General features: G+C 43.1%; 7 protein-coding genes, 1 long non-coding RNA gene and 2 other non-coding genes across 14 annotated transcripts; 3 read left to right on the plus strand and 7 right to left on the minus strand.

Annotated features, from left to right (window-relative positions):
* Positions 1-535: 535 nt before the first annotated feature.
* On the minus strand, positions 536-38,373 carry LOC115144717 (switch-associated protein 70-like). The gene is made up of 12 exons (XM_029685751.2): positions 38,232-38,373; positions 36,912-37,052; positions 22,720-22,893; positions 18,943-19,170; positions 18,425-18,571; positions 17,696-17,804; positions 17,202-17,383; positions 10,289-10,396; positions 4,760-4,926; positions 2,030-2,228; positions 1,606-1,702; positions 536-1,414 (listed from the first exon to the last, which is right to left on the minus strand). The coding sequence occupies exons 1-12, from the start codon at positions 38,325-38,327 to the stop codon at positions 1,296-1,298; spliced, it is 1,767 nt and encodes a 588-aa protein (XP_029541611.1). The 5' UTR covers positions 38,328-38,373; the 3' UTR covers positions 536-1,295.
* Positions 38,374-39,161: 788 nt separating this feature from the next.
* Positions 39,162-44,071, minus strand: wee1 (WEE1 G2 checkpoint kinase). The gene is made up of 9 exons (XM_029685745.2): positions 43,438-44,071; positions 42,694-42,905; positions 42,270-42,333; positions 41,917-42,089; positions 41,285-41,553; positions 40,842-41,029; positions 40,553-40,723; positions 40,002-40,147; positions 39,162-39,698 (listed from the first exon to the last, which is right to left on the minus strand). Exons 1-9 carry the CDS (start codon positions 43,930-43,932, stop codon positions 39,542-39,544), a joined length of 1,875 nt encoding a protein of 624 aa, XP_029541605.1. The 5' UTR covers positions 43,933-44,071; the 3' UTR covers positions 39,162-39,541.
* A 1,221-nt stretch (positions 44,072-45,292) lies between these two features.
* On the minus strand, positions 45,293-58,394 carry znf143b (zinc finger protein 143b). The gene is made up of 16 exons (XM_029685744.2): positions 58,309-58,394; positions 53,444-53,557; positions 52,983-53,066; positions 52,653-52,748; positions 52,333-52,413; positions 51,888-52,081; positions 51,365-51,427; positions 50,985-51,101; positions 50,744-50,819; positions 50,496-50,621; positions 50,002-50,181; positions 49,585-49,812; positions 49,131-49,276; positions 48,699-48,848; positions 48,055-48,201; positions 45,293-45,617 (listed from the first exon to the last, which is right to left on the minus strand). Exons 2-16 carry the CDS (start codon positions 53,547-53,549, stop codon positions 45,534-45,536), a joined length of 1,878 nt encoding a protein of 625 aa, XP_029541604.1. The 5' UTR covers positions 53,550-53,557; positions 58,309-58,394; the 3' UTR covers positions 45,293-45,533.
* Positions 58,395-58,430: 36 nt separating this feature from the next.
* Positions 58,431-62,812, plus strand: LOC135561409 (uncharacterized). The gene is made up of 2 exons (XR_010459405.1): positions 58,431-58,518; positions 62,066-62,812. It is a non-coding gene; the product is annotated as an uncharacterized LOC135561409 (long non-coding RNA).
* A 2,982-nt stretch (positions 62,813-65,794) lies between these two features.
* On the minus strand, positions 65,795-68,684 carry LOC115144744 (A-kinase-interacting protein 1-like). Of its 2 annotated transcripts, XM_029685788.2 has the most exons (5): positions 68,580-68,684; positions 68,141-68,295; positions 66,552-66,638; positions 66,361-66,471; positions 65,795-66,237 (listed from the first exon to the last, which is right to left on the minus strand). In XM_029685788.2, the coding sequence occupies exons 2-5, from the start codon at positions 68,276-68,278 to the stop codon at positions 66,094-66,096; spliced, it is 480 nt and encodes a 159-aa protein (XP_029541648.1). In that variant the 5' UTR covers positions 68,279-68,295; positions 68,580-68,684; the 3' UTR covers positions 65,795-66,093. The 2 variants fall into 2 exon arrangements, with proteins under 2 accessions (XP_029541648.1, XP_029541647.1); XM_029685787.2 differs by lacking the exon at positions 68,580-68,684 and having other exon boundaries at positions 68,141-68,547.
* A 917-nt stretch (positions 68,685-69,601) lies between these two features.
* LOC115144743 (large ribosomal subunit protein uL15-like) lies at positions 69,602-76,277 on the minus strand. The gene is made up of 4 exons (XM_029685786.1): positions 76,151-76,277; positions 75,989-76,064; positions 73,180-73,354; positions 69,602-69,769 (listed from the first exon to the last, which is right to left on the minus strand). Exons 1-4 carry the CDS (start codon positions 76,260-76,262, stop codon positions 69,641-69,643), a joined length of 492 nt encoding a protein of 163 aa, XP_029541646.1. The 5' UTR covers positions 76,263-76,277; the 3' UTR covers positions 69,602-69,640.
* LOC115145552 (small nucleolar RNA SNORA3/SNORA45 family) lies at positions 72,840-72,970 on the minus strand. The gene has a single exon (XR_003865999.1). It is a non-coding gene; the product is annotated as a small nucleolar RNA SNORA3/SNORA45 family (small nucleolar RNA).
* Positions 75,719-75,849, minus strand: LOC115145553 (small nucleolar RNA SNORA3/SNORA45 family). The gene has a single exon (XR_003866000.1). It is a non-coding gene; the product is annotated as a small nucleolar RNA SNORA3/SNORA45 family (small nucleolar RNA).
* A 6,105-nt stretch (positions 76,278-82,382) lies between the features above and the next one.
* On the plus strand, positions 82,383-101,513 carry LOC115144714 (tripartite motif-containing protein 66-like). 3 transcript variants are annotated; one of them, XM_029685748.2, is made up of 10 exons: positions 82,383-82,522; positions 83,016-83,228; positions 83,489-83,654; positions 83,741-83,816; positions 84,266-84,491; positions 85,324-85,904; positions 89,372-89,503; positions 93,783-93,857; positions 98,617-98,769; positions 99,029-101,513. In XM_029685748.2, the coding sequence occupies exons 2-8, from the start codon at positions 83,034-83,036 to the stop codon at positions 93,796-93,798; spliced, it is 1,392 nt and encodes a 463-aa protein (XP_029541608.2). In that variant the 5' UTR covers positions 82,383-82,522; positions 83,016-83,033; the 3' UTR covers positions 93,799-93,857; positions 98,617-98,769; positions 99,029-101,513. The 3 variants fall into 3 exon arrangements, with proteins under 3 accessions (XP_029541608.2, XP_029541607.2, XP_029541606.2); XM_029685747.2 differs by having other exon boundaries at positions 82,384-82,605; XM_029685746.2 differs by lacking the exon at positions 82,383-82,522 and having other exon boundaries at positions 82,612-83,228.
* Positions 101,514-114,279: 12,766 nt separating this feature from the next.
* On the plus strand, positions 114,280-127,292 carry LOC115144740 (ras-related and estrogen-regulated growth inhibitor-like protein). Of its 2 annotated transcripts, XM_029685782.2 has the most exons (5): positions 114,280-114,721; positions 118,531-118,587; positions 124,831-124,904; positions 125,929-126,077; positions 126,726-127,292. In XM_029685782.2, exons 1-5 carry the CDS (start codon positions 114,670-114,672, stop codon positions 127,009-127,011), a joined length of 618 nt encoding a protein of 205 aa, XP_029541642.1. In that variant the 5' UTR covers positions 114,280-114,669; the 3' UTR covers positions 127,012-127,292. The 2 variants fall into 2 exon arrangements, with proteins under 2 accessions (XP_029541642.1, XP_029541643.1); XM_029685783.2 differs by lacking the exon at positions 118,531-118,587.
* Positions 127,293-128,292: the final 1,000 nt, after the last annotated feature.

The following is a 128,292-nucleotide window of genomic DNA, read 5'->3' on the forward strand; positions in this document are numbered from 1 at the left end:
CTTAAATTACAATCACTTGGAGCTGATTATTGTTTTTACAGTCTTTTATGTCCAACCATAAAAAAATGTATTATAATCATTTTTGGGCTCAAAACTTGGGAGGCCAAATAAAAGCCTGCGGGCCACCAGCTGGGGTACCCTTTTGTAGGAAATGACGACCAACGAAGTGTAGCCTTGCCTTTTCTGAAACTGTAGTGCCCCCTGGAGGACATCATCTCAAACAACCATACTAGTCCCGTTGTATCGCTTGCAGCATCAACTGCAGAGACTGCGTTCTTATGTCTATCAGTGGAGGCTGCTGAGGGGAGGAAGGCTCATAATAATGGCTGGAACAGAGCGAATGGAAATGGAAACCATGAGTTTGATACCATTCCACTCCAACCATTATCACGAGCCCGTCCTCCCCAATTAATGTGCCACCAACCTCTTGTGATGTCTATTGTGTTCTGTTATGAACATTGTTAAATTATACATCAATAATCAGTTGATAGAGAACAAATGTGTAACTACTTGGAACAATTGCACAAAACTACTGTTTAAGATTGATGTAATGTTTTATTACAGGGTTCTTTCTTAAGCGATTTACACACATTAAAGAATAGAAAAAAAAGTTTAAAAATGACATGAAATACTGGGAGCAGTACAGTATGATGGCTAGTTATTGAGATAAGCTCCGGTCATTTGATTTTCATGAATTGTCATTTCATGATGTTATCATTTGTTCATACTTACATGGGCTATTTAAGTGCTATACATTCTATCACTTTGACAATGGAACCAAAAACAGTCACTAAGCAAGCTGTAGTTTTAACATGTAAAAAAGACAAACTGTTGAAATCTTAGGAAAAATTGAAATACGCCAAAACACGCTCAAAAACATTTTGATAAAAACGACTCCACCTTCCCCACAGACATTTAATTATTAGTGTCAAGTGTGCAGCTCCTTTATTCCTTAATATGAAAGCAATTTGAAGCGTTTCCCTCTAAGGCTATCCAGGTAGTATCAAGATCTGTGCAGCACCTGCTCTGAACTAGGTTGTGTTCATTAGGGGACGCAATAGAAAACCTTTCAAAACGCTTTGCAACAGAAAACAAACATTTGCTTTTCGTATTGGACAGGTCCAGGTAGGGCCTCGCCGTTTTAGAACCCTGGTGTCTGTGTAAAAACAAGCCTGCCTTTCCTGTTTTCTTTTGAGTTGGTCAACGAATGCTGAAGACGCAACTTGGCACACTGAGGGCAACATTGCATTAATGTTCCAGCAACCATGAGTTTGTTGAATGTGGGAATGGGGGCTCTACTGGTTCTCGGCGGCTTGGTTCTTCCTCTCCTGCCAGTCTTTCTCCCGCAAGCTCAGTTCTGCCTCAGTGAAGGACGCTGGGCCCCAGTTAGTGATTTTCTGAGGCCCCTTCGAACCTGAGAAAACAAATCAGAAAGTTCACTCACATCAGTGCAAACAAAGGAAAGTAAATGAGGAAAGGAAGCCACTTTAGATTATTGAGATGCACCCAGAGAGGGTGAACAGAAAAACAACACAACAGAGGGAAGAATGAAGAGAGAGTATTGATAAAAGGAGGAAAGTGTACAGTAATATAGTGTTGTGTTACCAGGTTGAACGAGGCGGACTAATCCCTCATGGTGGGCCACTTTATGTTTCCAGGTCCTGGTGTTATTCGCTGCATCCTCCAGTTTCTGCACTACCTCCTGTGACAAACAAAGAAAATACGATATCAGTTGTTTTTTTGATAGTAAAACAGGACAATCCATGGCTCATCTGTAGAACTCTACTGCCACCTACAATTGTCATCTGGTACTATTTGCTTCACAAGGAACCCACCGTTCTAGCACCCCCTACATGTATAATTAGGTATTGTTCTAGCACCACAACTCAAGGATCCCTGTTCCAGCTGAACAAAATGAGTCCTACTCCTGAACTAAAAATAATTGAGAATCTTTGTTCAAAGTACATTTTAGTCCAAAAATAGGCCGTGGAATCTTTGTCCTGGAAACCGGCCCTAAAACATGCCTCACCTGGTATTGCTCCAGTGCCCCCTGCCTCTCTTTCTCTAGCTGTTCCAGCTGCAGCATGGCAGCCTGCAGGGCATTCTCCTTGGCCGTTCCCTCCTTCCGCAGCTCCTGCTTCTCCACCTCTGTCTCAGAGATGGCCCTCTGCTGGTGGAGGTGGATCTGTTCCAGCTCAGCCCGCTTGATAGCCTCCTCCTCTAGTAACCTGGAGAGAGGTACATTAAGTACAGGGAACAGCCTCCTCCTCTAGTAACCTGGAGAGAGGTACATTAAGTACAGGGAACAGCCTCCTCCTCTAGTAACCTGGAGATACGTACATTAAGTACAGGGAACAGCCTCCTCCTCTAGTAACCTGGAGAGAGGTACATTAAGTACAGGGAACAGCCTCCTCCTCTAGTAACCTGGAGAGAGGTACATTAAGTACAGGGAACAGCCTCCTCCTCTAGTAACCTGGAGAGAGGTACATTAAGTACAGGGAACAGCCTCCTCCTCTAGTAACCTGGAGATACGTACATTAAGTACAGGGAACAGCCTCCTCCTCTAGTAACCTGGAGAGAGGTACATTAAGTACAGGGAACAGCCTCCTCTTCTAGTAACCTGGAGAGAGGTACATTAAGTACAGGGAACAGCCTCCTCCTCTAGTAACCTGGAGAGAGGTACATTAACCTGTTGCTCCTACCCTCTACTTTTTTGAACATTTTGTTAAAAATCACGCAACATTTCAGCGCCCTGCTACTCATGCCAGGAATATAGTACGTTCATATGGTTAGAATGTGTGGATAGAAAACACTCGGACGTTTATAAAACTGGTTAAATCACGACTGTGGCTATAACATAACGTGCGTTACATCGGAAAGCGCAGGAAAACCTGATCACAGAAAATGGAAATAAATATCCTTGCGCCACTTCCAGCAATTGTTCACAGTGAGCCGAATTAGATAAGACCGAGGTTTCAACTCCCACAGCATCCCCATGTTGTCTAGAGTCTTGTGAATTGAATCAGCTTTGATTCTTGGTTGAACCGAATCAGGGGAACCACTTACCTCCAGTCTCCGCCCAGATCATTTGGAAGAGCTCTCTCGTGAAATTTTTTCCAAGACGACAGCTAATGATTTTTACATCGCCTCCTGATGATTTTTATCGCTTATTAACGTTTACTAATACCTAAAGTAGCATTACAAACGTATTTCGAAGTGTTTTGTGAAAGTTTATCGTCTACTTTTTGAATTAAAAAAAATGACGTTACGTTGTGAAAACGCTGTTTTTTTCGTTTATCACACAGTCTACATATAACGATATCTTGGCTTTATATGGCCCGATTTAATCGAAATAAAGACCCAATAGTGTTTATGGGACATCTAGGAGTGCCAACAAAGAAGATGGTGAAAGGTAATGACTGTTTTCTATTTTATTGTGCGGTTTGTGTAACGCCGAAATGCTAATTATTTTGTTTACGTCCCCTGCGTGGCTTTTGTGTTGTAGTGTATTGGTGCATGCTATCAGATAATAGCTTCTCATGCTGTCGCCGAAAAGCATTTTAAAAATCTGACTTGTTGCCTGGATTCACAACGAGTGTAGCTTTAATTCGATACCCTGCATGTGTATTTTAATGAACGTTTGAGTTTTAACTAATACTATTAGCATTTAGCGTAGCGCATTTGCATTTCCAGAGCTCTAGTTGGGACGCAAGCGTCTCAGGTAGAAGCAAGAGGTTTTAAGTACAGGGAACAGCCTCCTCCTCTAGTAACCTGGAGAGAGGTACATTAAGTACAGGGAACAGCCTCCTCCTCTAGTAACCTGGAGAGAGGTACATTAAGTACAGGGAACAGCCTCCTCCTCTAGTAACCTGGAGAGAGGTACATTAAGTACATGGAACAGCCTCCTCCTCTAGTACCCTGGAGAGAGGTACATTAAGTACAGGGAACAGCCTCCTCCTCTAGTAACCTGGAGAGAGGTACATTAAGTACAGGGAACAGCCTCCTCCTCTAGTAACCTGGAGAGAGGTACATTAAGTACAGGGAACAGCCTCCTCCTCTAGTAACCTGGAGAGAGGTACATTAAGTACAGGGAACAGCCTCCTCCTCTAGTACCCTGGACAGACGTACATTAAGTACAGGAAACAGCCTCCTCCTCTAGTAACCTGGAGAGACGTACTTTAAGTACAGGGAACAGCCTCCTCCTATAATAACCTGGAGAGACGTACTTTAGGTACAGGGAACAGCCTCCTCCTATAGTACCCTGGAGAGACGTACTTTAAGTACAGGGAACAGTTAGTTCAGAATGTGTAATATACAAACAAAAGGGATATGTTGATTAAATCGATTATATTGCATACATATCCATCCTGGGGGTATACACACATCGCACACCCACACACACACATACAAATTCCCATTGAGAACACAATGTGAAAAGTGCTGAGCCCAGAGAAGCACAAATGTCAGCACAGAGGAAGAAAGGGTTTCTGGACGGGAGGGACTGTTGCCTATGTCTATGTGGGAACCATGTAGATGCCTTGGTGTGTGTGTGGCCCCCTTGTGTCTCATTGTATCCACAGAAATGGAATTGTGTGTGTGCGTGTGTCACCCTCTTCCACATTGACTCACTCCACTTGTCAGACAATTACAGTGACTCTAGTCAGAGAGACAATCAAATCCATCAATTCATCTCAAGAGTGTGCATGTGTGCATATGTACAGTCTGTGCCTGCCTATGTGTCTGTGTGTTGAGCACCGACCGGGCCTGGAGCCTGCGGACCGTCTCCTCGTCCTGCCTGGCACGTTTCTCGTCCTCCAGGGCGTCCTCCAGGCGGTGGTACATGTCCTCCAGCTCATGGACGCGCTGCAGGTACTGCTCCAGCTCACTGGACTTCTGAGCCACCTGCTCCTCCATCTCCTGTCGCACCTGAAGACCAGCAACAAGACAATGTAGAAAGAGCGCCACAGTTCACCTGAAGACCGGCAACAAGACTATGTAGAAAGAGCACCACAGTTCACCTGAAGACCGGCAACAAGACAATGTAGAAAGAGCACCACAGTCCACCTGAAGACCGGCAACAAGACAATGTAGAAAGAGCACCACAGTCCACCTGAAGACCGGCAACAAGACAATGTAGAAAGAGCACCACAGTTCACTAAAACTAAATCTATTGGTGCTCTTGGACCTGAGGAGTCAGTGCTTAGTAGGTTGTAGCACTGATAGAAGGGGTTGGTTGGTTAGCAACAAAACCAAAGTGTGCACAACTATGGAGAAAAACAGACGGAGTTGGCTTAAGACTGTTGACAACAGGAAAAGTATATTTAGTCTCCAAATGTTTCTTGAAAACATACATTTGCACAATGAGCACTTGTTGTCTCTCAAATATGTTGTTACAGTTGGTTAGCTAGCTAGCGAATCCGTCAAAACAAGACATGGTATCAATAACGAGATACTTTTGGTCACATAATGTATGTGGACACCTGCTGGTCAAACATTTCATTTCAAAATCATTTGCTGCTATAACAGCCTCCACTCTTCTGGAAAGGCTTTCCACTAGATGTTGGAACATGGCTGTGGAGACTTGCTTCCATTCAGCCACAGGTGCATTAGTGAGGTCGGACACTGATGTTGGGCAATTAGGCCTGGCTTGCAGTCGGCTTTCCAATTCATCCCAAAGGTGTTCAATAGAGTTGAGGTCAGGGCTCTGTGCAGGCCAGTCAAGTTCTTCCACACCGTTCTCAACAAACCATTTCTGTATGGACCTCACTTTGTGCACGGGGACATTGTCATGCTGAAACAGGAAAGGGCCTTCCCCAAATTGTTGCCACAAAGTTGGAAGCAAAGAATCATCTAGAATGTCATTGTATGCTGTAGTGTTAAGATTTCCCTTCACTGAATCCAAGGAGCCTAGCCCGAACCATGAAAAACAGCCCCAGAACATTATTCCTCATCCACCAAACTTTACAGTTGGCACTATGCATTGGGGCAGGTAGCGTTCTCCTGGCATCCACCAAATCCAGATTCGTCTGTCAGACTGCCAGATGGTGAAGAGTGATTGATAAGAGAACGCGTTTCCACTGATCCAGAGTCCAATGGCAGCGAGCTTTACACCACTCTAGCCGACGCTTGGCATTGCGAATGGTGATTTTAGGTTTGTGTGCGGCTGCTCGGCGATGGAAACCAATTTCATGAAGCTCCCGACGAACAGTTCTTGTGTTGACGTTGCTTCCAGAGGCAGTTTGGAACTCGGTAGTGAGTGTTGCAACCGAGGACAGATGATTTTTACACACTTTAACACTCAGCGGTGATGTTCTGTGAGCTAGAGTGGCCTACCACTTCGAAGCTGAGCCGTTGTCGATCCTAGACGTTTCCACTTCACAATAAGAGCACTTACAGTTGTCCGGAGCAGTTCTAGCAGGGCAGACATTTGATGAACTAAATTGTTGTAAAGGTGGCATCCTATGACGGTGCCACGTTGAAAGTCACTGAGCTCTTCAGTATGGGCCATTCTACTGCCAATGTTTGTCTATGGAGATTGCGAGGATGTGTGCTCAATTTTATACTCCTGTCAGCAACAGGTGTGGCTGAAATAGCCTGAATCCACTAATTAGAAGGGGTGTCCACATACTTTTGTTTATATAGTGTAAAACGGGCTGAAACGAGCCACCTACGATTCCCCACATGGCAGCTTATTGTCCTTGTTGCCAGCTATTTGACCTTTCGTTGATGCACGTTGTCAGCCAAGCAGTCTATTTAACTCACTTATTGAATCTAATATGGCTGAACTATCCCTTTAATATAACTAACTTAACCCATTGCGTCTTCTCTTTCACATATTTATTGGAGACCCATTGTATCTTATAACCACTCATTTGAATTTAGTATCCTATGCCCACTAACTTCCTACCATTCAGTCCTACCCTTCAGGCTATGAAAATGAATTATGTGATGATTGGAAACACTTGCCATCGCTAATGCTAATCTCTAAATGTTCCCTTCTTTTTTTTTTATACATATAACAAAGAAAAGAGGAAGCAACCCTTCTGGATACTTCCTGAAACAGAGCAGACATTGGCCTGAGATCATGAAATAATGTAACACCTTATTAAGCTGAGAGAAATCAAATGTGAAACCTTATTGATGGCAGTCCTATGAACGGAGGATGACATTTATAAAGTGTGTCAGTAGGATGTGTGGAATAAATGTCAAAAGTTATGAGCTTAAGGGGTATAGATGGGAGGATGAAAGAACTAGAAAGTTGCAATCATTTTCATGGACCCAAGAATTTACTGAATAAATGAAGAAAACCTGCTGAACAAGCTGAATCAGTGGTTAGGGACAACTTCTACCTACTCAATGAAGTCTCACAGGGTGTAGAACAACTTCTACCTACTCAGTGAAGTCTCACAGGGTGTAGAACAACTTCTACCTACTCAATGAAGTCTCACAGGGTGTAGAACAACTTCTACCTACTCAGTGAAGTCTCACAGGGTGCAGGACAACTTCTACCTATTCAGTGAAGTCTCACAGGGTGCAGGACAACTTCTACCTATTCAGTGAAGTCTCACAGGGTGCAGAACAACTTCTACCTACTCAATGAAGTCTCACAGGGTGCAGGACAACTTCTACCTACTCAGTGAAGTCTCACAGGGTGCAGAACAACTTCTACCTACTCAGTAAAGTCTCACAGGGTGCAGGACAACTTCTACCTACTCAGTGAAGTCTCACAGGGTGCAGAACAACTTCTACCTACTCAATGAAGTCTCACAGGGTGCAGGACAACTTCTACCTACTCAATGAAGTCTCACAGGGTGCAGAACAACTTCTACCTACTCAGTGAAGTCTCACAGGGTGTAGAACAACTTCTACCTACTCAATGAAGTCTCACAGGGTGCAGAACAACTTCTACCTACTCAGTGAAGTCTCACAGGGTGTAGAACAACTTCTACCTACTCAGTGAAGTCTCACAGGGTGCAGGACAACTTCTACCTACTCAGTAAAGTCTCACATGGTGCAGAACAACTTCTACCTACTCAGTAAAGTCTCACAGGGTGCAGGACAACTTCTACCTACTCAGTAAAGTCTCACAGGGTGCAGGACAACTTCTACCTACTCAATGAAGTCTCACAGGGTGCAGGACAACTTCTACCTACTCAATGAAGTCTCACAGGGTGCAGAACACCTTCTACCTACTCAATGAAGTCTCACAGGGTGCAGGACAACTTCTACCTACTCAGTGAAGTCTCACATGGTGCAGGACAACTTCTACCTACTTATTGAAGTCTCACAGGGTGCAGGACAACTTCTACCTACTCAGTAAAGTCTCACAGGGTGCAGGACAACTTCTACCTACTCAATGAAGTCTCACATGGTGCAGGACAACTTCTACCTACTCAGTGAAGTCTCACAGGGTGCAGGACAACTTCTACCTACTCAATGAAGACTCACATGGTACAGGACAACTTCTACCTACTCAATGAAGACTCACATGGTGCAGGACAACTTCTACCTATTCAGTGAAGTCTCACATGGTGCAGGACAACTTCTACCTACTCAATGAAGTCTCACAGGGTGCAGAACAACTTCTACCTACTCAGTAAAGTCTCACAGGGTGCAGAACAACTTCTACCTACTCAGTAAAGTCTCACATGGTGCAGGACAACTTCTACCTACTTATTGAAGTCTCACAGGGTGCAGGACAACTTCTACCTACTCAGTAAAGTCTCACAGGGTGCAGGACAACTTCTACCTACTCAAAGAAGTCTCACATGGTGCAGGACAACTTCTACCTACTCAGTGAAGTCTCACAGGGTGCAGGACAACTTCTACCTACTCAATGAAGACTCACATGGTACAGGACAACTTCTACCTACTCAATGAAGACTCACATGGTGCAGGACAACTTCTACCTATTCAGTGAAGTCTCACATGGTGCAGGACAACTTCTACCTACTTATTGAAGTCTCACAGGGTGCCGAACAACTTCTACCTACTCAGTAAAGTCTCACAGGGTGCAGAACAACTTCTACCTACTCAGTAAAGTCTCACATGGTGCAGGACAACTTCTACCTACTCAGTGAAGTCTCACATGGTGCAGGACAACTTCTACCTACTCAATGAAGTCTCACAGGGTGCAGGACAACTTCTACCTACTCAGTGAAGTCTCACAGGGTGCAGGACAACTTCTACCTACTCAATGAAGTCTCACAGGGTGCAGGACAACTTCTACCTACTCATTGAAGTCTCACAGGGTGCAGGACAACTTCTACCTACTCAGTGAAGTCTCACAGGGTGCAGGACAACTTCTACCTACTTATTGAAGTCTCACAGGGTGCAGTGTGTATCTGTAATCTCACAGGGTGCAGAACAACTTCTACCTACTCAGTAAAGTCTCACATGGTGCAGGACAACTTCTACCTACTCAGTGAAGTCTCACAGGGTGCAGGACAACTTCTACCTACTCAGTGAAGTCTCACAGGGTGCAGGACAACTTCTACCTACTCAGTGAAGTCTCACAGGGTGCAGGACAACTTCTACCTACTTATTGAAGTCTCACAGGGTGCAGTGTGTATCTGTAATCTCACAGGGTGCAGAACAACTTCTACCTACTCAGTGAAGTCTCACATGGTGCAGGACAACTTCTACCTACTCAGTGAAGTCTCACATGGTGCAGTACAACTTCTACCTACTCAGTGAAGTCTCACAGGGTGCAGGACAACTTCTACCTACTTATTGAAGTCTCACAGGGTGCAGGACAACTTCTACCTACTCAGTGAAGTCTCACATGGTGCAGGACAACTTCTACCTACTCAGTGAAGTCTCACATGGTGCAGTACAACTTCTACCTACTCAGTGAAGTCTCACAGGGTGCAGGACAACTTCTACCTACTTATTGAAGTCTCACAGGGTGCAGGACAACTTCTACCTACTTATTGAAGTCTCACAGGGTGCAGTGTGTATCTGTAATCTCACAGGGTGCAGAACAACTTCTACCTACTCAGTAAAGTCTCACATGGTGCAGTACAACTTCTACCTACTCAGTGAGGTCTCACAGGGTGCAGGACAATTTCTACCTACTTATTGAAGTCTCACAGGGTGCAGTGTGTATCTGTAATTCTGAAGTAACCAGTGTAAGGAAACATTTGCCAACTAAAAGTGTAAGGGGGCAATTTTGTTAAAGTCAATTAAGTAGCCGGCCACATAAGGGGTAGTAGTCAGCGGTGGGTGTAGTTTACAGTAGAAACATATTCTCCTTTGACCGCTAAATTGTGAGTAGCTAGGTAGGTACCATTTTCTCCCTCTCCAGGTCCATCCTGTAGCGATCCTGTTGTTCAGTCTGGGTCTGCAGGAGTCTCCTCTCCTCCTCCGCCGCATTGGCCGCCGCCTCCTCTAGTTTCTGACCAATAGCAGAGTGGACAGTCGTTACATAATTGAAGACAGATTGTTACGGATACAGTTATCCTGTGTGTGTGTGTATCCTGTGTGTGTGTTTCTTTTCTCTCCTTCTCCCCTCACAGGTGAAAACCATCACTCCCCAATCAGTCAACAATCAATAATCAATCAGAAGACACACCTACTCCTATTTCCTACCCTATCACAGTTCCTTCCCCATGGTTTAAAAACCCCATCATTTGTTTGCTCTGGAGCAATCTCTAGCTCAATCTCTCTGTAAATGCCATGTCTGTAGGTCTCTGTGTTTCACTCTCGCTTTGTGTCTTAACCTCTCTTTTGTTTAAGCACCTCCATAGCACTTTGTCATCACCTGTGAGTATTGTTTTTGGTTATGGTGTTTGTTTGTTGCTGGTGGGAAAAGGGGGAAACCAAGACAAGTCGCCCATGGGCATACACTACCCGTAGGTGAACTTTGTTAAATACACTAGTTAGAACTGGGCGGACCACCCACTGTATTTTTGGTTAGTTAGTTAGCTGTTGTTAAAGTAGGCTAGTCTAGCTTAGGGGTGTTTTTGAATACTTATTGTTTCTTTCCTTGGGTCCAGCTCAGCCCCTTTTCCTGCTCCCCCCATTACCGTGTGTTTATAAATAAACCTAGAGTTTGACGGTAGATTTCTGTTGTCGTGGTTATTTCGTGCACACTTTTACTTTGTCACAATAATAATTTGCATGAGTTATGTTACGGGTCTCATTACCATCCCCCCTAGACTGTCGGGCCAAAAGGGATTCGTAACACAGATACACAATCTTCTCTCCGTCAAAGTTGACTGCATTTCTGAATTTAAAATCACCTCCTGAATTGAAAATTAAATCTACCCAGTGCAATGCATTAACTAAATTCTTAACTTAAGCTAATGGATATGCGGCTTTGTAAACAAAACTATCTGAAAAGCTCCTAAAGAGGAAGCAAGCACAGCACTGACGTCTGACTTGGCGTCGTCACAGCAGAAACAAACGTATTGTAAAGATTTCCCAATGTCATCTTGTGCTGACAATGCATAGAAAGTAATATATCTTAGTGAGTTGTATGATTTTTTTTCTTTCTAAATGAGCGATTTTTACTCAACATTTGTTTAGAAGGGGCATTATTTAGTTGGTACATCCATTTTTGGACTTGTAAATTAATTATATGTACACAGTGACTATTGAAAAAAAAAATACTTAGATGCGTAATGAGCTTAGTTCAACTGTAATACCCCCCCATCAGACCCCAAAATCTAAGTTTGTTTTACTCCATTGTTTGTAAACAATGTAAATGTAAATCGACATTGTGTGCAGACTCAAAACATTGTTAAAACCATCATTTTGATCTCACAGATGGTCAGTCCCTGCATCCATAGCTCTGTCTATGAATTTGAGAGTGGTTACATTTCTACAGCCCCATAGCTCAGGTGTTTGCCAACACAGTGGCAGGGTCATTTTTGTTATTGTTTGAACTGCAGATTTCCCCTTGGTTGTTAATCGGTGATTCCTCTAACATTTGACTCTTTCCATGCAGCTGTGACTTGTCATTTGACCTTTCTCATTCGTTACTCACTCACCATGGCAGGTTAGTGTGAAGTGACCAGCCAATTTACAGTGGCTATTGTGTACACGTGAATCCAAGGTCAAAAGGTTTAAAGAGGGTTGACCCTCAATCTCCAGTCCTGTGTGTATCAGAGAGTACGAGAGACAGGGACTTGTTGCACCTCAATGGGAGAATGTCTAAACATTCATTGTGCCTCTACTCCTCGATGCATAATGAAAGAACAACAAAGAGAGATTGTTTCCTCAGGAAATCCAATGATTATCCACGGCTACACTATATGTGTTACATTGGACAATAAAGTTGTATTGTATAAATTGTGTGTTTTTTTTGTCACTGGCCAACACACAATAGCCCAATATGTCAAAGTGGAATCAGGTTTTTTGAAAATTTTACAAATTCATTCCAAACGAAACGCTGAAATGTATTTGAGTCAATAAGTATTCAACCACTTTGTTGTGGCAAGCCTAAATAAGTTCAGGAGTAGAAATGTACTTAACAAGTGACATAATAAGTTACATGGACTCACTCTGTGTACAATAAGAGTGTTCAACATGGTTTATGAATGACTACCTAATTTCTGTACCACACACATAAAGTTACCTGACATTGAATATCCCTTTGAGCATGGTGAAGTTATTAGTTACACTTTGGATGGTGTGTCAACACACCCAGTCACTAGAAAGACACAGGCATCCTTCCCAACTCAGTTGTAGGTGAGGAAGGAAACCGCTCAGGGATTTCACCATGAGGCCAATGTTGACTTTAAAACAGTTTCAGAACTGAATGGCTGTAATAGGAGAAAATTGTGGCTGGATCAACACCATTGTAGTTACTTTACAATACTAAACTAATTGACAGAGTAAAAAGAAGGAAGCCCGTACATCATAAAATATATTCCAAAACATGCATCCTGTTTGCAACAAGGCACTAAATGAATACTTCAGAAAATGTGGCAAAACAATTCACATTTTGTACTGAATACAAAGTTTTCTTTTGGGGGCAAATCCAATATAACACATTACTGAGTACCACTCTCCATATTTTGAAGCATAGCGGTGGCTGCATCATGTTCTGAGTATGCTTGTTATTGTTGAGAACTGGGGAGATTTTCAGGATGAAAAGAATTAACGGAATGGCGCTAAGCACAGGCAAAATCCTAGAGGTAAACTTCGTTAAGTTTGCTTTGCACCAGACACTGAGCGATGAATTCACTTTTCAGCAGGACAATAACCTAAAAACAAGGCCAAATCTACACTGGAGTTGCTTACCAAGAAGACAGTGAATGTTCCTGAGTGGCCAAGTTATAGTTTTCACTTTCACATCTATGGCAAGACCTGAAAATGGTTGTCCAGCAATGATACACAACCAACTAGACAGAGCTTGAATATTTTTTTTTTTTGAATAATGGGCAAATGTTACACAATCCAGGTGTGGAAAGCTCTTAAGAGATTTATCCAGAAAGAATCACAGCTATAATCACTGCTTGACTCAGGTGTGAATACTTAAATTAGATATTTCTGTATTTCAGTTTTAACAAATGAGCAAAAACAGGTTTTCACAATGTCATTATGTGTAGATGGATGAGAAAAATATATATTTAATACATTTTAAATGCAGGTTGTAACACAACAAAATGTGGCATAAGTCAAGGGGTATGAATATGTTCCGGGATTCATCCAATGGCATTGAGGAATACACCACCTCAGTCATAGTCTTCATCAGTAAGTGCATTGATGACATCGTCCCCACAGTGACTGTACGTACATATCCCAACCAGAAGCCATGGATTACAGGCAACATCCGCATCGAGCTAAAGTCTAGAGTTGCCGCTTTCAAGGAGCGGAGACTAATCCGGACGCTTATAAGAACTCCCGCTATGCCCTCAGACGAACCATCAAACAAGCAAAGCGTCAATACAGGATTAAGATTGAATCCTACTATTCCGGCTCTGACGCTCGTCGGATGTGGCAGGGCTTGAAAGCGATTACGGACCACAAAGGGAAACCCAGATGCGAGCTGCCCAGTTACCAGTTACGCAAGCCTACCAGACAAGCTAAATGCCTTTTATGCTCACTTTGAGGCAAGCAACACTGAAGCAAGCACGAGATCACCAGCTGTTCTGGATGACTGTGTGATAACGCTCTCGGTAGCCGATGTGAGCAAGACCTTTAAACAGGTCAACATTCACAAAGCTGCTGGGCCAGACGGATTACCAGGATGAGGCGGCCTATAGGGAGGCGGCCTATAGGGAGAAGGTCAGAGAACTGGCAGTGTGGTGCCAGGACAACAACCTCTCCCTCAATGTGAGCAAGACAAAGGAGCTGATCATGGACTACAGGAAAAGGCGGGCCGAACAGGCCCCCATTAACATCGACAGGGCTGTAGTGGAGCGGGTCGAGAGTTTCAAGTTCCTTGGTGTCCACATCACCAATGAACTATCATGGTCCAAACACACAAAGACAGTCGTGAAGAGGGCACAATAAAACATTTTCCCCCTCAGGAGACTGAAAAGATTTGGCATGGGCCCCCAGATCCTCAAAAGGTTCTACAGCTGCACCATCGAGAGCATTCTGACCGGTTGCAATACCACCTGGTAGGGCAACTGCTCGGCATCTGACCGTAAGGCACTACAGAGGGTGGTGCGAATGGCCCAGTACATGGCCAAGCTTCCTGCCATCCTGGACCTACAGTTGGAAGTTTACATACACTTAGGTTGGAGTCATTAAAACTCGTTTTTCAACCACACCACAAATTTCTTGCCAACAAACTATAGTTTTGGCAAGTCGGTTAGGACTACTTTGTGCATGACACAAGTCATTTTTACAACAATTGTTTACAGACAGATTATTTCACTTATAATTCACTGTATCACAATTCCAGTGGGTCAGAAGTTTACATACACTAAGTTGACTGTGCCTTTAAACAGCTTGGAAATTCCAGAAAATTATGTCATAGCTTTAGAAGCTTCTGATAGGCTAATTGACATCATTTGAGTCAATTGGAGGTGTACCTGTGGATGTATTTCAAGGCCTACCTTCAAACTCAGTGCCTGTGCTTCACATCATGGGAAAATCAAAAGAAATCAGCCAAGACCAACAGAAAGAAATTGTAGACCTCCACATGTCTTGTTCATCCTTGGGAGCAATTTCCAAATGCCTGAAGGTACCACGTTCATCTGTACAAACAATAGTACGCATGTATAAACACCATGGGACCACACAGCCGTCATACCGCTCTGGAAGGAGACGCGTTCTTTAGTGCAAAAATTGCTAATTAATCCCAGAACAACAGCAAAGGACCGTGTGAAGATGCTGGAGGAAACAGGTACAAAAGTATCTATATCCACAGTAAAACGAGTCCTATATCAACGTAACCTGAAAGGCTGCTCAGTAAGGAAGAAGCCACTGCTCCAAAACTGCCATAAAAAAGCCAGACTACGGTTTGCAACTGCACAAGGGGACAATGGTCATACTGTTTGGAGAAATGTCCTCTGGTCTGAAGAAACAAAAATAAAACTCTTTGGCTATAATGACCATCGTTATGTTTGGAGGAAAAAGGGGGATGCTTGCAAGCCGAAGAACACCATCCCAACTGTGAAGCACGGGGGTGGCAGCATCATGTTGTGGGGGTGCTTTGCTGCAGGAGGGACTGGTGCGCTTCACAAAATACATGGCATCATGGGGCAGGGCAATTACGTGGATATATTGAAGCAACATCTCAAGACATCAGTCAGGAAGTTAAAGCTTGGTCGCAAATGGGTCTTCCAAATGGATAATGTCCCCAAGCATACTTCCAAAGTTGTGGCAAAATGGCTTAAGGACAACAAAGTCATGGTATTGGAGTGGCCATCACAAAGTCCTGACCTGAAACCTATAGAACATTTGTGGACATAACTGAAAAAGCGTGTGCAAGCAAGGAGGCCTACAACTTGACTCAGTTACACCAGCTCTGTCAGGAGGAATGGGCCAAATTTCACCCAACTTATTATGGGAAGCTTGTGGAAGGCTACCCGAAACGTTTGACCCAAGTTAAACCATTTAAAGGCAATGCTACTAAATACTAATTGAGTGTATGTAAACTTCTGACCCACTGGGAATGTGATGAAAGAAAGAAAAGTTGAAATAAATCATACTCTCTACTATTGTTCTGACATTTCACATTCTTAAAATAAAGTGGTGATCCTAACTGACCTAAGACAGGGAATTTTTACTCGGATTAAAATGTCAGGAATTTTTTAAAACAGTTTAAATGTATTTGGCTAAGGTGTATGTAAACTTCCGACTTCAACTGTATATAATAGGCGGTGTCAGAGGAAAGCCCATAAAATTGTCAGAGACTCCAGTCACCCAAGTTATAGACTGTTTTCTCTGCTACCGCAAGGCAAGCGGTACCGGAGAGCCATGTCGAGGACCAAAAGACTCCTCAACAGCTTCTACCCCCAAGCCATTAGACTGCTGAACAATTCATAAAAATCGCCACCGGACAATTTACATTGACACACACCACCCCCCTGCAATGTCAGTTAAGGGATTGTAAGTAAGCATTTCAATGTAAAGTCTACACTTGTTGTATTTGCATATGGCAAATGAAGTTTGATTTGATCAATACTTTCTGAAGGCACTGTATCGAACAATTTTAAAATCATCTACTTTGGTTTATTTACAAGCATCACGAAACCTCTAACAATAAATACATTTGACTTGGTGAAAATATTTTTAGGGGACCTAACTTGCTTACCACTTTTTCACGTGTTTTTTTCCTTCACAGACCTCTTCCTAAATATTTGGTAAAATTATACATTTGGTGTATGGTTTCCTAGCAACAAGGGTTGCTCAATTTACCCCACTCTCCCCTGCTGTTAGTATAACTGTGTATTAGTGTGGGTTTTCAGTGAATTTATGTAAATCATGAAGCTCCTCTGCATGTCCTGCAGTGCAGGACATTTTTAAGCAACAAAAGAGTAATCAAAGTAAGATCTTACATCTGTAGAGAGAAACACTTTCCCTCTGCCTTCCCACTTTTTTCCCACTGTTATGGGTGTTCCAGCAAACAGACTAACTAGAAGTCATGAGTATAACTTCACTAACAATCTAAGAACCATTCACACCACCTTACTGTGCTGGCTTGGATGTTCTCTCTTCACATTGTTGATGCATAACTAGGCCAGCACAGTCTAGCTCAGGAGGACTTTGACCGTTGTGAGTGGGCTGGCTGGGCTCACCTTCCTCAAGGCCTCCAGTTGGTGCTGCTTGTTCTCGTTGGCCGTCTGCAGCTCTCTCATCCTAAGCTCCAGCTCCTCCTGCTCCGCTTGCTGTTTCTGCCTCAAATCCCGCCGCTTCTGAAGGGACTCGCGGTGCGGCACTGTCCGTCCCAACTGCAGCAGACTGAGACACATCTGGATGGCTGAGATGGAGAGGAGACATACCAGACAGGGGTCAGTTCCAAGGCTGGTAAATATTCAGTATAGGCAAACGTTGTGGCACGTTGCAGATAGAAATGTGATGAGTAAAGCTGATGCGATTCCTTATTCTACATTTCAGAGAGGCATGTCTATTCTACATAACATATTCATATCTGAACATTCTACAATGTTGTGCTCTGCTGAACACCCCTCCCCCTGTACATATACCTATCAACCAAGTCTAAATGTCCAATCCATGCTTTCCATAATACTAAAAAAAGGAGATAAATTACACTGTGAGAGAATTGTCCTACCCTGAATCCATTCCTGTTTCCTCTTCTTATCCGAAGCGTTGATCTCGTAGCTTTTGTCAGAGCATTTGACATAGAACAGGCACTTCTTTCCTTCCTTATCTGGTAACGACTGCAAAGACAAATTCTGAAATAAATGTCACTCTTTCACCAACGTACACTGAGTATACAAAACATTAGGAACACCAGCTCCTTCCATGACATAGACTATCCAGGTGAACGCTATGATCCCTTATTGATGTCACATTTTAAATCCACTTTAAGCAGTGAAGGTGAAGGGGAGGAGAATTTTAAGCATTGAGACAATTGCAACATGGATTGTGTGCAATTCAGAGGTTGAATGGGCAAGACAAAATATTTAAGTGTCTTTGAACGAGGTATGGTAATAGGTGCTAGGCAGGCACACCGGTTTGTGTCAAGAACTGCAATGCTGCAGGGTTTTTCACGCTCAACAGTTTCCCGTGTCAAGAATGGTCCACCGCCCAAAGGACATCCAGCCAACTTGAGACAACTGTGGGAAGCATTGGAGTCAACATGGGCCAGCATCCCTGTGGAACGCTTTCGACACCTTGTAGAATCCATGCCCTGACAAATTGAGGCTTTTCTGAGGGGCTGCAACTCAATATTAGGAAGGTGTTTCTAATGTTTTATACACTCAGTGTATATTACTAGTTAGGTTAAGGTGTAAAATGAATGTATGAGCCTTGTTTGTTGTTGTTTAGTGTTCCTTGCCTCGACACAGCAGTTTGCATTCAGCACGATGTCGCCTTTCTTCTCAGCCAGGTCCTCACTCACGTAGTAGGACATGGAGTTGGGCCTCAGGAGGAACCAGCGCTCTGTCCAGTTCTTCCTCTTGTGGCCCTTTTTCATCATGTAGCCCTGCATCAAGAGAATACAGTATGTTTGTATTTTTTTAAATTTTAAATGTATCTGTCGGTTTGTGTTAATATCTGTGTTGAGATAAACTGACAGGAGCCATCCCATTAACTGCTTAGTTGACCACTGCACAGCCAACACGATGAGTTTGTGGTGTTGCATATGAGATTCTAATTGTCAATATTCATGTTGTCCCTATAACATGGCTCCCTACTGCACTCGACTGACCATCGCTTTGGTGTGCATGCTACAGTATTGCTAGTACATAACACGGGTCAACATTATCCATCAATCACAGTCACATGGAGGACGATAATGTGGTTGATGTCAACATCGTGCCAAGATATGGAGATAGAAATGGGTCTGGTCCCAACCTGTTTGAATACATCAAGGATGAGCTCGTGGAAGACCTCGGTGATGCCCATGGAGAGGGTCTGGCGGTCCACGCCCTTGCTGAAGGTGCCCGTTCCCACCAGGGTGATGAGCTCCCAGGCACTCAGACTCTGCTGCTTGATGTTCAGCTCTAGCTTGTAGTCCTCAAAGTGCTCCTCCACCCAACTGCCACCCATGGCCTCTGTCAACTTGCGCAGGAAGTACTTGATCTGACCGAGGTGGGGAAGAAACAGGTGAGTACACAGACAGGTCAGCATACCCACACACCAACAAAGAAAATACCCATACTTCCTTTGAAGTGACACAATCTGTATGTTACAGTAGGGAAAGGGGATACCTAGTCAGTTGTCCAACTGAATGTATTCAACTGAAATGTGTCTTCTGCATTTAACCCAACCCCTCTGAATCAGAGAGGTGCAGGGGGCTGCCTTAATCGACGTCCACGTCTCCAGCCCGGGGAACAGTGGGTTAACTGCCTTGTTCTGGGGCAGAACTACAGATTTTTACCTTGTCAGCTCGGGGATTCGATCCAGCAACCTTCCAGTTAATGGCCCAAGTCTCTAACCACTAGGCTACCTGCCACCTCTACACTCTAACCACTAGGCTACCTGCCACCTCTACACTCTAACCACTAGGCTACCTGCCACCTCTACACTCTAACCACTAGGCTACCTGCCACCTCTACACTCTAACCACTAGGCTACCTGCCACCTCTACACTCTAACCAATAGGCTACCTGCCACCTCTACACTCTAACCACTAGGCTACCTGCCACCTCTACACTCTAACCAATAGGCTACCTGGCACCTCTACACTCTAACCACTAGGCTACCTGCCACCTCTACACTCTAACCACTAGGCTACCTGCCACCTCTACACTCTAACCACTAGGCTACCTGCTACCTCTACACTCTAACCACTAGGCTACCTGCCAGCTCTACACTCTAACCACTAGGCTACCTGCCACCTCTACACTCTAACCACTAGGCTACCTGCCACCTCTACACTCTAACCACTAGGCTACCTGCCACCTCTACACTCTAACCACTAGGCTACCTGGCACCTCTACACTCTAACCACTAGGCTACCTGTCACCTCTACACTCTAACCACTAGGCTACCTGCCACCTCTACACTCTAACCACTAGGCTACCTGCCACCTCTACACTCTAACCACTAGGCTACCTGCCACCTCTACACTCTAACCACTAGGCTACCTGCCACCTCTACACTCTAACCACTAGGCTACCTGCCACCTCTACACTCTAACCACTAGGCTACCTGCCACCTCTACACTCTAACCACTAGGCTACCTGCCACCTCTACACTCTAACCACTAGGCTACCTGCCACCTCTACACTCTAACCACTAGGCTACCTGCCAGCTCTACACTCTAACCACTAGGCTACCTGCCAGCTCCACACTCTAACCAATAGGCTACCTGCCACCTCTACACTCTAACCACTAGGCTACCTGCCACCTCTACACTCTAACCACTAGGCTACCTGCCAGCTCTACACTCTAACCACTAGGCTACCTGCCAGCTCCACACTCTAACCAATAGGCTACCTGCCACCTCTACACTCTAACCACTAGGCTACCTGCTACCTCTACACTCTAACCACTAGGCTACCTGCCACCTCTACACTCTAACCACTAGGCTACCTGCCAGCTCCACACTCTAACCACTAGGCTACCTGCCACCTCTACACTCTAACCACTAGGCTACCTGCCACCTCTACACTCTAACCACTAGGCTACCTGCCACCTCTACACTCTAACCACTAGGCTACCTGCCACCTCTACACTCTAACCACTAGGCTACCTGCCACCTCTACACTCTAACCACTAGGCTACCTGCCACCTCTACACTCTAACCACTAGGCTACCTGCCACCTCTACACTCTAACCACTAGGCTACCTGCCACCTCTACACTCTAACCACTAGGCTACCTGGCACCTCTACACTCTAACCACTAGGCTACCCTGCCACCTCTACACTCTAACCAATAGGCTACCTGCCACCTCTACACTCTAACCACTAGGCTACCTGCCACCTCTACACTCTAACCACTAGGCTACCTGCCACCTCTACACTCTAACCACTAGGCTACCTGCCACCTCTACACTCTAACCACTAGGCTACCTGCCACCTCTACACTCTAACCACTAGGCTACCTGCCACCTCTACACTCTAACCACTAGGCTACCTGCCACCTCTACACTCTAACCACTAGGCTACCTGCCACCTCTACACTCTAACCACTAGGCTACCTGCCACCTCTACACTCTAACCACTAGGCTACCTGCTACCTCTACACTCTAACCAATAGGCTACCTGCCACCTCTACACTCTAACCACTAGGCTACCTGGCACCTCTACACTCTAACCACTAGGCTACCTGCCACCTCTACACTCTAACCACTAGGCTACCTGCTACCTCTACACTCTAACCACTAGGCTACCTGCCACCTCTACACTCTAACCACTAGGCTACCTGCCACCTCTACACTCTAACCACTAGGCTACCTGCCACCTCTACACTCTAACCACTAGGCTACCTGCCACCTCTACACTCTAACCACTAGGCTACCTGCCAGCTCTACACTCTAACCACTAGGCTACCTGCTACCTCTACACTCTAACCATAGGCTACCTGCCACCTCTACACTCTAACCACTAGGCTACCTGGCACCTCTACACCTAACCACTAGGCTACCTGCCACCTCTACACTCTAACCACTAGGCTACCTGCTACCTCTACACTCTAACCACTAGGCTACCTGCCACCTCTACACTCTAACCACTAGGCTACCTGCCAGCTCTACACTCTAACCACTAGGCTACCTGTCACCTCTACACTCTAACCACTAGGCTACCTGCCACCTCTACACTCTAACCACTAGGCTACCTGCCAGCTCTACACTCTAACCACTAGGCTACCTGCCACCTCTACACTCTAACCACTAGGCTACCTGCCAGCTCTACACTCTAACCACTAGGCTACCTGCCAGCTCTACACTCTAACCACTTGGCTACCTGCCACCTCTACACTCTAACCACTAGGCTACCTGCCACCTCTACACTCTAACCAATAGGCTACCTGGCACCTCTACACTCTAACCACTAGGCTACCTGCCACCTCTACACTCTAACCACTAGGCTACCTGCCACCTCTACACTCTAACCACTAGGCTACCTGCCACCTGTGTTTATATGGAATAATAAAAAGGAGTAATAATCCTCACAGCAATAATGATATGAAACTACACACAGTTTCCATTAATGACCTTATAATAAATCATGCCGTGTTGTAATTTAACAGCAAGCTGCTAACTTCCTGTTCTGTGAGAGCTGTTGAGCAATGGTGATGGTCTTTCCCCAAAGGAGTACAATATAACAGTGGATCTGAACAATACTTCTTTACCTATAACCTACTCCCTTATTGTGACAGAGGTAGAGGTATCGTTGATACGGAAGAGGAAAACAATGTTATATCATGAGTTTCAGACTGATTATCTGTACAACTGATCTGTTAATAATCAAACTAAACTTCGCACAAAGTCAGGTTTGTGTTGGGGCTAAATGTGCCAGCATTAGAGCCCAGGTCATGTTCATTGGGACACTTGACACAAACGTTTTAAAACCTTTTACAACAGAAAATGGAAATTAGCATTTGTTATTGGACAGTCCCTGCCTGTTTCAGTCGGTTTTCCTCTGTTTGGTGCCCAATGAACACAACCCCTGTCCAATCTCACCTCCTCAGTGACGATGGCCAGTGGGTATTTCTCTTCAGACAGGAAGTTGAAGATGCACCAGATCTCGAAAGCGTCTTCGTCAGAGATGAGGAGGTGGGTTCTGTTGAGGTTCTTACGGGCGCACAGGGTCCAGCACATTCTGTTAAAGTCCTGCCGGTCAAAGTTGTCCTGGACCTGCAATTAGGAACAATCTCAGGTCAGGTCACTTGGCTGAAGACCAGCATTTTTCATATGAGAAAAAGACAGCAAAAGGCACAATAAGCTGACTGTAGTCAGGACATCTTCACTCTTCTCTTTATACTACAGTTAAGGTTAAACATGGCATGGAAGACCATACATTCAGTGTAGGTTTGATTAACACATGAATCAAACCAAATTCATAGGACAGAATGAGGAGAAACTTTGCTTTTCGTAAACAGTTGACCTGGCCACTATTATTAGCATTTTCACGCTAAAGTATCCAAAAACTCAATGATGTTATTTGGATATGAAGAGCGAAAAAGCTAATATAGTACCATTGACTTGTATTGGATTTGTGCCACAAATCCTAAAATGTTAGCATTTGAAACAGTGGCCAGGTAAACAAAAACAAAGCATGGGTAGCTGTCGTATCTTGTCCATAGACCGCTTACAGGGTAAGAAAACCAATATGTAATTTTGCAATTTGGGTGAACGATCCCTTTAACATTTAGAGGGGGGGATTCAATGGCACCATCTATTAGCAGGAACAGCATCATGTAGTGGTCAGAACCAGGTAATATCAGGATGCAGGACGGAACATAAACCTAACAACTTCATTTACTATTTTCTCTGAACAGGGAAAAACAACAACATTAAATTCACTGAGAATTTATTAGATAGGGAAGATGGAAACAATAGTCCAAGCTGTAGCTCCATGCCACTTGTTAAACAGAGAACTCCTACTGTTTACTTGTTAGGGTGGATTTGGCATGGGGAGACCATGGGTGTTGGATTTGGCATGGGGAGTCTATGGGGGTTGGATTTGGCATGGGGAGTCTATGGGGGTTGGAATTGGCATGGGGAGTCTATGGGGGTTGGATTTGGCATGGGGAGTCTATGGGGGTTGGATTTGGCATGGGGAGTCTATGGGGGTTGGATTTGGCATGGGGAGTCTATGGGTGTTGGATTTGGCATGGGGAGTCTATGGGGATTGGATTTGGCATGGGGAGTCTATGGGGGTTGGATTTGGCATGGGGAGTCTATGAGTGTTGGATTTGGCATGAGGAGTCTATGGGTGTTGGATTTGGCATGGGAGTCTATGGGGGTTGGATTTGGCATGGGGAGTCTATGGGGGTTGGATTTGGCATGGGGAGTCTATGGGGGTTGGATTTGGCATGGGGAGTCCATGGGGTTGGATTTGGCATGGGGAGTCCATGGGTGTTGGATTTGGCATGGGGAGTCTATGGGGGTTGGATTTGGCATGGGGAGTCTATGGGGGTTGGATTTGGCATGGGGAGTCTATGAGTGTTGGATTTGGCATGAGGAGTCTATGGGTGTTGGATTTGGCATGGGGAGTCTATGGGGGTTGGATTTGGCATGGGGAGTCTATGGGGGTTGGATTTGGCATGGGGAGTCTATGCGTGTTGGATTTGGCATGGGGAGTCTATGGGTGTTGGATTTGGCATGGGGAGTCTATGGGGGTTGGATTTGGCATGGGGAGTATATGGGGGTTGGATTTGGCATGGGGAGTATATGGGTGTTGGATTTGGCATGAGGAGTCTATGGGTGTTGGATTTGGCATGGGGAGTCTATGGGGGTTGGATTTGGCATGGGGAGTCTATGGGGGTTGGATTTGGCATGGGGAGTCTATGCGTGTTGGATTTGGCATGGGGAGTCTATGGGTGTTGGATTTGGCATGGGGAGTCTATGGGTGTTGGATTTGGCATGGGGAGTCTATGGGGTTGGATTTGGCATGGGGAGTATATGGGTGTTGGATTTGGGATGGGGAGTCCATGGGTGTTGGATTTGGCATGGGGAGTCTATGGGTGTTGGATTTGGCATGGGGAGTCCATGGGTGTTGGATTTGGCATGGGGAGTCTATGGGTGTTGATTTGGCATGAGGAGTCCATGGGTGTTGGATTTGGCATGGGGAGTCCATGGGTGTTGGATTTGGCATGGGGAGTCCATGGGTGTTGGATTTGGCATGGGGAGTCCATGGGTGTTGGATTTGGCATGGGGAGTCCATGGGTGTTGGATTTGGCATGGGGAGTCCATGGGTGTTGGATTTGGCATGGGGAGTCCATGGGTGTTGGATTTGGCATGGGGAGTCCATGAGTGTTGGATTTGGCATGGGGAGTCTTTGGGGGTTGGATTTGGCATGGGGAGTCTATGGGTGTTGGATTTGGCATGGGGAGTCTATGGGTGTTGGATTTGGCATGGGGAGTCTATGGGTGTTGGATTTGGCATGGGGAGTCTATGGGTGTTGGATTTGGCATGTGGAGTCTATGGGTGTTGGATTTGGCATGGGGAGTCCATGGGTGTTGGATTTGGCATGGGGAGTCCATGGGTGTTGGATTTGGCATGGGGAGTCTATGGGGGTTGGATTTGGCATGGGGAGTCTATGGGGGTTGGATTTGGCATGGGGAGTCTATGCGTGTTGGATTTGGCATGGGGAGTCTATGGGTGTTGGATTTGGCATGGGGAGTCTATGGGTGTTGGATTTGGCATGGGGAGTCTATGGGGGTTGGATTTGGCATGGGGAGTATATGGGTGTTGGATTTGGGATGGGGAGTCCATGGGTGTTGGATTTGGCATGGGGAGTCCATGAGTGTTGGATTTGGCATGGGGAGTCTATGGGTGTTGGATTTGGCATGGGGAGTCCATGGGTGTTGGATTTGGCATGGGGAGTCTATGGGTGTTGAATTTGGCATGAGGAGTCCATGGGTGTTGGATTTGGCATGGGGAGTCCATGGGTGTTGGATTTGGCATGGGGAGTCCATGGGTGTTGGATTTGGCATGGGGAGTCCATGGGTGTTGGATTTGGCATGGGGAGTCCATGGGTGTTGGATTTGGCATGGGGAGTCCATGGGTGTTGGATTTGGCATGGGGAGTCCATGGGTGTTGGATTTGGCATGGGGAGTCCATGAGTGTTGGATTTGGCATGGGGAGTCTTTGGGGGTTGGATTTGGCATGGGGAGTCTATGGGTGTTGGATTTGGCATGGGGAGTCTATGGGTGTTGGATTTGGCATGGGGAGTCTATGGGTGTTGGATTTGGCATGTGAAGTCTATGGGTGTTGGATTTGGCATGGGGAGTCCATGGGTGTTGGATTTGGCATGGGGAGTCCATGGGTGTTGGATTTGGCATGGGGAGTCCATGGGTGTTGGATTTGGCATGGGGAGTCCATGGGTGTTGGATTTGGCATGGGGAGTCTATGAGTGTTGGATTTGGCATGGGTAGTCCATGGGTGTTGGATTTGGCATGGGGAGTCTATGAGTGTTGGATTTGGCATGGGGAGTCTATGAGTGGTGGATTTGGCATGGGGAGTCTATGAGTGTTGGATTTGGCATGGGGAGTCTATGAGTGTTGGATTTGGCATGGGGAGTCTAGTGTTGGATTTGGCATGAGGAGTCCATGGGTGTTGGATTTGGCATGGGGAGTCCATGGGTGTTGGATTTGGCATGGGGAGTCCATGAGTGTTGGATTTGGCATGGGGAGTCTTTGGGGTTGGATTTGGCATGGGGAGTCTATGGGTGTTGGATTTGGCATGGGGAGTCTATGGGTGTTGGATTTGGCATGGGGAGTCTATGGGTGTTGGATTTGGCATGGGGAGTCTATGGGTGTTGGATTTGGCATGGGGAGTCTATGGGTGTTGGATTTGGCATGGGGAGTCCATGGGTGTTGGATTTGGCATGGGGAGTCCATGGGTGTTGGATTTGGCATGGGGTGTTGGGGGTTGGATTTGGCATGGGGAGTCTATGGGGGTTGGATTTGGCATGGGGAGTCTATGCGTGTTGGATTTGGCATGGGGAGTCTATGGGTGTTGGATTTGGCATGGGGAGTCTATGGGTGTTGGATTTGGCATGGGGAGTCTATGGGGGTTGGATTTGGCATGGGGAGTATATGGGTGTTGGATTTGGGATGGGGAGTCCATGGGTGTTGGATTTGGCATGGGGAGTCCATGAGTGTTGGATTTGGCATGGGGAGTCTATGGGTGTTGGATTTGGCATGGGGAGTCCATGGGTGTTGGATTTGGCATGGGGAGTCTATGGGTGTTGAATTTGGCATGAGGAGTCCATGGGTGTTGGATTTGGCATGGGGAGTCCATGGGTGTTGGATTTGGCATGGGGAGTCCATGGGTGTTGGATTTGGCATGGGGAGTCCATGGGTGTTGGATTTGGCATGGGGAGTCCATGGGTGTTGGATTTGGCATGGGGAGTCCATGGGTGTTGGATTTGGCATGGGAGTCCATGGGTGTTGGATTTGGCATGGGGAGTCCATGAGTGTTGGATTTGGCATGGGGAGTCTTTGGGGGTTGGATTTGGCATGGGGAGTCTATGGGTGTTGGATTTGGCATGGGGAGTCTATGGGTGTTGGATTTGGCATGGGGAGTCTATGGGTGTTGGATTTGGCATGTGAAGTCTATGGGTGTTGGATTTGGCATGGGGAGTCCATGGGTGTTGGATTTGGCATGGGAGTCCATGGGTGTTGGATTTGGCATGGGGAGTCCATGGGTGTTGGATTTGGCATGGGGAGTCCATGGGTGTTGGATTTGGCATGGGGAGTCTATGAGTGTTGGATTTGGCATGGGTAGTCCATGGGTGTTGGATTTGGCATGGGGAGTCTATGAGTGTTGGATTTGGCATGGGGAGTCTATGAGTGGTGGATTTGGCATGGGGAGTCTATGAGTGTTGGATTTGGCATGGGGAGTCTATGAGTGTTGGATTTGGCATGGGGAGTCTATGAGTGTTGGATTTGGCATGGGGAGTCTATGGGTGTTGGATTTGGCATGAGGAGTCCATGGGTGTTGGATTTGGCATGGGGAGTCCATGGGTGTTGGATTTGGCATGGGGAGTCCATGGGTGTTGGATTTGGCAAGGGGAGTCCATGGGTGTTGGATTTGGCAAGGGAGTCTATGGGTGTTGGATTTGGCATGGGGAGTCTATGGGTGTTGGATTTGGCATGGGGAGTCCATGGGTGTTGGATTTGGCATGGGGAGTCCATGGGTGTTGGATTTGGCATGGGGAGTCCATGGGTGTTGGATTTGGCATGGGGAGTCCATGGGTGTTTGATTTGGCATGGGGAGTCCATGGGTGTTGGATTTGGCATGGGGAGTCTATGAGTGTTGGATTTGGCATGGGGAGTCCATGGGTGTTGGATTTGGCATGGGGAGTCCATGGGTGTTGGATTTGGCATGGGGAGTCCATGAGTGTTGGATTTGGCATGGGGAGTCTATGGGGGTTTGATTTGGCATGGGGAGTCCATGGGTGTTGGATTTGGCATGGGGAGTCTATGAGTGTTGGATTTGGCATGGGGAGTCCATGGGTGTTGGATTTGGCATGGGGAGTCCATGGGTGTTGGATTTGGCATGGGGAGTCTATGGGGGTTGGATTTGGCATGGGGAGTCTATGGGGGTTGGATTTGGCATGGGGAGTCCATGAGTGTTGGATTTGGCATGGGGAGTCCATGGGTGTTGGATTTGGCATGGGAGTCCATGGGTGTTGGATTTGGCATGGGGAGTCCATGGGTGTTGGATTTGGCATGGGGAGTCCATGGGTGTTGGATTTGGCATGGGGAGTCCATGGGTGTTGGATTTGGCATGGGGAGTCCATGAGTGTTGGATTTGGCATGGGGAGTCTTTGGGGTTGGATTTGGCATGGGGAGTCTATGGGTGTTGGATTTGGCATGGGGAGTCTATGGGTGTTGGATTTGGCATGGGGAGTCTATGGGTGTTGGATTTGGCATGTGAAGTCTATGGGTGTTGGATTTGGCATGGGGAGTCCATGGGTGTTGGATTTGGCATGGGGAGTCCATGGGTGTTGGATTTGGCATGGGGAGTCCATGGGTGTTGGATTTGGCATGGGGAGTCCATGGGTGTTGGATTTGGCATGGGAGTCTATGAGTGTTGGATTTGGCATGGGTAGTCCATGGGTGTTGGATTTGGCATGGGGAGTCTATGAGTGTTGGATTTGGCATGGGGAGTCTATGAGTGGTGGATTTGGCATGGGGAGTCTATGAGTGTTGGATTTGGCATGGGGAGTCTATGAGTGTTGGATTTGGCATGGGGAGTCTATGGGTGTTGGATTTGGCATGAGGAGTCCATGGGTGTTGGATTTGGCATGGGGAGTCCATGGGTGTTGGATTTGGCATGGGGAGTCCATGGGTGTTGGATTTGGCAAGGGGAGTCCATGGGTGTTGGATTTGGCAAGGGGAGTCTATGGGTGTTGGATTTGGCATGGGGAGTCTATGGGTGTTGGATTTGGCATGGGGAGTCCATGGGTGTTGGATTTGGCATGGGAGTCCATGGGTGTTGGATTTGGCATGGGGAGTCCATGGGTGTTGGATTTGGCATGGGGAGTCCATGGGTGTTTGATTTGGCATGGGGAGTCCATGGGTGTTGGATTTGGCATGGGGAGTCCATGGGTGTTGGATTTGGCATGGGGAGTCCATGGGTGTTGGATTTGGCATGGGGAGTCCATGAGTGTTGGATTTGGCATGGGGAGTCTATGGGTGTTGGATTTGGCATGGGGAGTCTATGGGGGTTGGATTTGGCATGGGGAGTCCATGGGGGTTGGATTTGGCATGGGGAGTCTATGGGGGTTGGATTTGGCATGGGGAGTCCATGGGTGTTGGATTTGGCATGGGGTGTGGCTTGACTATTTCTTTGGCATGTCTTACTCATTGAATATTTGAATATTAGAATATATAAAAATGTGCTTAATTTCTCAGAGATTAAATTATATTTCCACAAAATGTGGAAGACATGCTAATTTGATCTGTTACAGAAATGATTACAGAATACCATCTGAGATAGTGGGTTTCATGGCTTGCTGAATGGACGTTGAATGACACTTAGCTGTTTATACAGATGCCTGACTCAACTCAGCTAAATCACAACAGAGAGATAGGCCAGATAATGATTATCAGCAATCTACAAATAGCAAGTGATGCATCAACAGAGAAACAGACTTTTGAAACGCAAGCGGAGTATGTATTAAGGAGACGTCTTTAGGAGTGTTTAAAACATACATCTAACCCTAATCTGGATGAAAGACAAAAATGACCAAAAAGCTGAAAATGCTCCTCCCATATGAAAAATAATCATGAAAAGCAAATAAGAATCTTGTAGGGCAGAATAAGATTAAAAGCTAAAAAGTATCTGGTAAGATTTTGTACGTTATATGTCAGTAGCATATGTGTGTTAATTTATGCCATGTGACATACAAAGTCACTACATGATTATGGTGAATTGCTTACAAAGATATAGTTTGTCTCAAATATGTCATACCCTATGAGTCATCTAGGAATTTTATAAGAAAAGTGTATGTTCTGACATTGTAACCTCTACAAAATAAATGTTTTCCTTATAGGTTTCACATTGTTTATACACAGAGCATTCGGAAAGTATTCAGACATTTTCCACATTTTGTTAAATTACAGCCTTATTCTAAAATGGATTAAATCGTTTTTTGCTCCTCATCAATCTACACACAATACCCCATAATGACATCACAATACCCCATAATGACAAAGCAAAAACAGGTTTATAGACATTTTTGCAAATGTATTAAAAATAGAAAACTGAAATATCACATTTACATAAGTACTCAGACCCTTCACTCAGTACTTTGTTGAAACACCTTTGGCATTGATTACATCTTTGAGTCTTTAAACATTTTTATTTCACCTTTATTTAACCAGGTAGGCTAGTTGAGAACAAGTTCTCATTTACAACTGTGACCTGGCCAAGATAAAGCAAAGCAGTTCGACACAAACAACATAATACAGTAGAAAAAGTCTATATACAGAATGGTGTTGTCTGCGTAGAGGTGGATCAGAGAATCACCAGCAGCAAGAGCGACATCATTGCTGTATATGGAGAAGAGAGTAGGCCCGAGAATTGAACCCTGTGGCACCCCCATAGAGACTGCCAGAGGTCCAGACAACAGGCCCTCCGATTTGACACACTGAACTCTATCTGAGAAGTAGTTGGTGAACCAGGCGAGGCAATCATTTGCGAAACCAAGGCTGTTGAGTCTGCCGATAAGAATGTGGTGATTGACCGAGTTGAAAGCCTTGGCCAGGTCTTCTTGGGTATGACCCTACAAGCTAGGCGTACCTGTAATTGGGGATTTTCTCCCATTCTTCTCCGCAGATCCTCTCAAGCTCTGTCGGGTTGGATGGGGAGCGTCACTGCACAGCTATTTTCAGGTCTCTCCAGAGATGTTCGAACGGGTTCAATTCTGGGCTCTGACTGGGTCACTCAATGACATTCAGAGACTTGTCCCGAAGCCACTCCTACGTTGTCTTGGCTGTGTGCTTAGGGTCGTTGTGCTGTTGGAAGGTGAACCTTCGCCCCAGTCTGAGGTCCTGAGCGCTCTGGGGCAGATTTTCATCAAGGATCTCTCTGCACTCCATTCATCTATCCCTCGATCCTGACTACTCTCCCAGTCCCTGCCAATGAAAAACATGCCCACAGCATGATGCTGCCACCACCATGCTTCACCACAGGGATGGTGCCAGGCTTCCTCCAGATGTGACACTTGGCATTCAGGCCAAAGAGTTTAATATTGGTTTCATCAGACCAGAGAATATTGTTTCTCATGATCTGAGAGTCTTTAGGTGCCTTTTGGCAAACTCCAAGCGGGCTATCGTGTGCCTTTTACTGAGGAGTGGCTTCTGTCTGGCCACTCTACCATAAAGGCCTGATTGGTGGGGTGCTGCAGAGATGGTTGTCCTTCTGGAAGGTTCTCCCATCTCCACAGAGAAACTCTGGAGCACTTAGAATGACCATCGGGTTCTTGGTCACCTCCCTGACCAAGGCCCTTCTACCCCGATTGCTCAGTTTGGCCGGGCGGCCAGCTCTAGGAAGAGTTTTGGTGGTTCCAAACTTCTTCCATTTAAGAATAGGGTGTCATCCGGGTTAGGGGAGGGTTTGACTGGGGTAGGCCGTCATTGTAAAATAAGAATTTATTCTTAACTGACTTGCCTAGTTAAATAAAACAGAATGATTAGAGACCACCGTGTTCTTGGGGACTGTCAATGTTGCAGACATTTTTGCTACCCTTCCCCAGATCTGTGCCTCGACACAATCCTGTCATCTCGGCGCTCTACAGACAATTCCTTCAACCTCATGGCTTGGTTTTTGCTCTGACATGCACTGTCAACTGTGGGACCTTATATAGACAGGTGTGTGCCTTTCCAAATCATGTCCAATCAATTGAATTTACAACAGGTGGACTCCAATCAAGTTGAAGAAACATCTCAAGGATGATCAATGGAAACAGGATGCACCTGAGATCAATTTCGAGTCTCCTAACAAAGGATCTGAATACATATATAAATAAAGGTATGTTTTTTTATTAACAATACATTTGCTAACATTGCTAAAAACCTGTTTTGACTTTGTCATTATGGGGTATGTAGATTATTGTGTGTAGGAACATTTTTGAATAAGGCTGTAATGTAACAAAATGTGGAAAAAGGGATGGGGTCTGAATACTTTCTGAATGCAGATACAAAAACATGAAAAAGTACAATATTTGTATTTACACTGAACAAAAATGACTGTTCATATAAGGAAAGCAGACAATTGAAATCAATTATTTAGGCTCTAATTTATGGATTTCACATCACTGGGAATACAGATATGCATCTGTTGGTCACAGATACCTAAAAAAAAAAAAGGTAGGGAGGGGTGTGGATCAGAAAACCAGTCAGTATCTGATGTGACCACCATTTGCCTCATGCAGCGCAACATCTCCTTCACATTGAGTTAATCAGGCTGTTGATTGTGGCCTGTGGAATGTTGTCTCATTCCTCTTCAATGACTGTGCGAAGTAGCTGGATATTGGGGAACTGGAACACGCTGTCGTATGCGTTGATCCAGAGCATCCAGCAAACCAGTGGCCATTGAAGGTGAGCCGAACTGCAGACATGGCCAAGACGCTGGTGACGACGATGAGCTTCGCTGAGACAGTTTCTGACAGTTTGTGCCGAAATACTTTGGTTGTGCAAACCTACAGTTTCATCAGCTGTCTGGTCTCAGATGATCCCTCAAGTGAAGAGGCCGGATGTGGAGGCTGGTGTGGCTACACGTGGTCTGCGGTTGTGACGCCAGTTGGATGTACTGCCAAGTTGTCTAAAACGAACGTTGGAGGTAGCTTATAGTTGAGAAATGAACATTCAATTCTCTGTCAACAGCTCTGGTGGACATTCAAGCAGTCAGCATGCCAATTGCATTGTGTGGCATTGTGTTGTGTGACCAAACTGCACATTTTAGAGTGGCCTTTCATTGGCCCCAGCACAAGGTGCACCTGTGTAATGATCATGCTGTTTAATCAGCTTCTTGATAATCCATCCACCTGACAAATGAGAAATGCTCACTAACAGGGATGTAAACAAATTTGTGCACTAAATTTGAGAGAAATAAGCACTTTGTGAGTATGGAAATTTTCTGGGATCTTTTATTTCAACTGATGAAACATGGGACCAACACTTTACATGTAGCGTTTACATTTTCAGGTATGAGTTTCCATGGTTAAGGCTGGGCAGCACATTTTACTGGACAGTGGATTTATTTACAGGTCACCCTTCCAGCCTTTGGTCTCCCATACAGTTTTAACCAAGCCCAGTCCTGCTTAGCTTTGACATGTCACTGACTACTACCAATGTACTACCGTGAGAATGATTGTTGAGGGATCTCAAAATAGATTCACTGCTGCTATCAAACTCATTTCTCCTCCTCCCGCTCCTTCTGATTTCCCCCTTCATCCTCCTCTTGCTCCTCCTCTTCTTCTTCTTGCTCCTCCTCACAGCGGATAAATCCTCCTCACAGCAGATAAATCCTCCTCTTCTTGCGCCTCCTCCTCGCAAAGGGATATGCTTCTTTCTTCAATAAGTGTGTCAATGACATCAGACAATTGTGTGTCCCATGTATGTGAGACCTTCTAAGGCTTAGCTTACATGACTCTTGTATGTTTTTTATATAATACATGCAACATTTCTGTCTAATGTTACGACCTCTTTAATTCAGACATTACAAGAATCTTCTTAGTGTATTTGCTGCCGTATGTATTAGTTCCAGGTAGAACATACAGGAATCTTGTTCAATTCTTCTGTGTCTTTTCGGTGGATGGCGTAAACAGAGTAAAACGCATTTTAGCGTAATAGATTTAGCCAGTGGGTAACTTATGGAATAGACAACGCCTGGAATGCAGTTTTAACCAATCAGCATTCAGGATTAGACCCACCCGTTGTATAAATCCACAATAATAAGATGACATATATACAAAATAATAGCATACTGCTATTATTATTATTGAGTAATTTGTTCAATGTGTCTCTAATTTCCCTCCCCCTCACGAGGTGGTGGGGGAATATTTTACAACGGGGCTGAGTTCTGCAGGGTAGAACATTGTGGAACGTTCAGTTAAAATGATGTACAATAAACATTACTCTTTGACATGTAGAATGGGCTTAATGTCAGGTCAAGTCATAACATTTCTCACTGCAACCTTCCACAGAGTTTGCCTATTGAACGTGGCCCAGGTAAGAATCAGGTCAATGAACTAAGGGAAAACACAGGTGTGGCATGTCTGCCTTCAACATCAACAGACACTATTTATAGAGCTGTGGTTTGTTTTGGGTGAGTCAAAGATTTCACAGTAAACTCAAGAGAAATGTAGTTTCACAGTAACACCAGCGAGGTAAGCAGAAAGACGATGCGGAGGGAGGAGCAATAGAAGTTGTGAAAGTGGCATTATTATGAAATAGCAGCTCTCGCTTTGTCCTCAGAATGTTGTGTCATGGTCATCTCGTTCTCGCTCTGTACTAGCTGGTCCAGACTGAGGTCTCTCTCTCTCTGCCGTTCTCCCACTCTCTGCACCTCAATAATGAGGGCCTTGTCAAGGCCCCTCCAGCACCCAGTCCTGCCTCTCCACTGCAGATACACATGCTCGTTAGTATTCTCTGCAGTGGAATGTCCAAACAGGTTTACAAACAGTCTTATCACTGTCCATGGCCCTCCAGGAGACGGAAACTTCCTACCGTCAAACGGTCACACCACAGTCACACCACAGAGATGCCTGTTGTTACTGTAGCGCGAGGGCAGAGGACAGGTGATTCAAAAGTAATTGTGAAATTACAAACAAGGTACAATATGATATAGAGCCTATGTGTTACTCTATTATGAAACATGGATCAAAATATGTTGAGGTCTAGACGAGACTAGGACGGACAGTGGTTGAACTAGCAAGACATGAAATGAGGAAATAATTCAGCCACAGCAGCCTTAAAAATGTTAACTAAGGGAAGGTCACATGTTCACAGCCTTGAACTATTTTGGTGCTCTGTTGTTTGTGTAACCTTGCTTTCTTTTGTTCCCCTTCTAACAAAAGAGGAACAAATTAAGCTCCCAATTAACAATGCATTCCAGGTTTCTACAGGGTCAGTTGGCTAGGAAGAATGATGTGCTCCACATAGTGAGCGACTGCGGAGTCCCAAATGGCAGAATGGGGAATTATGTGGAACAGTCAGCGATGGACTTGATTGCCTCTCCGGCTGAGTCACTGTAATTGTCTGACAAGTGGAGTGAGTCAGGGAGGAAGAAGGTGACACACACACACACACACACACACACACACACACACACACACACACACACACACACACACACACACGACTGTTAGGATGGAGTTTCCCTGGGGAGTGGGGGTGGTGCTCCCGACCTGTTTGGTAGGGTCATATCCACATGGGTGGGGAGACTCTTGACGTTTGTCCATGATGTCATATCTGGGTTCCTGAAACCTTTTTGTTGTATTAGAGGAACGAGAGCTCGAGGAAGTGACAGGAGAAGATATATTAACACGTCAGAGAATGGAATGGGCTAATGTACCGTAAGGTGTGTTGTAAAATCCCTTGTCATCTATTTCCTTGTGTGTGTCATAGGAAGCACTTGAACAGTAGATATCTGCCTTCAAATGGAAATCCCAGACTATGAAATGCACACCAAGTCCAAAATGGGTTCTTACCAGGAACATTTTCAAAGGTTAACCAAAAACATTCTAATTTTAAATTGTCATTGATGACAATAAATTCTGTAGTAATTGTTTAGAACACACAATAATTCTATGTCATGAAAAACAACAAGTATGAAAACAAGTATGCCAAAACATTTACGATAACTCTGTGACATTTCACAAGAATTAGCCTACAAATTGTCATCATGGTAACCTTTAATATAATCAACAACTACAAAACTGTCCCAAAAGCTCCCCTCTGTGAAATGAACAAAGGTGTCTTACTGTAGTAATTCTTTCTGACACCACTGAAAAAATCCACAGACACCATAGTAAGCCTTTATGACAGCAGAAACAATTTCCAAATGTGACATGGTAAGTTTACACTACACACCTTTATGACACCAGTAGAAAGCGCCAAACTTGATTTGCTAACCCTCGATGACCCATGGGCTCCTGAGTGGCGCAGCGGTCTAAGGCACTGCATCTCAGTGCTAGAGGCGTCACTACAGACCCTTGTTCAATTCCAGGCTGTATAACAACCAGCCGTGATTGGGAGACCAATAGGGCGGCGCACAATTGGCCCAGCGTTGTCCGGGTTAGGGTTTGGCTGGGGTAGGCCCGTCATTGTAAATAAAAAATGTGTTCTTAACTGATTTAAAAAAAAAATGTATTACACAAGAATTCTCATATTTATGAGAGTGGCAAAGGAATGCCTATCTGTCACCATGGTATCCATGTTGTGACATTGGAAAAGGAATCCTTTACTCTCAATATAATTACTCATTTTGACCAACAATAGAATCACTAGCATTTACTGAAGTCAAGGTTGAAGATCTCAAACTAAGGCAATGGAATTCTAACCTTGTCATCTTTATCCTAGACTTCAGTGACCCTTCATCACAAAACAATAAAACATATAAACAGCAGTGAGTGAGAGAATGATTGACTGAGGGGCATATATACTCTAAGTATTACTGTATGTGCGGCTCACCTTGTCCAAAATGAACTTGTTCAAGTAGGGCATGTAGCCCTGAGTAGAGACAGGGCCTACGTCGTCATGTTTGAAGTGCTCTTCAAGGGCCACCGGGTCATGGGGGATCCTCATCACAGTGCACAAGTTATGTGAGAGCACCTGCAAAGACAAAAATACCACTTCTTATCAGGACTTCACAGTTTACACAGAGCCAATAGTTATATTAAATGCAGCAACAACGCCTTAACAGCATACATTTCTACTTAATGGAGTTGAACACATCAGTCACTGGAAAGGTTCCTAGTCAACTACACCAGCGGTTACGAAACTTTTTCACTTGGAGGCCCCCCTTCCAGCTTTCGTGAAACAATATCTCGTCGTCATCGCCACCCCCCTGCAATTCTACACCTTTTGTCACGGGGTGCAAAGTACATTTTGCAGTTTTAAAGCATATTTTCTTGCAATACTATACATTTTGCCATGTCTCGTTTGTATTCTCGTGATATTTGAGTGACTTGATCTACTACAAAATCTATGGGCTAAAAAAAAAACTAGCTAAAAACGTTAGCTAGCTGACATGGGCTAGTTGCTCTGGACATTTCTAACTAGTTATAAATAGATCTAAAATACGCAATGACTGACATGACAATAGAAAAACTGATGATGCACTATCCAATTTCGAAATTGCACCTTGTGCAGTCTACTATTACAACTACGAATTAATCACATCAAATTATGTGACTTTACCCTGAATGATTTCAGCACTATGGTACTGATAAGTTCCCTTCTCACGAAACTAGACCATAAACAAGCTAAACACACAACTCTGCATATATGCTGTTTAAATGTAAGGCTGCTTAGACAAACACTTAACATTGATGAAGTGGCTGTTATAGTAGGCATACATGAAGTGGATTATGAAGTAAGCACAGAAGGCTATAGATCTAGTCAGCAAAAGCGTCATCTCAACTATTTATTATTCTGTTTTAAAATAAACAAAATACTCCGACAATCAGTTAACGTCCACAGGTGTGCCATAAGAAGTTCCCTTTAACCATAGACAAGCAGTTAAAAAAAAAAACATTGACTTATGACATGCACCGTGTCTGTGCTGTAGTAATATGAAGGCAGACAATGATTTGGGCTAAAATGACATCATTCCAAATGCATCCTCGACTATTAAGTATCATCCATCCAAAATCAGACGGCCTTCACTTTGATTGCAACCTTTTTTGGACGCTCAAAAAGTTTATGCGTGTAATTTTTTAATAATTAAGGGAACGACGTGCCTCGGGGTTGTTTGACAAACACACTATCTAGGTAAATATAATTCCATACCTTTAACTGTGATTTGGACACTTTCCCACTTTTGTCCAGGTCCAACGCTGTAAACGCGTGCCATATTGGCTTTAAAAGTTCGTCTCGTAGTGCCATTGAGATGGCTGCTTGCTTGACTAAAAGTAGCTCGTGTTGCGGAACGTTTTTCTCATAATAGGATACAATGAGACAGTCACGTGACAAGCTGCCAGACGCTTGTCCACGAATGTCAACGCACATTTTAGTTCATTTCCTCATGGCAGCTAGTCAAAATACACCTAGTAGATTAGTCACATTGAACTGAATTGGTTACAACGTGCCAGGTGTGCGATAAGGGGGTAATACAGTATTGTAGGGCCTTATGTAATATGACATGAATTTGAAGACCAGCATGAATTTGATAAGAATTTATTAAAAGATCATGTACAGGCTATAACAGAGTTAGAAACGGAGAACCTACAGAACAATGATTCATTTAATGCTACAAAGGCAGGGTTGAAGCTGGAGGAAGTTGGAGGCTGTACTCATGTTTAATTTTGGCAAAGAAAGCACTTTTAAAAAAAACAGGTTTGATAGACACCATTTTCTTACATGTATTGCATGATCCATTTAAAAATATATATACATATATAGTGGATAGTTTAAACAAAATAATAATGTTATGGTCCACAATTATAGTCCACCAAATATGATAATGGGTGCAATGATTTAAAACTACCCTAATGGGAAAATGAAAAATCCATTAACCCCGTAGAACAAAGACATGAATAGCAGCAGGTTATGTGGCAAGTTCCCCGTTGCTTCCAAAGTGCTCTTAAAAGCATTGTCTGACAGACCCTCGGATGCCTGGAACCAGGCAGTAAGGTGCACACATCTGTGGCCTGGTACATTCACACACTGAGGGCTTCTCTGTGTCCCTCTCCATCAAAGAGCAAGGCTTTTAAGGAAGTGCATGGAGTACAGTGGAGAGCCTCTGCAATCTACTTAAGACTTGTGGCTGACAAAAACAAAACAGAAAAAAAAGGTACATTAACTACCTTAAGGAATGCTTGGTCTCTGTCAAGATGTCCACTACCAGAATTACTGGTCAAATATTTGACAAGTCAGTACTAATTGAGTATGGCAATGTCTAGTCTCAGTCTTGACCGAGTCCGACAAGAAAGGTCCACCCACAGCACCAAGTTTGACAGTGAAGTCTCTCCTGTGACCAGTGGAAATTGGGTCCATTTTCAGCACTTGTACCCAACAGAATACGTAGCTAGTCAGATTCCCTAGATATCAGTTTTCCAGTCCATGTTCCAACATCATTGGGGGAGGGACGTGTCTGCATTTCAGTAAATGGTCAGGCTCATTGAGCGGTTCATCTTCTTGCCGATGAGTCTGGAGGTTTTGGGGTTGGGCTGGACAGTGGAACGGGTCAGGACTCTGTCTGTGGACAGAACCTTATCCTCAGCAGCAGCTTTGGCAATCTGGGCCAACTTCAGCTCCCTGGGGAAAGCAATGAAGAACAGTTAGACCAACCCTGAAAGAAACATTGCACCATGAGACAAACAGATTATGAAACCGAAAGTCCATACCGTGAATCTCTAATTTACAAGCCCCACCTTTTCTACATCTCCAATGTCACTTAGCCGTCAATTAATGTCACACTATGGGTAGGTTGGCTCACTATGTAAAAGCATGAGCAACAACTAGCTAACCACTGCCTTTAGTGTTTACAAAAACAGCCTGGGGGGGGGGGGCTACATCAGATCCTTGTTTCACTTGGTGTCAGTGCCATTCTGTACTTACTTCTGAAGCAGTGCATTCTTGAACTTCTCTGCGTTGAGTTCCACACGGAGCTGATCAGCAGTCATTCTAGCTGCGGTCAACAGCACCGGGTGCTTGATGAGGTCAGAGGTGGACGGCCGCCTGGTGGGGTCAGGGTGGATCATCAGCTGCAGGGGAGAAAAAAATAAAAAATAAAGTTACCTCCTGAAAACTAGCAAATGTAAATATCCCAACATCAGCCACTTGATTTTTGAGCGCACAATTCAAATGAACAGTATATCTTTCAATATCACACAGCTTTATCAGTTTGTCCAATAACAGGACAGTGAACAGCAGTGAATAGAATAGCAGTGGCATAGAATCATATTTTCCAACTGTACCATTATCTGGTTATAATGACAATTCTCAAATGCCCTTCTGGCCAAATAGAAACTGGTATTCAACAATGCTGTGTTATAAGCAAAGGTATAGGGTCAAGAGAAAAATGACTGCTTTTAGAAAACCTTCATAACCTTCTTAAATTAACCGGTCACATTTCAAAGGAAACGCTTATAGTAACATCAAGTTCTTACCTTGAGTAGACTCAGGAATTCCTGAGAGAGCACTTGTGGGATGGGTGGCAGTTTTCCCAGACGGATCTCGTGCCACTTATCCCCATTGGTGGGCAGAGGCTCTGCCCCAGAGGCACTGATAACAGTCAGGGCCAGGGCAAAGATGTCCGCCTTCGTCAAGTTACTGTAGTCCTGAAGGAAAAGTTTGACGCGATTAGGAACGTTGTAAAGAATCATTTGAATTACCCTGGATTTCCAAATTATAATACTTTAGCTTGGGCAAGGCAAGTTTCTAAGGGAGAAAACTCACCTCTTGGAGGACTTCATTTGCCAGGAACCTGCTATCGCCTTCTTCAACTTGAGGATTGTTCACCCTCGTCACATGGCCAAGGTCACCTATTTTGTATACCACACTGGTTGCCAGTCCATCCTTTTCGTCCTCCTCTTCATCACATGCGTCTACACTGCACAGAGTCTTGCGTGAGATAAAAATATTGCCTGAAAGAGACGATACACAAATTCATTTTTGTTGTCAATGACTAAGTAAAAACAAACACTTCAAACAAATTGCATTGAATTAGGGATGTGAATCAAGATGTCCTCCTGTTAAAAACTAAGCTGACTTTTTTTTTTAAGTTAAAAAAAACTGTGCTGGTTTCTCTCGTCTCCACTGTTAACTAAACATCCACTTCATTATTACAAATCCCATCTGACATTAAAGTTCATGCTTTTCAACCTCTCAGTGGTACTTACTAGGCTTGATGTCCATGTGGACCAGCGAGGATGAGTGGATGTACTTGAGGCCGCGAGTCACCTGCAGCAGCAGGTCCTTCAGCTCCAGCTCCGATAGGAAGCCGAGCCGCCGATAGTTCTCGGCCGTGACATCTGAGAGGGTGCCACCGTTGCAGTACTCGTTCTGGATGAGCATATGGTCATCCTCTGCCCAGGCTGAGTAGTAGCGAACCACGTGGGGGTGCTGGCCCAGCACAGCATGGGCATACACCTCCCGAAGAGCGTTCTGCCTATGGGTGGAACGCAGATGTAGTTAGATTAGGCATTTCTTCAAGTTGGTTAACTGTGGTTAGGATAACTAACATTATTTATTATTTCAAGGACCGTTAGAGAATAGACATAAAATACTATTCCCAAGTCTGGTTGGAATACATAGTGACAGCAACAAAGGGAGGATGTCAGACTGGCTTCAGCAAGAGTACCCATACACAATATATACTGAACAAAAATATAAACTCAACACCTGTTGGTCCCATGTTTCATTAGCTGAAATAAAAAATTCAAGAAATGTTCCATATGCACAAAAAACGTATGTCTGGCTGGATCAGTATATTTAGAGCGTGCTCCTGTTTCAGATAGAAACTCCAACTTACTCATCCACAGAGCCTGCCAGGGGCTTCTTTGAACGCTTGATAGCATAGATGCAGCCGTCCAGTCTTTTGACACACTTGAAGACGGCCCCATACTCCCCGCAGCCGATCTTCTCCAGCTGGTGGAACTCAGAAGCGTATCTGGACTTCATATTACTCTCCATCAAGGTGATTCTCTGAGGATGGAGAGGAGGTTTAATAGAAAATCACAATAGTCTAACTAAATGTTATTTGGATTATGTTATCCATCTAACTGGATATGTGTAGGTTGAGAGCTTTGCTGAATAACATGCCTGCGAGTGAACCAAGTTCATCGCAATGCTATAAAGAAATCAGGATGGTTAGAAAATAACTACCTTTGGCGGAGGAATGATTTCTTCGGTTTCAGCGTCACTCGCGTCCATGTTCTCACCACAGGAGCTGAATAAAAAAAAAACGAGACAAAGAGTTTGTTAGCATACATTCCAACCACCAGAGGGCAGCACTGGGGCCTTCACACACACATGGCAGAGTTCATTAGTGACCATGACATGTCTTGGTTTCCTGCCAGACTTTTGCCTTACTGATGCTTAGTCAACGGATTTAACGATTCCAGCTAGCAATAACAATGGGTTACAATCTGTGTGTACCGACATATGGACACATCCAGGTATCAAATGAAAGGACAAAAACATAAGTGATCAATTGTTGTCTGTTGAAATTGGACTAAGTTCAACTGTTTAGATAGTATTAGACTAACTTATTTGGCTAAAATAAAGACAGGATAAATGAGTGACATACTCATTCCAGTGTGCCCTCTTCCTGTTATTCTTCTGTTGAGTAGTAGACTGGATGAGAAGGGCTTCCGGGGTGAAGGGGTTGATGTTGACCAAAGGGGTCTGGCTTCTCCTACTGTCTGGACCAGATTTTCCTGTGGAATCCACATTCCTGAAGAGAGCCACTCTCCTACTTGAGGACACTGAGCTGGCAGTTCTGGCTTTGTTCAGCAAACTCTGCAAATGAAAATATTCCAGACATGTTGAGACACTTAGAGAGCAAACTATTATGATAAAGTGAAATACCCTTAATGAACTGAAATACCACATATAAAAATAACTAATTTGGGTAAAGTTGAGGTAAAATTTAGGTGAAAGTGTATACAAATATGCCTATCAATGCAAAATATTGATGTTGACAAGGATTCCAGAGTGGATAACTGGGGGCATGTCCAGCCATGAAAAAGTCTAGACTTCGAATCAATGACTCAATTTGCAAGGCTGACTGCTGGGTTATATAATTGTATAGCACTACTGAAAATAGGTCAGTGGGCGGTTACTATTATTCAACAAAAGCTACCTTTAAAAACATTTTTTAAAGTACAGATTCAATGAGTCACTATGTCATACTACAAAAATGCCATGCATCATTACTACGTCATAAATGTTAGCTAAGTATGCTACAATGCATTAACTATGTTGTCAAAACAATATTAGACAATTGTTGGTATGGTACAGCTTGGAGGTTTTCTGGATCAAATGGCCAAACCTTTGGTGTGTGTGGAGTATCAAAAAGGCGAAGTTTTCTGAAGGTTTTGTGTGGAGGTGTGTCGGGGCAGTCTGGAATAGGTGAGCTCGAGCCTTCCCCATCGTCCTGAATGTATGACCGCTCCGGTGAATTGCCGTACACCCGAGAGCTTTTCCGTGGTGACCGGGACCCCTTCGTGAAAATAACGCTACTGGGGGACTGAAGGTGAGACGGAGAACCGAATCCCTCTTCGTCCCATAGTTCCACATCACCGCGTTCCCCAGTCCGATTCAGAGGGCTGCTGTGTTCGAGTCGTTTATCGACACTGTCCCGTAGTTCATGCATTGGAGAGTCCAGTTCTGTAAAGCCCGATTCTGCTCCTGTGCTGTTGTTGCCGTCCTCAATCGGGTCATCCTCTTCATCGCTCGGTGCAAACTGTAACTTCTGACGTATTGGTCGGGCGTTTGGAGATGAACTTCCATGCCGACGACGGCAACTGTAACTCTGCATTTTCATTTAAAACCAGGCTATCGCTTTAAAAAAAAAAGTGTCCGTTTATAGCTAAAGGTGTAACGTTAACAAACGGTTAGTTAGCTAATCCGCGTAATTACTATGCAACTACTGTAGTATGTATATAATCACCGTAAAATAAATTAATGTAGCTTGTAATATCAAGTCATTCGGCTAGCCACGCAGCAAAGTTGACGCTGCTACCTGGCAAACGAGAAGTATGGCAACAAAAAAAAGTCAAACTTCCACCGAAATCTCCCTGACGTTCAGCGAACACTTTCTCTTGATGACGGGTCGCAAATTGTAACATACATCTCAAGCAAGTTTATGTTCATCTGATACATTTGCTCCGAAGATGTGTCACTAGCTGTACAGTTAGCTAACCAGCTACACGCCCCTGCCGTGGTCACTCCTACTAGCTACAGCCAAGTTAGCTTATAGGTACCGGAAAATGGCTGTGGCGCACTGCAACCCCTTGTCCAGAACCCAGCGCGAATAGAAAAACATCAAATCCGTCGGGGTACCTAAAAAAAAGAATCCCAAAAACTCGCAATGAAATTACTTGGTTATCTTAAAACGTTACAAACTATAAAAGTGTATTTTCACAACAAATCATTGGCTAGCTATGTTTACATAAATTTTAGCGAAACTCAGAGCATCGTTATGAAGCGCATGGTGAAGGGCTTCCCGCGACCGTTGGTCAGATGATCTACTCAGCCAATTGGAGCGAACCATGCGCGTTTAAAAGATAGGCGTTGCAGTAAGTGCTACGTCATTTACATTCTCTTTGATGAAACGTCAATTTGGCGCGAATGGTCATCTTTCATCAAGTTCCAAGAGAAGCAATCAAATTATAAACCCGTTTAATGGGGCTACTTTCAAGGCCGAAGTAAAAAAAAAAAAATGTAAAAAAATCGTAAATTATTTACATAAGTTTAATACCAGGCCATTATGAACTAACTGATCGTAGACTTACAATTGCCATATACATATGTATATATGTATTTGGATGGATCTGTATGCAATAGGCTATTTGCATGAATAATCATATATTATTGGAACTGATCTACATTTCAAGTTATATGACTCATATTTGGCATTAAAGATTACATTTTTAGCTCTTAATTGAATATTCTCATACACACCTTGTTGCCATAGGCTTTCAACCCTTAATTTCAATAAATCGGCAAGATAAAATGTTATAAATCCTAAAAATATCTATATATCTCAAGATTGTGTCCACAACATTTAACTAGTGGTAGTTGTTCTATGCATGTCTCAATAAAACTGTAAGGTAATGGGACCAAGGGGTTCATGGTGTTCGGTCTTTCTCTGTTCCCCAAACAAACTTTATGTACACAGTATATTGTGTGATCAATCTTTTTATTACAAAAAAAATGAGTTAGCTGTACATTGCAGTTGCACAATAGAAATAATCCTGTCCTCACCCATGGCTGAAGGAGCACATTAAATCCACATAGGACTTCAGTTATCAAAACATATATATATATACATACATACACACACAAACACATACATACAATTATTGTAGAATCTAGAAAATAGTTTAGACACAATTTATTCTTTGCTATTAGTTCATTGTGGAGTTAATCGTCCAATCCGGTGGTCTCGCCTTGCTGTATTTGCGACGCTATTCTGATGGCTTCTTCCAATGATGGTTGATCACTGAGCTAAAAAAAAAAAAAAAAAAATTATGTTATTAGAAATTAAAGTCTAACATATTTAGCACAAATTTTATCCATTAATCTCCCCACCACTCAAACCCACTACCATTTCCTCATCAGTATTATTGCTCTTTTGTGTGATTAATGAGCTTGACAGGTTGTTATACCACAGAGGGATTAGAGAGTGTTTGCATTTTCATTAGCATGACAAGAGGGCAGATCGAAGCAATCAATGGGTTAACAAGCCAGACCATGTATCTGCCCACTTTGGCTGTTACAGAACCCCCTCAGGCAGAACAATGGCTTGCTTTGTTTAACACCTTGTAGCACTGAAGTGATATTAGTCCTAGGGAGCTTTGAACTTCTGAATGATTAACTGTTATTGACTTACTGGCTACATGATTTCAGTCTAATTTCTCACAACAAATGTTTTCATTATTATGAACACAACAGGTGTTTATATAAAAACAAACATTTCTGTGACAAAGTTTACTGTTGCAATTAATTTTGTTTACTACATATCAACGTTGACATTTTATTTAATTACCAAATGACCCAAAACAGATACAGGGTGGAGCCTGGAGGGTACAAGTGGAAAGAAACACTTCGCCAGGGGGACTGGCTTCCTTCTGTACCTTGTGATAAGATTCAGAATGTAGTAAATCATGTCAATTCTAGGCGTTTCCTGGAGTAGCAGGAAATACATGTCCCAAATGGCACACTTTACGCCTCATATGTTGCACTACTTTTGACCAGAGCCCTGCTAAAATAAGTGCACTATATAGGGAACAGGGTGCCATTTGGGACACACCCTGGTAAGCAACAAGCCACTCTGTGGGATCAGCCTACGCAGTAGTGGGCCACAGGGATAGAGGCAGGTGTCCACTGGACCTCAATTGCATAGAAACCACAGTCCACACATTATGTGACTATAGGCCTTCTTTCATTAAGACAGTTAGGTCAACACCAGAACTGGAGAGTGGTCACCACAACCCTTGGCACACAGCTCCTGCTAAACCCCAATCCAACCCCACCTACCCATCAAGTTCACCTGAGTGTTTAAACAGCAAAACACAGAGGTTGGGTGGGGAGGGATTAGCCAATGGCAAATAGCTCAGGTTTAATCTTTGCTGATGAATCTTTGTTTGGTCTGAAACTCATGTGAATATCATCAACGGCAGAAATATCAGTTCAATGTGTTCTCATCCGGCAAAACTACGGGGAACAGTCAAACAGAACACATAATTTAAGACGGATACTGAATGAATAGAGCAGGAGCTGTCCCCTTTTCCACATGGAATTCTCTCTCATTCATATATATATATATATATATATATATATATATATATATATATATATATATATATATATATATATCTGCAACATCAGGTAATGTGAGAACCAAATATTTGTATAACTAACCCAAGATAGCCTGTAGTTATGGTCTTCCAATGGTAGCAAATTAATCATTTGGGGCAGAGCCAAGCTAGAGAGATTCTATTGGTGAGTTCTAGCATGTACATGTATATATCCATTACGTAACACCTATTCTGAAGTCCACGCAGTGCAATTACTCAACTCACCCTTGCACTCAAACTAAACAACATCATTTTTTTTTGGAAACTTTGTCAAAGAGTAAAGGCTATTTTTTTTTTTAAATGTCCACTAACAGATTGTAGTTTTGGGAACAGAACACATTGAGATCAAATGCTTAATGGATGAGAACATTTGCAGAATGTCAGACAAAATCCATCTCGCTCAATCTTCTCCGGCCACTGGGCTTCCCATCGTCACCATATTTGGTAGTGAGTGGAAATGCCAACCGTATACTTCAGGTTTATACATCATGTGAAACATCTGTGGTGTTACCTTCCATCTCCCAAACCAAGTAGCTAGGTAACATGTTCACCAAGGCTGTGTTTACACAGCCATCTGAAGAACCCAATTCAGGTTATATTCTGATTGACACTCAGTTTTACATGTGACCTCTATCTGATCTGCGTATTCACACGTAGCCTCTCAAACTGAGCAAAGATGCAACGCTAATTTCCTGTCACTGCTCCTTTAAATTTTGTGGTGGTTGTCATGGTAACAGCAGGTAATGTGAAAGATATATATATATGCATCCAGACTGAGGTCACATTTGAAGCATCAGAATTGTATCAGGATTGAGATTCACATACGAATGCACGTACACAGGCAGCCCAATTCTGATCTTTTTCCACTAATTGGTCTTTTGACCAAACAGGTAAGCTCTTTTGCCAATAATTGGCCTTCCTGTGTAAACACAGCCTAAAGATCAGATTCTATGTTGTTTTTTCCATTTACACATTGGGGAAAAGATCAGATAGACCTAGGTATCAGATTTGCCAATACACTAGAATTGGGGTAACTGTGTAAACGCAGCCTAACTAACATCCATAGGCTGCTCATTGTGGCATACCTGTACAGCGATGTGAGTGCCATTGGAAGTAGCCAATAGGGTGACAGGGTGAGGGCTTGAAGACACCACCTGGTGCTCCTGTTCCTGGATAAAATCCACCTCCTCCACTGTCTGGAACGTGGTCATATCTGGGGTCATAATTTGCACCTGCAGAGGACAGAAATAATTTGAAAAAGAGAATACAGAGTATAAAATATAGAACGCAAAAATCAAGGACACAAAGACTTTGCTCCGAAGTGAGATTGATTAGGCCTCGAAACATTTTGTCCCTTAAGTCAAAATAAATCCTGTATTTTGTGCGTTTATTATTATTAATATTGTAGATTACATGTAATTATGCTGTAGTATGTTTTGTTGTAGGTCACTCATGTTTTGAAAATATATGTTTTTTTTTATAAATCCCACATGTATTGGGAGTGTGTGGAATCTTTATTTTATTTTTGCTGAGGGTATACTTGGTTTACCAACATCTACCCAGAAAAAAATCGTAGGTACATATATTTCTGTCTTTTCCTAGTACATAGAATGGACATTGGCAGTAGTGCAGATGGGCAGCAACCCGGAATATAAAAAAATTAAAATAACACACCCAACTTTACATAAAAATAATTATAACTAAACATTCTTTAATAATTGATAGATACCTGTCCCTCTGTGCCATCCTCTGTCACCATGGTGACAGAATGCCCTTGTGACATCAGCTCATGGGCTGGGATGGTGATGGTGGTACCTTCTTGTGTTACCATGGTAATTGTACCGCCCATCGCTTGCAAATCCGCCTCGGAGATACTGACCTGAAGTATAACAACATCAGCTCGTTTCCTACTACTCCAACCGTCACAACATGCACTCATCAACACACATGTACGAATGGTGTTTCTTCATTTCCTCTATAAAAGAGTTCTTGAAGAACAGTTCCTGTTACGCACCCAGCAATGCATGATTTAAGTTAAAAGATCATTCGTTCCAGCGAAAAGACATGAAAAGCAAAGAATAATATAAAATCCATCCATATGCAAGGGAGAGAAAGTGAGCCAATAGTAGGGGAAACACTGATGTGTGACATGGATGCTTACCTGCTGTGTTGTTCCATCCTGAGTGACTAGAGACACTTGGTGCTGTTGCCCTAGAACCTCTGGGGTCCCCACAGACACCTGTTCCAACAAGGAGTCATCCACCTCCACGACAGATGTGTAGGTGACCTCGGGATCATCAATGGCATCTGAATCAGACAGGGAAAACAGGGTCAAGCTTAGAAAACCACAGAATAAATGAATAGGGTCAGGTTTAACGTGTTGATGACAGGTCGTCTGAGATTGAATGAGGGCCAATGAAAGTCATCTCCGTATCCAAGCAATCATTGCAATTTGTCAGTATTCAACATAATTTAAGAAATCAATGATTTCATCATTCGCCATTTCTTTAGAAAGTGGTAAACTGCTATTCTGTCTACTATATGTCACAGCTGAGTACAGAGTGCAGTTACTTTTCCCTCTCATTATGTGCACAGGCGTACACACAAACACTGACCTGTGGGTTGCTCAAAGTAGGCCTGGTGCTCCTCTTCGATGGGCTCCGTGTCGTTGTGCGCTGTGCGCTTGTGCATAGCCAGGGTGGAGATCTGTTTGTATGTCTTCCCACAGTAGTTGCAGTTGTAGGGCTTGCAGGGCGTGTGGACCACATGGTGCTTGTACAGGCTGGAGTACTCTGTGAATCGCTTATCACACCCTGGCACGGTGCACACGTAAGGTTTCTCTCCTGGACACATGGACAGGTACAACACATTGTTATCATTGGGCAAAAAAAACAACTCAGTCAAGGTATATTGTGATTGCTTCAAAAAAAAGAACATGACATTTTGGTCCCAAAAGTCTCCATCAGACAACTCCTTCCTATATGGCCATGTAAATAACATGTAACGAAGAAGCCTAGTATTTTGGTACATGCCTGTATGAATCCTCATGTGGTTCTTGTAGTTGGTGGCGCTGGCGAAGGATCGCCCGCAGCTGGGCTCAGCGCAGTAGTACGGCCGCTCTCCGGTGTGCGTGCGGATGTGAACCTTGCGGATGTTGGAGGTGGTGAACGACCGTCCGCAGCCCTCAACAGGACATTTGAATGGCTTCTCTCCTGAAAACACCACAAGGCAGGACAAACGAGAGTAAGACTACATCTCAGAATGTACATTAGACATAATGGGGGTTCGAGAGTGAGAAACCTGAGATCTATCAATGGCCTATATTGAAAATAGCAACCTGATCCCAACACAAGGCAGAGGAGACAGTGACAAAGAAAACTCAATAGGTGGAAGAATAAGTGGAACCCATCCTCTTCTTTGTACCAGTGCATTTCTACCGGGAGTGTATTGTACCAGTGCATTTCTACCGGGAGTGTATTGTACCAGTGCATTTCTACCGGGAGTGTATTGTACCAGTGTATTGTACCTGTGTGTGTCCGTGTGTGCTTCTGTAGGTCTCCGGATGTTTTGAAAGACTTTTGGCAATTGATCTCCTGACAGCGGTAAGGTTTTTCCCCAGTGTGTGTACGCGAGTGACTCTTCAGCCCATACCCTGAAGAGGACAAAACAAGGTGCCAAACAACTTTAGTCTAGAGACAATTTAAACACAAAGAAGAAATCAGCAAGGTTGTATAACCCATGAGAAGAGTTAAAGCCCTCACAGTAGCTTGCTACCTGTAGCAAACTTCTTCCCACAGCCAATGTGGTCACAGATATATGGCTTATCTCCAGTGTGGCATCTCTCGTGTACCTGTGGGGAAACACAAACAAAGCTATATTACAGCAACAGTAAAAACAAACTACACACACACACACAAAATTCTCTAGCTTTTATTAGAAGTAAGAAGAACAAAACTCATTAGACAAAATATTTGACATAGAGGAGAATGGTATTGAGTCAAACACAAGGCCTTGCCTTTAGATGGTGAGCAGTGGTAAAGAGTTTCCCACAGTCCTCGTGGTCACAGTGGAAGGACTTCTCCCCTACGTGTGAAACCCTTCCTGTCCTACCCTCTTGACCCTGGAGAACAATCTGAAGAGAAGAGGAGACATTAGGTCCTCATGACAAACCAGGGTCTTTTGTTCATTAGCCACCAAACAGGAAGAGACCGTACTAAAACACAGAGGATCTACCTGGACTTGTGGAGTAAGATACGTACCTTTTTGTTTTCCATTGCAAAATGTTTTCAAAAGTTCTTTGTTGCGTGCCAGTTTAGGGCAAAACATGTGAAACATCTGGGTGCGAGGGTTGAAAAACCCTGCTCTAATGAACATTATCCAGCTGAGTGACAGTACCTGCATATGGATGCCATTATCAGTCTCCTCTCGGCCAAACAGCCCACTCTCTAAATTCTCCACCTGGCGAACAAGCAAATTAAATGCATCATTATATAGTGCTTCTGAATGAGACTCTCTTCACAGCAATACTGCAACCCATAACATTGAGTCCTGAAACTCTACTCTGGACCTCAAAGCCAGTTCCACTGCATACTTTCATTGTTCCCCTCTAATAAAGGGACTGTCTTAGACCTGGGACAACAGATGCGTGCAATTAATTGCAAGGTAGAAACAGAAAACCATTAGACTCTGGACCTCGTAGGTAAGAGTTGGGTATCCCTGCCCTATAGTAACGGAACGTTCTCTACTCCCACCCAGCTTTAATGTGTGCAGAAATAAGGGAAGGAACCAAATACTTTGTCAACCCAGTCTTTTCATGACCATGTTGCAGAGCAAAGCAGAGGTGACATGTTTAGTATCCATGTCTATATGAATAAATCTATACTTCCCTCGATGGCTCTGGGTTTAGATATCATACTACCTTGGTGGTGTACTGCTCCAGCACACTGATGGTCTCCGGGTCTATGCCCCCGTCTGTCTGCAGGTCGGAGATGGTGCCGTCGGCCTGAATGGCCAGGATGGTGTTGGACTGGGGCATGTGCACCGTGTGCTGGATGTACGCCGTGCTGCCGTCCTCCAACTGCACCGCCTGCAAGCTACTCTGTTCATATGTCTCTGAGGAGGTATCAGGAGAAAGGTTAAACGTGACCAATGTGGCCCCTTGTCACTACTCCCCTGGGTATTCTTGTACACCCGAGATTGAATTTGAGGCAAAAAATATCACATGGCCTAACAAAGAGAAAGGTGTCACTTCTATCCTATTGCTAATGATAAATAATCATACCTAAACCTAATGCCAATCCAAGAGAAGAAATAAAGAGAGACCAGACAGAATCTAGCCTACATCCTTGATGAACAACATTTACCTTTGGGTGCATGAATGTAGGCTGTTGTTCCATCTTCTAGCTGGACAGCCTGTCCATCTTCAAGTTGCAAACTGTCTCCTCCTACAATATAAACATGCAATACACATGGTAGTCTCTAGAAATGCATTATACACAAACGTCTGTCAACGAAACACAGATGTTATCCAGGTTATGCCAGAGAAGCACAGGTCAAAAATCAAATGTTTATTTTCACATGCATCGTAAACAACAGGTGTAGACTAACAGTGAAATGTTACTCACGGGCCCTTCCCAACAATGCAGGTAAAAGTACATGTAAGAGTCTGGTTCATTTCCTTCACCTGATTTTGGCATGGACATATGCTGGACGTATGCAGTAGACCCATCCTCCAGTTGGATGACCTGTCCGTCCATTAGTTGTCCATCTGAAAAGGAAACTACTCCTCTCAATTAGACTGAACTCTAATCAGAGCCGTCACTGAGCCACAACATACTAGTCTCAGAAGCCCCTGCTAAGCACAGATCTAGGATTAGCTTACTCCCTTCCCTTATCTTTACCATAGAGGATAAGACCTTGCATTTGTACATAGAGAAGACCTGAGGCAAATGTGGACATTTTTGCTTTTCTCTCACCTCACTGATAATGACATGAGAGAGTGATGCACGCTTACCTTTGTGGTCATGCTGTATGTATGCTGTGGAGCCGTCGGCAAGGGTTACCGCCTGTAGACTCACTGTGTCCATATGATCGCCGTCTATATAGGATAATAACAGTCAGTATTAACGTACTCAACTAAGAGCTGGTCGAGACACGATAAGTTGTGGTGGTGCACTTTTTCTATTAGGCAGTATGTTACTTTAATTAGGTCCCACGTTGAGTTCCAAAACCCATCTACATATGTTGATATAGTGGAATGACAGTGTTGATACAGATAGTAGTTATACTGTGGGAATATGAAAGCTATTTTCCTAACCCAGTCTTGGGATATAAGCAAAGTACCAAGCTTGCTGTAGTATTTTACTCTGAACTGTGATACATACATCTAATTATATTCTCTGACCACTTCCCATTAGTAGTTGGTTTGACCCTTTGACCTCCCCTGTGTTGGGTTAGGACCCCGACAGAGCTCACCTGCCACGGTCACTGCCTCGGCCAGACAGAAGGTCACCTGCTGGCCGTCTGCATCCTGGAACTCTGCCATCCCCTGGGAGTCACGGTTTATCTGGGCCAAGAGCATGTCTCAACCTACTCAAACAAACAGGACAAAAAAACAAACATGATTCAAGATGTCTCTGGTTCTGAATTTAGAGAACTGAACTTGAAAACCTAAAATCTGAGAAGTTGAATATATGAAACTTTGGTCAATTTGAAATTATAGTTTTGTAAACTTGATACAGAGATGAATTTTTTTTTAAATATATACCATGTTGAAACTGAATATATAAATATTGAATTTTCAATTAAATTGAATTTGAAAACAATGCAATGCTCAATTCAGTTTCAAATTATGAAATACAAGTTTAATTTAATTAATTATTTATTTAATTTGTGCATTAAACAAAAAGGGGCCTCACAATCACATCACTGTATTTTTTTTGCATTCAAAATGCCGTATTTAAAAATGGAGTTGTATTCATTGTCCGTAGCTAATGCCTTCCCATACCATAACCCCAACATGGAGCACTACGTTCAGCAAACCGCTCGCCCACACGACGCCATACACGTGGTCTGCGGTTGTGAGGCCGGTTAGACGTACTTCCAAATTCTCTAAAACAACATTGGAGGCGGCTTATGGTAGAGAAATGAAAAATGTTTTATTTGATACATTAGGATCCCCATTAGCTGACTCCAATGGCAACAGTCTTACTTGGGTCCAACAACAACAAAAAACATTACAGACAAAAATAATTTACAATTTACATACATTGAAAATCATTAACGTGTAGTGCGTGTGCATCTATCAGTTACACATACATGTCAGTACATAGACAAGTAGATTACTGGGGGGGAAAGGCATTGTGCCGTGAGGAGTTGCTTTATTTGTTTTTTGAAACAAGGTTTGCTGTTCCCTTGCACTATATAAGATGGGAGTTTCATGCACTAATGGCTCTGTATAATACTTACTGTATGTTTCCTTGAATTTGTTCTGGACTGTGAAAAGTCCCCTGGTGGCACATCTGGTGGGGTGTGTATGTCAGTGCTGTGTGTAAGTTGACTATGCAAACTATTTGGAATTTCCAGCACATTAATGTTTCTTATAAAACGAGAAGTAACGCAGTCTTTCCTCAACTCTTACCCAAGAGAGACTGGCATGCATAGTATAAATATTAGCTCTCTGATTACAATGAAGAGCAAAACGTGTGGCTCTGTTCTGGGCCAGCTGCAGCTTAACTAGGTCTTTCTTCGCACCACTTGACTGGACAATAATTAAGATACAAATAAAGCCTGCAGGACTTGCTTTGTGGAGTGTGGTGTCAAAAAAGCAGAGCCTCTCCCCGTCTTTACAACCATTGAATCTATATGTTTTGACAATGATAGTTTATAATCTAAGGTAACGTCAAGTAATTTAGTCTCCTCAACACCATTCATTCCCAGATTCAGCTAAGTTCTAGAACTTATGGAATAACTTGTACCAAAAACAATGCTCTTAGTAGAGATGTTCAAGACCAGTTTATTATTAACACTAGCATTCAATTCTCTGGCAACAACTCTGGTGGACATTCCTGCAGACATCTGTGGCATTGTGTTGTGACAAAACTACACATTTTAGAGAGTGGCCTTTTGTTCCAGCACAAGATGCACATGTGTGTAATTATCATGCTGTTTAATCAGCTTCTTGATATGCCACACCTGTCTGGTGGATGGATAATTTTGGCAAAGGAGAAATCCTCACTAACAGGGATATAAACAAATTTGTGCACAGAATGAGAGATAAGCTTTTTGTGCGTATGTAACATTTCTGGGATGTTTTATTTCAGCTACTGAAACATGGGACCAACACTTTACATGTTGCATTTATATTTTTGTTCAGTATACTATGTGCTAGATGCCTTGCTTAAGATTGATGATTAAAAACCACCCCGATTGCTGAATCATTAACCTATATTTTCAACCTGCCGATTATATCTGGTACTATCCCCAAGGTTTGGAAGGCGGCCCATGTTCTCCCCCTTCACAAAAGGCGGTGACCTAAATAATTATTAAATCACTCTGCTCCTAAAATGTTCTTGCTGAGCGAAAATATTTGAATCCTTGATTAATTCTCAGCTAAGATCTTTCCTATCTTGAAATGTAAATCAGTCTGCATCCCTAGTTATAAATGTGGTTAACTGTATGGATAAAAAGCAACATTGACAAGTCAATGAAGAGGGCAGCACAAAGGCTTTTGATACTGTTGATCACACACTGCAAATTCAAAAGGCAGTCCTAAAATTGGCCTAGACCAGGCTGCATGTAAATGGTTTAAAAATGACTTGACAGATAGATCCACAATGAGGTCTATTGATGGTGTTAAATCAGGATATTACCAAAGGTGTCCCGCTGGTGTCGATTCTGGGTCCTGTACTTTTTACAACTTAAATGAACAATATCGACTTGTCTGTAAAAAATAAAAAATAACCTGCACTTATATGCCGATGATACTGTTGTGTATGCCATTGCCCCCACAGGTGACCAGGCTCTATAGTCTGCCCTCATTGTATTACAGAAAAACTTTATAGACCTGAAAATAGTACTGAATGCAGGTAAAACTAAGTACATGTTGTTCTCTGGAGCACATAAAAATAACTATGATGATTTAAGCTTATGTACTTTGGATGGTGTCCATATCGATACGATCGTGTTCCTGCTTAGAAATATCTGGACATATGGATAGATGAAACGCTGTCTTTTAAAAAGAATATTAGTTAAGAAGCTAAGAATAAAAATGGGCTTCTTCTATAGAAATAGGTCCGGCCTCTAGCTAAATATTAGAAAGCAGATTATTCAGTCAACGGTCCTAGACTGTGAATGTGTTTGTTTTTAAGAGCCTGTAAGTAAGCATTTCACTGTAAGGTTTACACCCGTTGTATTCGGCTCACGTGACAAATAAACTTCGATTTGAATTTTTGTGCCCGTGTTTTTCTTTCTGCTTGCACTTTGTATTTACATCGATGTGTATTTTCTGCTATTCAGGGCTCATCTGTAAAAGAGACCTTGGTCACAGTACGACTCCCTGATAAAATAAAAAGGTTAAATAAAATACAAAAAATATGTAGGGTAAAAAGATGTAGCGACAGCCATTGACACTACATACACAAAATATGACGATGCCTTTAAATTATGTAGGCAACGCCACGCACATTTAAGTTACATTCCCTTTACAAGTCAGAATGTTGCATACACTTCAGTTGAACTTACTCTACCAATTATCCATGTTGTTGGTCCTTCACTTGGTTGACATTTTAGACAAAATATCCCCAGGAAAGTGTTATTTAGCCAACTTCAAAACGATGGTCTCGGTATGTGGCAATAAAGATTTGTTTGCTTGTGACCAAAGGCATGTGCACAAGATGGAAGAACATGCACCGACACATGCATGTAAGCAAAGTCTGCAGGTGTTTACATGGTTCTGCACATGTACCAGGTGATATCAAGTTCAACGACAGTATCGGTGTTATGATACTGATGATTTCTCACCAGATGGAACTTTCGTTTCTACCGTTGTAGTTAGATGGAGTTGGCCTACCGCTCTATCCAGTGGTCTTATCAGGGACAACTGTTGTGTTGTTGACAACTGTAGCATGGTAGCTAAGCCTAAACCGCTATGTTCATTTAATTCACCTAACCTACTGCATTAGTTCTCCTAACCTGCCAAGTTCATTATTTTAACCTGTTACATAAACAACCCCTCTCTGGCAATAAATGATCAGTATCCTGAGTGGCACAGCGGCATCTCAATGCAAGAGGTGTCACTACAGTCCCTGGGTCGAATCTAGGCTGTATCACATCCAGCCGTGACTGGGAGTTCCATAGGACGGTGCACAATTGGCCCAGCGTCATCCAGGTTTGGCTGTCATTACAAATCAGAATTTGCTCTTAACTGACTTACCTAGTTAAATAAAGGTTCAATGTAAAAAAATATATAATCAATACGCATCTAAAAAGTCAGGTAAGCAATACTTCACTGTGGAAGTGTCTCAAAGACCAACCACACATACAACCTGCAACAGAGTAAGTGCAAATGTTATTTTATTCAGGATTCTGTCTTGTAAAGAAAACGTAGCCAACTTTAAATTGCTATGTATATTAAGTATTGGTATACAAGTTTGATTTATTAGGCAACATACACTAACTTTATTTGGTCAAATGACTTGCAAGCTTGAGACAGACGCGTTGTTACAAATGTTGCAACTTCTAAACTGTCATGTGCCAGAGCAGGATAGCTAGGAAAGTTTTTCCCTACGAGTACTAGACCCACTGAGGGTGTTTGCCCTAGCCATAGCGGGTACTTCGACATGAGTCCATAGGCCTGCTGGTAAAATGCACATGAGGGAATACTCCGGACAGAGAAATTAAATTGGTGGTACAGTAACCTTAAAACGTTGGGAACAACTGAGTTAGAAGACTGCACACGAGTTAACGATACATAAGGATAATCTGTGTTAAGACAAACCGCAATTCATCAAGTGATAGCCTAGCCTAAATTTGTTGAATTGGAGTTTCCCAATAGGCTACATTGACTGTTACACAACCAGCTGTGTAGCCGAACAATAATTCGTCGCTTCATAGGAACACTATAGCGGGTTGCACACGTAGCTGATAATGCACGTAGGCAACAAGAAAATCTATTGGCTAGCTAATTCAGGTTAAGAATGATTGTTCTTTGACATTCAATTTGATTGTAAAGCAGGTTTCTCCCGTCCCTCATTTACAGTCCCTGTTGTAGTTCTTCTCAGAGATGGCTGTGGGAATAATGCACACTGGGTAAAAAAAAAATACCCAATTTATATACTAACCTCCGCAATTTTCCAACAATCCCTCCGTTCGACCACCATGCATCAGTGCAGGAAACGTTATGAGAGCATTTGCACCCGGGAACATGTATGAAGAAAAGCCGTTGCAACAAAGACCAACCCCAACTGAATTACCACCATTCTATTGGTTGTCTACACCTCAATGGTGGTCTTCCCATTGGCCACATACCAGCTAAACCTTCGCAATTTCAGGTAATATTTTCACTATACACGTTCATGGGCCCCTAGCAGGCGCCATTATGTGTATTATTTGTGGCGTTTGACTAAATGTTATTTTTAACGTTACTAAACGGTTGACGCTTTGCATTTTACGTAACATGTAACTAGATCGTTATGAGCCTTTCTAATTTCTGTCTTATGTCATACAGCTGAGATCAAATTAGTCTGTAAATGTTCCATGTAAACAACATTTACTGGGAAATGTCGAGCATCCATGTTGAAAACAAGGTTGTGTGGGAAAAAAATGGGGGTATGTGGGCAATGCAGTGAACTGAGCTCGTGACGGCTGAGTATTGATGCAGACATGATAACGTGACCTTTATGCAAGCTTATTGTATATCTGACTTAATGAAACAGAATTACCCTACAAAAGGTAACGTATAAGTTGGATATATAAGGGCTCACACTCATTTGTAATTTATATAGTCTATTTTTTAGGCCACGGCTACATATACTGAGTTTTCACCCACGCCCACCTAAGGAAAATAAAATATTTGTGTGTGTGAAATATCACAGATAAAGTTTCTTTATTTTTTTGTGGGGGGTCTTATTACAGTATAGACAAGTTACACTCTAACAAATTTTGTAGAAAATTATTTGATGTGGCAGGTAGCCTAGTGGTTAGAGTGTTGTGCCAGTAACCAAAAGCTTGCTAGATCGAATCCCTGACCCGATAAGGTCCAAATCTGTCACTCTGCCCCTGAACAAGTCACTATTCCTAGGCCATCATTGTAAATAAGAATTTGTTTTTAACTGACTTGCCTAGTTAAATAAAATGTTATATAATATTGGAAATCAATTTGAAAAATGCATTTATTTTAAATTGTATTTTTTCTTAAAGCTAATGATCCGGATCATTTTCTGCGCATGCACTTTATCTAACATAGCTGCTGCTAAGTGTCAGTATATCCATAATCTTTGCTAACGCTGAGCTAACCAACATTTTTTTGGGGGGGGGGCTATTAAACAACTAATTGACCAATGTTGGTCCAATTACTTGAATTCCATTTAGGTAGGTTTTTTTGTGAGCCCAACCTGTGGTTTCTTTAGAGAGAAATCAGATCATTCACGAGAGAAATTAAGTCAAGTTTTAATCCCGCAGGTGAAGATGTGGACCTGACAGGACAATGGAATATTTTCCATGTTTTGTCAATTTAACATTGAACATGTTTGGCTAAGGGAATTGCCATTATTAAAAAGCTTGAATCATTCTGAACCACGATGATGCAGCCTATGTCTTTGCCTTATTTCCCCCTCAATCTACACACAATACCCCATAATGACAAAGAAAAAACTGAAATATCACATTTACATAAGTATTCAGACCCTTTACTCGGTACGTTGTTTAAGCACCTTTGGCAGCGATTACACCCTTGAGTCTTCTTGGGTATGACACCGCTGCCCAGCTATTTTCAGGTCTCTCCAGAGATGTTAGATTGGGTTCAAGTCCTGGCTCTGGCTGGGCCACTCAAGGACATTCAGAGACTTGTCCCGAAGCAACTCCTGCGTTGTCTTGGTTGTGTGCTTAGGGTTGTTGTCCTGTTAGAATGTGAACCTTGGCCCCAGTCTGAGGTCCTTAGTGCTCTGGAGCAGGTTTTCATCAATGATCTCTCTCTACTTTGATCGGTTTATCTTTCCCTCGAGCCTGACTAGTCTCCCAGTCCCTGAAAAACATCCCCATACAGGGGTGGACAACTCCAGTCCTCGAGGGCCTGATTGGCATCACACTTTTTCCTCCATCCCTAGCAAACACAGCTGATTAATCAAATGACATACTAAACTGAAGAGCATGATTAGGTCATTATTAGAGTCTGGTGTGTTAGCTGGGGCAAAACCGACACCAATTTGGCCATCGAGGACTGGAATTACAAACCCCTGCATAGCATGATGCTGCCACCATGCTTCACCGTACAGATTGTGCCAGGTTTCCTCCAGACATGACGCTTGGCATTCAGGCCAAAGAGTTCAATCTTGGTTTCATCAGACCAGAGAATCTTGTTTCTCATGGTCTGAGAGTCCTTTAGGTGTCTTTTGGCAAACTCCAAGTGGGCTGTCATGTGCCTTTTGCTGAGGAGTGGCTTCTATCTGGCCACTCTACCATAAAGGCCTGATTTGTGGAGTGCTGCAGAGATAGTTATCCTTCTGGAAGGTTATCCCATCTCCACAGTGGAACTCTGTCAATGACTATTGGGTTCTTGGTCACCTCCCTGACCAAGGCCCTTCTCCCACGATTACTCAGTTTGGCCAGGCAGACAGCTCTAGGAAGAGTCTTGGTGGTTCCAAACTTCTTCTATTTAAGAATGATGGAGGCCACTGTGTTCATGGGGACATTCAATGCTGCATACATTTTTTGGTATCCTTCCCCAGATCTGTGCCGACACAATCCTGTCTCGGTGCTTTAGGGACAATTGCTTTGACCTAATGGCTTGGTTTTTGCTCTGACATGCACTGTCAACTGTGGGACCTTATATAGACAGGTGTGTGCCTTTCCAAATCATGTCCAATTCAATTTACCACAGGTGGACACCAATCAAGTTGTAGAAAACATCTCAAGGATGATCAATGTAAACAATATGCACCTGAGCTCAATTTTGAGTCTCATTGCGAAGGTTCTGAATAGTTTTGTAAATAAGGTATTTCTGTTTTTATACATTTGCTAACATTTCTACAAACCTGTTTTCACTTTGTTATTATGGTGTACTGTGTAGATTGATGAGGATTTTTTTTTTTTTTTTATCCATTTTAGAGTAAGTTTTGTAATTTTTGCCTATTCCTGTGTGTTCCTCCATTTCCTGATTGAGTATAGTAACAGTTGAATTTGCATACACGTAGGCTACAAATGCATGTGTTGTACTTGCATCTACACTCTTAAAAATAAAGGTCCATTTGAACCTAATAAGGTTCTTGAGAGCGATAGCATAGGGGAACCATTTTAAGAGTCTCTGAAGAACCATAAATGGCATGGTTATTTGAAGAACAATAAAAAAAATCCCAAACCAGAAACATTTCTGGCCTCCGGGACCGGAATTCAATCGCCTTATTTGCATATTTCCCAGGGTGCCTTTCGAGTGAATTTTAGAATTGCCAGAACCAACCATGTTTGTTGGTTGTTGCATTCTTTCATTTTCAGTCCTGTGATCTTCACCAAATGAGATCATAAGTGAATATATTGTCATTCAAATTAAATGGAAGACAATACAATACATTTTTCATAAGGCCTTATTTTGAGGGCCTAGTTTTACCCTAATACAGTGGCCTAAAACTCATAGTTTACAGGCCACATAAGGCCTGCAAGTCACATTATGCTGCATTGTAAAGTAATTAGGGGTGACAATACCAGTATCGCAATATATATATATTCAAAAAAAGAATGAAAACACGAAGCAGACCGAACTCTTTGGTCAATTCCCACGGGGGACAAGTACAGAAAAGTGAGTATGTAAATGTATCCACTCACTACTGTAAGTCGCTTTGGGTGAGAGCGTCTGCTAAAATTAAAACATGTTTTTTTTTTTCGTAGCAGCTGCACCACATTATGGAGAGGAGGTTGCTGGAAGCCAACCTGTTGCAAGGCAGGCTGAACAATCGAGGAGTGAAACTTACTAACAATGGCGTCGTGCTGAGACGTGGTCTTTATCTCCACTCACAGGAGGACCTTATACACAAAGATTGTTATATCTAACTCATAATTTATGTACAAAACATTATGAACACCTGCTCTTTCCATGACATAAATTGACCAGGTGAAATATATGATCCCTTATTGAAGTCACTTGTTAAATCCACTTCAATCAGTGTAGATGAAGGGGAGGAGAGTTTAAACTCTACGGGATCGTAGAGACCCCCCCCCACCCACGGGACGGTTGTGTTAATGTGATAAGCATGAGGTTGTAAGTAACAAAAACATTTCCCAGGATACAGATATATCTGATAGGGGCAGAAAGCTTAAATTTGTGTTAATCTAACTGCACTGTCCAATTTACAGTAGCTATTACAGTGAAAGAATACCATGCTATTGTTTGAGGAGAGTGCACAATTATGAACTTAAAAATGTATTAATAAACCAATTAGGAACATTTGGGCAGTCTTGATACAACATTTGACAGATGAGCAATGGTTCGTTGGATCAGTCTAAAACTTTACACATACACTGCTGCCAAAATCTAAATTGTGCCTGAGCTGGAATAATACATTATGGCCTTTCTCTTGCATTTCAAAGATGATGTAAAAATAAAAAATAAAATAAAAATCTTTGTATTATCTTTTACCAGATCTAATGTGTTATATTCTCCTACATGAATTTCACATTTCCACAAACTTCAATGTGTTTTCTTACAAATGGTATCAAGAATATGCATATCCTTCCCTCAGGTCCTGAGCTACAGGCAGTAAGATTTGGGTCATTTTAGGCCTTTTTTTTTTTTTTTTAAAGGGTCCGATCCTTTTAAAGGATTTCTAAGCCTTGACAGTTGAGATATAGATTGTATGTGCGCTATTCAGAGGGTGAATGGGTAAGAAAAATATTTAAGTGCCTTTAAATGACGTATGATAGTAGGTGCCGGGCACACCGGTTTGTGTCATGAACTGCAACACTGCTGAGTTTTTCACGCTCAACTATTTCCCATGTGTATCAAGAATGCTCCACCACCCAAAGGAAATCCAGCCAACTTGACACAACTGTGGGAAGCATTGGAGTCAACATGGGTCAGCAAACAAGGTCCTCAGGACCCCAAGGTGTACTTTATGATTTGTTGATTATTTTAATTAACTGTGTAGTACTTACTAGGTCAAAAATGTGCACCATGTCTGATTCTTGAACTGTACTAGAAGTGGAGGAAAGGAATGTCTACCATTCTCTTCTTCCCGTCCTCTCTCCTTCTTACATAGCATCTCCATGGGACTGGAGTCACTGGGACACTGACACTTTCCAGAGCAATACAAGACAGTTCAGTCTTACAACCTTGTGATCATTACAAACCAAAACACTGTGCCCAAAATGGCAGTTCCTTCCATCTCTGTTGTTCACTGCAGTGATGAACCAGATATTCCACTGTGACTGCTGAATTATACATAAAGGGCAGAGATCTATTCAAAAGGCGCACGCACAAACAGTACCTCACGTGTACCTGCTCGTCGAACATCTAATTCCAAAATCCTGGGCATTCGGAGTTCGCTACACTAAACTCAGCAAAAAAAAGAAACGTCCCTTTTTCAGGACCCTGTCTTTCAAAGATAATTCGTAAAAATCCAAATAACTTCACAGATCTTCATTGTAAAGGGTTTAAACACTGTTTCCCATGCTTGTTCAATAAACCATAAACATTGAATGAACATGCACCTGTGGAATGATCGTTAAGACACTTAACACCTTCAGACAGTAGGCAATTAAGGTCACAATTATGAAAACTTAGGACACTAAAGAGGCCTTTCTACTGACTCTGAAAAACGCCAAAAGAAAGATTCCCAGGGTCCCTGCTCATCTGCGTGAACGTGCCTTAGGCATGCTGCAAGGAGGCATGAAGACTGCAGATGTGGCCAGGGCAATAAGTTGCAATGTCCATACTACGAGGCACCTAAGACAGCGCCACAGAGAGACAGGACGGACAGCTGATCGTCCTCGCAGTGGCAGACCATGTGTAACAACACCGGCACAGGATCGGTACATCCGAACATCACACCTGGTACAGGATGGCAACAACCACTGCCCAAGTTACACCAGGAACGCACAATCCCTCCATCAGTGCTCAGACTGTCCACAATAGGCTGAGAGAGGCTGGACTGAGGGCTTGTAGGCCTGTTGTAAGGCAGGTCCTCACCAGACATCACCGGCAACAACGTCGCCTGTGGGCACAAACCCACTGTCGCTGGACCAGACAGGACTCGCGGGTTTTGTCTCACCGGATTCACGTATATCGGTGAAGAATGAGCGTTACACCGAGGCCTGTACTCTGGAGCGGGATCGATTTGGAGGTGGAGGGTCTGTCATGGTCTGGGGTGGTGTGTCACAGCATCGTCGGGCTGAGCTTGTTGTCGTTGCAGGCAATCTCAACGCTGTGCATTACAGGGAAGACATCCGCCTCCCTCATGTGTTACCCTTCCTGCAGGCTCATCCTGACATGACCCTCCAGCATGACAATGCCACCAGCCATACTGCTCGTTCTGTGCGTGATTTCCTGCAAGACAGGAATGTCAGTGTTCTGCCATGGCCAGCGAAGAGCCCGGATCTCAATCACATTGAGCACGTCTGGGGCCTGTTGGATCAGAGGGTGAGGGCTAGGGCCATTCCCCCCCAGAAATATTTGGACTCATTGTTATTCACTGTGTATTTATTCCTTGTCACTTTTTATTTTACTCTGCATTGTTGAAAAAGGACCCAGAAGTAAGTATTTTACGGTTTGTCTACACTGGTTGTTTATGAAGCATGTGAAAAATACAATTTGATTTGAGCTGTATGCTGAAAATGCAGTAACTTAAAACTGATGATTAAACAAACCAAAACTAAGTGCAACATGCATGGTTCAACCATAAATATGATTACATCTGTTGATTTGTCAGGGAAAGTACCCGGAAATTCCAGTCCACCAAAAACTATCTACCCTGACATTAAGATCATTCACTGGCTTCCAGTTGAAGCTCACATCCGCTACAAGACCATGGTGCTTGCCTACGGAGCTGTGAGGGGAACGGCACCTCAGTACCTCCAGGCTCTGATCAGGCCCTACACCCAAACAAGGGCACTGCGTTCATCCACCTCTGGCCTGCTTGCCTCCCTACCACTGAGGAAGTACAGTTCCCGCGCAGCCCAGTCAAAACTGTTTGCTGCTCTGGCCCCCAATGGTGGAACAAACTCCCTCACGACGCCAGGACAGCGGAGTCAATCACCACCTTCCGGAGACACCTGAAACCCCACCTCTTTCAGGAATACCTAGGATAGGATAAAGTAATCCTTCTCACCCCCCCCCCCCCCTTAAAAGATTTAGATGCACTATTGTAAAGTGGCTGTTCCACTGGATGTCTTAAGGTGAACGCACCAATTTGTAAGTCGCTCTGGATAAGAGCGTCTGCTAAATGACTTAAATGTAAATGTAAAAGATCAGTGGCTCACCCAATCACACCTCAGCGTTTCACCCACTTCCTGGTTGTGAGAGGAATATTCTCTATCAGATATGAATCTTGTGGTGAATATGTATTAAACATTTGATTGAGAGTTGTTGAGTTGACAAGAAAAACTGTGCCATAAACTAAATGATCATTGATATAAAATATATACTTTATTATATTGATATGACAAAAAAAATTGAAATTATTTACGTGATGTGTTTGGATAGACATTTTACATACAAAATTGAATATAGAAACAAAATCATGATTACATCAAAATATGGCTTCTCATTTAGCAGCAAATTAATAACACTATCACTGTCGCTCTAAAGCGACATTTCAACAGAAGACGATAGCATGACGTAAAAATATGTACGTAAACATTCAGGTTGGGCAGGTTTGTTATTGTTAGCAGAAAGGTCATGGGGATTGGTCAGGGTTGAGAGGTTAGAGGTGAAATGTGAGATTCATGCGCTCTCCTGCATTAATGCGTACTACCCGGGTCTGTTGCTGTGAGTCCTGCGTTCCTGCAGTAATTTTATAGGTACCTGGAGACACCTCAATGTGGAAATCCTCAGGTGATGACTGTGCCTGTAGAAACACAGGCATAGCTTAGTATCTCAACCACAGGAGTATGACAAGAAACACCATTTCAAATATACAATATGGCTTTATGACAGCTTGTTGCACTGAAAGGCTGTAACTTTGCCTCACATGTTTCCTGGTCTGCAGTGAGGTCCCTGGGTGTTGGTGAGATTGAGAATGATATCTACACACATGGGTTCTCTCATTTTCCATAGGCTCTGTCTCCGACATGTAAAAGTTCTGTAATACAAACATATTTATCTAGCATTGACAAAAGCATGCACAAAGTAAGGGCAGTAGAATTGGTTTGGAGTACATACCTTGCATTGATATGTTGTCTGTGCCATGAATTCAGCTATGGTCTCAAAAGCATCATCCAGGCTGGTGTGGGCTGAGTCTCCCTGAACCTGAATATGGACAGTTGGACATCAAAGTGGCAATCAGCAGTAGAAACAATAACAAAGAGCTATAGATGCAAGGACTCACCACTGATGCTACCAAATGTATAGTTTAACCATGTTGAGTCTATACAGTGTTTTAGATTGACTTTGTTTACAAACATTGGAGTTAAACTAACTTATATTATAAGGGGCAGCAGGTAGCCCAGTGGTTAGAGCATTGGGCCAGTAACCAAAAGGTTGTTAGATCGAATCCCTGAGCTGACAAGGTCAAAATCTGTTGTTCTGCCCATGAACAAGGCAGTTAACCCACTGTTCATAATTCTTCATTGTAAATAAGAATGTTGTTAACTGACTTGCCTAGTTAAATAAATAAAATACAAATATATTTTGGGTTCTGATAGGGTACAACAGTTGAACTAAGCTCAAATAAAGTGGGAATATGTCACTTTTGGGGCAACCCAGCCAAATTCAAAATAGAAATGTGAGTTATAGATCTAACATTTACTTGAAAGCAAGTCAAAGAAGCAGTAGATCTGTTCTATGTGCGCTATTTCTAAGCGTCCCGTTCTAAAATGTTTTGTACACCAGCTTCAAACAGCTGAAAATACAATATTTTTGAGTTATGGAAAATATATTTCACAGCGGTTTAGATGGTACAATGATTCGCTACACTCTATCAGCTTATTTTGTCACAAACTGAAATTAGGCAAACAATTAGTTTTAGCAACCAGGAAAAGGCGGATCAATTTCTGCATATTGCAACTTTAAATTATATTCTTCAAGAATCAAAGGGGTACATATCCTTAATTTATTTGTCAAAAAATGGATGTAGCAATTGCATGAGAAAATGAGATAAGTTCCCAAAATGCCCCAGGGCTTCACATATTACAAAGAAACCAGAGAAAACAAGATAGCTGACATAAAGACTGCACGGCTCCATGAGCGCAATAATACAATTATTGTGGATAGTCAGATTAATATAATAGTTCGTTTAAAACGTTTACATGCATACTTTGCATGAATAACGATGTCCCTAATAAATACATGGGACATCTGAAATCTGGCTACTGATGGGTCTTTTTATAAATGCAGAAAATCGCCAACAAAACAAACGTTCTACCACAGTGACCATGTTATTTTTACTAAGACTATCTGATTCCGAGTTCGGACAAATAAAGTTTGCATGTGAGAACCATTTTTTAAATGCATACTTTCAGTGAGCTCACTCCACTCGCACAGAATGGGAAGTTTGCGCTGAAGGAGCTAGCATATGCGCATATCAAATATTCACGGCTGGCGTCGACTAAAGTGTTGAGATGTCCTAATACTTCGAAAGATTAAAATACCAGGTTTGCTGTGCAATCTGCGTATGCTTACTTCGATTATGACTTTACGCCCATTAAGATAAACATAGGTGTTTGCATGACTAACGCCATATTCGGCCATAAATGTAATATCGAATTAATAGTGTTGTGCATGTAAATGTACTCAATTACACATAGGCCTACCTCCTCACTCCCGGCGTTGTCATCCTTTGGTGTTGTACTGGGATACGGATTCGCACTAGACCAGTCTACACTCCGTCTCGAGGCTCGCTCCAGTACTTCCAGGCCGAGTCTGGCGGAGCGGAGCAGGGATAACTCCATCTGCCAGGCGTGCCTCGCTATAGAAAACAACACCGCGGGTCAACTATCTACTGTACCCAACCCACCGGCAAACAACCCTCTTATGACAAGAAAAATATTGTAGAATAACGTAAACATAACGCTGACGTCACAATCTCCCTTGCTTTGGGCGCGCAGATTTGACAGAGCACGAGCAGCAACGCAACAGGCAGTGAGCGCCCGAGTTGATCTCTAATTTCGAGAATATATTGAACACGAATTCCCATTCAATTAAAATAATTTGTGTGGACGAGAAACAATGTATTCACAGAAAGCTACTTACCTGAATATGTACGCGTTTAAATAACTTTTGCGCGCACTAAACTTGCTATAAAGATTGTCGTCACATTTCCGGTGTAGGGCGCCGCCTTTATAATCTGGATTGACTAGATCCCGCTCCGTCTCTCGCCAAATTAATATTTTTTTTCTGGCACAAGTGTCAAAATATTTAATTAATTCAAATATATTATTGAAAAATGGGCATTGCTCATGGCCCGAATCAATATGCTGTGAAATGGTTAGAGCGTCTGCTAAATGACTTAAATGTAAATGTTAAACTGCCGGATGTAATCATGTCTTGATTAAAAAGTTTTTCCATTAGTGACTCTTTTAGGTTGTTTTGGTAATGTAACAGACATCAAAAACCAAAACTACGAATGTACACCTACTTCATTATAACAGAAAATTCAGGTGATTAAAACAACTTCAGTCATGACCTGCAAACTGTATTTGACTCACCGTGGTCACAAACCTGGTCCTGCAAAACTATTTGTACAGGTTGACCTAGCCAAACACTGACACCTCATGCATTCTATTATCCTGGCAGTTATTTGGTGGATTCAAGGTAACTTGTAGATCAGCGATTCTGTCCGGGCCAATTGCAACGTGGGGCGGCAGGGTAGCCTAGTGGTTAGAGCATTGGACTAGTAACCGAAAGGTTGCAAGTTCAAATCCCTGAGCTGACAAGGTACAAAATCTGTCGTTCTGCCCTTGAACAGGCAGTTAACCCACTGTTCCTAGGCAGTCATTGAAAATAAGAATTTGTTCTTAACTGACTTGCCTAGTAAAATAAAGGTAAAACAAAAAAATGTCTCAAACACACCTTGATTAGCCAAATCAGATGTGTACATGCTGGTTGGAACTAGTCTCCACACCCTGTAACTACAAGGACCAAGGTTGTTGACAAATGCATTCTTCTATGCAGCAAATCAATCCATTCTGTTCCTTTGACATATTTTACCCAACAATGTGTGAGCTAAACTTCAGGCAACATTTACATCTTCGACAGACCACAAGACAAGTCAATCCATTTATACAGTTTATTTGAAAACCATTGACAGGAGCTTATGCCATCAGCACACAAGCTCCTCCCACTGCCTTGATCTTCTCCTCCGCCCGTCGGCTGAAGAACTTTGCCTTGACGATCACAGGCTGCTTGGGCAGCTTGCCTTTGCCCAGCACTTTGAAGTAGCCCTGTGGGGAGTGACAGAACCAACATTAACCAACACATCTACACACTTTTTTTTGGCCTACCTTCCCACAGTCTGTCCTACATGCCATTGCCATGTAGTTACTCAAATTTAATCTGCAAAACGAGTGACCCCAAAATGACAGGCAGCAGATCTTGAAGACATACATGGCTTAAATTACCAGTACCACCAGTTTGGCCTATAAACTAATAGGACCCCTCTGGAAAGATGACTCACGAAAACTATGGCGTTCTCTGTTTAGCTCTACGACCACCACAAGAGTCACGGGACTCATCTGAAGTTGGTACTGCTGATCTAACTTCGGTCTGTAGCATCCAAACCGTTTGGGCTGCACAGTAACATGACCCCACCATCGAAAGGTGACACTCTCACAAACGCATACATATCGGTTGTTTTTCTCTAGAACGTCCACAAGCCTCATTTGAAGTTACCCCGGTACTAGTTACATTTATGGAAGTACTTTAGTGCAATGTTCCCTCTGTGGAATGATGGCAGCATTCGCGCGAAACTGAAACCACGAACCACTGCTTTTAATCAGGGCAAGGTGACCGGAAACATAACCGAATACAAACAGTGTAGCTATTCCCTCCGCAAGGCAATCAAACAAGCTAAGTGTCAATATAGAGACAAAGTAGAGTCGCAATTCAACGGCTCAGACACGAGAGGAGAGGGTAGTAAGTTTTAAGTTCCTCGGCTTACACATCACGGACAAACTGAATTGATCCATCCACACAGACAGAGTGGTGAAGAAGGCCGAAGAAAATTTGGCTTGTCACCAAAAGCGCTCAAACTTTTACAGATGCACAATCGAGAGCATCCTGTCGGGCTGTATCACTGCCTGGTACGGCAACTAAAATGTATCACTAGCCACTTTAAACAATGCAACTTAATAGAATGTTTACATACCCTACATTACTCATCTCATATGTATATACTGTACTCGATACCATCTACTGCATCTCGCTTATGCCGTTCTGTACCATCACGCATTCATATATCTTTATGTACATATTCTTTATCCCTTTACACGTGTGTACAAGGTAGTTGTGAAATTGTTAGGTTAGATTACTCGTTGGTTATTACTGCATTGTCGGAACTAGAAGCACAAGCATTTCGCTACACTCGCATTAACATCTGCTAACCATGTGTATGTGACAAATAAAATTTGATTTGAAGCTGCGCGTCTGCTCAGCTCCCCCAGGACTGCCAGCAGAAGAAATGTCAGTCTGTGCAGAGAAGCACGAGATTTTCTAGAGTTTACCCCATTATTTAACACCATCAACGTTTCCCTTTAATTCAAATTAACACAATATTAGCCATTCAATGCAACATACCGAAACAAAACTAACTATGTAGTGGCAAGGGTAGCTTTTGTTGTAGGCAGAATGCATCAGAGTAGGATCCTATTGCATTGATAACTCAGGCCCGTACTCTACACAGACTGGTGCTCCATAACCAATCAGAGCTGCAGTAGGCCTATTTAGACCATTGCCATATATGGATCTGTGCCACTCACTTTGAACTGGACTGTGTTTACAGCATGAGCGGTTGTGAGTAGATGCGCTTGTTGAGATCAAAGCAAGAGCTGCATGTAGCAACGTGTGCACATTTGTTCATATCCTTTGCTAGTTAGTGAGTTATTAGCCCAGTTATAGATAATTCTTAGTCAGCACTGGGGGAGTGATTGCTTACTACACTCTTTGAAAAGTGAGTCAGGTAAAATAGCTTTTTTCCCCTTCTTAAAGGGGCAGAGTTGTATTTTGAGACAGGCTTGAATAAGATAAGTAGCTAATAGACGGCAGGTAGCATAATTTGTCTGATTCTCTGTAATAAATGGTGTGGGAATAATGATGCATTTTATTTTGTAAAGTGGTTTCTTGCATTAAACACCACAATATAATTTCTCTACATTGAATACCACACATTGGCTGCTACTGTAGGCTGAGCGATACAGCCACTTCCATTTTGTTTATGGTAGGCCACTCTGGTAGGCCTGCATTATGATCAAAATAGCCACAATACCCTACTTGACCACTGTTAAAAATAACTTAACAGGTACAGCCTCATTATTCACAGTAAACACACAGAGGAAATTGCTGAATTTTCACAACTTCAGTAGAAGTTGATCAGCGGCAGAAACATCACTGTAGTGTCAGGGTTAAATATGGGTAAAAATACAACATTTTAATTTCTTAGATATCAAAACAAACTTCTTTACAATAATGATTTTTAACTATCTGTTTCGCTCTGTATGAATACGTTATTCAATGCATTTCTATGGGCTAATAGCAGTAAAGCCAAATTCAACGTCTCATTAAAAAAATTATACTTACAGCAACCAGAAAATTCCAAATCAAATAGCCAAATAATCATTGCTTTACACTAAACTTAGCACTAAACTTGCTTTAAAGATTGTCGTCACATTTGCAGCAGTGGCAACAATACAGCAGTGGTGAGCCACCACTGCTAAATGAATATAGGGGAAACACTGAACACAGCTCCTTTCACACCAATGTCAGTCGAAGATTCCGCGCCATCAAAGCCAGCATGGCTACAACAAACTAGATTTTAAAAACAAAATATTGACACCCTTGAGCAAACGGCCAGGAAGCCAATATGTTTCTCAACAACAGCAGGGGGCTGTCATCTGTTTAGGGTTCTTATTATGGACTTTTTACAGCAGTTCATTTTGAACAACCAGTTAGTACGCAAGCAAGCTTCCAACGTGCCTACATTTAAAGATAAATATTCTGTCCAATAAGAGGGTAAAGGCCAGAGCTCCGGCTCAAGCCTTGGACTAGAACAGTCTAGGCTAGTTTCAGCCGATGACTGAGGTTAGGTCAGTAAAACCTGTGCTGGGGCTCATAAAGCCATTTACTGTTGCTGAGTGCTGACTAATGGAAAATAATTTGTCCTGATTGTGGAAAAATCAACATCCTTATCAGGGGTGGCTAACCCTCCTGAAGACTACTTGAACATGTCCAGCAAGAAAAACTAATTTTAGTTTTCAGTTCACTTCATATATGGTCAATTGATTTGTAACAATGTATGATACTTGTAACGGTCCATGTGGCCGATTGACCTATGAGAGGACCAGTCGGTGAATAGGAACAGTCTTCACTCTGAGAGAACTCTAGCACACCAAGACAATGGTGTTTGTCAAGATGAGACTCTGAGTCTCTGGCTACATCACTCACTGTGTGGCATACTGAACACCACCATAGCAGTCAGCCACTAACCAGGGCCATGATTACCTTAAATCAGATATGTTAGAACAGGACTGAAGAAAAGGCCTGTAGAAAAAGCCACTACAACAACTGTTTTCCATTAACTGTATGAATCAGCAACTTCAATCTGGGACCAGACAAACTGTCCCGGTGGGAAGATACTTACAGCGCGCACAGCATCAATGATGGGAGCAGGGCCCTCGGGCTTCTTGGCGTAGTTGAGCCTGGTCTGCTCGCTCACCAGTGTCCACAGCTTGTCGAGGTTGACAGTGGGGCAATGCACCGTGTTCCTCTTGAGATGGTAGTGTCTCATACCCACCTTACCAAAGTAGCCCGGGTGGCTGTGGAGACACAGAGGAGACCAGACAAGTGATATATCAAGCATATTGTGTTACACCAATTGTTACTGGTGATAAAGCTGAAAGTAAAAAGTTCAGTCTTAGGGCCTCTACACTACATTGACGGCAAACTAGGTCCAGGAGAGATACTTGTGTAGTTTAATGAGACAGATCTAGATTCAAATCGAAGAGATCTCTTTTGGTGGTAGTATGGGGGACATCTACACCACATACACCCACCATTTGAGTGTTATAGTATAAAGACAACAGCTCTCCCACACCACATGTCCCTGTAAGAATTACCTTAGTACCAGTAAACAGCATTTTTTTTACTGTCAGCCAAATTGAAAATAAGGCTTAAAATTTCCACACATTTGAGAAAAATTGCATTAGTTAAAACCTCTTGAAGCTACGGGGCACTATTTTTATTTTTGGAAAAATAACGTTCCCAAAGTAAACAGCCTATTTCTCAGGCCCAGATGCTAGAATATGCATATAATTGACAGCTTAGGATAGAAAACACTCTAAAGTTTCCAAAACTGAAAAAATATTGTATGTGAGTATAACAGAATTGATATTGCAGGCGAAAGCCTGAGAAAAATCCAATCAGGAATTGACTCTTATTTTGAAACCTCTGTGTTCCTATGCATCCCTATTGACCATTGAAAGGGAAATCAACCAGATTCCTTTTTCTGTGGCCTTTAGATGTAGTTTCAGGCCTTTATTTTGAAGAATGAGCCTAACGTCCACATTGCGTAAGTGGTCAGTTGTTGGCTCTCAGTGTGATTTTTGCGCAAAACAGAGAGATAGCCATTTTTCCTCCCGGTCCTAGTGAAAAGCCAACTGTCCCAGTTGATATACTATCGAATAGATATTTGAAAAACACCTTGAGGATTGATTATAAAAAACGTTTGCCACGTTTGTCGATATTATGGATATAATTTGGAATTTTTGTCTGCGTTTTTTTTTGGACCGCTATTTCCGGTGGATTCCTGGGCATAACGACTCATTAAAATAATTATACTTACAGCGACCCGAAAATCAAATAGCCAAATAATCATTGGTATGACCATCTTAAAACAATTCCACATGTTAGCCAGAAATGAATAAATATATATATATTTGTAAAAAAAATATAAACATTATTTGCAGCGCTGGCAACAATATAGCAGCGGTGAGCCACCACTGCTAAATGAATATAGGAGAAACACTTTCACACCAATGTCAGTCAAAGATTCCGTGCCATCAAAGCCAGCATCAAACTTACGGAGGTATTTGGATATAAAAAATATCTTTATAGAACAAAAGGAACATTAGCTGTCTAACTGGGAGTCTCGTGAGTGAAAACATCCGAAGGTCAAAGGTAAACGATTAATTTGATTGCTTTTCTGATTTTCGTGACCAAGTTACCTGCCGCTAGGTGTACATAATGTTTTTCTAGTATATCGATAAACTTACACAAACGCTTGTATTGTTTTCGCGGTAAAGCATAATTTCAAAATCCGAGACGACAGGGTGATTAACAAAAGGCTAAGCTGTGTTTCGAGGTTAATCTTGGAACCACCCATCCCGGATCCGGGATAATTGTCATCAACTACGCTAAATAGCATAGCGCAACGGTTAAATAATCTTACTAGAAAATATTCATATTCATGAAATCACAAGTGAAATATAGCAAAACACAGCTTATATTATATATATATATATATATTATAACACACACACTTTGGTATTTACGGTATGCTAATAGCTGTACTCACACCAAATCCACCCTTAAAGTTGCACTAAACACAAATCACTTCGCCATTTCCTGGTTAATGAAAAAAAGTGCACCTAATTTCAGTTATTATGACAAAATAAGACCGTTTAGTGTAGAGAATCAGTGTACCATTTAAACTGCTGTGAAATATATTTTCCATAACCAAAAATGGTTTCTTTCATCTGATTGAAGCTGTTCTACAAAACCAAAAGACAGACACCAAAAAACAAAACTTTAAGGGAAGCATAGAAATGGCGCACAGAGAAAATAAATATTACCACTTTTTAGACTTGCTTTCCAAGTCAAAATGATAGATCTATAACCCACATTTGTATCCGAATTTGGGTCACACTGCCCAAAAAGTTACATATTGCCACTTTATAACAGTTTTCCACGATGACAATGTAATCAACAGATGAGATCTGAAGTGGTAGGACAGCAAATCCATCAGCTATGAGTACCTGACTATTGCCTTATAGCATTTAATTGTAACTTTACCAGAAGCACAAAATGAACGTGATGAGGGATGATTTCATCCCACAACCTTCAGTAATGTGAGCAAACTACTATGTGTTGGACATATAGATGTGTTGGCAACAATGTATGACACTTGTAACTGCCCATGTGGGTGACTGGCCTATAAGAAGGCCAGTCGGTGAATAGGAACAGTCTTCACTCTGAGAGAACTCTAGCACACCAAAACAACAGTGTTTGTCAAGATGAGACTCTGAGTCTCTGACAATCGCTCACTCTTAAAAAACATAGATCATGTTTTCTTACTACTGAAGCCACCAAACAATGCAGTGTAGGTTTACTGTAAGATATGCTGAATAGTGTCACACTGAACCAGACAAGGTAAAAGTGCTCTCTCTACTCACTATTTGTCAAAGTTAATTCTGTGGTGATGCATGCCACCAGCATTACCACGACCTCCAGGATGCTTCCTGTGCTTGCCTACGAAGAGAAACGACAGTTGTCACATCTTGTAAAACTTACATTATAAACACACAAGTATCACCAATGCTGACTGCTCAACTCACCGATACGACCATGTCCGTGGCTTACGTGCCCTCGGAGCTTTCTGGTCTTGGTCTTCTTAGTGGGCTGCAATACATAATTTGAGGTTAGCAAACTAGGTAACAACACAGTCATGATTGGCCCACCAGTAGCCGACCTTTTCAGCCAAGCATGTCATGTCAACCACCAAACAGAAGACTTCGCAACCTGGTCAATAATCAAATAGAAAAATATACACCTAGGCATAATGCGCTCTCCCCCTGCCAGGTAGTTAGCAGCTAAATGACTAGTTAGCTAGAAAGCTAAGCTAGCACAACATATAGCTGGTCACAATGGCCAAGGTTGTAAGTATTACAAGACGTATATAAAACATTTTACAAAGTTCCGTGACATAATGTATCTAATTTACGCCATCGTAATCTCGCCAGTAAACGTAGCTAGTTTTGAACGGCATGTATCCAACATCGGTGAGTTTTCGCCGATTTATAAGTTTCTTCACCACATAATCAGTAATAGTGACATGGGAGCGGGACATTGTCTGTCACATATAAGACAACTTTACAAATGTGTGTGTTTTTCTACTCGCAAAACTCAGGATGGACATAGATTTAAGCCCATTTCTACAGCAGGGGTATACATGTAAGTACCTACCATCTTGGAAGATAAATTAAAGAGGAACGCGAATTGGAAATCTCACGGTTTTGTACGAGATTTGAAACGCGACACAACTTTCAAAGAAACCTACAGTGACATCAGACGGACTGTCCGTGCTATACGGAATTCTCGGGACGTCCCCACCTCATAGATTTTTTAAAAAATTGTTAGGTAAGGGTTATGGGACGGACACCAACAGGACTCCAGAAAAAAATATATGTGCGAATACAAGCTGATAAAGTGAGAAGTTTATGACTATGAATTGAAACAATGCTATTCATTCCTGAGTTGGACTGAATGATATCGCAGTTTGATCCCCAACCAAATCATGACCACACGAAGCTGCAGTAGGCTTATTTATTTATTAGGCTATAACAAAATTTTCTCAGATACCAGTATCAGTAATCTTTGTTGGACAATTTATATCCCAGCTAGCACATAACGTTCTGAGAACCATGTTTCTTAGCGCTTGGCGAGAGCGTAGTTGTCCTATGGTTATTTTGCATGCAACCTTCCTACAAATTTCTGGGAATTCTGCAAGATAGCTGCTTCACACTGGGCACACACGGGTTGAATCAACATTGCTTCCACATGATTTCAATTAAATTATGTTGAGCCGACTTGGAATTGACGTCTGTGCCCTGTGTGTTGGTTCTGGAACATTCTCAGCACCTTTATGGAACTTCACAAAAATACTTAATTTTCTTGGTATTTAATTACTTTAACAGAACGTTTCCTAAAAGTTCAAACATGGTTACGTTTCATTTCAATGTTGGTAATGTTCTAGGAACGTTCTCCAACTGGTTTGACATTGGGAATGTTTTCAAATTAGTTCAGAGAACATTAAGAAACAATGTTCCCCTCTTGTGAGAATTTCAGTACTTCAGCATAATGTTCCCTACAGATTTCCCCATGGTTCTATATAAAGTCATGTTCTCAACTTCTTCTGAGAATGTTAAGAAACAATGTTCTTCTTTGGGAATTTCAGTACTTCAGCATAATGTTTCCTCGTGGTTCTATTTCAAGTCATGTTCTCAACTTGTTCTGAGAACATTAAGAAAACGTACCTTAAAAACCACAATAATATTTTAGTAGCGCTCAGAGAACGGTCTAAGAATGTTATTTTAAGAAACATGTACATTCTGTTCTCAGCATCAACAAAACTTTCTCTATCCTCTATCTTGTTAAGTGTGTTGGCCACACCTGATCTTAATGAGTACTTGTTTTCTTTGCAATGGGGTCTGTTTGAATAGACTAAAATAAAGGTTGTGGTTGTGATGAAACGTTTAGCTGGCCATGAGGTAGGGATATAATGGCAGACAGGAAAAAAGGAGAAAAGTGCAGCACATTATAAGTAAATATGGAATGGGGGAATGCACAGAACTTTTGGAAGAGCGAAAGAAGATAATGAGAGTAAGGATTAATTAACTGCGGTGGCAGGTGGGGTGAAGAGCGCCAAGTTTGAGCCTGGAATTTAAAAGGTCAGTGGGGTCTGGGTTGTTGTCTCCTGTAATTGTCACGACATCTACCGAAGTTGATGCCTCTCCTTGTTCGGGTGGTGCTCGGCGGTCAACGTCACCGGTCTTCTAGCCATCATTGATCCATTTTTCATTTTCCATTGGTTTTGTCTTGTCTTCCTACACACCTGGTTCCAATCCCATTCATTACCTGTTGTGTATTTAACCCTCTGTTTCCCCTCATCTCTTTGTCAGAGATCGTTTGTTATTATTTCCGTGTTGTTTGTATTGGTGCGCGGCGGGTCCTCATACCCACCTTGTTTTGTGTATTTTTTGGAGTTATGTTTTTTACGTCATTAAACTACTCCATTTTTTACCAAGAATATTTCTCCTGCGCCTGACTTACTTGCCACCTATACACACTCTTATGACAGTAATGCTGTTGAATCTAGTGATTTGTATCTTGTTTTTATTGTTGTCTGAATACAATACCTGTTTTGTAAAGTAGACCATTTCACATGAATGGGATACAGTACCTCCAGTTCCTTGTTTTAATTGGTCAAGTTTATCCAGCTCCTCTATGACTTGCTTCACCATTTTGATGTGGTCCTCTGCCTTCCTCTACAATTTTGATGCTTTCTAACCTAAACCGTTATAAGTTCCTGTATTGCACGGTAAGGCCCTCAGATGTACTGAAGTACATATTTTTTTTAATAGGAATTAAACATTACAGACCAAACAAAAATATGAAATAAAGGGGAACATTTAAGAATAGGACATGTAAAGTATAAATCAAGTGAGTTTTGTGTATAGGTGACACAAACCACAACGTAGCATTTCGATATGAGGCAGTTGAACTTAATCTACTCACTTGACCTCTGCTGGTCTCTACTCGCTCGATCTCTGCAGGACTCGAGTGATTTGTAGCTTGTTTTTGTTGTTTTGTCTGAATACAATACCTGTTTGGGTTATTGCTCTGTCCATCACTGACTCTTTGCAGCAATCACAGGCAACACCTCGATGAGCAACTGCAACAGGAGATAGCCCTTTTCCACCAACCGGATCATGTACAGAACATCACCTTCATCTGCCAACCACAGTTCAGCAGTGAGCTGGTGAGCACTTCACCATATTTGTTCACTTGAACAATGCTCTTGGACCCTTTCTTGTTTTACTTAATCTGCAAAATTGTAATTATTTGCCTACCTCCTCATGCCTTTTGCACACAATGTATATATACTATTTTTTTCTTCTTTTTTTTCTACTGTGTTATTGACTTGTTAATTGTTTACTCCATGTGTAACTCTGTGTTGTCTGTTCACACTGCTATGCTTTATCTTGGCCAGGTCGCAGTTGTAAATAAGAACTTGTTCTCAACTAGCCTACCTGGTTAAATAAAGGTGAAATAAAAAATATATGTTCTTGGAGTATGTTTGAAATGGCCCCTTATAGCCATTTGTTGTAGAAACAGAAGGCCATCCCACTGGTTAAATCAATGTTTCCATGTTGTTTCAAAGAAAATACACTGAACCATCGTGAAATAGACGTTGAACTTATGTCTGTGCCCAAGTGGGATGTCACGTGATTCCTTCAGTGTTGTACAAACATTTTTTGTTTATACAACACATAAATGTGGGACCATCACTGCTGTTTAGTAGGCCTGTGTGTAATCAGAATACATTTTGTACTGTTCTTTTGTGTGGCCGGAAGCATAATGGAACTACACACTGGTGCAAAGCTATCCATTTGGAAAGAACAGTAACAAATTGTGAGACTGGGTACGAGGTCACTGTTCTTTTCAAATGGACGTCTGTTGGTTATTACGATAAGAATGGTTGCTCAAATGTTACCGTTAATGTCATGCAAATAACTCCAGGCTTTTTTATTAGCTGAAGAATGATAGGGTGACAAGGTGTGCTTTTTTTATTGTGCTTCTATTACCCACATAAAGTCTGGACCGAATATTAAAAATACATCCGTATAGAGATTCCATAACTCAAACCCTTGTTTGTCAGATTTGTCACCATGTACAAGACCTGGATTCTATAACTCAAACCTTGTCAGATTTGTCACCATGTACAAGACCACCTGGATTCTATAACTCAAACCTTGTCAGATTTGTCACCATGTACAAGACCCCCTGGATTCTATAACTCAAACCTTGTCAGATTTGTCACCATGTACAAGACCTACTGGATTCTATAACTCAAACCCTTATTTGTCAGATTTGTCACCAGGTACAAGACCTCCTGGATTCTATAACTCAAACCTTATTGGTCAGATTTGTCACCAGGTACAAGACCTCCTGGATTCTATAACCCAAACCTTATTTGTCAGATTTGTCACCAGGTACAAGACCTCCGGTAATCCTTAGTCCTTACTACTAGCACCTCAAGTCAAAATTCAGTTATACTGGGACGCTAGCCTTTGAACAAGGCAGATAGCCACTCTAGGTATGAAAATCTTCCCATATCAAATAATGAATTTAATTTTTTTTTTTTGTCAATACGACTTATAAGATACCATTTGGGTATTTAATTTGTCTTGTAAAAAGTTGATTTAACTGAGTGTACAAAACATATAGAACACCTGCTCTTTCCATGACAGACTGACCAGGTGAATCCATGATCCCTTATTGATGTCACTTGTTAAATCCACTTCAATCAGTGTAATGAAGAGGAGGAGACAGGTTAATGAAGGATTTTTAAGTCTTGAGACATGGACTGTGTGTGTGTGCCATGTAGAGGGTGAATGGGCAAGACAAAAGATGTATGTGCCTTTGAACCGGGTATGGTAGTAGGTGCCAGGCTCACCGGTTTGTGTCAATAACTGCACCGCTGCTGGGTTTTTCACTCAACAGTTTCCCATGTGGATCACAAATGGTCCACCACCCAAAGGACATCCAGCCAACTTGACACAACTGTGTAAAGCATTGGAGTCAACATCGGTCAGCATCCCTGTGGAACGCTTTCAACACCTTGTAGAGTCCATGCCCCATGTTCTTAATATTTTGTAGACTGTGTATATCCAAAAGTAATGTATTTAAATCATGACAGGCCATTTTGGGTTAAAAGCTCATTTGATTTGTCTACATTGAGGTTATCTGGTCACTGAGGGAGAAAACCAGCAGGTTTTTGAGGAGTGTAGCAGTGTCTCCCAAAGCCTCAGGCAATCTCCTCTTTGGCTTCCACTGCCCTCTTGAATCAGAGCTATGGTTCCCTGCTCTATCCTCAACAGGGTTGCTTTTCCTGATATGAAGACACATCACAGATCCAGAATCAGTCAGATCAGTCACACCCAGATCCAAACTCTCAGCAGAACCCACAGGAACAGGTCTAGAATCATCCCCGTACCCTGTGGACCAGACTTCACCCTAAGATGGTCCTGTAGTGGCTCCTCTCCAGGCCTTCTACAGATCACACCAGAACATTTGCTGTGGTCTCCTCACCAGCCCCTGGTCCAGAGGCTACAAGGCAGCCAGGGGCAGATGGACATGGGATGGTACTCAAGGCAGCAGACAGAGCTGGGTTGGGTCGATTTGGCCAGCTGAAGCACATCTGAAGCACATGACGGTGCACAAGGCCCTTCGAGTCAGACAACGTCAAGCACAGGCCACACAGAGGAACATCAGGAGTTCCAGTTCATTAAACTTCCAGCACAGAGACAGCAAGACCAAGTCTAAGACCAGATACTGCTGTTTGTGTCCAAGTTAACATGTTGGTACCCACCCGCAAGCTTTAAAGAGTGTTAGTATAGATTGCATGTGTGTGCTTCATCATCAATAATGGTGACAGCAGCTTGAATATTTGATTGTCCAGCTTTTCACATTTTAACACACTACAACCAAGCTTGTGAGATGCTTTTCCATCTACACCCCTACCACTATCTGACGTGTAGGTGGATTAATATGGAACACTTTGCGGTGCACTGCAAACTCACATGTACAAAACCAGGGTTGTGTTCATTAGGGACAAAATGCAAGAAAAATAGTGAGCTGCTGCCTGAACCAATTAGGAACACTTGTTTTTGTTTTCTGTTGCGAAATGTTTTTCTAAGGTGTGCCCTAATGAATACAATCCAGGTACTAATGAGATGCCAGGGGGGAGAGGACGCGTGTAGGGACAATTTTTGCGTCAACCGTTCCTCCAATCAGGGAGGACCACCGTGATACTCCCTCGTCATCTCTTTGCTTCTTTCCTCTCTTCATCCATCAACATCAATCTATATCATCCCATCTTCCACTGTCCCGGAGAAAAGGAAAAGCACTACCACTCTTCTCATTAGGTCAGAAACACAGTTCTTCTGTATTCACAGTCATATTCGTTGCTTAGAAAAGTTTATTGTTGCACTATTGGGACATTGTAGAGGTAAGTGTTATTCTGCTGTCACTATAGTGAATCGCTATTAAAAAAAAAAATATTTTACTGTAGACGTCTGTGCGTTCTGTCGTCTCGTCGTGACGTGGTAATGTTCGCTGGATGTCATAAATTGTCGTTTTTCTTTCGACTACAATCAGCACCTGGTGGTTTTGTTAATGTAGATGTAGTGCATAGTTCAGGGCATCTTTCGTTATGGTGTTTATGTAAATTCAGTGCATAGTCCGGGGCATCTTTCGGTGCTTATGTAGATTCAGGGCATCTTTCGTTATGGCATACCATTGGGACATTTGTTTTGCTACTGTAAACTGGCCTATGGCTGTAGGGATATAAGACTATTGTTAACTGGCCTATAGCTGTAGAGATGTAGACACATGACCAACTCACTGTCTACCACCAAGGGATCCAGTTCGCTGGCGATGGCAGCGGCGGCCCGCAGGCGCCATGGCAACATGCCCCAAAGGCGGGCGACTTTGTTGCCGCGGGGATTCCAGCGCTCCATGGCCAAACGGGTGACATCGACAGCAACGGAGAGACAGCCCACTGGGAAGACTGAGACTACTGGCCCAAACCTGGTAACCACAGCAGGTGCACCGAGGCAGACAACACAGCAGGTAATACGGGGAAGGGGGGAGGGGTAAAAGAGAGAGTGAGAAAGTGGTAGAGATAAAGAAAGTAGAGCAATGAAGATGTAGAAAGGGGCAGAGGGGGATCGAAATAAATAGAGAATTGGAGAGAAATTGAGAGATGGCCTTTTTATGTGATTTTTAGCATGGACTTTGAACGAAAGTGTTACACCGATTAGGTTGACAGGAAGTTGAAGTGTTTATCTTACTCTGATTATACTGGTCCATCTTTGTCTGCCTCCCTGTAGCCTGGCACTATTCAGCCCTGTGGGATAGAAATGGGGCCGGGTTGGACATTTATCTGCAAAGCCAAGATGTCCCCCTCATCCCCTCAGCAGCGTCAAAATCACCCTGACACAACCATCGCTCCTTTGACAGTCTGTCAGACAGAGCCCGACATACAGAGTTCTCATGGTTGTACCCTAAGATATCATAAAGGAATTAAATACAGTGGATTGCCAAAGTTGCTGCTCTCATAACTGTACTACTTATCTCCTCAGTATGGGTCCATAGTGGGAAGAACAGAGAGGCTGATGGGAATAACAGAACCATAGCAGCTTCACTGGAGAGAATCAGGTATGCCAAGTCAGTTTCAGAAAATAATGACATCCCTTGGATAGTAATGCTCAGTCTTGTGTGTTCGCTCAGACCTACGGTGTCCATTTCAGGACAGAACCAACAACTTCCATCGATGTGATTGTCCTAATATGGACACGGTATAAACCAAAACAGGATATTCAAGACAGTGAAGTGAATGCAGATGAAATATTACATAAGGGACTGGTAATTTGCTAGCAACATACATAGCAACGAGACCTGTTTGAGACAAACAGAAACGTAAAGCAAAACTAACAGACATTTCAACTTACTTTTTTAATACATTGGCATTGACATCAAATTACTACATTGGTCTTGTAATATCAACATATTCAAATAACTACAGAGCAAATTGGCCAGTGTTATTTTGTAGCATATTATGTTTAAGACAGGACCTCATAGACTAAGGCCATTTTCCATATCCTCAGGATCCATCCAGAGTCCCAGAGGATTTTGGGCAGTTCCTGTGTAGCCACTGTGCGTCTGGAGCGTCTGAGTATCAAACTTGACCCCAGACAGTCAGTTGCCCTGTCAATGGTACCGCCACTGGTGTCTTTGGTGTCACTGTTACGCCAACCACACTCAGAGTTGCTGACTGAGGACGCTGCGGCGCCTCTGCCGGCAGTCATTACCCCAGAGGAGCATGTCCAACAGGTACAGACCATAGAGTTGGATAGAGGGCGCACTTGCCACAAAGCCTGCATGCTTTACCATGAAATGTTACCATGGGTGCTGATGAAAGGGACTGGTAATTTGCTAGCAACATACGTAGCAACAAGACCTGCAGTGCCATTGAGTACTTTCAACATTTTGAAACAGTCAACTGGGTGGCACTTCCTACGGGTAAACAAGTGATCATAGAATTACATACAAGTCAGCAGGAGGGAACAGCCAATGAATTATAGCCCTGAGCAAACATTCCATTCACTGCATGTGGAAGTAAATCACCAACATTGGCTTTATGCCTGTTCTGACAGCACACTCCAGATGGCAGTAGTCACCGTTTCAGTTTGTTTACCGACTGCCAACAAACTCCTAGAAGTTGAAAAATAAGTAATTGTCTACTTTAAAATTGCCCTCAATGGTGCTGCCCATGCTGTCAAAGTCATTATGGTAAAGATGCAAAGAATGGCCCTGTATCTACCTCTACAGATTCACCTGGTTCCCCACATATTTTCTCATGTTATGATACAGTGTTACAAATACATTAGTGCTTTAAAAAGTCCTACTCTATTGGACGAGTCAGACGTTTCATTTCTAAATCAGGGTTTAATGTCAATGAGAGTTGCATGAATGGACGTTTCTCAAATTAGGATTCGGCCACCTCGAATCACACTGAGTTAGAGAGGTTACACAGTTACGGTAATTGCCTGGGCCTCCACGCCCATCAACCAAGCTGACCTGTCCCTGTTCTACATAGAGTAATGTGTTTATTGGCCAATTCTATAAATGTGACTTTAGATTCCTGTCTGTCTTCTATTTGAAGACAGGGTCCAGTCTGGATTTCCAGCAGAGTTCAGCAAACAGAGAAGAGTCATCTGGATCAGAACCAGGGGCCTCCGGGATGGAGCCAACACAAATACAGGGGCCCCTTTGGACTGAACCACCACACCTTCAGGAGAGACCTGCACTCCCATCGCCCCCTATAGGACAAGCACCAGAATCAGATCTAGTACTCGACTTGGAGTCTGAATCGGAGTCTGAATTGGTTCCAGATCTGAAATCTGGCTCAGATTCACTGGAAATAGAATCAGACCTGGAGCCAAAGTCAGAATTGAATCTGCCAATGGAGTTAGATCCAAAGTTGGAATCAGAAACCAAACTGGAATCTGATTGGGAGCCTGCAGATGGGGAGAACAGTGAGGGGGGTCATGTGGGGCAGTGTGCACCTATCGATGGGTCTATAGTGTCCCAGGAGCAGCCTGAGAACGAGAAAGGGGCAGCAGGGATGGAGAGTGAGGATTTCTGTGCGGTGTGCTTCAATGGGGGCGACTTGCTGTGCTGCGATGGCTGCCCTAAGGTCTACCACCTCTCCTGCCACATACCACCCCTCCGAAGCTCCCCACTGTATGTATTAAGATGCCATTGTCGGTGTTTATGAACATTTTATAATGATTTCTTCTAAACATTTTTCCAAGTAGAGTTTCACATCCTTTGAATATTTGTGTATCCTGCACATTTTACATGTGGAGATACAATTTCAGGGAAATGTGTATTATACTGTAACGCAGACCCGGCCCCAAAACAAATCAGTTGGATGTGCCTTTGATTTCCATAGGTGGGCTTGTTTTTTCACCGGACCCCCCCATGTGTGCCCGTGCATATTTGAATGGCTGTTTTAGTAAAAACTATAGGTAGTTGGTGAGTTTCAAGTTTGGGCAAGCTTACAATTGACCTTTTCTACCAATCTGTGTGCCAGTTATTATTATTTTATATGCACATTTTCGTGGAACAGTTTCCATTTTAATAATGTTTTCGTTTCTCAAAATAATTGTCACATAGTTAATCATAAACATCTAAAGTAAAATTATAAAAAATATAAAAGTTCAAATGTAACTATGGCGAGAGCACTAGCCTGTGCCATATGGACACAGTGATCCATTGGCGGCTAAAGAAATTAGCGCATAGAACTCAGAGATAGGCTATTGGCCAATGCAGCAGTAGGCCTACAACGTTTCAATCACATTCGTCTCTCTTTTCTGCCTGTCTGCCTCCCTTTCTATCTGTCTTGACTTGAGCTATTGCTAGGGAAGTTCAACATTGTAATAATTTTGTTAATATTGGGATAATCAGATCATCATACACTACCTGACCAAAAGTATGTCGAAGTATGAGCTTTACACCCCTCCAGAAGACGATTGTCATTGTGCATGTTGATCTTAGGCTTGTGTGTGGCTGCTTGGCCATGGAAACCCATTTCATGAAGCTCCCGACGAACAGTTATGGTTTCCAGAGGCAGTTTGGAAGTCGGTAGTGAGTGTTGCAACCGAGGAGAGGCGTTTTTTTATTTTTACGTGCTACGCACTTCTGCACTCGCCGGTCCCGTTCTGTGAGCTTGAGTGGCCTACCACTTTGCGGCTGAGCCATTGTTGCTCCTAGACGTCTCCACTTCACAATAACAACAGTTGACCAGAGCAGCTCTAGCAGGGCAGAAATTTGATGAACTGACTTGTTGTAAAGGTGGCATCCTATGACAGTGCCACGTTGACAGTCACTGAGCTCTTCAGTATCGGCCATTCTACTGCCAATAGTTGTCTATGGAGATTGCATGGCTGTGTGCTCGATTTTATACACCTGTCAGCAACAGGTTTTCCTGAAATAGCCGAATCCGCTAATTTGAAGGGGTGGTTTGTTCTTTCACACCGACGCTTGGTGATTATCGAGGCCGAGAGTGTTAGAAAGATTTTTCAAATACGGAGGAACTATCATTTGTAATGAATGTAAAAAAAAAAAAAAAATATTAAGAATTTGTTGACTTGTGTGACTCCAAAGAAAAAATGACTGAGAATCTTAGCTTATTAATGGTGGAGGTGGTAAGATAAGACCAGACATCCAAACCCTTTTTTAAAGCAATGAGGCTGATGCAACAGATCAGAATGTTTAGCTTAAAATGTTGATAAACTATTAGGCTATTTCTTCCCATTATAAGTGCAGCAATGCACACACAGCAGTAGGCTATACGTGGGAATGTTCCAAAATACATCAACTGCACCCCATGGGTTGTTAATATGAAAGAAAGTTGAGAACATGAGACAAGTACAGGTTTCAATGGCATATGAGGAAGTGATTATAAAAGAATCCCTTTAACATTCTTATGGTCGGAACACGGTAAAATATACCTCATAAAATGACAAGTCCAGGTTTTAAACAATTACGTTTATGGTTGAATAGTTTTAAAATGTTGACTGCGTCCTGTTTAGACTTCAAGGTGGGTGATGTTGCGGTGCGCAACAAGCACGGGCCTTTCTCCTATTTGGGGTGACAGGTAGCCGAGTGGTTAGAGCATTGGACTAATAACCGAAAGGTTGCAAGATCGAATCCCCGAGCCAACAAGCTAAAAATCTGTCGTTCTGCCCCTAAACAAGGCAGTTACTTCTATGCGTGCTCAGTCGTGCTCAAATAACATTTACACTCCGAGAATGAGAATGGTAAATGACTAATTAATACATGCATTAACAGAAATGTGTGTAACCAAATGAAGAGGGATTAAGGGTACATTTACTAGACCTACTGGTGACATGTAATGGGGAATTTATGAAAAAGAAACCATCAAAGGGCAAACTATTCACACAATGAACAGGAAAGAATTGGTGGGAGACAGCTGAGCGCATTCTGGAGAGCTGAGTGCATTCTGGAGAGCTGAATGCATTCTGGAGAGCTGAGTGCATTCTGGAGAGAGACGTGCCATATCTTTGCCACACACCTCCTTCTTGTTGCAACATTTGAATGATACTCAAGACACATTATCTTCACACATATTTTAGATGCTTTTCACTGACAGCCTCAACTCAATCACCTAGACATATTGCCATACGCGCCGCCCAAATTGCAGGATTTCCAAATAGGTATAGACCTACACATTTATGATTTGAAACAATCCACAATTATTATTATTTTAAATCAGCTAATGATCCTCTGTGGCTAAGTCATGCTCTCTGGTGAAGTATTTTTAATGTTTTTATTTAGACATGAGTAGTAATTCTATAATTTTGGCCAAACATCAATTTACTTTTGGGGAAGCCAGCATCCTAACAGTGCACCAGCCAATTTTCCTTTCCAATTCGCAAGAAGCTGAAACCAGAGATCTGTATTTAATGACAAGATGCTCATGTCTCCAGCCCTAACAAAGGGAGTAGTTGTCCCAAAGGAGGGAAGGCAGGCGACAAGCTTAGGTCTGCACAGGGGTGCAACTTCCACATGTCCCCCAAACATTTGGAAATTGTATTTTTGTCCCCCACCCAGCTTTATCCTTGGAATGTGATACAAAACGAGGCAACGGTGTGCTTTAGAACCATGCGGACACCTCCGAGCGGTCGGGAAGGCTGTTTGGAGTGTTTATCCAACTGAAAAATAGAAAAAATAAAATAATAATAATTGGCCCCCCCCACTTTTAAAACCAAAGTTGCGCCCCTGGGTCTGCATATAATTCCCAAAGAAACTCATTGGGCTTATTCTGGGCAGATTTTGGCAAGAGTGAGCCCCCTTGCTTCACCTCTTCCTCTCTGCTGAAACTCTCGATTGATTCATCTTTCTGTCTGCGTGCATCTCAAATACATGATCAATATTTTTGGGGGACTGGCACAGGAGGTATGGTAGGGCGGGCCAGGCCCCCTAAGGCCCGCACATAACCCCGGCCCTGCTGTCGTGCAAAACTATACCGGTCTTGAGTTGGCATTGTTGGCAATGTTCACAGGGAAACAATATGTGTTCTGTAACCAATAACCATACTGACAGTTTATGTAATACTGAAAGCCTCTGGATTAGATGAGGAAATGGAACAAATATGAATCTGACCCTCTCTCTCTGTCCCACAGGGGCGACTGGGTGTGCACATTGTGCCGGAGTGACCAAGAACCTGGGGTGGGCTATGACTGTGAGACCATACATCCCTCGACAGACCACCAGGGGCAGGCACACCATACACACTGTCCAGCCTGGACCAAAGAGTGGGTTATGATGATGATCTTCACTGTATCCGTTAGGACATTCTTTCCATGTCATACAGCAGTCAAGCATACAAGTATTCGCATAGACAGATTTACAGCACATTGCCTACATATGCTAAAGGAGAGTAGATAAGAGCCAGCTACAGTGTCTGTTTAGGATTGGGAACTACCATGGTTTAATTACATTTACATTTAAGTCATTTAGCAGACGCTCTTATCCAGAGCGACTTACAAATTGGTGCATTCACCTTATGACCTCCAGTGGAACAGTAGTGCATCTAAATCTTTTCAGGGGGAGGGGGGGTGAGAGGGATTACTTTATCCTATCCTAGGTATTCCTTAAAGAGGTGGGGTTTCAGGTGTCTCCGGAAGGTGGTGATTGACTCCGCTGTCCTGGCGTCGTGAGGGAGTTTGTTCCACCATTGGGGGGCCAGAGCAGCGAACAGTTTTGACTGGGCTGAGCGGGAACTGTACTTCCTCAGTGGTAGGGAGGCGAGCAGGCCAGAGGTGGATGAACGCAGTGCCCTTGTTTGGGTGTAGGGCCTGATCAGAGCCTGGAGGTACTGAGGTGCCGTTCCCCTCACAGCTCCGTAGGCAAGCACCATGGTCTTGTAGCGGATGCGAGCTTCAACTGGAAGCCAGTGGAGGGAGCGGAGGAGCGGGGTGACGTGAGAGAACTTGGGAAGGTTGAACACCAGACGGGCTGCGGCGTTCTGGATGAGTTGTAGGGGTTTAATGGCACAGGCAGGGAGCCCAGCCAACAGCGAGTTGCAGTAATCCAGACGGGAGATGACAAGTGCCTGGATTAGGACCTGCGCCGCTTCCTGTGTGAGGCAGGGTCGTACTCTGCGGATGTTGTAGAGCATGAACCTACAGGAACGGGCCACCGCCTTGATGTTAGTTGAGAACGACAGGGTGTTGTCCAGGATCACGCCAAGGTTCTTAGCGCTCTGGGAGGAGGACACAATGGAGTTGTCAACCGTGATGGCGAGATCATGGAACGGGCAGTCCTTCCCCGGGAGGAAGAGCAGTTCCGTCTTGCCGAGGTTCAGCTTGAGGTGGTGATCCGTCATCCACACGGATATGTCTGCCAGACATGCAGAGATGCGATTCGCCACCTGGTCATCAGAAGGGGGAAAGGAGAAGATTAATTGTGTGTCGTCTGCATAGCAATGATAGGAGAGACCATGTGAGGTTATGACAGAGCCAAGTGACTTGGTGTATAGCGAGAATAGGAGAGGGCCTAGAACAGAGCCCTGGGGGACACCAGTGGTGAGAGCACGTGGTGTGGAGACGGATTCTCGCCACGCCACCTGGTAGGAGCGACCTGTCAGGTAGGACGCAATCCAAGCGTGGGCCGCGCCGGAGATGCCCAACTCGGAGAGGGTGGAGAGGAGGATCTGATGGTTCACAGTATCGAAGGCAGCCGATAGGTCTAGAAGGATGAGAGCAGAGGAGAGAGAGTTAGCTTTAGCAGTGCGGAGCGCCTCCGTGATACAGAGAAGAGCAGTCTCAGTTGAATGACTAGTCTTGAAACCTGACTGATTTGGATCAAGAAGGTCATTCTGAGAGAGATAGCGGGAGAGCTGGCCAAGGACGGCACGTTCAAGAGTTTTGGAGAGAAAAGAAAGAAGGGATACTGGTCTGTAGTTGTTGACATCGGAGGGATCGAGTGTAGGTTTTTTCAGAAGGGGTGCAACTCTCGCTCTCTTGAAGACGGAAGGGACGTAGCCAGCGGTCAGGGATGAGTTGATGAGCGAGGTGAGGTAGGGGAGGAGGTCTCCGGAAATGGTCTGGAGAAGAGAGGAGGGGATAGGGTCAAGCGGGCAGGTTGTAGGGCGGCCGGCCGTCACAAGACGCGAGATTTCATCTGAGAGAGAGGGGAGAAAGAGGTCAGAGCACAGGGTAGGGCAGTGTGAGCAGAACCAGCGGTGTCGTTTGACTTAGCAAACGAGGATCGGATGTCGTCGACCTTCTTTTCAAAATGGTTGACGAAGTCATCTGCAGAGAGGGAGGAGGGGGGAGGGGGAGGAGGATTCAGGAGGGAGGAGAAGGTTGCAAAGAGCTTCCTAGGGTTAGAGGCAGATGCTTGGAATTTAGAGTGGTAGAAAGTGGCTTTAGCAGCAGAGAGAGAAGAGGAAAATGTAGAGAGGAGGGAGTGAAAGGATGTCAGGTCCGCAGGGAGGCGAGTTTTCCTCCATTTCCGCTCGGCTGCCCGGAGCCCTGTTCTGTGAGCTCGCAATGAGTCGTCGAGCCACGGAGCGGGAGGGGAAGACCGAGCCGGCCTGGAGGATAGGGGACATAGAGAGTCAAAGGATGCAGAAAGGGAGGAGAGGAGGGTTGAGGAGGCAGAATCAGGAGATAGGTTGGAGAAGGTTTGAGCAGAGGGAAGAGATGATAGGATGGAAGAGGAGAGAGTAGCGGGGGAGAGAGAGCGAAGGTTGGGACGGCGCGATACCATCCGAGTAGGGGCAGTGTGGGAAGTGTTGGATGAGAGCGAGAGGGAAAAGGATACAAGGTAGTGGTCGGAGACTTGGAGGGGAGTTGCAACGAGGTTAGTGGAAGAACAGCATCTAGTAAAGATGAGGTCGAGCGTATTTCCTGCCTTGTGAGTAGGGGGAAGGTGAGAGGGTGAGGTCAAAAGAGGAGAGGAGTGGAAAGAAGGAGGCAGAGAGGAATGAGTCAAAGGTAGGCGTGGGGAGGTTAAAGTCGCCCAGAACTGTGAGAGGTGAGCCGTCCTCAGGAAAGGAGCTTATCAAGGCATCAAGCTCATTGATGAACTCTCCGAGGGAACCTGGAGGGCGATAAATGATAAGGATGTTAAGCTTGAAAGGGCTGGTAACTGTGACAGCATGGAATTCAAAGGAGGCGATAGACAGATGGGTAAGGGGAGAAAGAGAGAATGACCACTTGGGAGAGATGAGGATCCCGGTGCCACCACCCCGCTGACCAGAAGCTCTCGGGGTGTGCGAGAACACGTGGGCAGACGAAGAGAGAGCAGTAGGAGTAGCAGTGTTGTCTGTGGTGATCCATGTTTCCGTCAGTGCCAAGAAGTCGAGGGACTGGAGGGAGACATAGGCGGAGATGAACTCTGCCTTGTTGGCCGCAGATCGGCAGTTCCAGAGGCTACCGGAGACCTGGAACTCCACGTGGGTCGTGCGCGCTGGGACCACCAGATTAGGGTGGCCGCGGCCACGCGGTGTGGAGCGTTTGTATGGTCTGTGCAGAGAGGAGAGAACAGGGATAGACAGACACATAGTTGACAGGCTACACAAGAGGCTACGCTAATGCAAAGGAGATTGGAATGACAAGTGGACTACACGTCACGAGTGTTCAGAGAGTTAAGCTTACGTAGCAAGAATCTTATTGACTAAAATGATTAAAATGATACAGTACTGCTGAAGTAGGCTAGCTGGCAGAGGCTGCGTTGTTGACTAAGTAGGCTAGTTGGCATTGGCTGCGTTGTTGACACTACACTAATCAAGTCGTTCCGTTGAGTGTAATAGTTTCTACTGTGCTGCTATTCGGGGCTAGCTGGCTAGCTAGCAGTGTTGATTACGTTACGTTGCGTTAAAAGAACGACAATAGCTGGCTAACTAACCTAGGAAGTCGCTCTAGACTACACAATTATCTTTGATACAAAGACGGCTGTGTAGCTAGCTATGTAGCTAGCTACGATCAAACAAATCAAGCCGTTGTACTGTAATGAAATGAAATGAAAAATGTGATACTACCTGTGGAGCGAAGCGAAATGCGACCGGATTGTTGAGTGCAGAAGTTCTGTTCGGTAGACGTTGGCTAGCTGTTGGCTAGCTAGCAGAGTCTCCTATGTTAAGGACGACATAAAACTACACACTCTAAACTACACAATTATCTTGGGTACGAAGACAGCAAAGACAACTATGTAGCTAGCTAACACTACACTAATCAAGTCGTTCAGTTGAGTGTAATAGTTGTGCTGCTAATCGGTAGACGGTGGACTAGCTAACGGTGGACGTTAGCTAGCTGGCTAGCTGCAGGGCAGTGTAGACTGCGTTAGGACGACGAAATACGATAATTACGCAATTATCTATGAAACAAAGACGGCTGTGTAGCTAGCTAAGAAGAAATTGATAAGATTAGACAAATCAAACCGTTGTACTATAATGAAATGTAATGAAATGTAATACTACCTGCGGACCGAGTGCAGATGCGACCGCTCGCTCCAACCCGGAAGTGCATATGAAGGGAATAGTGGGGTTCACTATGATTTTAGTTACGTGTATCTCTTTCTTTGCAGAGGTGTGAGAAGCTGACTCTTCTGTTGTCCAGCCACGTCCTCAGTGCTCCATTCCAGGAGCCTGTCAGTCCACTGGTAATAAGGCACCAATCATCTTCCTCCATGTCTATTGACATATCTTCCTATATTCAGTGGTGGAAAAGTATCCAATTGTCAAACTTGAGTAAAAGTAAAGATGCCTTTATTAGAAAATGACTCAAGTAAAAGTCACCCAGTAAAATACTACTTGAGTAAAAGTATAAAAGTATTTGGTTTGAAATATACTTAAGTATCAAAAGTAAATGTAATTGCTAAAATATACTTAAGAGTCAAAAGTCAAAGTATAAATCATATCAAATTCCTTATATTAAGCAACCCAGACATTATGGTTTTCTTGTTTTTAAAATGTTAATTTATGGATAGCCAGGGGCACTCTTCAACAGTCTGACATTATTTACAAACAAAGTTATTTGTGTTTAGTGAGTCTGCCAGAGGCAGTAGGGATGACCAGGGATATTCTCTTCATAAGTGTGTGAATTAGACCATTCTCCTGTCCTGCTAAGCATTCAAAATGTAACAAATACTTTTGGGTGTCAGGGGAAATGTAAGGAGTAAAAAGTACATTATTTTCTTTAGGAATGTAGTGGAGAGAAAAAGAAGACCCGGAGAAGACGGCTGATGTTTTACATGCTCCTAACGGATTGTGTTTTTATGTAAAAAAAAAATTAGTCGTTAAACTTATTTTTTTACTTATTTTGTACATAATGTTGCTGCTACAGTCTCTTATGACCAAAAATAACTAATGGACATTAGAACATTGATTACTCATCGCGGACTGGCAAAAGCTTTTTTTTTTTCCTTTAACGAGCCTGACGTGAACGACAATCTGCTTTCCCAGGAACAGGCCCAAATCCCCGTCATTTGCGTGAAGAGACGACGGAGAAAAGGGACAGAGGTCGGGCTGCCTTCTGAGGATTCGAAGGTGATCGAATAAACCCCCCCCCCCTGCCTTCTGTTCTTCTAGCTAACTTCCAATCATTGGAAAATAAAATCGACAACCTACGAGGAAGATTAAACTACCAACAGGACATCAAAAATGTTAATACCTTATGCTTCACGGAGTCGTGGCTGAATGACGACATTATCAACATACAGCTGGTTGGTTATATGCTCTATCGGCAGGATAGAACCGCGGCGTCTGGTAAGACCAGGGGTGGCGGACTATGTATATATGTAAACAGCTGGTGCACGATATCTAAGGAAGTCAAGGTTTTGCTCACCTGAGGTAGAGTATCTAGCTGTAGACCACACTATCTATCTAGAGTTTTCATCTGTATTTTTCATAGCTGTCGACATACCAGGTTGTAAATGAGAACTTATTCTCAACTGGCCTACCTGGTTAAATAAAGGTGAAATAAATAAATAGCACCACAGACCGAAGTTGTAACTAAGACCGCACTCAATGAGCTACATTCCACCATAAGCAAACAGGAAAACGCTCATCCAGAGGCGGCACTCCTAGTGGCCCGGGGACTTTAATGCAGGGAAACTGAAATCTGGTTTTAACAAATTTCTTTCAGCATGTTAAATGTGCAACCAGAGATGAAAAAAACTCGAGACCACCTTTACTCCACACACAGAGACACGTACAAAGCTCTCCCTCGCCCTCCATTTGGCAATTCGGACCATAATTCCATCCTCCTGATTCCTGCTTACAAGCTCAAATTAAACCAGGAAGCACCAGTGACTCGGTCAATTAAAAGAGTGGTCAGATGAAGCAGAGGACTGTTTTGCTAGCACAGACTGGAATATGTTCCGGGATTCTTCCGATGGCATTGAGTACACCACATCAGTCATTGGCTTCATCAATAAATGCATTGATGACGTCGTCCCCACTCTTGCTCACCCTGAGGAAGGCACAGTGATGCCGAAACATTGGTAAATACCCATTAAATGGCTGGATTTATACATTGAGTGTAATTACATACCCCAACCAGAAGCCATGGGTTACAGGCAATATCCGCACTGAGCTAAAAGCTAAAGCTGCCGCTTTCAAGGAGCGGGACTCTAACCCGCAAGCTTATAAGAAATCCTGCTATGTCCTCCAACGAACCATCAAACAGGCAAAGCATCAATACAGGACTATGATCGAATCGTACTACACCGGCTCCAACGCTCGTTGGATGTGGCTGGGCTTGCAAACCATTACAGACTACGAAGGGAAGAACAGCCGAGAGCTGCTCAGTGACACGAGCCTACCAGACAAGCTAAACCACTTCTATGCTCCCTTCGAGGCAAATAACACTGAAACATGCATGAGAGTACCAGCTGTTCCGGACGACTGTGTGATCACACTCTCCACAGCGGAAGTGAGTAAGACCTTTAAACAGGTCAACATTCACAAGACCACAGGTCCAGACAGATTACCAGGACGTGTACTGCGAGCATGTGCTTACCAACTGGCAAGTGTCTTCACTGACATTTTCAGACTGTCCCTGACTGAGTCTGTAATACCAACATGTTTCAAGCAGACCACCATAGTCCCTGTACCTAAGAACACTAAGGTAACCTGCCTAAATGACTACCGACGACATAGCACTCACGTCTGTAGCCAAGAAGTGCTTTGAAAGGCTGGTCATGACTCACATCAATACCATTATCCCAGAAACCCTAGAATCACTCTGTTTTGTATACCGCCCTAACAGATCCACAGATAATGCAATCTCTATTGCGCTCCACACTGCCCTTTCCCACCTGGACAAAAGGAACACCTATGTGAGAATGCTATTCATTGACTACAGCTCAGCGTTCAACACCATAGTTCCCTTAAAGCTCATCAATAAGCAAAGGACCCTGGGTCTAAACACCTCCCTCTGCAACTGGATCCTGGACTTAATGACGGGCCGCCCCAAGGTGGTAAGGGTAGGTAACAACACATCCGCCATGCTGATCCTCAACACTGGGGCCCCTCAGGTGTGTGTACCTGGTCTTCTCCTGTACTTACTGTTCACTTATAACTGCACGGCCAGGCACAACTCCAACGCCATCATTAAGTTTGCAGATGAAACAACCGACAATGACGAGACAGCCTATAGGAAGGAGGTCAGAGACCTGGCCGTGTGGTGCCAAGACAAAACCTCTCCCTCAACGTGATCAAGACAAAGGAGATGATTGTGGACTACAGTAAAAGGAGGACCGAGCACGCCCCATTCTCATCGGCGGGGCTGTGGTGGAGCAGGTTGAGAGCTTCATGTTCCTTGGTGTCCACATCTCCAACAAACTAACATGGTCCAAGCACACTAAGACAGTGGTGAAGAGGGCACGACAAAACCTATTCCCCCTGAGGAGATTGAAAAGATTTGGCATGGGCCCTCAGATTCTCAAAAGGTTCTACAACTGCACCATCAAGAGTTGCCTGTTATGGCAACTGCTCGGCCTCCGACCGCAAGGCACTACAGAGGGTAGTTACTTAGAAATGTCCTTGTTTTTGAAAGAAAAGAGACTTCTTTAATATTAGACATTGCGCACCAGCTGTTATTGACAAAAAGACACACAAGCCCACCCCTCGTCTTACCAGACGTAGCATCTCTGTTCTGGAGGAAAACCTCGTCTTACCAGACGTAGCATCTCTGTTCTGGAGGAAAACCTTGTCTTACCAGACATAGCATCTCTGTTCTGGAGGAAAACCTTGTCTTACCAGACGTAGCATCTCTGTTCTGGAGGAAAACCTCGTCTTACCAGACGTAGCATCTCTGTTCTGGAGGAAAACCTCGTCTTACCAGACGTAGCATCTCTGTTCTGGAGGAAAACCTCGTCTTACCAGACGTAGCATCTCTGTTCTGGAGGAAAACCTCGTCTTACCAGACGTAGCATCTCTGTTCTGGAGGAAAACCTCATCTTACCAGACGTAGCATCTCTGTTCTGGAGGAAAACCTTGTCTTACCAGACGTAGCATCTCTGTTCTGGAGGAAAACCTCGTCTTACCAGACGTAGCATCTCTGTTCTGGAGGAAAACCTCGTCTTACCAGACGTAGCATCTCTGTTCTGGAGGAAAACCTCGTCTTACCAGACGTAGCATCTCTGTTCTGGAGGAAAACCTCGTCTTACCAGACGTAGCATCTCTGTTCTGGAGGAAAACCTCGTCTTACCAGACGTAGCATCTCTGTTCTGGAGGAAAACCTCGTCTTACCAGACGTAGCATCTCTGTTCTGGAGGAAAACCTCGTCTTACCAGACGTAGCATCTCTGTTCTAGAGGAAAACCTCGTCTTACCAGACGTAGCATCTCTGTTCTGGAGGAAAACCCCGCCAGCTCTGTGTTGTCCGTGTCGTCGTTCTGCCACGACTCTGTGAATCATAAGATATTACAGTTCTTAAGGTTCCGTTGGTAGGATAATCGTAATGGTGGGTCCTACATTTTATTTTCCAATGATTACACGTTAGCAAGTAGAACGGAAAGCCGTGGGAGTTTACTCGCTCGCCTACGGATTCTCAGAAGACAGCCCATCCTCTGTCCTCTTTCTCCGTCGTCTCTTCACGCAAATTACGGGGATTTGGGCCTGTTCCCGGGAGAGCAGTATATCCTTCTCGTCAGACTCGTTAAAGGAAAAAGCTTATTTTAGTTCATTGTGAGTAATCACTGTTCTGATGTCCAGAAGTTATTTTCGGTCATAAGAGATGGTAGCAGAAACGTTATGTACAAAATAAGTAAACAAATAAGTTACAAACAATGCAAAAACAATAACAAAAGAGCACAACTGATCAGGAGCATGTAAAACATCAGCCATCCTCTTCGGCGCGCACCATCTTATCGTTATGTTGTGATAAAATTAAATAGACTCTGTGATTGGGCTCCAGGCTCGTCATTACTACCAGATCATTAAGAGGCCGATGGACCTATCAGTGATCAGGAGGAAGCTGGACCAGAGGAACACTCTTCACTACTTCACAGCCCAGCAGTTTGTGGACGACGTCCTACTCATGTTCAGGAACTGTGCAACTTTCAATTATGTAGGTCAAATCCATATGAATTTAATCATTATTTTGTTATTTAAAAAATATTTTGTTAATGTTAAGATAATATTCAATTTCCAGAAACTAAAACTATACCTATCTTTTTTTCTTGCCAATAAGCCATAGGGATTTTCCCATAGACATATAGGAGCCAGGAACACAGCTTTTTTTTTTTTTTGTACATAAATTGTCCTTCATTGTGTTGAAAGTTGAACTCTGCAGCTCCCTTCATGACATCTGATCTCTTGACCTGTAGCCGGATTCTGAGGTCGCCAACGCAGGTCGTAACCTGGAGGTGTTCTTCCTGTCCAAGTTGAGGGAGGTGTTTCCCAGCCAAGCCTTCCCCACGCTGACCCAGGACAGAGCGAAAAGGAACAGTCTCGCTTGGCTGAACAGGAAAAGGAGGGACTACCACAGGAAGAAGAAACGAGGTCACTTCCTTGACTTCTGAAGTGGTCTGGTGTAATGTTGTATGGTGACAAAACATCTCACATAGTTGTATATTTTTTAATATTAATTAAACCTTAGTCTGGCTATATCTAAATACATTATTTTATAATCAAGGAATGTAGACATATGGGCACTTTTGATTCATAATTTGTGTTTTACAGTCTTGTCAAATTTGAAGTGATTAAATGCCAATTGAATCCATTGATGGATCTTTTGTTAAACCATAAATACTGATAACATCACGCACACAGTGATCTTAATAGCAACCATTATTGGCCACCGATTTTGGCCGCGGATGTCGGAGTTTACTCTTAGTCCTGATTGCTGCCATCATTTTTCAAGACTATTTCACCTTCCGCTGGTTTTATCATCAGAAAAATGGAATCCTGCTATTATAGCAATTTATCTATTTGACAATCATTCCGTACAACTGAAATAAACTTCATTTTCCTAGTTTACCACTTGGCTGAAGATGGGAAGGTTACGACAACGGCGTCACAATAATGTGGAGGTTCTACCACTCTGAATCAACCATGGGACCAGCTCAAGAGTTGTAGCTACGCTGCCTAGGCAGCAAAAAGACCACAACCATCTAGCCAGCTAGCTAACGTTAGCATATAAGATCAGTTGCGTCTATTCATGGCTGCCAAGGGAAGCCAGGTTTCCCCCAAAAATTGACAAAAAAACAACAACAAAAAAACATTAATTCATTGACCTTTCGTCTCTGTGTTTCATAATTTTCCTTCAATTCGCAAGAGACTGAATGTATCTCACCAGAGAAGCATCCGATCGAGTGAAACAGCACCTCTCTGTATGTGTAGCCCATCTATCTGATGCTGTCTGGTCAAAAATAGTATGATATTTTTGCTGCCAAGTAGCATGGGAAGCCAGCACGCATTTAGCCTCCCTTGATATTTTTTTTTTATACAATAATATCTAATCAGCGTTGAGCTAAACTGAGTAAGCTCAACTGTGAATGGTCCTGGCACAACACATTTTTAAGTGTCAAGGGAAGCCAGTTTGAATTTGGCTTCACACCAATCACATCAAGCCAAACATAATTTATCAGAAAATAAATTGAATTGTTGCATCTCATTGAGTTGATGACCTCTGGTGGCTAGCTAGCTAGCTAAAATTGTTCCTTTCCTAAATTAGCCATGGACAGAGAGAGGGATTTGGACTTGTGGTTTTACTTAATTATCCGTACTGACCAATGATTATAATAGCGATTCTGATCCAACCATAAATTCATACATTGTGCCTCTGGCCTGAGAGAATGGAAGTTCAATATGTAGCTAGATGTAACAGTAGTAGGCTAATTGTTGTCCATGAAAGGAAGTTAGGCTAGCCAGCAAGCATTATGGCCAGGTAGCCTAGGACAACATAAACTAAAAGTGTCTACTGTATGCCAGAGTCATAAAACATTTTGTTAACATGAAAGAGTGGAGGATGGCATTGGCCGTAGGGTGAGTTAACATGTTTTTTTCCACTTATGCACACACACACAGGAATCAGTACCATGGACAGCCACATTGTAGTTAGCTAACGTTGTTTGGACTAAATAGTTTTTGGAATCTTTTAGTTGTTACTGTATTAGTAGACTAAGTATAGGTGAATTGATGATGTTGAAATGGTGTTGGAATAGTGGAGGCAGTTCCTGTTTTCTTTGCAACTTGCAGTAACTCTCGGGTGTTCTAAATCAAGTTGTTTAGTAGTCCAAAAATGTCGGAAACATTAACTTGCTTGACCATGTTGTTGGTCATGTAACTGTGTGTTACATGCAGTGGTGTAAAGAACTTACAGTAAGTAAAACTACTTTAAAGTACTACTTAAGTAGATTTTTGTGGTATCTGTACTTTACTATTAATATTTTTGACAACTTTTACTTCACTACATTCCTAAAGAAAATAATGTACTTTTTACTCCATACATTTTCCCTGACAACCAAAAGTACTCGTGTCACAACCTGACCATAGAGAGCCTTTATTTTCTATGGTGGAGTAGGTCAGGGCGTGACTGGGGGGTTAGTCTAGTTTATATTTTCTATGTGGGGTTCTAGTTTTGTTTTTTATGTTGGTGTTTGGTATGATTCCCAATTAGAGGCAGCTGGCTATCGTTGTCTCTAATTGGGGATCATATTTAAGTGGCATTGTTTCCACCTGTGTTTTATGAGATCTTGTTTTGAGTTATTGCACGTAGCATCGCTGTAGTCACGGTTCGTTGTTAGTTTATTGTTTATTTGTTTTTGTCTTTGCTAAGTTTCACTTTCTAATAAATAATGTGGAACTCAACATCTGCTGCGCCTCGGTCCGTTTCTACAAACGAACGTGACACTCGTTACATTTTGAATGCTTAGCAGGAAACGAAAATGGTCCAGTACACGCACTTATCAAGAGAACATTCCTGGTCATCCCTACTGACTCTGGCGGACTCACTAAATACACATGCTTTGTTTGTAAATGTTGTATCCGTAAATTTAAAAAACAAGAAAATGATACTGTCTGCTTAATATAAAGAATTTTAAATGACTTTTACTTTAGATACTGAAGTTTATTTGAGCAATTACATTTACTTTTGATACTTAAGTATATTTAAAACCAAATACTTTTATACTTTTACATTAGTATTATTTTACTGGGTGACTTTAACTTGAGTCATTTTCTATGAAGGTATCTTTACTTTTACTACAGTATGACAATTGGATCCCTTTTCTTCCACTGGCTGCCTGCAATATGCTTTGTGGACCCCACTAGACAGATGTTGCTCTCCGTTTTTGTGTTGAAACAAAGGTGTGGTTGAATTTGTTTTGCCTTAGGCTATATCACGGTGGCAAGACATATGCGCTTAACAGGTTATAGGGCAATCAACGCAATTATCACAACACACAGGTTATAATATGCCTTGTTTTTATTCATACATAGCTGACATACAGTGAGGGGGAAAAAGTATTTGATCCCCTGCTGATTTTGTACATTTGCCCACTGACAAAGAAATTATCAGTCTATAATTTTAGTGAAAGGTTTATTTGAACAGTGAGAGACAGAATAACAACAACAAAATCTAGAAAAATGCATGTAAAAAATGTTATAAATTGATTTGCATTTTAATGAGGGAAATAAGCATTTGACCCTCTCAATCAGAAAGATTTCTGGCTCCCAGGTGTCTTTTATACAGGTAATGAGCTGAGATTAGGAGTACACTCTTAAAGGGAGTGCTCCTAATCTCAGTTTGTTACCTGTATAAAAGACACCTGTCCACAGAAGCAAGCAATCAATCAATAAGATTCCAAACTCTCCACCATGGCCAAGACCAAAGAGCTCTGTCAGGGACAAGATTGTAGACCTACACAAGGCTGGAATGGGCTACAAGACCATCGCCAAGCAGCTTGGTGAGAAGGTGACAACAGTTGGTGCAATTATTCGCAAATGGAAGAAACACAAAAGGACTGTCAATCTCCCTCGGCCTGGGGCTCCATGCAAGATCTCACCTCGTGCAGTTGCAATGATCATGAGAAAGGTGAGGAATCAGCCCAGAACTACACAGGAAGATCTTGTCAATGATCTCAAGGCAGCTGGGACCATAGTCACCAAGAAAACAATTGGTAACACACTACGCCGTGAAGGACTGACATCCTGCAGCGCCTGCAAGGTCCCCCTGCTCAAGAAAGCACATATACATGCCTGTCTGAAGTTTGCCAATGAACATCTGAATGATTCAGAGGACAACTGGGTGAAAGTGTTGTGGTCAGATTAGACCAAAATGGAGCTCTTTGGCATCAACTCAACGTGTTTGGAGGAGAAGGAATGCTGCCTATGACCCCAAGAAAACCATCCCCACCGTCAAACATGGAGGTGGAAACATTATGCTTTGGGGGTGTTTTTCTGCTAAGGGGACAGGACAACTTCACCGCATCAAAGGGACGATGGACGGGGCCCTGTACCATCAAATCTTGGATGAGAACCTCCTTCCCTCAGCCAGGGCATTGAAAATAGGTTGTGGATGGGTATTCCAGCATGACAATGACCCAAAACACACGGCCAAGGCAACAAAGGAGTGGCTCAAGAAGAAGCACATTAAGGTCCTGGAGTGGCCTAGCCAGTCTCCAGACCTTAATCCCATAGAAAATCTGTGGAGGGAGCTGAAGGTTCGAGTTGCCAAACGTCAGCCTCGAAACCTTAATGACTTGGAGATGATCTGCAAAGAGGAGTGGGACAAAATCCCTCCTGAGATGTCTGCAAACCTTGTGGCCAACTACAAGAAACGTCTGACCTCTGTGATTACCAACAAGGGTTTTGCCACCAAGTACTAAGTCATGTTTTGCAGAGGGGTCAAAAACGTATTTCCCTCATTAAAATGCAAATCAATTTCTGTTGTTATTCTGTCGCTCACTGTTGAAATAAACCTACCATTAAAATTATAGACTGATCATTTCTTTGTCTGTGGGCAAACTGTTCAGTCATTTTGTAATCAATGTTCATAAATTCCAAATATCTTCATCTGTCTGATACCCAGAAGTTGTAAAGTTCTGGTCTTAAATAAAACAGACAGAATTCCCAGCTCACAATTGATCAGATCCAAGTTTGCGAGAGCTCTGCCGTGCATACACAAATACGTTCCTTTTATAACATTCTATCTAACCTACGCACATACATACACACCAACATAGGGATTTTCTCATGAGTCTCACCACATGAGTCTCACCATAACCACTCAGCTGCCAGTTCCAGTCTCCCCCAGATACTGGAGCTCTGGAGGGGCTCTCCCTGTCCTATCTTATCTCCCCAGATTTACAACCAGGTCAGTTCAAACATAGGTTAATGCTCTTCTTCGTTCTCTTTCTACACCCACATACATTCCTTTCTTCCTAGATCTATGCTACATAGCCCCTTCCTAATGAACAAACATTATTTAACACTACTACAAAGACAGGGTAGAATTATGTTAGTTATAATTCTACGTTAAATGTGTACATCATTTAGTCATTATTCATAAAAAATCCCATAACACAAACGTACAAAATCATTTCAGAAATTAGCTATCCTCTTAAATGCCGTGGTCAGTGGATAAAATAAGTCGAAGAGTTGAAAATATTTGTCTAAAAAGAATTATTCGCCAGCTATTGTTGGTTATCATGTCTAACCAGTTGGCTCCTGAAGCCTATCTATGTCCCCATGAGCTCCCGAGTCTAGCTAATGTTATCTAGCTAACATTTCTGAATCAAATACTGTAGATAGCAAGCCCTCATTGACAACAATTTTATTGGGGAGCAGGAATGTCAGATTCGTATTTAAATTTTATGTTAACTGTCATTGAATTTGGTGGTTAATACTGGTTTCAGACCCTAGAGAAATTGTCCGCCATTTTTTGTGTTTCGGTAAGCAGAGTGACGTCGTGCACTCAAAAGGCTCAAGCCAATTACCCGACGGGTTCTATGTCGAGACTCTTGAATATTCTTTATGAATAGGCGTCCTGCGTGCTCTGGGCATTGCTGCCTCAAATGAACAAAATGAGTCAAAAGATTTGTTCTTTTGACTGACTGAGTCAAAAAAAATGAGAGTCAATAAAAGAGCCGAACTTCCCATCACTAGTTGTAATATGTCATATTCTTCCATTTATATTTTTCCTATTCTGATCTCGTTGTTCCTGATAGGATGTTACTTCATTGGGGGCAGGAGTATTGAATGAAGCCAATGACTGTTTCCTTTGTCTAGTATCAAGCCGGCTTGACACCGTAACAACGTCAGATCAGCTGGTCTGTATAGATCCTCAGTTATTTTCGTTGCAACCACGATTATTTTAGCCTGGAGCTCCATGTAATCTCCCGTTAGTAGCATATAAAAAAATCCAGTGCTAACCTGTAGGTGTTATGATGCTGATGGTTTTCGAGACTGATGTTTTGAGGCTATCATTACAGCTCCATCTAGTTGTCGCATTGAGGATAACAGTTGTTGACAACTAGCATTTTAGCTAACCCTATCCCGTTTCCTAACCTTAACCTCAGTCTCCTAACCTGCCACATTAGTTGTCCTAACCTGCCAAGTTAGTTCTCCTAACCTGACACGTTAATTCTCCTGACCTGCTTGTAAACAAACCAACAGTGCCGACAACCCATCAATATCAACCCACAGGTGAGCATTAAATTCTGCATCTTTGTTGCCATGCACCCACCATCTGAATGTCTTTTATGTATTTGTGTATCCATGGGCATTAACAACAAATGAAAGAAGACACATGGAAGGAGATAAGATCCCCTTTTAAAAGCCTACAGCCTTTTAGGTGATGTTAAGTAAAATGGGGAAATAGATTTTGAGATTGTATCAAGGGGAAGGATAATTCTCTACACATGCACGTTCTTTACTTTTTTCTAATTCTAAAGAAGCCGAGCCACATGTGTTTTTGACCGTTGTTGGGTGAAGAGCCAACACACCTCAAGGGAGTACAACCAGCAAGCCCCATGTAATGGAGACATATTCTACTAGACCTACATGTATTGTTTACTCTACACTCAATCACATAGACTAGAGCCAGCTGGAAGTGTGCATTGTGAACCATACACTTGCTTACCATTCACTGTAAGGGATTTCATCATTTTGGAAGCAATGCAATATGTTTAAAAATGCTTACAGATATGTCCATGACAGTTTTCCGGCTGCTAGCGTCTGGCCTAGTGGTAGCGCGGCTGACTCCGGAGTACACACACACGCCTGCGACTGGGTTACTAATCATGTCTTGGCTCCTACTCTCTGTCTCTCTCTGTACCTCTCTCTCTCTCTCTGTACCTGTCTCTCTCTGTACCTGTCTCTCTCTCTCTGTCTCTCTCTGTACCTGTCTCTCTCTCTCTCTCTGTACCTGTCTCTCTCTGTAACTGTCTCTCTCTGTACCTCTCTCTCTCTCTCTCTCTCTCTCTCTCTCTCTGTACCTGTCTCTCTCTCTGTACCTGTCTCTCTCTCTCTCTCTCTCTCTATCTCTCTGTACCTGTCTCTCTCTGTACCTGTCTCTCTCTCTCTCTCTCTATCTCTCTGTACCTGTCTCTCTCTGTACCTGTCTCTCTCTCTCTCTCTCTCTCTCTCTCTCTCTCTCTCTCTGTTACGAATGTCTAAGCAAGAAAAAGCAATGTACATGTATTTATAAAACAAAAATAAAGTACATTTTCTAATTAAGACAAAAATAAACGACTTCACTCGCTTCCCTCTCAGAAGCCTGGAATAAAACAACTCATAAAATTATCCAACATTCATTAGTAAAATATTGAGTCTATAAACAGGAATAGCAGGGTGCGTTGTTTGTTTTGGACTATGTTGAGAACAGTGGAGGCTGTTGAGGGGAGAACAGCTCATAATAATGGCCGGAACGCTTTTTTAGAATTTGTGTCTCATTCATTACAAAATGGCCAATATTTAACTGGCAGATTAATGAACAGGCAAGGGAAAATACTGTGAAGGAGGTCATTTCTAATTAAGGGCTGCTTGGACTGTCATCTCCCTAATATCTGGGCTACAGAAATCTTTAACTAAATATCGTTATCCTCATAATATCCTACAGAACACCCTGACCAAGACATGGACTTGAATCAACATTACAGCACAACAAATACCGACTCAAGTTCAAATGAGGCGGAGCCAAAGGAATATCTATTCAATTAGTATTTCATTCATTTGTTATTTCACTCTATGCCCAGTATTTGAACTTCGAGAGAATAAGTATGTCAAAGCCTGCCTTATGCCCAAATTTGGAAATCTAACTCGGCAAGAGGAAAGAACATTATCCATCACACCATGAGAAAAAGAGTGAGGCGTGTCACATGATGTCATTTGACGTGCAGTCTTCATTCCTGTAGTGTACTTCAGCTATCTAGGCTATATGCCCTGTCGGAAATATATTCTTTGGTTAAAATAATGCACAGTATGTATTCAGTTTCACTTAGTTTGCCTTGTGCTGTTCATACCTTTGTTCCTTTGTCATTCATATTACAACTTTATAAGGTAACTGAGCTGGATGTAAGTGGAAAATATTGCTGGTTAAGAAGACATTACAAAATAAACCTTTGATTACCCAGATTTGGTGGATTTAGGATTATAACTAATGCAATTCAAATGTATCATTGTTACATTTGCTAAATTGTCTCCTCTGAGGATATAAAACACTTGGCACCTAATGATCATTTAGTTGATCTGTAAAGTGCTTTTCAAACATTATCTACACACAATGCACTGATAGCACTCACCCCAATGACGCACTATGCTCTTGCCATTTGGGGTCAGAATGCTCACCAGTACTATATGTTAGTAATGAACCTCTCCCCCACCTACAGTGCTGGAGAAGCATATTGGCTTATCCCTAATTTCACCATTGGCACTTTACCGTTCTGTCGCAGCCCCATGAGACATTCTTATGACACAGACGTTATGTAATACCATGAAGGGCTGCGTTACCCCTTAAGCCATACTGAGAGCTGGAAAGAGCTCTTTCTATGTGTGTTGAGTGGGTTTATACTGCGACTTAGAGGGAGTTAGTTGGAGGGAAGGAGTGCATGAGATGATGACCTGTACACTGTACACTGTAGCTAAGTGAGTTTGATGTTTTTTTGAGTATGTGACAGTGACTCTTGCGCAGTAGTGATATACAGCCACGTGTGGGTCCATTTGGTCAGATGAAAGGTTTTGGCTGAGTCTGGCAGCATGTCTTTTATTTTTCACCAGTGGCGGAATATTTCTCTTCATTAAGAAGATTTTGAGATTTGAGGATGAGAGGCGACAGAAGAATGCAGTCTTATTCTCTGGTTTACTTGCTTTTATCAACTGCACATTTTACCTCTCCATCCTCAATCTAACTGGCTGTTTTTAATCAAGGAAGATGTGAGGCAGCCCTTCTCTTTTTTGTTTATAGGATAGAGACATAGTGGAAAGATAAGAGAATATACTGAGATGGCAATAGGGTGGATTTAAACCCATGCTGAAGTGGTGTTTATGTGCTCCAGAGACAGCGGCTTAGACCGCTAGACCACCCCAGGCCACATCAGGAGCCTTTAAGTACAGGTCAGATCTGTGGCATTTTAAGTGTATGGGATTATGTCACTTTCAGAAGAAGTGTTCTTACACTATTTATCAGTGTTATATGTTGCAGAGGACTCATCACAGAATTGCAATTAGATTACATTCCATAAATGAATGAAATTATACACGGTATGTATAACACAGTGTATTATCAAATCTATTTATCACAAAGTGCTCAACAGCAAACTGGGCCTAAGAGGATCCTGATGTAACAGTCTGAAAATGCTAAACTGTCCTCCTCTGGATGACCATAGAATATCAGGCCAGACAGTGGACGGTAACTCTGTCCTCTTCTGGATGACCGTAGAAGATCAGGCCAGACAGTGGACAGAAACTCTGTCCTCCTCTGGATGACCGTAGAAGATAAGGCCAGACAGTGGACAGAAACTCTGTCCTCCTCTGGATGACCGTAGAAGATCAGGCCAGACAGTGGACAGAAACTCTGTCCTCCTCTGGATGACCGTAGAAGATCAGGCCAGACAGTGGACAGAAACTCTGTTTTCCTCTGGATGAATGTAGAAACTCCGTCCTACTCTGGATGACTGTAGAATATTAGGTCAGACAGTTGTCCATGAAGGACAATTATTAAAAGGACATTCTGGGATTTGTACATACAGTTGAAGTTCGAAGTTTACATACACCTCGGCCAAATATATTTAAACTCAGTTATTCACAATTCCTGACATTTAATCCTAGTAAAAAGTCCCCGTCTTAGGTCAGTTAGGATCACCACTTTATTTTAAGAATATGAAATGTCAGAATAATAGTAGAGAGAATTATATATTTCAGCTTTTATTTCTCTCATCACATTCCCAGTGGGCCAGAAGTTGCCATATACTCAATTAGTATTTGGTAGCATTGCCTTTAAATTGTTTAACTTGGGTCAAACGTTTAGGTAAGCCTTCCACAAGCTTCCCACAATAAGTTGGGTGAATTTTGGCCCATTCCTCCTGACAGAGCTGGTGTAACTGAGTCAGGTTTGTAGGCCTTCTTGCTCATATACGCTTTCCAGTTCTGTCCACAACTTTTCTATGGGAATGAGGTCAGGGATTTGTGATGGCCACTCCAATTCCTTGACTTTGTTGTCCTTAAGCCATTTTGCCACAACTTTGGAAGTATGCTTGTGGTCATTGTCCATTTGGAATACCCATTTACGACCAAGCTTTAACTTCCCGACTGATGTCTTGAGATGTTTCTTCAATATATCCACATAATTGCCCTGCCTCATGATGCCATCTATTTTGTGAAGTGCACCAGTCCCTCCTGCAGCAAAGCACCCCCACAACATGATGCTGCCACCCCCGTGCTTCACGGCTGGGATGGTGTACTTCGGCTTGCAAGCCTCCCCCTTTTTCCTCCAAACATAACGATGGTCATTATGGCCAAATAGTTATATTTTTGTTTCATCAGACTAGATGACATTTCTCCAAAAAGTAGAATCTTTGTCCCCATGTGCAGTTGCAAACCGTAGTCTGTCTTTTTTATGACAGTTTTGGAAGAGTGGCTTCTTCCTTGCTGAGCGGCCTTTCAGGTTATGTCGATATAGGACTTGTTTTACTGTGGATATAGATACTTTTGTACCTGTTTCCTCCAGCATCTTCACACAGTCCTTTTCTGTTGTTCTGGGATCAATTTGCCCTTCTTTTTTTTACATCCACAGGTACACCTCCAATCGACATAATGTTTGTCAATTAGCCTATCAGAAGCTTCTAAAGCCATAATATAATTTTCTGGAATTTTAAAGGCACAGTCAACTTAGTGTATGTAAACTTCTGAAGCACTGGAATTGTGATACAGTGAATTATAATTGAAATAATCTGTCTGTAAACAATTGTCATGCACCAGGTAGATGTCCTAACCGACTTGCCAAAACTATAGTTTGTCAAAAATACATTTGTGGAGGGGTTGAAAAATTAGTTTTAATGACTCCAAACTAATTGTATGTAAACTTCCAACTTCAACTGTACAACTTTTGACTTTTAAATTAATAATATACAGTTAAAGTCAGAAGTTTACACACACTTAGGTTGGAGTCATTAAGACTTGTTTTTCAACCACTCCACAAATTTCTTGTTAACAAAATATAGTTTTGGCAAGTCGGTTAAGACATCTACTCTGTGCATGACACAAGTCATTTTTCCAACAATTGTTTACAGACAGATTATTTATCTTATAATTCACTGTATCACAATTCCAGTGGGTCAGAAGTTTACATACACTAAGTTGACTGTGCCTTTAAACAGCTTGGAAATTCCAGAAAATGATGTCATGGCTTTAGAAGCTTCTGATAGGCTAATTGACATAATTTGAGTCAATGGGAGGTATCTCTGGATGAATTTCAAGGCTTACCTTGAAACTCAGTGCCTCTTTGCTTTACCACATGGGACAATCAAAATAAATCCGCCAAGACCTAAGATTTTTTTTTTATACCTCCACAAGTCTGGTTCATCTTTGGGAGCAATTTCCAAACGCCTGAAGGTACCATGTTCATCTGTACAAACAATTGTTCGCAAGTATATACACCATGGGACCACGCAGCCGCCATACCGCTCAGGTAGGAGATGCGTTCTGTCTCCTAGAGATGAATGTACTTTAGTGCGAAAAGTGCAAATCAATCCCAGAAAAACAGCAAAAGACCCTGTGAAGACGCTGGAGGAAAAAGGTACAAAAGTATCTATATCCACAGTAAAATGAGTCCTATATCGTCATAACCTGAAAGGCGGCTCAGCAAGGGAGAAGCCACTGCTCCAAAACCACCATAAAAAAAGCCAGACTACGGTTTGCAACTGCAAATTATTATTTTTTAATTTTTTAATTTTACGTTTATTTAACCAGGTAGGCTAGTTGAGAACAAGTTCTCATTTACAACTGCGACCTGGCGAAGATAAAGCAAAGCAGTGCAACACAAACAACAACACAGAGTTACACATGGAATACACAAACATGCAGTCATTAATACAATAGAAAAAGTCTATATTCAGTGTGTGCAAATCAGGTAGGATAAGGGAGGTAAGACAATAAATAGGCCAGAGTGGCAAAATAATTACAATGTAGCAATCAAACACTGGAGTGATAGATGTGCAAAAGAAGAGTGTGCAAGTAGAAATACTGGGGTGCAAAGGAGCAAAATAAATAACAGTATGGGGATGAGGTAGTTGTATGGGCTATTTACAGATGGGCTATGTACAGGTGCAGTGATATGTGAGCTTCTCTGACAGCTGGTGCTTAAAGTTAGTGAGGGAGATATGAGTCTCCAGCTTCAGTGAATTTTGCAGTTCGTTCCAGTCATTGGCAGCAGAGAACTGGAAGGAAGGCGGCCAAAGGAGGAATTGGCTTTGGGGGTGACCAGAGAGATATACCTTCTGGAGCACGTGCTGCGGGTGGGTGCTGCTATGGTGACCATTGAGCTGAGAAAAGGTGGGGCTTTACCTAGCAAAGACTTATAGATGACCTAGAGCCAGTGGGTTTGGCGACGAATATGAAGCGAGGGCCAGTCAACAAGAGCATACAGGTCGCAGTGGTGGGTAGTATATGGGGCTTTGGTGACAAAACGGATGGCACTGTGATAGACTGCATCCAATTTGCTGAGTAGAGCGCTGGAGACTATTTTGTAAATGACATCGCTGAAGTTAAGGATCGGTTGCATAGTCTTACAAGGGTATGTTTGGCAGCATGAGTGAAGGATGCTTTGTTGCAAAATTGGAAGCCGATTCTAGATTTAATTTTGGATTGGAGATGCTTTATGTGAGCCTGGAAGGAGCCTTTACGATCTAACCAGACACCTAGGTATTTGTAGTTGTCCATATATTGTAAGTCAGAACCGTCCAGAGTAGTGATGCTGGACGGGCGGGCAGGTGTGGGCAGAGATTGGTTGAAGAGCATGCATTTAGTTTACTTGCATTTAAGAGCAGTTGGAGGCCACGGAAGGAGAGTTGTATGGCATGGAAGCTCGTCTGGAGGTTAGTTAACACAGTGTTCGAAGAAGGGCCAGATGGAGACAAAGATTGTACTTTTTAGAGAAATGTCCTCTGGTCTGATGAAACAATTAGAACTGTTTGGCCATAATGACCATCATAATGTTTGGAGGAAGAAGGGGAAGACTTGCAAGCCGAAGAACACTATCCCAACTGCGAACCACGGGGGTGGCAGCATCATGTTGTGGGGGTGCTTTGCTGCAGGAGGGACTGGTGCACTTTAAGAAATAGATGGCATCATGGGGAGGAACATTATGTGGATATATTGAAGCAACATCTCAAGTCATCAGTCAGGAAGTTAAAGCTTGACCGCAAATGGGTCTTCCAAATGGACAATGACCCCAAGCATACTTCCAAAGTTGTGGCAAAATAGCTTAAGGACAACAAAGTCAAGGTATTGGAGTGGCCATCACAAAGCCCTGACCTCAATCCAATAGAAAGTGTGTGGGCAGAACTGAAAAAGTGTGTGTGAGCAAGGAGGCCTACAAACCTGACTCAGTTACACCAGCTCTGTCAGGAGGAATGGGCCAAAATTCACCCATCTTATTGTGAGAAGCTTGTGGAAGGCCACCCCAAACGTTTGACCCAAGTTAAACAATTTAAAGGCACTGCTACCTAATACTAATTGAGTGTATGTAAACTTCTGACCCACAGGGAACGTGATGAAAGAAATAAAAGCTGTAATAAATAATTCTCTCTATTTTTCTGAGATTTCACATTCTTAAAATAAAGTGGTGATCTTAATTTTTACTAGCATTAAATGTCAGGAATTGTGAATAGCTGAGTTTAAATGTATTTGGCTAAGGCGTATGTAAACTTCTGACTTCAACTGTATTTGTCTCATGGTTATCCTGTCTTGCCCCAACAGAAACCAAACTATAAGCTTATTTTACTCCATTGTTCGAAAACAATGTCATTGTAAACAGACATTGTATAGCTTAAAACAATAATTTTGATCTCATGGATGATCAGCCTTTGCATCCCATAAATCAATCTATGAATTATTGTGTGGTTACATTTATCTACCTCCATCCCTCAGCTTTTTGCCCAAAATAAATGAATGCAGTGACTCCTTTGTTGTCGTTTGAATTCCAGATTGCACCTTTAAAGATAATGAAGCAGATATTAAAGGAAACACGTTCCGTCCTCTTTTCATCCCTAACTCATTGCAATGTGGTAGCACTTATGTCTCCTCATGTGAGGTCAGCCCCTCTGGATATAATTTGAAGTGAGATTGAATTTGAAGAGCAAATCCATATTTTGGTAAACATTTCAAAAGCCCTTTGTGTCTGAATGGAGTACCACACAATATGGCTGCTGAGGATCAACATGTCGTGGCTATGTTATTATTTTAGATTCTAGAATTGCTCGCATTTAACCTAACTTTAAACCAGTTAAATGGTGCTGTTTCAGTTTTCCCAAACAGTGTTATCCTAGGTGAACACAGCCACAGGGTCAGTGGCTTTACAGTCAACAGATACAATTAGATCAAATGAAATGGGATTGGAATGGGGCACGAAGGCCCTGCACAAGCAAAAGAAGGTCAGGGGAAAAAATGTCTGAAATGTCTATAATATTGCATTTCTATGGCTGGTGTTAGTCTACTGTCTATGGAATTGAGGTTTAAGGATGATGGAATGGCTACACGTGCCACATTCAATGTGGTGGGAAGCTGAGGGGAGACGGATTGTTTGACATCTCATCCAAAACAGCTCAGTTCGATGTCAGAGTATGATCGATGTTTTGATACAGAGTTTTGATGTCATACAGTATTAATCCAAGACTTTCCCACTAGCATGGCCACTAGCAACTCACCACCGGAACTTCTTCAATGTGTGCACTGTGGATTGTATGTAAATGAATGTATTTATTTGTATGCACCATGAAGTACAACTAAATACATTACAGTATATGAACAGTAATGCTATAGGTGAATAAGGGGGAGGGAGCTGAACTTCAAAACAATGAAACCGTGTAGAGAACCTTCACCCAATGGGAAAAGGCAAACATCACATGGTGAAAAGAGGCATAGAATACTGTACAGACGGAGATGAAAGCATAAAGAGCGGATAGAAAATATTTACTTCAGTGACCTTGAAGTAACCTCCACCTTAGTGGGAGAAAAGACGGAGAGGAGAGAAAGAAACAGACAGAGACAGACAGAGGATATAAAAAGGCAGACAAAAGGAGAGAGATCGGAATTAAGAGTGGGAAAGAGATCGTGGAGAGTGAGAGAAAAAGAGGGATGTGCGTCTCGTGAGAGGGAAGCATTTGTGAAACCACTCTTTGAAGGGGCAGTCCACACTCTGTTGCTCTCAAGACCAAAAGGCATGTTAGTGTGCTAAAGCTAACCATCTAACACCATAGCACAGCACAGGACTGGACCAGAGTGAGATCAGAGGAGAGAAATCAAGAGCGACATGAACGACATCAAACTGGCCCTGCTGGGCAGTGAGGGCGCTGGGAAATCAGGTGAGAGATCCACCGAGGAGCAGAGAAATCTCTAGGTCAGATAGAGTCCCTGTGCCTGGAGGGAGGGGAATATATGGTAGTCAATATGCAGGGGGGGGGGCTGTAATCTAATCGATCTTCTAAAGAGAAACAAGTTCAAGATCAAAGTCATACAAGTACACACCTGTATGTATGTGGGAGCATGTAAATAATGGTTTCATCATACAGAATTTGGAGGACTACACAGCATTTCATCACGTGGCTCCAAATTGACTTCGATATGATGGTTATTATGGTTATAACTATTTCTTGAACTGCATTTGTATTTCTATTTATTATGGATCCCCCTTAGCTGCTGCTTTCTGGGGTCCAGCAAAATTAAGGCAGTTTATATCATTTTAAAACATTACAATACATTCACAGATTTCACAACACACTGTGTCGACCAACAATTGTTGGTTAAGGGCTTTAAGTAAGCATTTCACGTTAAGGTCTACACCTGTTGTATTCGCTGCATGTGACAAATATATATATATTTTTGATTATATCAATATTTGCACATGAAGCCCTTTTCACCGCCAGTTCCCTCAGAATTGATTTTACTGACACAAAAGATCCCACCATGTCGAATGAACAAATTATCGGTCGACATTTATGCAGATACACCGAAACTTCCTGTTTCCATCACAGCTCTTATTTATTTTATACAATATGACTTTACACGCATAAAACCTGTGGATGGAAACATGGTTACTGTGGTGGTATCCTAAAAGGCACATTTGTACCATAATCATTATCATATTTACATTTAAATATCTGTGATTTTGCAATGATTCATTCATGTTATGCTACATAAACCTAAATAACATTCATTTTTCTAAACTAATCAATACAGTTGTTTTTTTTGCACCCGTTACTGAAATGGTTGTTCCAGTTTAAATGGCTTAGTTAGTCTCGTCAGATTGTCTTTGAACCTGGAAGTCAGTGAATGAAGGTTGCTGGTAAATAATAATTCCACCTGTTGGATAGTCCAACTCTGGCTGGATTCCAAAAGGAATTACTCATCCCTTTGCAAGCTAGCATCGTGTGATTTGCAGGTAGGTTTGCAAAATTCTGGAAACTTTTTCATGGTTGGAACTGGGATGGGATAAACAGGTAATGTGAAAAATTACTGCAATCTGATGTGGCATGTAAACCATGAGTTTCAGCCTACTGTATTAGGGTAAGCACAGACCCTCAAAATAATGCCTTATGGGATGTATTTTATTGTTATAATTACTTAAATTTGAATGACAAAATTCACCTAGGTCCTCGCTCGGTGAAGGCCACAGGGCTAAAAATGTCTCTGTCATTATCAAATACAGTAATGGGTGGTAACTCTACAATTCACTCTAAAAGGCAAGGCACACTGGGAAATTATTTTGGAGGCATGGCTTAATGGGGGCATGGCTTTCCGTTAGTTGTTTTTGGCCACCCGTGAGTGAAAGTGTTGTGCCAGTTTAAGTAGTCTATGGTAGAGGTAAACATTTTTGTCACTTACAAAGAAAAAATGGCTTTTTATTGTGGTTCTACCCTACAAAGACTAAATGTACATTTTCTAAATGCATACCTGTGGACTACATGTAAGAAAGGTACTGTCTGAGGCATGAACAAGGGTACAATCATGTTCCTATAACAGAAGGCACAAAAGAGGACCTTACAGGGTACCACCCCAGTGACAAGTGTTTGTAGCTCTTTAAGAACAAATTGTATCCTTTATTTCTGAGAGTGTATGTGGCGCATGTAAATAATTGTTTAATCTCACCGTTTGTCATAATTTGTCCCACAATGTGATAATACATGGGAGTCCCATTCAGATATGGAGGGGAGTGTGGTCTGAGAAAACATCCGTTATGAGGGGTCAATCAGTGTAACTCTTCAATATGAGTATTTAGTCACATATAGTACTGGATATGCAGAATGACCCTTGATCAAATATATGGCTGTACACATGAATGGAAAAGCATCACGTAATATCCCCAGATATGAATTTAATAAATATATCCACAGATATGAATTTAATATATACATCTCCAATAATGAATTTAATAAATATATCCCCAGATATGAATGTAATAAATATATCCACAGATATGAATTTAATATATACATCTCCAGTAATGAATTTAAAAAATATATCCCCAGATATGAATGTAATAAATATATCCACAGATATGAATTTAATAAATACATCTCCAGATATGAATGTAATAAATATATCCCCAGATATGAATGTAATAAATATATCCACAGATATGAATTTAATAAATATATCCCCAGATATGAATGTAATAAATATATCCCCAGATATGAATGTAATAAATATATCCCCAGATATGAATGTAATAAATATATCCGCAGATATGAATGTAATAAATATATCCCCAGATATGAATGTAATAAATATATCCCCAGATATGAATGTAATAGGGAAATAAAATAGTTCAGTGAATACTAATGAAAATGATCACAATCTTTATTATTTGCATCAGCTTCTCTGAGGGACTCGTGAGTGAAAGAAACCCCATATATTTTCCACAATAAATCAATTGAAATGAACTTGGTAGGGACAGTGACTGTGCAGTCGTTTTTCATTGTCTGGACTTGAGGGAGGCAGGGGGACTCATTAAGAGTCTTGTGGCTGCATGGCGCCCTGTCTGGTAAATATCAGTATTCAGTGAGTCACTGCAGCCTTCGGGAGCCTAGAGCCCATTAGTGCACACCGTAGCAAAACATTTTGCAATGGAAAATGTTTTTCAATGAAAACAAGTGTTTCTTATTGGACAAGTGCAGGTTAGCCCCTCCCTGTTGCAGACCATTTTCCGTTTGGTGCCTAGTGAATACGACCCTGGTATATGTGTTTAATAAAACAGCAGGGTGTACCATTGCCCCTGGCACACTGCACTGCAGAGTGGTTTCTGTGGAGATGAACCGACTGTGTTGTGAGGCTAGAAGCCCAGAGACTGCAGGGATCTGTGTGCGAGTGTGACAGTGAGTGTGAGAGAGAGGGAGTGAGAGAGACAGTGAGTGTGTGAGGGAGAGTGCTGCCATTAAGTTACTGTATATTTAACAATAAATATTTTACATTGTAGGTATGTATCGGTCTGTTTCTGTGTTTCTGCCAGTATGTGTATGTGCTTGCATGTGTGCATTTGTGTGTGTCTGTGTGTGTGTGTGTGTGTGTGTGTGTGTGTGTGTGTGTGTGTGTGTGTGTATGCATTACTGTATGTGTGTGTATGAGCATGTGTGGGTGCAAGTGGACTGGAGCGCTTCAACCAGAACTCAGTAAAACTCAACCTGGGGCTTCAATTGAGTCTGACGGCTGTGACCTCATCTCTCACAGAGAGGGTAGTGTGTTCAGAATCTGGAAAGGGAGAACAAGCAGAAATAGCCAATTTTGCTTGCCAAATATGCACACATCCCTCGAGGTAAACCCATCGAGGCCAAACCTTTCATGTGTGGGGTTAGATGAAACCCCTGATTCCTCAGGCTTTTGGAACCCTCATCAAGCCTGCACCCTCATCAAGCCTGCATCCCAAATGACACCCACCTTATAAAGTGCACTACTATTGACCAGGGCCCATAGGGATCAGGTAGGGCCCATATGGATCAGGTAGGGCCCATAGGGATCAGGTAGGGCCCATAGGGATCAGGTCAATAGTAGTGAACATACTGTAAATAGGGAGCCATTTGGGACACAACCTCAGCCTGAGGGATCATATGAAAATGCATTTTCCTCCACTGGACAAACTGTAACCTTGTTTTCTTTTTAATTGGTCGATTTCCTCCAGCTGTCCTGGTGCGGTTTCTGACCAAGCGCTTCATCGGGGAGTACGCCTCCAACACTAGTAGGTGCTCCACACAGGCCCCCAGTCCCATGATATCATGGCCATAGTGTTGTTCACATACTGCAAACACACGGCCCCACAGGCCCACAGGCCCACAGCCCCACGATATCATGGCCATAGTGTTGTTCACATACTGCAAACACACGGCCCCACAGGCCCACAGGCCCACAGCCCCACGATATCATGGCCATAGTGTTGTTCACATACTGCAAACACACGGCCCCACAGGCCCCCAGTCCCATGATATCATGGCCATAGTGTTGTTCACATACTGCAAACACACGGCCCCACAGGCCCACAGGCCCACAGCCCCACGATATCATGGCCATAGTGTTGTTCACATACTGCAAACACATGGCCCCACAGGCCCACAGGCCCACAGCTCCATGATATCATGGCCATAGTGTTGTTCGCATACTGCAAACACACGGCCCCACAGGCCCACAGGCCCACGGCCCACGATATCATGGCCATGGTGTTGTTCACATACTGCAAACACATGGCCCCACAGGCCCACAGGCCCACAGGCCCACAGCTCCATGATATCATGGCCATAGTGTTGTTCACATACTGCAAACACATGGCCCCACAGGCCCACAGGCCCACAGCCCCACGATATCATGGCCATAGTGTTGTTCACATACTGCAAACACACGGCCCCACAGGCCCACAGGCCCACGGCCCACGATATCATGGCCATAGTGTTGTTCACATACTGCAAACACACGGCCCCACAGGCCCACAGGCCCACAGCCCCACGATATCATGGCCATAGTGTTGTTCACATACTGCAAACACACGGCCCCACAGGCCCACAGGCCCACAGCCCCACGATATCATGGCCATAGTGTTGTTCACATACTGCAAACACACGGCCCCACAGGCCCACAGCCCCACGATATCATGGCCATAGTGTTGTTCACATACTGCAAACACATGGCCTCACAGGCCCACAGCTCCATGATATCATGGCCATAGTGTTGTTCACATACTGCATCAGTGGAGCAAAGTATCACAGACACACTACCGTTCAAAAGTTTGGGGTCACTTAGAAATGTCCTTGTTTTCCATTAAAATATACATTAAATTAGTTGCAAAATGAATAAGAAATATAGTCAAGATGTTGACAAGGTTATAAATAATGATTTTTAATTGAAATAATAATTGTGTCCTTCAAACTTTGCTTCGTCAAAGAATCCTCCATTTGCAGCAAATCAAATCAAATCTTATTTGTCACATACACATGGTTAGCAGATGTTAATGTGAGTGTAGCGAAATGCTTGTGCTTCTAGTTCCGACAATGCAGTAATAACCAACAAGTAATCTAACTAACAATTCCAAAACTACTGTCTTATACACACAAGTGTAAGGGGATAAAGAATATGTACATAAAGATATATGAATGAGTGATGGTACAGAGCGGCATAGGCAAGATGCAGTAGATGGTATCGAGTACAGTATATACATATGAGATGAGTATGTAAACAAAGTGGCATAGTTTAAAGTGGCGAGTGATACATGTATTACATACAGATGCAGTAGATGATAGAGTACAGTATATACGTATACATATGAGATGAATAATGTAGGGTATGTAAACATTATATTAGGTAGCATTGTTTAAAGTGGCTAGTGATATATTTTACATAATTTCCCATCAATTCCCATTATTAAAGTGGCTGGAGTTGAGTCAGTGTGTTGGCAGCAGCCACTCAATGTTATTGGTGGCTGTTTAACAGTCTGATGGCCTTGAGATAGAAGCTGTTTTTCAGTCTCTTGGTCCCTGCTTTGATGCACCTGTACTGACCTCGCCTTCTGGATGATAGCGGGGTGAACAGGCAGTGGCTCGGGTGGTTGTTGTCCTTGATGATCTTTATGGCCTTCCTGTAACAGGAAGCCCCGGTGATGCGTTGTGCAGACCTCACTACCCTCTGGAGAGCCTTACGGTTGTGGGCGGAGCAGTTGCCGTACCAGGCGGTGATACAGCCAGACAGGATGCTCTCGATTGTGCATCTGTAGAAGTTTGTGAGTGCTTTTGGTGACAAGCCGAATTTCTTCAGCCTCCTGAGGTTGAAGAGGTGCTGCTGCGCCTTCTTCACGATGCTGTCTGTGTGGGTGGACCATTTCAGTTTGTCTGTGATGTGTATGCCGAGGAACTTAAAACTTGCTACCCTCTCCACTACTGTTCCATCGATGTGGATAGGGGGGTGTTCCCTCTGCTGTTTCCTAAAGTCCACAATCATCTCCTTAGTTTTGTTGACGTTGAGTGTGAGGTTATTTTCCTGACACCACACTCCGAGGGCCCTCACCTCCTCCCTGTAGGCCGTCTCGTCGTTGTTGGTAATCAAGCCTACCACTGTTGTGTCGTCCACAAACTTCATGATTGAGTTGGAGGCGTGCGTGGCCACGCAGTCGTGGGTGAACAGGGAGTACTGGAGAGGGCTCAGAACGCACCCTTGTGGGGCCCCAGTGTTGAGGATCAGCGGGGTGGAGATGTTGTTGCCTACCCTCACCACCTGGGGGCGGCCCGTCAGGAAGTCCAGTACCCAGTTGCACAGGGCGGGTTCGAGACCCAGGGTCTCGAGCTTGATGACGAGCTTGGAGGGTACTATGGTGTTAAATGCCGAGCTGTAGTCGATGAACAGCATTCTCACATAGGTATTCCTCTTGTCCAGATGGGTTAGGGCAGTGTGCAGTGTGGTTGAGATTGCATCGTCTGTGGACCTATTTGGGCGGTAAGCAAATTGGAGTGGGTCTAGGGTGTCAGGTAGGGTGGAGGTGATATGGTCCTTGACTAGTCTCTCAAAGCACTTCATGATGACGGAAGTGAGTGCTACGGGGCGGTAGTCGTTTAGCTCAGTTACCTTAGCTTTCTTGGGAACAGGAACAATGGTGGCCCTCTTGAAGCATGTGGGAACAGCAGACTGGGATAGGGATTGATTGAATATGTCCGTAAACACACCAGCCAGCTGGTCTGCGCATGCTCTGAGGGCGCAGCTGGGGATGCCATCTGGGCCTGCAGCCTTGCGAGGTTTAACACGTTTAAATGTTTTACTCACCTCTGCTGCAGTGAAGGAGAGGCCGCATGTTTTGGTTGAAGGCCGTGTCAGTGGCACTGTATTGTCCTCAAAGCGGGCAAAAAAGTTATTTAGTCTGCCTGGGAGCAAGACATCCTGGTCCGTGACGGGGCTGGTTTTCATTTTGTAATCCGTGATTGACTGTAGACCCTGCCACATACCTCTTGTGTCTGAGCCGTTGAATTGAGATTCTACTTTGTCTCTATACTGACGCTTAGCTTGTTTGATTGCCTTGCGGAGGGAATAGCTACACTGTTTGTATTCGGTCATATTTCCGGTCACCTTGCCCTGATTAAAAGCAGTGGTTCGGCTTTCAGTTTCACGCGAATGCTGCCATCAATCCACGGTTTCTGGTTTGGGAATGTTTTAATTGTTGCTATGGGAACGACATCTTCAACACACGTTCTAATGAACTCGCACACCGAATCAGGGCATTTGTCAATGTTGTTGTCTGACGCAATACGAAACATATCCCAGTCCACGTGATGGAAGCAGTCTTGGAGTGTGGAATCAGATTGGTCGGACCAGCGTTGAACAGACCTCAGCGTGGGAGCTTCTTGTTTTAGTTTCTGTCTGTAGGCAGGGATCAACAAAATGGAGTCGTGGTCAGCTTTTCCGAAAGGAGGGCGGGGCAGGGCCTTATATGCGTCACGGAAGTTAGAATAGCAGTGATCCAAGGTTTTGCCAGCCCTGGTTGCGCAATCGATATGCTGATACAATTTAGGGAGTCTTGTTTTCAGATTAGCCTTGTTAAAATCCCCAGCTACAATGAATGCAGCCTCAGGATGTATGGATTCCAGTTTGCAAAGAGTCAAATAAAGTTCGTTCAGAGCCATCGATGTGTCTGCTTGGGGGGGAATATATACGGCTGTGATTATAATCGAAGAGAATTCCCTTGGTAGATAATGCGGTCGACATTTAAATGTGAGGAATTCTAAATCAGGTGAACAGAAAGACTTGAGTTCCTGTATGCTTTTGTGACCACACCACGTCTCGATAGCCATAAGGCATACGCCCCCGCCCCTCTTCTTACCAGAAAGATGTTTGTTTCTGTCGGCGCGATGCGTGGAGAAACCAGCTGGCCGATAGCGTCTCTCCAGTGAGCCATGTTTCCGTGAAGCAAAGAATGTTACAGTCTCTGATGTCCCTCTGGAATGCTACCCTTGCTCGGATTTCATCAACCTTGTTGTCAAGAGACTGGACATTGGCGAGAAGTATACTGGGGAGTGGTGCACGATGAGCCCGTCTCCGGAGTCTGACCAGAAGACCGCTACGTTTCCCTCTTTTACGAAGTCGTTTTTTTGGGTCGCCGGCTGGGATCCATTCCGTTGTCCTGGGTGAAAGGCAGAACACAGGATCCGCTTCGCGAAAGTCATATTCTTGGTCGTACTGATGGTGAGTTGACGCTGCTCTTATATTCAGTAGTTCTTCTCGACTGTATGTAATGAAACCTAAGATGACCTGGGGTACTAATGTAAGAAATTACACGTAAAAAAACAAAACACTGCATAGTTTCCTAGGAACGCGAAGCGAGGCGGCCATCTCTGTCGGCGCCGGAAGGCAATTACAGCCTTGCAGACCTTTGGCATTCTAGTTGTCAATTTGTTGAGGTAATCTGAAGGGATTTCACCCCATGCTTCCTGAAGCACCTCCCACAAGTTGGATTGGGTTGATGGGCACTTCTTACGGTCAAGCTGCTCCCACAACAGCTCAATAGGGTTGTGATCCAGTGACTGTGCTGGCCACTCCATTATAGACAGAATACCATCTGACTGCTTCTTCCCTAAATAGTTATTGCGTAGTTTGGAGCTGCACTTTGGGTCATTGTCCTGTTGTAGGAGGAAATTGGCTCCAATTAAGCGCCGTCCACAGGGTATGTCACGGCATTGCAAAATGGAGTGATAGCCTTCCTTCTTCAAGATGCATTTTATCCTGTACAAATCTCCCACTTTACCACCACAAAAACACCCTCAGACCAACACATTGCCTCCACCATGCTTGACAGATGGTGTCAAGCACTCCTCCAGCATCATTTCATTTTTTATGCGTCTCGTGAATGTTCTTCTTTGTGATCCGAACACCTCAAACTTTGTCTGTCCATAACACTTTTCTCCAATCTTCCTCTGTCCGGTGTCTGTGTTCTTTTGCCCATCTTAATCTTTTATTTTTATTGGCCAGTCTGAGATATGGCTTTTTCTTTGCAACTGCCTAGAAGGCCAGCATCCCAGAGTTGCCTCTTCACTATTGATGTTGAGACTGGTGTTTTGCGGGTACTATTTAATGAAGCTGCCAGTTAAGGAGGCGTGTGTTTCTCAAACTAGACACTCTATTGTACTTGTCCTCTTGCTCAGTTGTGCACCGGGGCCTCCCACTCCTCTTTCTATTCTGGTTAGATTTAGTTTGTGCTGTTCTGTGAAGGGGGTAGTACACAGCGTTGTACGAGATCTTCAGTTTATTGGCAATTTCTCGCATGGAATAGCCCTCATTTCTCAGAACAAGAACAGACTGACGAGTTTCAGATGAAAGTCTTTGTTTCTGGCCATTTTGAGCCTGTAATCGAACCCACAAATGCTGATGCTCCAGATACTCAACTAGTCTAAAGAAGGCCCATTTTATTTATTCTTTAATCAGAACAACAGTTTTCAGCTGTGCTAACATAATTGCAAAAGGGTTTTCTAATGAGAAATTAGCCTTTTAAAATGATACATTTGAATTAGATAACACAACGTGCTATTGGAACACAGGAGTGATGGTTGCTGATAATGGGCCTCTGTACGCCTATGTAGATATTCCATGAAATATGACCATTGTAGCTGGAAATGGCAGATTTACAACATTAACAATGTCTACACTGTATTTCTGATCAATTTGATGTTATTTTAATGGACCAAAAATGTGCTTTTCTTTCAAAAACAAGGACGTTTCTAAGTGACCCCAAACTTTTGAACGGTAGTGTATGTGCAGTGGTATCTCAACACCAATAAATGTTGATCAAATATTATTATCCATCTGCCTAATTATGGTGTAGAAATTACACCTGTGCTTCTTGTTCTTAAAGCAATCACTGCACATCAATGTAACTCATGCAAACACGTGTATGTACCCTGTACGGGTAAATAGGGCTAGTTTACTCACACGTTTCTAATGGATACCTTCTCTGTTCTAGATTCCCTGTATCGTAAAAGACTATCCATTGACGGTAGACAGCTGAACCTGGAGGTGTTTGACCCTTGCTCTCAGGTACAACAGAAAATCTCCAAACAGCAGTATTTTAACAAAACAAAAACCTGTCATAGCGTTTAGGTAACGTTATTGTAACATTGTTGAAACATTGTGCATCAATGGTAGACAGCTGAACCTGGAGGTGTTTGACCCTTGCTCTGAAGTACAACAGAATACAACATAGGCCAAATCTTCCTAAACAACACCTGTCACAACATTGGGGTAGCGTTGTACTGCACTCCCGTGACCTGGTTTTCCCCTTGCACAAACCCCAGGACAGTCTAATGTTTACTTTCCACAGGCACATGGATGATCCATACCTTAGAGTTTCAAATCCGATGGGATTTACGAGTGTATCCCAAGGCAGTGAGTGCCAATGAGTCTGCCTTTGAAGAAAGAGAGCCATACAAGCTGTTCTGTGTGTAGCCAACCAGGCCAGACACCTCAGAGGGTTTTTACTACAAAGTTCTGCTTTATTGGAACACCCTGAGGCTGAGGCCCAGAGGGGGAAAGGCCAATCTATTGTACTTTTCTGCTAAAGCTCACTGTAAGCCAAGACCTAAGAGGAATGCTAGAGTGGCTTTAGATGCATTGTCCCATGGCTCGATCTTTAAGACCTCTCACCTTCATAAAGAAAAGCCACGTCATTAAAGAGAGAAACAGAGAGAGGTTGGTGTGAGCCTGGATGTTCACTGCTCTGCAGCACCTGTAGCCAAGGGGTACGGCGTGTGAAAGAACTACTTGTCTTTTGCCATATACACCACGGTCTCTGTTTTGATACAGGACTGATTTAATCTTATTTAACCTAAAAATGATTAATGCGGAGATTGTAGGATGCACAGAATGAATCTTGAGAGAAAATGTCAGTATAATTTTTGAGAATTTAAGAAGAACACATCATAATTATGTTCATAAACGAAAATGTATGTTTCTTATTAGATCAGATAGTCCCTACCTTGTTTCAGTCCGTTCTCTTCTGTTTTGTGTCTAATGAACACGTCTCAGTGTTGAGCTACCTAACTGTGGCAGTGTTGTTTGACAGGGAACTGAGGCTAGGTGTATAGCGGAGGAGCCGGTGGACTGGGCTGATGGTTTTGTGGTGGTGTACAACATCAGCGACCGGACATCCTTCATCAATGCCGAAAACATTCTGCAGCAGATCAGAGAGACACGGTTTGAGAACTGCAAAGGGTGAGAGCTCCTCTGAACAGGGAATTACATTTTTGGGAGGCTTGGTGAGAGGCAAAACCATTTGTAAGTCCATGTAGTACCTCTGTTTCTCTTTAAAAAAAGAGCGGAAATCACAGTCTTCCTATTTTTTTGTTCTTTGTTGGACAGTGCAATGAGATGGGGAGACAGACTGGGTGAATGGCAGTTATAAGTCTCAGGGTGCGTTTTGTAACCCATGCCCAGAGGGGCAAGCCATGCAGCTTCTCTATAAGCCAAACAGACTGAGCAAGGGCATGAATCTGGGTCACCCATTTACATCAAACTGTCTTAGACAAAAACATCTAAGTAAGGCAGTGGGAATGGGCTTAATTTGGATAGAGCAGCATATCTCATGAGCTCGGTGGTTTGTAATGGCAGGATTTCCAGACCTACAGTAAAAGGCTTGCTTGTTTTAGTCCCGCCCACTAATAAAACTAGCCTAAAAACATTAAGAAACCATGTGTGGCATGAAGTCAGTTAGTCGTTGTCATACGCTTGAACTTTTCCCTCATATGAGATGCTAATGCCCTATCTTCTGATACCTGCTCTGATACCTAGTCAAACTAGAAGCACACCTCGATTCTCCAAATGAAAATACACTGACTCTCAGTCTCTGCTTTACTCTGCCAGGGAGGTGGAGGTGCCAGTCTGTCTTGTGGGCAACAAGCAGGACCTGTGCCACGCCCGGCAGGTTTGTGAGGAGGAGGGCCGCTCGCTGGCGCAGGAGAACCGCTGCCTTTTCCAGGAGGTGTCGGCAGCCGAGAGCTACCAGGAGATCGCCAACCTCTTCACCCAGCTCATCAGACAAGTGATGGAGCACCTCAAGTACCGCGCCGACCGACGCTGCTACAGCAGCTCCAAGTCCATGGCCAAGCTCATCAACAACATGTTTGGCAAGAGGAGGAAGTCTGTGTGATATCCCCAGAAAGATGGGCCGGGATTGGCTGAGAGAGACAGAATGGCCTACCTAGAACTACAGTTGGACTCCGATAGTAAGGATAATGGTGAAGAGGATTCACCCATAAACCCCCCTTTAAAGGCTCAGGGTAGCGGTTTTGATATTTGATCTCCATAGCTTCTTCACACTGTATCAAATAATTTCCGGGTAACAATAAATGACTTACTTTAATTGTTTTCGGTTACAATTTTCCTCCAAAAATAATAAAATGCTTTTTGCTAACCACAATTTTTCAAGAAATTTCTTCCAGACTGTCTGGGCTTGGTCTTATGCCGCGTTCATGTGCTTGTGGGAACTAGGAAACTCTGAAATTCCTGACTTGCTAACTGATTGTAGTTACACATGTGCCGTGTTCAACCAGTTAGCAAGTCTGACATTTGAGTTTCTTAGTTTCGACAAACACGTGACGCGGTATTAAACGCCTGGTGGGGAATGGGACAAGTTACCAAGTTAGCAGGGGAAGGGGGAGAATAACCACAGCCCAGTTGAAATGGACACAAGTTCATAATGGCAGAGAGGTTTGAACATATCTGTTATTGGTCTATTAAAATCAGTTGGGGGCAAAAAGATCATGCATAACCTGCTGACACAAAGGTCCGGTTGATCATATTTTCAACTATCAACTACTGAGAACTGACGCTGATTAAAACGTTTATACATTTACTGTGTTGGTTTCATCAGCTATTTTGTCAGTGTTTTTTCCCCCCCAAGGTGGATGTAACCATAGAGATAGGAGATGAGTCCTTTAATTAACTGGGCTCCCAAGTGGCGCAGCGGTCTAGGGCACTGCCTCTCAGGCATCACTACAGAACCTGGTTTGATTCCAGGCTGTATCACAACCGTCTGTGATTGGGAGTCCCATAGGGTGGCGCACAATTGGCCCAGCACCGCCCGGGTTAGGGCGTAGGCCTTCATTGTAAATAAGATTTAGTTCTTAATGGACTTGCCAAGTTAAATAAAAATCTTTATCTGTGCCATTATATCGTCTGTGACAGCCTCAACGGAGCTGTCCATACTATCTCCATTTTGAAGTAGTCCATTTTTTTCATGATTGGCTGATCACTCCAGGACATGACTCCCACCCACTGAGGCATAATAGATGTCCAAGATGTTCGACCGTATTTTTCTTGGTAAACTACTCACGTTCACATACGATGATTCATGGACCGTCTATATCCGGATTGCATAAGGTTTGTACAGACCAACATCACATGCACACTATTACTCAGTGCGCACAGG

Source organism: Oncorhynchus nerka, linkage group LG17, assembly GCF_034236695.1.
Source record: "Oncorhynchus nerka isolate Pitt River linkage group LG17, Oner_Uvic_2.0, whole genome shotgun sequence".
Lineage (NCBI taxonomy): Eukaryota > Metazoa > Chordata > Actinopteri > Salmoniformes > Salmonidae > Oncorhynchus > Oncorhynchus nerka.

Bases quoted from the DNA above. Each gene is read 5' to 3' on its own strand.
- LOC115144717 (XM_029685751.2), bottom strand. From the start codon at position 38,327: ATGGCACTACGAGACGAACTTTTAAAGCCAATATGGCACGCGTTTACA. The intron at 17,384-17,695 runs GTAGGACAATTC...TCTCCATCTCAG, and splicing joins GAAACAGGAATGGATTCAGG to CCATCCAGATGTGTCTCAGT. The intron at 10,397-17,201 runs GTGAGCCCAGCC...GCTATTGGTCAG, and splicing joins AACTGGAGGCCTTGAGGAAG to AAACTAGAGGAGGCGGCGGC.
- wee1 (XM_029685745.2), bottom strand. From the start codon at position 43,932: ATGAAAATGCAGAGTTACAGTTGCCGTCGTCGGCATGGAAGTTCATCT. The intron at 42,906-43,437 runs GTTTGGCCATTT...TTTCATTTGCAG, and splicing joins ATACTCCACACACACCAAAG to AGTTTGCTGAACAAAGCCAG. The intron at 41,030-41,284 runs GTAAGTACCACT...CGTCTCTTTCAG, and splicing joins CCACATGGACATCAAGCCTA to GCAATATTTTTATCTCACGC.
- znf143b (XM_029685744.2), bottom strand. From the start codon at position 53,549: ATGCTCTTGGCCCAGATAAACCGTGACTCCCAGGGGATGGCAGAGTTC. The intron at 51,428-51,887 runs GTAGTATGATAT...CTTGTTCGCCAG, and splicing joins TGGAGCAGTACACCACCAAG to GTGGAGAATTTAGAGAGTGG. The intron at 49,813-50,001 runs GCATGTACCAAA...CCATGTGTCCAG, and splicing joins CCACATGAGGATTCATACAG to GAGAGAAACCTTACGTGTGC.
- LOC115144744 (XM_029685788.2), bottom strand. From the start codon at position 68,278: ATGGAGTTATCCCTGCTCCGCTCCGCCAGACTCGGCCTGGAAGTACTG. The intron at 66,639-68,140 runs GTAGGCCTATGT...GTCCATATTCAG, and splicing joins ACAACGCCGGGAGTGAGGAG to GTTCAGGGAGACTCAGCCCA. The intron at 66,238-66,360 runs GTGAGGCAAAGT...GTGTTTCTACAG, and splicing joins CACTGCAGACCAGGAAACAT to GCACAGTCATCACCTGAGGA.
- LOC115144743 (XM_029685786.1), bottom strand. From the start codon at position 76,262: ATGACTGTGTTGTTACCTAGTTTGCTAACCTCAAATTATGTATTGCAG. The intron at 76,065-76,150 runs GTGAGTTGAGCA...TTCTCTTCGTAG, and splicing joins CCACGGACATGGTCGTATCG to GCAAGCACAGGAAGCATCCT. The intron at 73,355-75,988 runs GTGAGTAGAGAG...GTGTCTCCACAG, and splicing joins AGAATTAACTTTGACAAATA to CCACCCGGGCTACTTTGGTA.
- LOC115144714 (XM_029685746.2), top strand. From the start codon at position 82,989: ATGACCAACTCACTGTCTACCACCAAGGGATCCAGTTCGCTGGCGATG. The intron at 83,229-83,488 runs GTAATACGGGGA...GCCTCCCTGTAG, and splicing joins CGAGGCAGACAACACAGCAG to CCTGGCACTATTCAGCCCTG. The intron at 85,905-89,371 runs GTATGTATTAAG...TCTGTCCCACAG, and splicing joins CCCCTCCGAAGCTCCCCACT to GGGCGACTGGGTGTGCACAT.
- LOC115144740 (XM_029685782.2), top strand. From the start codon at position 114,670: ATGAACGACATCAAACTGGCCCTGCTGGGCAGTGAGGGCGCTGGGAAA. The intron at 118,588-124,830 runs GTAGGTGCTCCA...TCTCTGTTCTAG, and splicing joins GGAGTACGCCTCCAACACTA to ATTCCCTGTATCGTAAAAGA. The intron at 126,078-126,725 runs GTGAGAGCTCCT...TTACTCTGCCAG, and splicing joins CGGTTTGAGAACTGCAAAGG to GGAGGTGGAGGTGCCAGTCT.